Source organism: Jaculus jaculus, chromosome 1, assembly GCF_020740685.1.
Source record: "Jaculus jaculus isolate mJacJac1 chromosome 1, mJacJac1.mat.Y.cur, whole genome shotgun sequence".
Classification (NCBI taxonomy): Eukaryota; Metazoa; Chordata; class Mammalia; order Rodentia; family Dipodidae; genus Jaculus; species Jaculus jaculus.
Window position 1 is genome coordinate 158,319,533 of NC_059102.1, and position 142,741 is coordinate 158,462,273.

General features: G+C 50.3%; 2 protein-coding genes across 2 annotated transcripts; one reads left to right on the forward strand and one right to left on the reverse strand.

Annotated features, from left to right (window-relative positions):
* Positions 1–2,435: 2,435 nt before the first annotated feature.
* On the forward strand, positions 2,436–48,143 carry LOC123455350 (aflatoxin B1 aldehyde reductase member 2-like). The gene is made up of 5 exons (XM_045136147.1): positions 2,436–2,521; positions 3,175–3,307; positions 4,582–4,743; positions 5,334–5,415; positions 47,634–48,143. The coding sequence occupies exons 1-5, from the start codon at positions 2,436–2,438 to the stop codon at positions 48,119–48,121; spliced, it is 951 nt and encodes a 316-aa protein (XP_044992082.1). The 3' UTR covers positions 48,122–48,143.
* A 1,483-nt stretch (positions 48,144–49,626) lies between these two features.
* LOC101603661 (aflatoxin B1 aldehyde reductase member 2-like) lies at positions 49,627–50,668 on the reverse strand. Its single transcript, XM_045138141.1, has one exon. The coding sequence runs from the start codon at positions 50,651–50,653 to the stop codon at positions 49,637–49,639; it is 1,017 nt and encodes a 338-aa protein (XP_044994076.1). The 5' UTR covers positions 50,654–50,668; the 3' UTR covers positions 49,627–49,636.
* Positions 50,669–142,741: the final 92,073 nt, after the last annotated feature.

Consider the following 142,741-nt stretch of genomic DNA (forward strand, 5'->3'; position numbering starts at 1 on the left):
GCCAACCAAACATTGAGAAGGTCGATATGCAGAAACGAAATACTCAATTGATCCTTTTTCCCCCTCCAACCAACTCCTGGGAAACATGGATGCCCTAGGCTCTTAAATAACCTCGGGAACAGCGGGCCAATTGTACAGCCGCCCGGCGCTGCCCCAGGTAGCCAGTAACTTCCTGCACTAAAGTGATGGCTTCAAGATTTCATCCCGAGACCTCTGAACACCAGGAAATATCAGTTTACAGACCTGCCATGCCTTAAAGCAATCGGAGAGACTGCCATTAGAGTCTATGTCTTAATTAAGCCAGGCACCCACCTAGGAATGGCTGGCATTCGGAGGCTTAGCTGTCTTGCGGGATCCAGTTTCCCCAGGCCCTGCATGAGGATGGCTGGGAACTCCAAGGGAGATATCCATTGCGGTCAAGGGCGCTGGCTCATGACACCAGGACCACAGTGGCAGAATACGCCTAGCCATGGAAGTTCTCTTTGCTTCTCCCATCTCTATAGCACAAGGCCTTGTACTGAGTCACTTGTTCACTTGTGATAGGCTGGCTGCATGGCCACGCCCCCTCCTGCCCGCTATGATCCTTCTCACTGAGCCCTCATTTGGTGATGGAGAAACGAGGCAAAGTCAGGGTAGCCATAACCCAGCAGAGCCAGGGAGTGGTGGGTGTGTGGACCAAAGGCAGCATCCCCTTCTCACACACCAGGAGAGGACCCCAAGTGTCTGGAATGGTCCTCGTGCATCCAGGGTGTTTGGTTAGCCGCTCTGGTCTCAGTTTCCACGCTAGAAAGTAGGATTCACTCTTCCACCCAGGAAATAACAGACTCACTGGTTGATAGATAACAAAAGGTCCTAAGATGCAGTTTTGGTGTCCCAAAAATTCATTTGCTACCACCTTACCCTCCTGCACATACACCTATAGAAAGTTTAATTAGCAGGACGTGGTGGCGCACACCTTTAATCCCAGCACTCGGGTGGCAGAGGTAGGAGGATTGCCATGAGTTCGAGGCCACCCTGAGACTCCATAGTGAATTCCAGGTCAGCCTGGGCTACAGTGAGACCCTACCTTGACAAATCAAAAAAACAAAAAAAGAAAGTTTAATTAATTAATTTTCCTTTTTTGAGATGGTGCATTGTAGCCAAGGCTGGCCTCAAACTACTAATCCTCCTGCCTCCATTTCTCAAGTGCTGGGATTATAGGTGTGCACCACTATACATGTTTCTCTTTCTCTTCCAATGGAGCCACCCGGACTCAACCTCGGGGCTCCAACCTGATGGCCATACCTGATCCTAATCTTTGCCCAAAGGTCCCACTCCTTAACACGGCAGGGAGATTAAATTCCCACCCTTCCCACCCTCACAACCAAAGGTTATGTTTCAGTACTGGAAACCTGGGGGAGAACTCACACCATATGCACAGCAATGCGGGGCACAAATTTCAGCCCTAACAAATTTGATTGGAGTTCTGAGTAAAGAGCAGACTGAGTCCCTCTGCCTGGAATACCAGAGGCTGTGGTTAAGCACTCTGTGTTCAGGCTTCCTGTTCCTGAGCAGATAATGCCCGGCTGATTGTGGTAGGAGTGAGCGTGCCAGCTTGCACAGCCTCGGTTGACCCCAGTAATCTGAAATCTTTTTTTTTTTTTTCTTAAATAAAGATAGATATAAAGATTCTGTAGTGATTGGGTTCCATGTTTCTTGGCAACCCACACAGATGGGTTTATTCTGGCTTATTGATTCGAGGGGAGATAGTCTGTTATGGAAGAGGAAGGTGTGGTGGCAGAAACAGGAGGCTGGCTGCTCACATCACAGCCAGAGTAAGGATGTAGAGGACAAACAGGAAGTAGAGGACGAACAGGAAGTAGAGGACGAACAGGAAGTAGAGGACGAACAGGAAGTACAGGACGAACAGGAAGTAGAGGACAAACAGGAAGTGAGCCAAGACTACCAAATCTTGAGACTTGCCCCCAAGTGACCCACTTCCTCCAGCAAGTCTCCACCTCATCAAGGTTCCACAACCTTACCAAAGAGCACCACTAGCTGGAAGCCACCTATGATATTTTTACTTTTTTGTTTTTCGAGGTAGGGTCTCACTCTGGTCCAGGCTGACCTGGAATTCACTATGTAGTCTCAGGGTGGCCTTGAACTCTTGGCGGTCCTCCTACCTCTGCCTCCTGAGGGCTGGGATTAAAGGTGTGTGCCACCATGCCCGGCTGATATTTTACTTTTAAACCACAGCAGAGACCTTGGGGCTGTCTGCAGGGTGTGGCTGCTCCTACCCTGCATCCCACACTGTAGCAGCAGCTTCCAAGGATGTCCTCTGCTCCCTGTGGACATGGGCCACTTCTGGGTCCTTGACCTCTAAGGGAGGACTTGCAGCCTTCACAGCAAAGGCCACTACACTCTTGGCCAATTCTGCAGAAGTTCAGCTTCTGGCCATGGCAGGGGGCGTCATCTATGCCGTCATCACAGCCCTGTGGGCTGAGGGGGATGGGCTATCAGTTCACTCCTCCACATTTGGTGGGTATTGAGAGAGACCAGGGGTGGGAGGAGTGGCAAGTGTCTTTCAAGGACCTCGTGTTCTCTGATTCGTTCATCTTGCCTACTGTGTGGCTGGGCTGGGCAGGGAGTAAAAACTGTTAACCCTTTCATAAACTGGTGATCCACCAGGGTCCATGTGTCCACAGCCTCAGGGTCAAGGTCAGAGATGTAAGCTACTGGCCTGCAGGGGAGGGACATAAGCATCAATCTCTGAATGAATTAAATCTCCCCGCCACCACCATAATGTCAGAACCCTAACCCTGAGTAGCTGTGAGCATGACCGTGTTTGGAAGTGGTGGCCTTGAAGATGGCTGAGGTTAGACGAGGTCATTGGGGTGACCCTCATCCAATATGACTGTGACCTTATTAAGAAACGAAACTGGAACACAGAGAAAGACACTGAGGGGGACATGAAGTAACAGGACAAGGCACCAGTGACAAGTCAAGGGATTACTGAAGCCACAAGGCAGCTATGGGAAAGGTGAGAACAGTCCCTCCTCCATCAGAGCCCTCAGCAGGAACCCAGGCTGCCTACACCTTGATCTTGGACACTTCCGGCCTCCAGATGGTTCTTGTTCAGGCAATGTGTTTTCATACATCCTATAGATCCGCCCTCCCTCGCAATGTTCCCTGCAGGTGGGAGCTGCTTGAGGAGGCTGCCCCTGGGACAATGGCCAGAAACCCCGGTACGTCCCGTCTCCCACCCCACCCAGTGCCGGGCAGCGAGAAGGTGTTGAGAACCTTGACTGGCCACTGTCCTCTTCCCCTGGTAACTCCCCTTGTGCCTTTGGTATGCATGCAAAACTCAAAAGCCGGGAGATGGCTGGACTCACAGGCAAGAGGCAGGGGCTGGGCAGCTTATGCCCTGTGTGAAGTGACAGGACAAGTCAGGGTGAGGGTGGGCAGGCGCATCATGATGGGTGGGTCAGTTTTGGGGTACAACCTGTGCAGGTGACCACTGTCTGTCACAGGGTGAATACACTCTCTTTTAGGACCCACTTTGAGGGAGGTACGGTACAGAGACTCCATAGCCTCAATGCACCAGGCAGACCCTCAACACTAAGGCAGAGAGGCTTCTCCCAGGCAGAGCTGGGTGGGAGCCATCCGGCCTGTGGGGCTCACTGTGTACCTGGTAAATGCGAGCTCGTGGCAGCTGCAGTCACCCCTGCTGGTAGGAGCTGGGCGAGGGCTGTGGGGGTATGGCCAGGCAGCTGGGTCTTCTGTCTTCCCAGCCCACTGTGAATGGGGAAGCTGGAGATGTGTGTGTGTGCCCACGGCTGCAGAACCCCAAGTTAATGCAAAGAAGGGTTTAGCTGGGGCCTCCCCCGCTTAGGGCATGGCCCTCTGGTTCTGATCTCCTGGGCTTTGAGCCTGCAGGTCCACTTCCGGTGGGCTGGGCTATGGCAGGACCTTCGGTCTCACCTGTCCATCAAGTGTGTGATGTCAGTAACCACAGGGCCCAGTCTGTGCTGTCTGGGTCCTCGGTCTATCCCAGTTCCTCTTGCTGCCTCTGTCCTTCCTGGTCCCTGCTGCCTCCAGGTCGTTGATTCCCAGCCTTTGTCTTTTCAGCTCTCTGAGAGCCAATTGCCTGGGGGAAGTAGTGGGACCCCCCCCCCAAGTTGCCATTCTAGCCATAGTTGCTGTCCTAGGGCCTGCACAGAGATCACTTCCTGATTCTGTCTTCCACCATGCCCTGGATGGGCCCTAGCAGCTGGTAGAGTGGACCCTGTCTTTTGAAGTTTATGCCCTTGAGATGGGATGTGGGCAGCAAAGGATTACTCATCTGTCTTGACCTGTTCTATGCCCCACCTGCCCCTACAGCAGCATAACCTCACGGGGTGGAAGGGGTTGGGGACAAGGTACCTTGGGACCTTTACCGTAGATTCCAGCACTTGCTGCATTTGAGGGCTCCTGTCCCTGTGTTCACCTGGCACTGGCTATACGCACAGGACCTGCTCCCATGGGCAGCTGTCACCTGGGGCATCTCTTAAAGATGTCATGGGAGCCATCCTTTGCCATTCTGGGCTTGCTTTTCGCTTCCAGGCCTTTCTAAGAGGCTCCCCACATCTAGGCAGCCCCGGTGGACACTTGGTAGAGGACTTTGAGCAAGGACGCCACGGGGAAGACACGCCATATACTTGGGTGCTCAGAAGAGGGGCCCGGCTGCCCCGGGCAGACACCGCAGCCACTTCCACTGAGGCCCCGGTGCTGGGAGTTAGACTGTTAGTCTGGACCTAGTGACAACATACCCATGGGACAGCCGTGAAGCCTCATGAATCTGGTTCGGGTCCCCTGGGCACTTGGGAATGGACACAGCCCCTGTCTGCCACCTGGGCAGCTTCCATAAGAAAGCATAGGAGTGCCCCCCTTCCCCCCCTCCCCGTGGCCATATTTAGCACTTTCTTAAATCCTGAGAACTCCAACAATGGTACAGAACAGGATTTGGGGCAGGGGTGGGGCAAGAGGGCGTCTGAATTCATTTACAGATACAAGAACGTGACTCAAAGCAAAATGGCTTAACCAAGTCTATAAAAAGAACAGCCAGGGCCCTCAGACGGACCGAAGCATGCTGATGATTTCAGGATAAATGACTCTGCAGCATAAGGATTGAATTTCTCCCAAAATACTGCCGTGGTGTGTGGAGAAGGAAAGGGCTGGGAGAACAGGGGGCCTTTGAAGGAATTTTCGGGGCAGCGGAGCCAATCAGCAGGCTTGAAGCTCCCTCTCCCTCTCCTTCCCTTGGCCCCTACCTCTCCAGCCCCCTTCTCCAGACTTCTCTCGCTGGTCTGCTACAGGACGCCACCTCGTCCACCCACCATCCACCGGCTTGGCTCTCGGGCTCCCGCATGGGTCTGGGAGTGCTGAGCGCCAGGTACGGTGAGCGGCCCTGAGGAGGTCAGCGGTCCAGGACCACAATGGCTCAAATGCTGTGTTGGCGAGAAGGCTTGCCCAGGAAGGACATGCTGAGGGTGGGGATGGGGATCCCCAGTGCAAGGGCCAAGCAAAGTTGGAGGTGATGGGGCTAGGTCAGGACAGGGGCAACAGCAGTTTCCGGGGGACCATACTGACTTCTTGTGGTACTGCCTGCTGGGGTTAATAGCATGATGCTTCCCACCTTCAAGATGCTCCCCACATGCAAGATGCTCCCCACATGCAAGGTGCTCCACCTGCATGATACTTCCCACCTGCAACATGCTCGTTACCTGCAAGATACTCCATCTGCATGATGCTCCCCACCTTCAAGATTCTCCCCACATGCAAGATGCTCTAGCTGCAAGATGCTCCCCCTGCAAAATGTTCTCCACCTGCATGTCAGCTCCTTCTACCAAAGCAAATACCACAGCCAGGAAGCAGCAGACATCTACTGTCCCCTCATCCTGGTGGTTAGAAGCCCCAGACAGAGGTGGCTCTTCCTGAGACCTCCCTCCTTGGTGTGCAGATGGTGTCTCCTCTGTATGGCTGTGACCTGACCCCTCTTCTATAAGAGCACAGGTTGGATTTGGGCCACTCTGTGACCTCATCTACCTGAATCTCCTCTCAAGAGACCCCGTCTCCAAACACAGTCACGTTCTGAGGCAGAGTTCAGGACCTCAGTATATGGGTTCTTGGGGACACAATCCAACCCTCACCCAGTCACAGTCAGACTCTCCTCACGGGGGGTGAGTTGGTGGGCTTCCTTCAGATCACCTTCTACATTTCTTCTGGATCTGAAATTCCAAGGGTCTGTCACCATCTTACGAAAAAAAAAAATCCCTATCATTCAACTAAAATGGTGTCTCTTGGTGGAAACTTTGAGTTTTGTATCAGAGTAGGTAGGATGGAATGCAGGTGACCCCCACCCTTTACCAGAGCAAGTGGTGACATCTGAATAGGGCAGGTGAAGGCACAGTGGCATCTTTGTGCCCATCATTTTGTGAGAGGTGTGCCTGGCTGTCGTGGAAGAGCCAGCTCACGCCACAGGCCAGGTGGCTCCGAGAACAGTTTATCTTCTCGCAGATCTGGAGGCTAGAAGTCAAGGCCCCTGCAGGCGCAGGCGAGGCTCCCTCCTTGCCTGGGAGGCAGCACTCTCTTCTGGAGGCCCGAAAGGTGAGGAGAGGGAGCACCCTGGTGCTTGTGTGCGCATGCATGTGGGGGCCTGAGGAAACCCCGGCTGCTGATCTTTAGGTGCTATTCACCTGGTATTTTGTTTTTTTCTAAATAGATATATTATTTATTTCTTTGAGAGAGAGAGAGAGAGAGAGAGAGAGAGAGAGAGAGAAGGAGAGAGGCAGATGCACACACACCGAGAATGGGTGCACCAGGGCCTCCAGCCACTGCAAATAAACTCCAAACACATGTGCCACCTTGTGCATCTGGCTTATGTGGGTCCTGGGGAATCGAACCTGGGTCCTTAGGCTTCACAGGCAAGTGCCTTATCCTCTAAGCCATCTCTCCAGCCCCTTAATTTTCTTTTAAACTTTTTTTTTAACAGCTTCCATACTTACAGAAAATAAACCATGACAATTCCCTCCCCTCCCCTCCCCCACTTTCCCCTTCACAAATCCACACTCTATCATATCCCCTCCCCCTCTCAATCAGTCTCTCTCTTATTTTGATTTCATCTTTTCCTCCTAGAATGAAGGTCTTGTGAAGGTAGTACCAGGCACTGTGAGGTCAAGGATATCTTCGTCAATTTGTGTCTGGACGATTGCATTGAAAGCAGTCCTACCCTTCCTTTGGCTCTTACATTCTTTCCACCACCTTTTCCACAATGGATCCTGAGCCTTGGAAGGTGTGATAGAGATATTTCAATGCTGAGCACTCCTCTGTCACTTCTTCTCAGCACCATGGTGCCTTTTTTGTCATCTCACTGATCACTGCCATCTGAAAAGTGAAGCTTCTCTAACCAAAAGTGAGAGTAGCATTAACATATAGGTATGAATCTTCAGAAAGGTGCTGACAGGGCAGACTGTTGAGCATAATATATGCATTTAGCCAGACACCAGCAGACTTACTTAGTTTTATTTATTTTTTTGAGAGCAACAGACAGAGAGAGTAAGAGGCAGATAGAGAGAGACAGAGAATGGGCGCTCCAGGGCCTCCAGCAAACCAATTCCAGATGCATATACCCCTTGTGCACCTGGCTAAGGTGGGTCCTGGGGAATCGAGCCTTGAACCAGGGTCCTTAGGCTTCACAGGCAAGCGTTGAACTGCTAAGCCATCTCTCCAGCCCTAGTTTTATTTTATTTTTACATTTTAAATTTTTTTATTTTGTTTTTTTCTAGGTCGGGTCTCACTCTAGCCCAGGCTGACCTGGAATTTACTATTGGAGTCTCAGGGTGGCCTCGAACTCACAGCAATCCTCCTACCTCTGTCTCCCACTGCTGGGATTAAAGGCGTGTGCCACCACACCCGGCTCCTAGGTTTTTTTTGTTTTTGTTTTTTTTTTTAATCTAGGCATGAAAATTGCCTGACTGGGCTGCACTAGCTGGTCAGCAAGCCCGGGGATTTGCCTGTCTCCACCTTCCCAGCCCTGGGGTCACAGGCACATACCTGACATGTTGTACAGGTTCTGGGGACTGAACTCAGTTCCTCATGCTTGTGCAGCAAGCACGTTGTTCACTGAGCTATCTCAGGCCTGGGATCTCTTGTCAAAGACACACATGTAAAGATACAGGATGTATCAGGGCCGGGCCCATCCGTGGCAGCCAGCCTTCGCCCACTGCAGCGAGGTACCTGAGATAACTAAGTAATAGAGAGGACAGGCTGATTTCTGGCTTGCAGTCTTTGAGGCTCTAAGGATTGGCGGGCCCCTTGCTTTGGGCTTATGACATGGCGGCACTGCAGAGTGGAGTGTCTTGCTTAGGTTATGAGCCAAAAGGGGCCCTTTGGGTACATGCCCCCATTGACCTGAAGATCTCTCCCAGGCCTCATCTCCTAAAGGTTTCCTCCTCTCCAATAATACCACTCTGAGGACTCAGCCAGTTAGGTTTTGGGGGTACATTCAACACCCAATTACAGTTGATCTTGTGTAGCATACCCGCGATACCTGACAGAAAGAAACATCTTGCAGGAGAAGTGGTTTACTGTGGCTCACAGTTTCCTAGGGTACAGCCCGTCATGGCAGGGCAGCCATGTCAGGGGGAGCACGTCTCCCTGTAGTGGTGAGAGCACATGGCAGACATGATATGTGGACCAGGAAGAAGGGAAGAGAGTGTAAGGAAGGCTGTGCTATAGCCCTCAAGGACCCACCCCCCCAGCGGCCCCCCAGTGGAGCCAGGAACCCAGCTCCTAAAGTTTCCACCCCTTCCCAGAACAGTACCAGCATCTGGAGACCAGCTGTGTCAACCCATGGTTTGTAAGGGACAGTTCTGATTCTAACCACGACACCCGCATTAATTAATTAACATGCGCGCATGTGTGTGAGTGTGCAACGCACCAGGGCTTCTTGCTGCTGCAAACCAATGCCAGACACGCGCACCAGTTTTTGTATGCCGCTTTATGTGGGTACTGGGGAACAGACCTCAGGCTGGCAGGCTTTGCAAGCAAGTACCCTTAACTGCTGAGCCATTTCCCCAGCTCCTCTGCTTAACTTTAACTTGACCTCATTTAACTTTAATAACTTCCTTAAAAATCTTATCTCCAATCATAGCTAAGGCTTTAGCATAAGTGTTTTATTTATTTTTATTTATTTATTTACTTTTAGAAGCTTAAGTGTTTTGAAGAAACACAAACGTTTAGTCCATAGCACACGTCTCTTCATTTTTCTTATCTTTCACCAGCTCTCCTTTTGATTTTGTGTTGTTGAAATTGATGCCATTTTCAGATAGTGGGATCACCACCCTTAACACATCATAAACTGGCTTCTGTCCTAATCTCTTCTCATAAAGGGCACCTGTCATTCGGGATTTAGGTCTACCTAATGACTGATGAATCTTGCCGTCTGACTTGTCTTACGATGCTTTCTACCATGTGAAAGATGTTTGCTTTTACTGTTTGGATCTTAAAGAAAAATATTATATATATATGTGTGTGTGTGTGTGTGTGTGTGTGTGTGTGTGTGTGTGTGTGTATCAATCTGTATGTATATAATTTGAGAGAGAGAGAGAGACTATACAGGACCTCTTGCCATTGCACATGAACTCAAGGTGCATGCACCACTCTGAGAATCTGGCTTTATGTGGGTACTGGGGAATTGAACCTAGGCCATAGCCTTTGCAAGGAAGTATCTTCAACCACTGAGCCATCTCTCCAACCCAGCTTGAGTCATTTAAAAAGTATTTTTAGATATTTATTCATGAGCAAAGAGAGAATATATGTCCCAGGACCTCTTCCTACTGCAGACAAACTCCAGATGCAAGCAACACTTTGTGCATCTGGTCTTATGTGGTACTGGGGAATCAAACCTGGCTCATCAGGCTTTGCAAGTAGCCATCTTTAACTATTGAGCAATCTCTTCAGCTCATCTTCTTTTTTAAAATAAAACTTATTAATTTATTTTCATTGACAAATTCCATAATTGTAGGCAATAAACCCAGCTTTCCCCTTTGCAACTCCACTCTCCATCATATCCCCTCCTCCTCTCAATTAGTCGCTCTTTTGTCTTGATGGCATCATCTTTTTCTCCTTTTATGATGGTCTTGTATAGGTAGTGTCAGGCACTGCGAGGTCATGGATATCCAGGCCATTTTGTGTCTGGAAGAGTGCATTGTAAGCAGTCCTACCCTTCCTTTGGCTTTTACATTTTTTTCTGCCACCTCTTCCACAATGGACCCTGAACCTTGGAAAGTGCCAAGAGATGTTTCAGTGCTGGACACTCCTGTCACTTCCTCTCAGCACTATGGTGCTTTTTGAGTCAACCCAGAGGTCATTGCCATCTGAAAAGAGAAGCTTCTCTAACCAAATATATGGATATGAGCATGAAGATAAGTGCTTACAGGGCAGTATGATATATGCATAATATATGCATTTAGTCAGACACCATCAGACATTACACCCCTAGGGCTCATGACCCCCACCCCCATCATAGGTTTTCAGTACCAGGCATGTGTTCCCTCCTGTGGAGTGGGCCTCCAGTTCAGTTAGAGAGTGGTTGTTTTCCCCCATAACAGATATGCCACTATGTACCTGTTGGCTCATTTGGCCTGGCTAGTCAAATTTAAGGCTTGCAGTGTTCCACTGTTGTTTATCTCCCCTGATGACTTCTCTCCCATGGAGCTGCATGCAGCATAGCTTTTTCCAGCTTTCTGTCAGCTGGTCTACAGGGAGAAGGTTTTAAGCTCAGCTCCAGCAAGATTTCTCAGTGACCTTGCAGCCCAACTATGTGGAGTCTTTAGCAATAGGGTCTTACTGTCTGTTCCTGATGGGAAACCAAGAGCCTTAACAATGGCTTATAATGTTTGGGGTCCAGCCTCATCTTCTATTTTGGTATAACCATTGTTTCTGCCTCATATTATGCAGGTCTTTTGTAGGTAGCATCAGCCACTGTGAGGTCATGAATATCAAGGCCACTTTGTGTCTGGAAGACAATATTTGTGAGCACTCCTCCCCTTCCTCCAACTCTTCCATTCTTTCCACTACCTCCTCCTCAATTCCCTGAGCCTTAGAGAGTGTGATAGAGATACCTCACTTAGTGATGAACACACCACCGTCACTTCTTCTCAGCCCTTACATGAGTTTGAGTCTTCCCAGGAGTCACCGCCATCTGCAAAGGGAAGCTTCTCTAACCAACAGTGAGACTAGCATTACTATATTGGGCATAAACTTAAATCTTTACAGGGCAAGTTGCAATGTATTATTAAAAAAGAATCCTTCCACATCCTCTTCTATCATGTGTATTATTATTATTATTATTATTATTATTATTATTATTATTTTGCTTTTCTCATTTGAATCTTTGGGGCTTAACCTGGTATATGTGGTAGAACTACCACCTATTATAATCTTACTCCAGCTGACCCAACATGATCTTTTTCTCATGGACTAAAGTTCCAACTATTCTTAGGATGTGATTCACAGTCAGTGGTCTATCTATCCATTTCTGTTATCACATTGCTTAAATGGTTTATATGTGGTTCTGTGTCTTAACATCTGCCAGGATAACCCTCCTCTTTGGTCCTCTTTCTTTTTGGAGTTTTCCTAGATATTCATCGTTTAGAGGTGTTGCAGTCAGGTTTGCATTGCTGGTAGAAATCACCCAGTCAAGAGCAGCTTGTGGGAAAAAGAGGTTTATTTTGGGTTACAGGCTCGAGGGCAAACTCCATGATGGCAGGGGAAAATGATGGCATGAGCAGAGGGTGGACATCACCCCCTGGCCCACATAAAGTGGACAACAGGAACAGGAGAGTGTGCCAAATACTGGCAAGGGGAAACTGGCTATAACACCCATAAGCCTGCTCCCAACAGTACACTGCTTCCAAGAGGCGTTAATTCCCAAATCTCCATCAGCTGGGAACCTAGCATTTGGAACACCTAAGTTTATGGGAGACACCTGAATCAAACCTCCACAGGAGGTATATATGTGTGAGTATAGTGTGTACATGAGTGTTACAGATGCACCCCCTCAAGCACACTCACTCAGAGGCCAGATTAGAATGTCAGATGTCTGCCACTCTTGTCTTCTTCCTCGTTGTTTCCTTCAGATGGAGCCTCTCAGTGAACTTGAGATGGAGTGTCTCAGTGAACTTGAGATGGAGTGTCTCAGTGAACTTGAGATGGAGCCTCTCAGTGAACTTGAGATGGAATTTCTCAATGAACTTGAGATGGTGTCTCTCAGTGAACTTGAGATGGAGCCTCTCAGTGAACTTGAGATGGAGTCCCAGTGAACTTGAGATGGAATTTCTCAATGAACTTGAGATGGAGCCTCTCAGTGAACTTGAGATGGAGTCCCAGTGAACTTGAGATGGAGTCTCAGTGAACTTGAGATGGAGTCCCAGTGAACTTGAGATGGAGTCTCAGTGAACTTGAGATGGAGTCCCAGGGAACTTGAGATGGAGCATCTCAGTGAACTTGAGATGGAGTCTCTCAATGAACTTGAGATGGAGTCTCTCAGTGAACTTGAGATGGAGTCTCGTAGTGAACTTGAGATGGAGTCTCTTAGTGAACTTGAGATGGAGTCCCCCAGTGAACTTGAGATGAAGTCTCTCAGTGAACTTGAGATGGAGTCTCTGAATGAACTTGATATAGAATCTGTCAGTGAACTTGGAGCTGTGTTTTTTGGTGACATTGGCTGACCAATGAGCCCTAGTAATTCTCCTGCCTCCAACCCCTCAGGACTGGTTGTTACAGGAGTGCATGGCCAGACCTGGCTTTTGACATGGGTGCTGGGGATCAAATTCAGGTGTCCATGCTTGAACAGCAGGCACTCTTACCCACTGACTCATCTCCCCTGACCCTAGATTATTTTTGCACACAAATTTTCTTCCTTTTCTTTTCATTCTCTTTTCCTAACTCTTTCTCTTCCTTTCTTTCTTCATTCCTACCATTCCTCCTTTTTCCCTTACTTTTTCCCTTTCTCTTTCTTCCTCCCCTTCTTCTCTCCCTCCCTCCCTTCTCTTCTGGCTCTTTCTGGTGGTTTGATTTGTGTTTTTGCTCAGTGGCCACACATTATTCATTGTCTGAAGGCAATCTCGACTAGGTCTGAACAGACAACGGTCACAATTGTTAAATAAGTAAACATGTCACCACTTCTATAGTGTCCTTTAGGTTTTACATCTTTCTAAAGCTTTTAAATTTTTGACAATTTCATGCACATATATAATGTATTTTGATCATATTCATCCCACACTCTCTCCTATCCCTCTCCCACAAAACTCCTTCCCAACCAATCCCTCTCTTCATGATTTTTTTTCTTCTTTGCTTGTGTATGTGTGATCCACTGAATTTAACTGGGGTTGCCTGCATGAACTTGCTGGGCGGTTACTTTCTGGAACACGGGCAACTTGCCAGCACCGACACCACTGAAGAACATGGCACCCCCTTCCCCAGCAACCATCAATTACCAATAACTCATCAGGGAGCGGTGGGCCTATCGCGTCCCTCTCTCCCATCCTTGGCAGAAAGTTGATGGGCTACCTGCACAGGAACCCACAGCCGCTGTGAGTTCGTGAGTGCAACAGCCACGCAGTGTCCAGAAGACAGCATTCCACAGCACCCCTCCCCGCCCCCCCGCTCTTCTGCCCTTCCTGCTCCTTCTTCTGTGATGTCCTCTGTACACTAGACAGGGGGACACAGATGTCCTGTCTAGGGCTAAGCACATATCAGCCACTTTTCCTCAACACGTTCACCAGCCATGGGTTGAGACAGGCTCTTGCATTGCTGGTCTGTTACTCGCTGTGTAGCTCAGACTAGCCTTGGAGCCGTAACAATCATCCTGCCTCAGCCTCCAGAGTGGTCCGATTACAGGCGCGGACCACTGCGCTTGGCTTGCTTCTCCACGTCAGACCCACCAGCTTCCTCCATGCTTTCCCCCTCATTTCTTTTAATTCTTGTCTGGGTTTGCATTCAGTACCCTGCTTCCTGGAGAAAGTGAGATCTTCCAGGAGCCTCTACAGCGGCTTCCATCTCTCTGGTTGAATCCTCAGCCCTTTTCCCACAGCCCATCCTGTCTCCCTGCAATAAATGCCCATAGTCATGTATGGCTTTCATAGGAATTTTCTTCTGACTTTATCTGGGTAATGAAAAGTGTCTATGTCCATGGGGCTCAAGCTACCCTTCTATGGTGGTTTGATTCAGGTGTCCCCCATAAACTTAGTTATTCTGAATGTTAGGTTCCCAGCTGATGGAGATTTGGGAATTAATGCCTCCTGGAGGCGGTGTATTGTTGGAGGCAGTCTTATGGGTATTATAGCAAGTTTCCATTTGCCAGTGTTTGGCACACTCTCCTGTTGCTATTGTCCACCTGATGTGGCCTGGGGGTGATGTCCACCCTCTGCTCATGCCATCGTTTCCCCCATGCCATCATGGAGCTTGCCCTTGAGCCTGTAAGCCAAAATAAACCTCTTTTATTTTTTCTTCCTCACAAGCTGCTCTTGGTTGGGTGATTTCTACCAGCAATGCGAACCTGACGGCACCACCTTATAATCAACTGGAGAGAACTGGAGTCCAGACCTGAGGCTGTCTTCCCAGTTGTTCAGTCTTCTTTCTGTTTTTTAGTAGTTTGAAGAATAAATCTCTAAACATCCTTTTATCTTTTTGGGGGAGAAAAGTTATCAAAGCAACAAGTGTGTTTTTCCCATATAGTACAGCTTCTGATTGTATGTGTTTATATAGGTGTATGTGAAATCTGTTTTATTTCTTGGCATATGGTATATGTTCTTGTGTGTGCAGATGTGTGTGTTCTGTGTGTGTAGAATCCAGAGGAACATAGTGTCCATTTTTTACTTGCCAGCCTGACTCTCACTCAACCAAGAGCTACCATCTTTGGCTATTTTCCCAGTCAGTAATCCCTGGCAAGTCTCTGGTCTCCACTCTCCGCAGGACCGGGGCAATAGCATGTGCGTTTTGCAATGGAGCTCAGGTCCTCTCAGACCCTCTCAGTCCCTCCTGCTTACACAGCAAGTGCTCTTAACTACTGAGCCACCTCTCCAGCCCCAATTATTATTGTTACTAATTTTCACTGTAGCCTGCTCTATAGCAGATCTATTTTGCTGCCTGTGGTATCCTCTCTCAGAGTCACTTGGGAGCTTCCAGGAATGTAACCTGTCATCTGGAATCAATAAGGTTTCGTCTACTTTGCACCCTGCTATTTATTTATTTATTTATGGTGTGCGTGTGCGGGTGTGTTCATGTGTGCATGTGAGGTGCAGTGTGCGTGTGAGCAACCTCTGGTATCAGCCCTCATCTCTCAGCTCGTTGGAGGCAGAGTTTTTCCGTGCCCACCGCTGCGCATGCCAGGCTAGCTGGCCCTCGAGCTTCTGGGGGAGCCTCCTGCCTCCACCTCCCATCCTGCAGTAGGAGCTCCGGGGTTATAGACGCTAGCTTCACTGCATCCAGCTTGATGTCGGTCCTGGGGATCTCAATTCAGGACCTCACGCTTGAGTGGCAAGTGCTCAGCCCACTGAATCATCTCCCTAGCCATCCCCAAACCATGCCATCACCAGTTCTTAAAAAAATGTAGGGCTGGAGAGATGGCTTAGCGGTTAAGCGCTTGCCTGTGAAGCCTAAGGACCCCGGTTCGAGGCTCGGTTCCCCAGGTCCCACGTTAACCAGATGCACAAGGGGGCGCACGCATCTGGAGTTCGTTTGCAGTGGCTGGCAGCCCTGGCGTGCCCGTTCTCTCTCTCTCTCACTCTTTCTCTCTCTGTCGCTCTCAAATAAATAAACAACAACAAAAAAAAGTTAAAAAAAATGTATTTGTCTTTTCCATTTCTTAAACATTTTCATACATTTATCTAATGCATTTTGATACTGTTTTCCCAGTTACCCTCTATTCTTTCCCTTCCCCTACACTTTACATCCTTCTTCCCCAGAATTCCCCATTTGATTTTCATGCCTTTTCTATATATTTTATTTTTATTTATTTATTTATTTGACAGAGAAAGAGGGAGAGAGAGAGAGAGAGGGAGAGAGAGAGAGAGAGAGAGGGAAAGAATGGCGTGCCAGGGCCTCCAGTCACTGCAAACGAATTCCAGATGCATGCGCTTCTTGTGCATCTGGCTAATGTGGGCCCTGGGGAATCAAACCCGGGTCCTTAAGCTTCGCAGGCAAATGCCATAACCACTAAGCCATTTTCCCAGTCCCCTTTAATGGAGGGTTTGAATGCAAATTAAGTTTATTCTACTTGGAGCATCTCCTTTTAGATGTTTATCTAAAGCTTTCATCAAGTTTCAGTGTCCAAGTTGTGCTAGGTTTGTAAAAATCACTGGAGGGTAGGGGAGATAGATGGCTCAGTGGGTAAACTGCTTCCTGTGTAATCATGAAGACCCGAGTTTAATCCCCAGCACTCCTGTGACAGGGAGCAGCCTAGAATGTGCCCAGCACTGGGGATCTGGATACAGGAGGATCCCTGGGACTGGCTGACTAGCTAGTCTAGCCAAATTGGCAAGCTCAGGATTCAGTGAGAGACCCTGCCTTAAAAAATAAGGTAAAAAAAAAGAAAAAAAAATAAGGTAAAGGCTGGGCATGGGGTGCATGCCTTTAAGCCCAGTACTTGGGAAGCTGAGGTAGGAGGACTGCCATGAGTTCGAAGCCACCCCGAGACTACAGAGTAACTTCCAGGTCAGTCTGGCTATAGCAAGAGCCTACCTCAAAAGCAAACAAATGAACAACAACAACAAAATATAAGGTGGAAAGTAACTGAGGAAGACACCTGTTAGACCTATGAGTTTCCACATGCATATGCACACATGCACCCCACACACATATGGAGACATGTGCGTGTGCACACACACACATGACAGAAAAAATATCATCTGTAAGCTTTCTGCTTTATCTGTACCCAAAAGAGTTTAAACACATTGCTGGGAGGTTTAAGAGGAACTCCCTATGGATTCTATCAGGCTTGACTCTTTCTTGGGGTGGTAGAAGTGTTTCTAAACTTCACTTTTTTTGGTTTGTTTTTTGTTTCTAAGACATGTAGCTGAGGCTGACTTTGGAATCTTTATCTTCCTACCTCTACCTCTTTTTTTTTTTTCCCGAGGTAGGGTCTCACTCTAGCTCAAGCTGACCCGGAATTCACTATGTAGTCTCAGGTTGGCCTCGAACTCACGGCGATCCTCCAACCTCTGCCTCCCGAGTGCTGGGATTAAAGGTGTGTGCCACCATGCCCAGCCTTAAAATTTGCTATTGAAAAGAATGTCATGGGCTGGAGAGATGGCTCAGTTAAAGTGTGCTTTCTGTACAATCATGAGGGCCTGAGGGGAACTGAGATCACCTAAATTTGAATTTCTAGACCCCACGTAAACATTTAAAGATGGCGATGCACAGCGGTAACCCCAGTCCTGTGGGGAGCGGCACCCGAGAACCCCTGGAGCTCCCGAACAGCAAACTCTGGAATCGGCGAGAGACTCCATCAAAAGGAAGCAACAGGCAGTTGGGTGACGGAGGGGAACGCGTGATGTTTGCTTCCAGCCATCACAGGCCAGCACACAGGGAACCACAGGCAGGTGCAAAGGACCCCACACCAGCACATGCTTATACCATGCACACATGCAAAACAAAACAAAAAAAGAGAAGCCAGGATGAATACCCTTTCTGTGTGTCTTTGCACAGCCATGTGCTTTTTGGTGAGGTAACCTGCTGGGTGCGTTCTGACCGTCTGAGAGCAGCTGCACCTCAGGGTCTGGTCTGCAGGTCCAGGCGGTTCCCACTCCTCCCACTGAGCCCTTTGCGCTCTGCTAACAGTCGGTGATGCTGTGTGTGGTCAACCTTTCCCTTGCCAGTCTGATGGACAAAGCAAGAGCAAACCCTGGACTCCCTGTGTCATTTCAATCTTCGTTCCCTTTACTAAGAGTGAGGTTGGAGGCTGGGGAGATGGCTCGGCAGTTAAAGGCACTTGCTTGCAAAGCCTGCCAGCCCAGGTTCAATTCCTCAGCATGCACATAAAGCCGGATGCAAAAGGTGGTCCAAGCTTCTGGCATTCATTGGCAGTGGCAATAAGAGTGAGGCTGGGGGCTGGAGAGATGGCTTAGCGGTTAAGCGCTTGCCTGTGTGAAGCCTAAGGACCTCGGTTCGAGGCTCGATTCCCCAGGACCCACGTCAGCCAGATGCACAAGGGGGCGCACGCGTCTGGAGTTCGTTTGCAGTGGCCGGAGGTCCTGGCACGCCCATTCTCTCTCCCTCTCTGCCTCTTTCTCGCTCTGTCTGTTGCTCTCAAATAAATAAATAAACAGACAAAATTTTTAAAAAAGAGTGAGGCTGGGTGCCTTTTTATATTGTTTCTGCTAAATGTATATTTTTATTTTTTTAAATATTTTATTTTTATTTATTTATTTGAGAGAGGGAGAGATACAGAAATAGGCAGGTAGACAGAGAGAATGGGCGCACCAGGGCTTCCAGCCACTGCAAACGAACTCCAGAAGCGTGTGCCCCTTGTGCATCTGGCTAATGTGGGTCCTGGGGAATCAAGCCATGAACTGAGGTCCTTAGGCTTCACAGGCAAGCGCTTAACCACTAAACCATTTCTCCAGCCCCTATTTTTAATTTTTCAAATATTTTATTATTTATTTATTTATTTATTAGAGAGAGAGAGGATGGGCATGCCAGAGCCTCTAGCCACTGCAAATGAACTCCAGTTGCATGCGCCACCATGTGCATCTGGCTTACATGGGACCTGGAGAATTGAACCTGTGTCCTTAAGCTTCGCAGTCAAGTGCCTTAACCACTAAGCCATCTCTCCAGCCTACTAATTGTATTTTGTGTGTATGTGAGTGGTGTGCTCCAGTCTTTTCTGTATCTTGCGATAGACTTTTTTTTTTTTTATGAGGTAGGGTCTCACTCTGGCCCAGGCTGACCTGGAATTAACTACGTAGTCTCAGGGTGGCATCAAACTTATGGTGATCCTCCTACCTCTGCCTCTTGAGTGCTGGGATTAAAGGTGTATGCCACCATGCCCGGCGACTTCTTTTTTTTTAAACCTTTTGCCATTGCGTTTCAAGAGCTCTTTATATATAATGGACCTTTAACCATCCCATTGGCTAGTCATGAATCTTTGCATTGCACCAACTTCCTTATAAAAAAATTATTGAGTTACTGTGCAGTTTCCAAGTTCACACTACTAGGCAGAGGCCAAGGTGAGGGTGATTCAGCCTTGGGTCTTGTGGAGAACTTGAACTTGTCAGTTGAATATCCAGAACTAACATGAGGAACTTGACTCAACTCCTCTGTGTCCAGTTCCAGCAAACTCTTCACAGGACATGAGGAGGAAAAACCGCCAGCAGTTGGTGACCTCCCATTGATTGGAAACATACCACAGAACACACGTCACCCTGGTCGCCAAAATTCATTTCCTGACTGGGATCAGAGGAAGCCTGGGTCCAACCCTGGCTGTTACCCCAAGAAGGGAAGGAGCTCCTTTGCCAGTTCTAAAAAGTCAAAATTCTCTAGGCTTTCTCTCCAGCCTTGTTCTGCCTGGTAGGTTTCTGGAGGAAAACACAAACATGGGCTCATGAGGCTGCTGTTGGCTCCCACCCCTGGGTGAGGCCAGGAATCACAGGGCCGGGTGCCAGCTCAGACTGATACCCTCAAGGGAGGGGTGGAGGCGGGTCCTCTGATGTGGTGTCGCGCAGGCTGAGTTTGCTGGAGACTTGCAAACAGTTTAGAAAACAAAGCAAGTCATCAGGCCACAAGGATTCCATCTCCTCAGAGGCCCATGTCTTGCCCCAGCCCACGTGCCCAGCAAGATGGAGCCTGAAGGTGGCCTAACTCAGCTGACTGACAGCTCCAGGAGCTGGGTTCTGCCTGAGCACAGCTGTTCCTCTCCTTTTCGGATACTGTCCCATGGCAGGCGCTGTCCTCCTCTCTAGGCCAGGATGTTGAGGGCAACAGGACCACTGGGTGACAACAAACCAATATCCGCTGTCCATCGTCTATCATGGGCTGCAAATACACTTTCCCTGGGCCTGAGGCGAGAAGCCAGATCTGGAACTCACCTGAGGAATTCTTTCTTTTAAAATATACTATTTATTTATTTGGAAGGAAAGAGAGGGAGGGCAGGAGACAGACAGAGAAAGAAAGAGAATGGGCACACCAGGGCCTCTTGCCACTGCAAACGAACTCCAGATGCATGTGCCACTTTGTACATTTGGCTTTGTGTGGGTACTGGGGAATCAAACCCAGGCCATCAAGCTTTGCAAGCAAGTGCCTTTAACTGCTGAGCCACCTCTCAGTTCTGAGTATGGCCCCCTGATGTGCGCCATACCACACACCACCTCCCCATGGTGACCAGTGCGGGACATGTCCTGGGTGGCTTGCTCTGATGAAGCCAGTGGATGTAAGATGATGGCTTAGAGAAGCCTCAGGCCCCCTGCAGGGACAGGCACGGAAGGGTGCAGAGGGCAGACTGACCAGCATGCCTGGCGTCATAGAAGCTGCTCTCAGCCTGTGTGAGAAGGCGCAAGGCAGGCCTCCCAGGGTAGGGTCAGCTGGCCAGGAGGAGTGGACTTTGTGCTTTGAGGCCTCAGATTATAATGACACTGGCCTCAAGGGAAAGGCCAGGGGAACTATTTGGGCTACTTACGGGGACCTGTCAGTCTAGCCCTGGGGAAAGCTCGGCAGGACTCCAGCAAGGAGTGGCAATTTTGGAAGTCCATCTTGCCGGGCACCGGGGAGAGAGTGTTGTTGGGGACCCTCGGCACTCACCTGATCTCTTACCTGCTCTGCCTTCTGCTAAAGGTCATGATACAGGAATTGGGGTGTCTCTGAGAGTAACAGAGTCGTTTTTAGCCCTGGGTTGGTCAGTAACTTGGGAGTTAGACTGCCACAGTCATACAGAGCTCCCACTGAGTCAGTGGCGTCCAGGTTGTTTTCTGAATTCGAAGAATGAATGAATGAATGAATGAAATCTACACAGCATAGAGGACAAAGTTTAGACAGATTTTATTATAAAGCTTAATAAGTGCAAAGACTTTTGAGCTCTTGCCCAAAAGGAGACAGGAGTGGGGGTCCCATAAATGAGAAAGCCCATCTAGACACCAAGCTTAGGGCATTTTACAAGCTGGGACAGGGGGCAACCTTCCTAGGAATCTTCTAGGAAAGGGGAACTTCTTTAGGGAAGAAGAGATCTAGGGAGGGAACTCCTTTACTCGGAGAGAGATGAGGAAAGCCAGATTCCCCCTTATAGGCTCAAGGACTTCCTTCAGCCATTTTTAATTTACTGTTAACCTTAAACCCTGTTCACCCTGAAGTGCCTCATCTGGCTAGGGTAGTGACTGCCTCCCTGCCTGGTCACTTGCCACTGCAGCACCCCATGGTACAGCAATGCATGCTGGGTGTGTGACATCTGGTGGTGTAGTTGTCACAGTGGGTGTTACGTGAACGTGCTAAGAAGGCCGCCCACGCCCGGAGATGACAAATGGCCGTTGTCAGCTACAGAAGTCCAGCTTGTCTCAGCAAAACGCCGCACCCCTTTCCTCCATGCCAGCTTTCATTTCGTGGTACTGGGGAGGGGGGTGGGTTGCAACCCAGGGCCTTGCATAAGCTAGACAAGCTCTCTACCACTGAACTGCATGCCAGACCATCCCAGAACTCCATGTGTCCAGTGACACTGGATTTTGAGGATAGGCACACAATTAGCATTGTTATTATTTTAAAAAATATAATATTTATTTATTTGAGAGAGAGAGAGAGAGAGAATGGGCACACCAGGGCCTCCAGCCGCTGCAAACAAACTCCAGATGCATGTGCCACCTTGTGCATCTGGCTTCCATGGGGCCTGGAGAGTCGAACAGGGATCCTTTGGCTTTTCAGGCAAACGCCTTAACCGCTAAGCCATCTCTCCAGCCCTGCATTGTTATTATTTTTGAGATGGGGTCTCATGTAGCTCAGGATGGCCTAGAACTGGCTATATAGCCACAGAGGACCTTAAACTTCCTATCTCTGCTTTCCGAGTTCACCCTGTTTATCCAGTGCTGGGTTTTCTGCATGCAATGCAAGCACTCTATGAACGACACTACATCCCCATCCCTGTTGCCGTCGTTAGAATTGTTGCAGTGCTGGGACTTAGCCCGGGGCCTTGTGCACACTAGGCCAGAGCTCTCCTCAACCCTGAAAGCTCTCTTCTAGACCGAGCGTGAATGCCCTATTGTGAGTGCATTTGCTGAGCACATCACCCTGACTCTTTGCAAGAGAAGGAAACTTTCTCTTTGTGAAGCTTGAGATTAAACACAATCCTCCTGTGGAATCCATAGAGATGGATTCTGGGACACCCCCTCACCCTTAAATACCCAGATTCCCCCCATGCTCACATGTCTTATATACAATGGCAAGGGAGTCATTCCTAACCTGCATATATCCCTGTGTATCTTAGGTCATCTCCAGATAATTTTTGTGGTTTTCTTTTTTTGTTGTTGTTTTTTCAAGGTAGGGTCTCACTCCAGCCCAGGCTGGCCTGGAATTCACCATGTAGTTCCAGGGTGGCCTCAAACTCACAGGGATCCTCCTACCTCTGCCTCCCGAGCACTGGGATTAAAGGCGTGCCCCCCCCAGATGATTTCTAATACCACAGAAGATGTTAAATCATTTCAGAATAAGGAAAAGGTATGTCCTTACTCAGTACAGATGCACTTTTGAGTTGGATATGTATGTGGTATGCATGTTTACAGGTGTGTGAGCTCATGTATGTATTCATATGTACGGACCTGCATATGGAGTCCAGAGGTTGACCTTAGGTGTCTCTGTCCGTCACTCCACCTTATTTACGGAGGCAGGATTCCTCACTGAACTCAGAGCTCTCCAATTTGGCTGGTCTAACTAGTCAGCCTGTCCCAGGGATCCCCTGTGTCTGCCCCCCAAGTGCTGGGATTACAGGTGGGCCACCGTACCCACTGACACCTACATGGATGTGGGGGATCTGAACTCTGGTCCTCATGTTCATGTAGCAAGTACTTTTTCACTGAGCCATCTTCCCAGGCTCCAGCAGTTTTGATCTTTGAATGCTTTGGGCCAGTGGTTGGTTGAATCTTGGGGGGTGAAGTACACTGTGTGGAAGGTTGGCTGCCCTGTTTGAATGTCTGGATGAAGTCCGTGGTTGGTTGGATCTTGGAGGTTGTGTGCCCCATGTGGAGCGCCTGGATGTAGCCGTCCATCACAGGCTTCTGGTAATGACTCCCTTCTACCTCCGTTCCCTTCACATTTCATATGGCTTTCATGTTCTCATTAAAAAAATATTTTATTTTTATTTACGTGAGAGTGGGGGGTCAGGGAGAGGCAGATAGGGAATGGCTCGCAAGGCCCTCCAGCCACTGCAAACAAACTCCAGATGCATGCACCACCTTGTGTATCTGGTTTACGTGGGTCCTGGGGAATTGAACCTGGGTCCTTAGGTTTCACAGGCAAGTGCCTTAACCACTAAGCCATCTCTCCAGCCCTCATGTTCTCTCTCTCTCTCTTTTTCCAAGGTAGGGTTTTACTCTAGTCCAGCTGACCTGGAATTTACTATGTAATGTCAAGGTGGCCTTAAACTCATGGCAATCCTCCTACCTCTGCCTCCCAGGGCTGGGATTGAAGGTGTGCACCACCACACCTGGTACATGTTCTCATTTTTTTTTTTTTCCAAGGTAGGGTCTCACTCTGGCTCAGGCTGACCTGGAATTCGCCATGGAGTCTCAGGGTGACCTCGAACTCTCGGTGATCCTCCTACCTCTGCCTCCCGAGTGCTGGGATTAAAGGCGTGCGCCACCACGCCCGGCTACATGTTCTCATTTTTAAAACTAAAGTTCCATGATGCTCAAAGCATAGCTGGAAGGAACCCTGTGGTAGTTTGATTCAGGTGTCCCACATAAACTTAAGTGTTCTGAATGCTAGGTTCCCGGCTGATAAAGATTTGGGAATTAATGCCTCCTGGAGGCAGTGTATTGTTGGGGACAGGTTTATGGGTGTTATAGCCCGTTTCCCCAAGACAATGTTTCTCACACTCTCCTGTCCACCTTATGTTGGCCAGGCAGTAATGTCCACCATCTGCTCATGTTATCACTTTTCCCTGTCATCATGAGCTGGTAAGCCAAAATAAACCTCTTTTTCCCCCCCATAAACTGCTCTTGGTTGGGTGATTTCTACCAGCAATGTGAACCTGACTGCAACAAACCCCATTTAACCAGGCCAGGAAGGTGGGGTGGGAAGGGTATTGTTAGCTGTGTAGATGACCTCTCTGAGGCAATTCTTTTCCTAGTTTCTAGAAACTGTCCAGAGAGACTAGAATGGGAGAGTGTTTGAAATCACATACACATAGCATTGAGAGAGAGAGAGCTTTGTGTCCACAATGAGGAAAAATCCCACACAAGAGGAGACTGTGTGGAAAGAAACAGCTACCGGGCTGGAGAGATGGCTTACCTGCAAAGCCAAAGGATCCTGGTGTAATTCCCCAGAACCCACATAAGACAGATATACAAGGGGGTGCATGTGTCTGGAGTTCATTTGCAGTGGCTGGAAGTCCTAGAGCTCCCATTCTCTCCTTCCCCTTCTCTCTCTTAAATAAGTAAAAAAAAAAAAAAAAAAAAAAAAAAAAAATATATATATATATATATATATATATATATAATATATATATATGTGTGTGTGTGTGTGTGTGTGTGTGTGTGTATGTATATTTCTTTTTTGTTGTTGTTTTTTCTAGGTCGGGTCTCACTCTAGCCCAGGCTGACCTGGAATTCACTATGAAGTCTCAGGGTGGCCTTGAACTCACAGCGATCCTCCTATCTCTGCCTCCTGAGTGCTGGGATTAAAGGCATGTGCCTCCACTCCCAGCAAAATATATATATTTTTAAAAAGAAATAAACAGCTATTAAGCAGATTTGCTGCACCTGCATGTTCTTTCCTTCTGGGGTCTGAGAGGGGGCCAACAGCCTAATTGAGACACCCTGTCATTAGAAAACATGGTGTCTGAACAGATCTTGCTTTGCTTTTTGTCACTGTGACCAAATACCTGGCCAAAAACAACTTAAGGAAGAGCTTATTTTGGCTTACAGTCTGGAGGGGGTACAGTCCATTAGCAGGGCAGATGTGGCGGCAGCAATGGGAGTCCAGCTGGTCACATTGCAGCAAGAGTCAGGAAGCAGAGGGTGAAAAGGAAGCAGGACCAGATTGTAAAAACTCAAGTCCCGCCTCCAGTAATCCCCCTCCTCCAGCAGGGCGTCACCTCCTAAAGGTTCTACTACTTTCCCAAACAGTGTCACTAGCTGGACATCGAGTGTTCCTGCACATGAGCTTCTGGGGGACATTACACACTCAAACAACAATACTAGGGATCTTTAGAAGCAAGCCAGCAAATAAAAAATAAAAAACAAAACAGGTAAATAGAAGAACAAAGTCACCAATATGAGCTAAAACAAGATCCAATCACCAACACAAGGGTTAGAAAATGGGTCTGGGCAGAGTGTGGTGGCACATGCCTTTAATCTCAGCACTTGGGAAGCAGAGGTAGGAAGATTGCTGAGTTCAAAGCCAGCCTGGGACTACAGAGTGAGTTACAGGTCAGCGTGGGTTGGAATGAGACCCTACCTCAGAAAAACAAAAATAAAAACAAATAAAAAACACCAAACAAACAAAAGAAAATGAAATGTTCATTTCAACTATGCACCTTTAACCATCTCCCAAACCTTGCAATGCTTATAAACAATTGATTGTGTTGAGTTCAAGGCCAGCCTGGAAAAATGGCAAGACTCTGTCTCAGCCCAAAACCCCAAATAAAACTATTGGATATGAGCAATTCCATAGCATTCAGCTTGATATATATCCAAAGACAGAAAGCAAAGCAAACAAGAAAAACACACATAGAACAAGACAAAGAGGAGTAAATATCTTAGTTATAATAACATATGTAGCTAGGTGTGTGTGGTGATTCTCATTTCTTTTTTAAAAAATATTTTATTTTTATTTATTTATTTGACAGAGAGAAAGAGGGAGAGAGAGAGAAAGGGTGTGCCAGGGCCTCCAGCCACTGCAAATGAACTCCAGATGCATGTGCTACCTTGTGCATCTGGATTACGTTGGTCCTGGGGAATTGAACTGAGGTCCTTTGACTTTGTAGGCAAGTGCCTTAGCCACTAAGCCATCCCTTCAGCCTGTGATTCTCACTTCTAATTCCAGCATGAAGGAGGCTGAGGCAGGAGGATTGTTGCAAATTCCAGGACATCTTGTGCTCCATAGTAAATTTCAGGCCAGCCCAGTCTACAGAATAAGAATTTGTTTCAGAAACAAAACAAAACAAAAATATTAAATGTAAATGGGACAGATTGTCTTGTTAAGGAATGTGGAGTGGGCTAAGCAAGTACACACCATTAACACACAGAGCCATTGCTGCTTAGAAAGGCATGCAGAATCAGACACAAGGTAAGTAGGTGCAGATCCAAGGGAAGCAAGGTCCACTGGGTGAGTATGGGCCCAGCAAAATTCAACAGCAAACACGTGAGCAGAAGAAAGAAGCTCATTCTGTGTGATGCATTTCCCCGTGAAGTCATGCTGACTGGGGACCTCTCAAGTTAGGTTACTGTGCCCCACAGTACACAACACAAACATTGTTAGAGATACAGGGAGAGGGCCAGAGAGATGGCTGAGTGGTTATGTGTGCTTCCTGCTCCAGGATGGGGGGCCTGAGGGGCCTGAGACTTCCTGTTCAAATCTCCAGATCTCACATGAAACAGCAGTGTGTCATCATGCACACCTACAACCTAAGTCCCACTGGGGAGCAGAGACCCAAGAGTCACTGGGAATCCAGAAAGTTCCAGAAATAGTGAAAAGAGAGGTCGGCTCAGAATAAGGCCAGGCAGAAGAGCAATGGAGAGGACACCTGAAGTTCCACTGTGGCCACTGCAGGCCAGGGACCCCTCCTGCAGGCTAGCCTATGGGGCACCTCAAAGGCACGTACATGGGCATACACCACGCGCATACACGGATGCCACATTACCCATGTGTGTGCACGCGCGCACACACACACACGCGCGCGCGCGCGCTAAAGAGAGAGAAATATAGGGAGAAATGGGGGGCTGGGGAGACAGCTCAGTGGATGGAGCACTTGCTGCACAGGCATGAGGACCTGAGTTCGGATTCCCAGCTCCCGTGTAAGATGCCAGAAGCGGCAGCATGTGCCCATGATCCCAGCACTGGAGGACGTGGCGGCAGGGCGATCCTCAGGGCTTGCTGGCTAGCGGTACTGGCTGAATCAGTGAGCTCCAGGTTCAGTGAGAGCCCCTGTCTCAAGGAACAAGGTGGAGAGTGATGGAGGAAGACACTGATGTCTACCTCCGGCCTCCACCCGCTCACGCATACACGTGCAGCTGCATACCATGCACCCACACGCGTTAGCATCCATATACGCACAAATACAACGAGCTTAAAAGAAATACAGGCAGAAATGGAGAGAAATCCACCCACGGCCTGACATCTCTTCTTCATCTATGGATTCCCCCTGCCCCCCTAATTGTGTGAGAAGGTACAGTCTTTTCGTAAGCCTGGGGCCGCCGAGGCAGGAGAGCGGGGCTGGGCTGGGCTGCCGTGGAGCCCTTCCTTCTCTACAACTCACTGAGGAAGCATGACTGGATGAGGTTCGGCTGCCAACGTGTGCCTTATCTCGACTTCTTTCTTTTCATTTTTAGTTTTTTAATTTTTATTTTATTTTTTTATTTGAGAGCGACAGACAGAGAGAGAAAGGAGAGAGAGAGAGAGAGAATGGTGCACCAGGGCCTCAGCCTCTGCAGATGAACTCCAGACGCATGTGCCCCCTTGTGCATCTGGCTTATGTGGCTCCTGGGCAATTGAGCCTTGAACTTCACAGGCAAGCCTTTAACCTCTAAGCCATCTCTCCAGCCCTTGAGTTCTTTTTTTTTTTTTTTTTTTTCCCCACGTTTTAAAGATTATTAGGGCCGGGTGTGGTGGCGCACGCCTTTAATCCCAGCACTTGGGAGGCCAAGGTAGGAGGATTGCCGTGAGTTCAAGGCCACCCTGAGACTCCATGGTGAATTCCAGGTCAGCCTGGGCTAGAGTGAGACCCTACCTCAAAAACTCAAAAAAAACCCCAAGATTATTATTATTAATCAACACCATATTTTGTATAGCTACATCATGTATTGGTACCCTCTTTTCCCTCATCCCTGCCCCCACTCCGTTGGGGATGCTCCTCAACGGGGTTGCAAGCATTCCCGGTGCGGTTGTGGTTTATGCGTTGTGGGAGCAGCGGTCCGTTACTTTTTTAGGGGAGGGAATTATCTTGACTTCTTGAAAACTAGAAAGCTCTGAGCTTTGAATTTGAGCCTGTGCCACTAATTTTGTTCATGAACCTGGAACAAAGAAATGCTTCTCTGGGAGTGAAATACCCACCTGTAGTCCCAGCACATGAGAGGCAGAGGCAGGAGGATCCCTATGAGTCTGAGGGGAGCGTGGGGTACGTGGGGAGGTCCAGACTAGCCAGAGCCTCAGAGTGAGATCCTTCAGAGCGGTTTGAATGTCAAACGTCCCTCACAGGGGACTCTCGGTCCCTGACTGCTGGCACTGTTTGGGGAGGCTGTGGAACCTTCAGGAGGGAGAGTCTTGTGGGAGGAAGTGGGTTCCTAGGCGTGGACCTTGGGGTCTTGTGGTCCAGCTCACTTGCAGATGTTCTCTCTGCTTCCTGTTTGCTCTGTGAGGATGTGACACTGGCTTCCTACCCTGACCTGCCAGGCCTTACCCCCCAGGAGGGGTTCTACCCATTGAAACTGCAAGCCAGCTTAAACCTTTTTCCTTCCATAAGCTGCTTCTGGTTGGGTATTTTCCCCTAGCAATGAGAACATAACGGATACACCCTGTGTCAAAAAACAACAAAAAAAAAAACCCTGAGAAAAACAGAAAGGTTTAACATTCTCCTCTCAATCTTGGTCTAATGAAATGTATTAGTCATGACCCAACGTGTGTGCATGTGTGCGTGCAAGTGTGTCTGTGTGAAGCTTGTACCCTACACATTGAGAGTGCACATTTTCTGCCTCTTAACTAATACTTCTATGCTTAAATAAATCACACTCTGCAATTATGTTGCAATAAAACCCAAAATTTATAACCCATCACGTGGGGTCTCCCAACACTCTTCTAAATTAGGTCAAAGCAGAAGTGCGAACTGAAATCATAGGCATTAGGATTTATGGGACGCGGTGCAGCTTGCAGTATGAGACAGACGAAATGCTTTCATCCTGAAGGAACAGAAAGGAGAACAAACGAGAATGGGACCAGGGACATGTCCACTGAGGCGAGGGGCCACTTTCACGGAGACGGAGGGCCTCGAGGCTCACACACATGGGTCTGTGTACTGCCACTTAGTGTGTGCCTCCTAAGCCAGAGAGAATAGAAATGGAGTAATTTAAAAAGGGGCTGCAGATAGGATCCATGATAGAGGGGCTGGGGAGATGGCCCAGTGGTTAAAGATATTTACTTGCAAAGCCTGATGGCCTGGATTCAATTTTCCAGCCATCCATGTAAAAGCCAGAAAGAGACTTGTTAGCAGCAGCAAGAGACCCTGGTGCAACCATTCTCACACATGTGCAAAAAAAAAAAAAAAAAAAAATTAACCTGGGCCTGGTGGCGCACACCATTAATCCCAGCACTTGAAAGGCAGAGGTAGGAGGATTGCTGTTAGAAGTCACCCTGAGACTATATAGCTAATTCCAGGTCAGCCTGGGCTAGAGTGAGACCCTTCTTCACAAAAACAAAATAAATCAATAACTAAGATAAAATTGAAAATGCATATAAAAATTATCCATGAGGGCTGGAGGGATGCCTTAGTGGCTAAGGCTTTTGCCTGCAAAGCCAAAGGACCCAGATTCAATTCCCCAGGACCCACATCGGCCAGGCGCACACATCTGGAGTTTGTTTACAGTGGCTGAAGGCCCTGGTGCATCTATTCTCCCTTTCTTTCTCTCTCTATCTTTGTTTCTCTTGCTCTGAAATAAATAAAATAAGCCAAAAAAAAATTATCCATGAAAGGCCTGGGTTCAGTTTCCTGGGACCCATGAAAAACCAGTGCACAAAGTGGCACATGCATTTGGAGTTTGTTTGCAGCAGCAGGAGGCCTTGGCATGCCAACACACTCTCTCTGCTCCCATAAATAAAAAGTGTTTAGAAAAAAAATCATTAAAGAACTGAAACATAGCCAGGTGTGGTGGTGCACACTTTTAATCCCAGCACTTGGTATGCTGAGATAGGAAGATCACCATGAGTTTGAGGCCAGCCTGGGCTACAGAGTGAGTTCCATGTCAGCTTTCCGTGCAAGCATGAAGAGCTGAGGTCAGATCCCCAGAGCCCACATAGCAGCCAGGCATGGCTGCTTGCACCTGTAATCCCAGTGAGGACAGAAGGGTCCCCAGAACTTGCTGGCTGGCCAGTCTAACCGAATCAGCGAGTTCCAGGTTCAGCGGAGAGAAGTGAACGAAAATGTTCAACCTCAACGTCTGGCTTCCACATGCATGTGAACACATATGACCATGTGCACCCTACATATGAACACACCCACACCTCTCCCACATACAAAGAAGCATTGGAACCCAGAATGGTGCCACATGCCAGTAATCCCAGCATTTAGGAGGATGAGTATGAGGCCAGCCTGGGTTCCATAGCAAGACCTTATTTCACCATAACAACAAATGACACACAGAGAAAACTAGCATGGTAAAGTCACACACAGTGGGGCTGGAGAGATGGCTTAGCAGTTAGGGCAGTTGCCTGCAAAGCCAAAGGACCTAGGTTCGATTCCCCAGGACCCACATAAGCCAGATGCACAAGGTGGCACATGTGTCTGGAGTTCATTTGCAGTGGCTGGATGCCCTGGTGTGCCCATTCTTTCTCTCTCTGCCCCTTTCCCTCCCAAATAAATAAAAATATTTTAAAAGGTAACACACAGTGCATGTTATCATTAGCCACTATAAGACGGGCGGCAGGAGGGCAAAGCAGAGACATAGTTGGTAAACTGCTCATGGACACACAGCTTCCAAGGGCCATGCAGAAGTCGGGGTATGCACCTTGGAGTCAAGTGCTTACTGATCTGTGGGATGTGCTGATGGGCTACCCACGCCCAGGGCCCGTATGTGAGCCTGAAAAACAACTGGAGTTACCACCATAAAGCTCATCGTGAATTGGTGCCCCCTGAATCAAAGTCAAGGGCTGGACATGAGCAGTGCCTGCTGGGGCAGTGCCAGATCAGGCTGGGGGTGGCACAAAGCCCTTCTTGCTCACAGAAGGTTTATTACATCACTGACTAGAAATGCATCTTCGGTCTGCTGGGGACCCTGAGTGCGGGTTCCTATCCCTGCCAGGCCTGCATGGTGGGTGCCTATGGCATATTTGGCTCTGTTTTAACACCAAGTGAGGCTCTGAGTCCCAAGGGTGCTGAGCCCAGAAGGGGTTACTTGTAGGCCATGAGTAGTGTGTGTCTGTTTAGGGAAGGGCCTATGGTCACAGCCTATGCAGATGAGAGATGCCCACCAGAGCAAATGGTCAGCGGCAGGGAATTAAGAATCTCAGAGCTACATCCCCACCGTCCCAGTGCAGCACAGATGTGTCCACAGTGGACAAAGGGACATGGCCCACCTGTCACATGGAGTTCATTTGAAGGCGCAGTGTGGAGCATGAATCATGTGTCTCAAGTTCGTGTCCACCTGGAACCACATCAAGTCACAGCCTGAGGTTCCATGTTGAAAGCAGCATTAACTTACGGTAGACACATAAGTACTCAGAAGGCAGTTTGATGACCTGTCCATTCAGCATAACAATAGAAGTAAGTTCCCCCTTCTGGCCTGTGACCTCCCTAGCCATGGGCTCTTGACAAGAATTATAGTGCCATCTGTGAATTTTCTCCCATGGAGCAGGCCTCATATCTAGTCAGAGAGTCAAAGGTTACCTCCGTAACAGTCATGTCACTATTGGAGTGAGCACATCTTGCCTGGCTGGTGGTGGTGCAGCTTGAAGAGTAAGGTTGTTGATGACTTTTCTCCCCCAGCACGTTGCATAGCATTTTCCAGCCCCATGACATCCAGCCAGCAGGGAGGTTTCCAGCTATACCACTCCCAGACATATACCCCAAGGACTTGATGATCTTACCACAGCGAGGGGAAGACGCTTCATGACAGGGAAAAGCGTGGCAGAGCAGGAAGCTGGCTCACGTGGCATGTCAGCAGAGACAGCAAGTAGAAGTGAGCTAAGGAGCTGTGGCAAGAGGGCTGGACTAATAAGCCTAAAGGTCCTCCTGCCATGACACGCTTCCTCCAGCAAAGCTAGCCTCCCCCCAAGAGGCCCCCAGCCTTCCCAAATTGCCACCAGCCTAAGTATTCAAAAAACATATGAGGCTAGGGGAGGCATTTCATTCAAACCACCACATATGGGTTGCATAGTGACATTTTTATTCAAGCATGTCATGGGCTTTAACCATATTTGTTCCCCATAACACACTCTCTTCCCTCCTGATAATCCCCTTTCTCCTTCTAGTTTCCCTTTTATTTGTGTGTGTGTGTGTGTATACATGTGCATGTGTGTAACTCTAGGTCTCCCATATGGAGAAAACATGCGACCTTTGTCTTTCTGAGCCGGCTTATTTCACTTAACATAATGATCTCCAGTGTCATCCATTTTCCCGTAAATGACATGAGTTTGTTCTTCATAGCTGAATAAAACGCTATTAGGCATACAGATTGCATTTTCTCTATACGTTGGTTCACTGACATTTCTTATAACCCTATCCTGGCCCGTATGTGTGCCCACGGTCCACGCACATCTGAAAGAGTGGCCAGGCACACACGGAGAGGGGAGACCAGCACTCAGGTGGGATATGCATGGCCTTGTTGGGGCTCAGAAACCTTGCTGGCAGCTGGGTTATTGTTGAAGTGCAGGGGTCTGGACCGTAGGAGGCTGTGAAGAGGCTGTGGGATTCTGTCTCTCAGTTGCTGAGGCTTGGTTGCCTCCCCAGGACATTACGTGACCCCCTCCGTCAGGCCAGGGCATGCCACAGCCAAGACTGGCTTGTCAGGAACACAGGCTGTCCCAACATCAGAAAGAGCTACTGTGCAGTATGGCTTGTTGCCAGAGTGTCCCTGAGCAGCAGGCCAGCACTCCACCTTGGTGAGACCCCATCTTACTTAGCCCTGCCCTTGGGGCCTTCCCCTCTCCCAAGGGAGAGTCCCAGAGCCCTCGCTTCCACACCTGTAGGCACCTCTTGCCAGCCTCACATGGGCCACATACCTTGTCCTGGGTTCAGCTCCTAACACTTTAGGCCCCAAGCATTGTAACAGCTCAAATGGAGAGTTTGTTACATTTCTCATTGTTGTGGCACCCCAACATCCAACCGCAGGCCTCCCTTCTCAGATCATTTGCTCTATCCTCAAGGTTCCGCTCAGCTGGCTTAGCAACATGCACAGCACTGGGCTTCCAGTACAAAGACTCATTTGTTAGACCCTTGTTAGGTTCCGCTCACTACTCTGGCCATGGGTTCCAGGATCCCCGTGTCGATGAAACTAGAGCTTTCATTTCTGAGGGTTACAAATGGGAAGGAAGGACAGACACCCTGTGGGGAAAAGGGAGGCCCGAGTGCCTAGGGCTGTTAGCTCCATGGGACTCAGCAGGCAGCTGGGCAAGGCTAAAGAGGCATTTAGGGTCTGGGTGTTGGGAGAAAGTGGGGATTTCCTGCAGGATAGTGAGAATGTTGGGAGATGGTATGGGAACAGGGACTTAGAGGCAAGGAGCACTCAGGACACAGCTGTGTCCTCTGCTCTCAGAGTTCCCCAAATCTAGACAAACGTGTTTGGGATCTTGGAGGAGAGATTAGACAAATGTATTACTTAGCTGTTACTGTGATGGAAGGCCTGACAGAAAGTAAATTAAAGGGAGGAAGGATTTATACTGGCTTGCAGTTTGAGAGATTACAGTCCATCTTGGCTTGCTGGCTAATTAGTCTAGCCTCTTCGGTAAGCTCAAGGCCAGTGAGAGAAACTGTCTCAAAAACAAGGCGGGGCTGGAGAGATGCCTCAGTGGTAAAGGCACTTGCCTGTGAAACCGAAGGACCCAGGTTCAACTCCCCAGAACCCACGTAAGCCAGATGCACAAGGTGATACATGAATCCTGAGTTCCATTGTAATGGCCAGAGGCCCTGGTGCACCAATTCTCTTTCTCGTCCTCTCTGTTTCATTAAAAAAAAAGAAAAGGTGGAGCTGGGCATGGTGGCACACACCTTTAATCTCAGCACCCGGGAAGCTGAGGTAGGAAGATTGCCGTGAATTCAAGGCCATCCTTGAGAATACAGAGTGAATTCAAGGTCAGCCTGGCCTAGAACATGACCCTACTTCAGGAAAACAAACAAACAAACAACAACAAAATAAGGCAGATGACTGGGGAATGACTCAGCACTGAAAGACGCTTGCTTACAAATTTGTTGGCCCACAATAGTGGCACGTCTGTCATGGTAGAAACCGACTGCCCTTTAATTGGATTGGAGGCTTGCTCCATGGGAGGGAATACATCCTTGATACTGAAACCCTAAAACAGAAGTAGTAATGAGCCCTAGAGATGTAGGAAGGTATGATGTGGCGCAGAGGAAGGAAGGAGTGAAGGGCAGGGTGTCACTCTAACTCCTGGACAACGCAGGGATGACATGCATCGCTTTGTCTGGCTTGTCATTTAGCAAAGACATAAAATGTCCCTGTGGCCTTGGGTTCTTCAGAGTGGGAAAGAGTCATGCTCCTAAAACGCAGGCAGGGTGAGGGATGTGAGGGGCAGAGGAAGAGGTGCCCACTGAACCCCTCGGGGAAAACAGAGGAAGCCCTAGATGACACTGGTAAAGCCAGTATTTAGTTTGTCTCTAAAAACCTGCCTGGATGGGGAGCCCTGGTCTGGAACACCCCATTAGACACTGACAGGTGGTCCAAAGAACGTGACAACCAGAGAATCAACATGTACATACCTCTGCTCCAGCCTCCGAGGTTCCGCAGCCGTGGGTCCAGTCAGCCAGGATTGAAACTATTAGGAAACAGAATTGCGCCTGTACTGAGCATGCACAGCCTTGTTCTGCTCAGCGTTCCCCAGAACAATGATGGGGAACTAATGGGGTACTGACTGTATGCTGAGCCTCACAAGTTATCAGACATTATTAAAGCACATCATCTTTAAAAAATTTTATTTATTTATTTATTTGCAAGCAGAGAGTGACAAACAAAGGGAGAGAGAGAGAGAGAATGGCCTCATCATGGTCTCTATCCACTGCAAACAAAGTCTAGATGTGTGTGCCCCTTTGTGCATCTAGCTTTACATGAGTATTGGGTCATCGACCCCTGTTAGTTAGGCTTTGCAGGCAAGCGCCTTAAGAACTGAACCATCTCCCCAGCCCCAGCACAGCATCTTAAACTGTGGGCTGCAACCCCACAAGGTTGTGGAACTCAATGTGAGGTTGTGAAAAGTTTGATGACAGTGAATGGATTCTGAATGCACAGTGGTCAAAAGTTAATTCAAATTTAAACATAGAATGGGCTGCAGAGATGGCTCAGCAGTTTTGGTGCTTGCTTGCAAAGTGTAAAGGACCAGGTCTGATTCCCCAGTACCCATGTAAAGCCAGATGCACAGAGTGATGCATGCATCTGAAATTTGTTTGCAGTGGCGGGATGCCCTGATACGCCCCTTCTTTCTCTGTTTGCAACTAAATAAATAAAAATAACTATTTTCTGGGCTGGAGACAAGGCTTAGCAGTTAAAGCGCTTGCATGAAAAGCCTAAGGACCCAGGTTCGATTCCCCAGTACCCACATAAGCCAGGTGCGCAAGGTGGCACATGAATTTGGAATTTGTTTGCAGTGGCTAAAGGCCCTGGCACACCTATTCTCTTTCTCTCTCAAATAACTAAAAATAAAAATATTTTAAAATAAATATTTTTATGCAATTATAAAAAATAAACAGAATGGACTGAAGAGTTTCTGGCAATTCTCAACCATGTTGCACCTCGAGACATCACTGCAGCCTTGATTCTGAACACACAATGTGCACACACTTTGCACAGCACAGACCATCACACCATGCAACACAAACAAACTGCCTCAAACACACCAGCTCAGACTCGAGACTATTGTTTGTTATGAATTACAGTGTTTTTTGTTTTTTTTTTTTACTGTACATATAAAAAGGTTTTCACTCTTTCAGAAAAATGATGGCCTAATTATAGAAAACAGACATTTAATATTTTCCTACCACCATTCCTCAGCATGGAAGTATCAAATTGCTATATCTTTGGATTGAGTTGTGTTAGAACGCTTGATTTTAAAAATTGCTCTTTGAGTTGCTGCCTTGAGTTTTATTAAAGAAAAATTATTCAGTGAATATTTTTTTTGAGGTAGGGTCTCACTCTAGCTCAGGCTGACCTGGAATTCACTATGTAGTCTTAGGGTGGCCTTGAACTCATGAAAATCCTCCTACCTCTGCCTCCCATGTGCTGGGATTAAAGGTGTATGCCACCATGCCTGGCTCATTCAGTGAATTTTGTCTTGATATTGGAACAGATTTTTAGCAGGTTTTTTTTGTTGTTGTTATTGTTATTTTTATTTATTTATCTGAGAGCGACAGACAGGGAGAGAAACAGGCAGAGAGAGATAGAGACAGAGAGAGAATGGGCACTCCAGGGCCTCCAGCCATTGCAAATGAACTCCAGACGCGTGCGCCCCTTTGTGCATCTGGCCAATGTGGGTCCTGGGGAATCGAGCCTCAAACCAGGGTCCTTAGGCTTCACGGGCAAATGCTTAACCGCTACGTCATCTCTCCAGCCCTCCAGCAGTTTTTGAAATGGTCCTAAGCACACTTCTGGCATTTTGTACTATGTATTATATAAAACAGGGTCCTCATACTGACGATTATAAAATCAAAATATCAGTCAACTCAGGAAAACTTTGAAGTTTTGAGTTTTGTAATAGCAAATAATCAGCCAAGATTTATTATTTTAAAAAATTATTATGTATTTACTTGCACTTACAGGCATGTGGGGAGGCCACACCAGGGTCTCTTGCTGCTGCAAATACCAGATGCTTGTGCCACTTTTTGCATCTAGTATACATGGGTGACTTGGGACTTGAACTCAGGTTGGCAAGCTTTGCAAGCAAGTGCCTTAAGCCTCTGAGCCAGCCCCTAAAACATTTTCTTTTCTCTCTCTTTTTTTTTAAAAAAAAACCTTTATTTTATTTATTTACGAGAGAGAGACAGAGAGACAGAAAGAGAAAGAGGCAGAAAGAGAGAGACATAGAATGGGCACATCAGAGCTTCCAGCTACTGCAAAAGAACTCCAGGTGCATGCACTACCTTGTGCATCTGGCTTCCATGGGTGCTGGGGAATTGAACCTGTGTCCTTAGGCTTCGCAGGCAAGTGCCTTAACTGCTAAGCTATCTCTTCAGCCCTAAAACATTTTATTTCAATTTGCTGTTTTTAAATTTGAGGTAGCATGTTGCTCTAGCCCAGGCTGACCTGGAATTTATTCTGTAGTCTCAGGGTGCCCTCAAAGTCATGGCAATCCTCCTACCTCTGCCTTCCAAGGGATTAAAGGTGTGAGCCACCACACCTGGCTCAAAACATTGTCTTAAAGCCAAATGCTCTTCAGAAAAGTTACTATGTGTGAACTCATTTAATCTGCCCAGCAACCCAATTAGATGGGAACTAGCATCACCTATAAGTTACAGATGGGGAAACTGAGGTACATAGGGTTAAGGAACTTGCCAAGGTTAGGCTAGGAAAGTAGTAGCAGGGTTGTGATAAGTGTGTAAAGCCAAAAAAATTTACATTATGTGCCATTTCCAAATAATGCCCTGTAAAGTCACCTAATTATCAGAGTAGAATTATTCTCTGTGTCCACAGGCTGGCGTCACTGTGACTCATCCTGTTGATGGGGCTACCCCAGACATGCTCAGAGCCACCTAGCCTGTAGGCAGGTGGGTCTCACAGTTTCAGAATCCCAGCAGTGGCCAGGGTTGCTGTAGCTACTTTTCTCAGGGCTGTGACAAATTCCTGAGACCAAGTAAATCGGGAGGAGGAGTTTGCTTTGGCGCATGGTTTGCGGGTACATAGTCCATCATGGCAGGAAGGGCATGGCGGCAGGCAGCTCTGAGGCAGTGGAAGTGCGAGGCGGGCCGCTTGCTCACATCTCAGCAGATCAGGAGGCAGAACAAGAGGAATGCTGGTCCCCAGCTGCCTTCCTCCTTCTTCAGCCTGGGGCCTCAGCCCGTGGGATGGTGCTGCCCACATTCAGGCTGAATCTTCCCTTCTCCGTTAAGCCTCTCTGGAAACACTTGCAGGGGGCCTCCAATTCTGCCCAAATTCCATCTGCAATGCCCACGTAAAACAGCTGGATGCGGGCACGGCACGCACACCTCTAACTGCAGTTGTGTGGGGCATGGAGATCATAGAATCGTTGGGGCTTGCTGGTCAGAATAGCTTCTGCAAATACTGCCTCATTCTGTGGCCGCTGGGGTCTGGTCAGCCAAGCCAATCTGACCAAATGTTATTCCAAGAATTCCAGAGACCCAGGCCCTGCACAAAACCCGTTCCATCTTGGAGCTCTAGACACTCACACGTCCTGCACACACCTCTCTCAGTCTCAGATTTTTTTTGCATATGGTCTCTGCTCTGGGACAATATCAAGTGGGCCGCAGTAACACGCCCTGCAGGACCCTAGATGCCTTCCATGTGCATGTCACTGAATGGCCACTGCATGCATGAAGGGGACTGGGCCCTGGAGTGACTCTTCGATGCTTTGCGTGCAGAACCAGGGAATGCCCCGTCCCAGCCCTTTCACACATAACCCTCAGCTCCTGTTCTCCGAGACAGCTACCAATGCAGCCACGACTCTGCTCTGTCACATCACCACACGGCAGCCACCGTCCTGATAATGGTCCGTGCGTGGGACAGGCTCGCGAGGTTTTGTAGGGCTCTGTCACACCCTGAGATCAGGCCCTGCAATATGCATGGGGTCTCCCTCAGGGGCCAGCAACCCTTTCCCAGGTGGGTGCAGGACAAAGAAAGTAGGGCGCCAGGTGGGATGTGGTCCCTGCTTGGCCTGGTCATGTGCTGGCTCAGGGGACTGTCCCACTCCTCTGGCTCGAGTAAGAGGATGGCAGCCAGGACACAGCGCAGAGGCGTGGCACACATGAGCACCGCTCCTCCACTGACTGCCCCGGCACGTCAGGCCCCGTATCTAGACTGAGTGCTCCCCGCCCTCTCCTCTCCGCCGCTGTAAGGCCCAGGCTCCAGCACGTGGCAGGCATGTGGCCGCCTCAGCTGTTGCTGTCGGCTGGGAAGGGCCAGCTTCGGCTTTGTCCGGGCATGCCATCCTTGCCCCGCACGTCAAACCTGGGCTGAGTCAGACCTCACCGGCCCCCGCTCTCCGCGCAAGTTAAGTGAGTCACCACGGTTCAGCACCTGCTTCGGCCAAGGACAGAGTTTCAGTTGTGGGACTGGGTCCACAGAGCATGGGATGGGGACCCTGGGCCAGCCCCACAGCTGACCTTCGGGATCACCACCGCCTGTCCATAGGGCCCTAGCCCAAAGCAGGTGCCATCAGAGCTCCTCTGTGTAGAGCCCGGGGGTTGCTACTGGGTGGCAGACAGTGCCAGGCAGGACTGGGTGGGCCTCAGGGGTGAATGGGCTCTGGCAACAGAATCCATGCAAGTTAGGATGGGCTGGGGCTATCTACCTGGGGAGGATTGCTGAGAAGGTGGGGCTGTCTGGGGAGGAGCTCTGGAGGGTGGGGTTTCGGGGTAGGGCTTCGGGATGGAGCTCTGTGGGAGCAAGGGTTGTTCTGGGAGTTGGAACTATGCCCAGGTGAACTTTTCTGAGGATGGGACTTCAGCAGGTGCAGGCCAGAGCATGATTGGTGGGTGGGGGAATGGCTTCCCAGCTTCCTGGGCCCGATGCAAAGGGCTGGACCTGGCACCCAGGAGCCGGGCCTAACGTCAGAAGCAAGGAGGTAAGACACCTGTAACTGGGCCTGGCCATCTCTTCCTGCTCTTGGAAGCCCCAGCCTAGGGTGCCTGGCATTGACTGACTTCCTGGTGGTCTGGCTGGGACACTGGTGACTAGAGTCAGCAGCCTTGTCTTACATGGCTCTGCAGCCTCAGCTCGCTCTCCTCCCAGAGCTTCTGGTCCCTGTGCACCCATTTATTTGTGGGTGTGAATGCTGGGGACATGGCTCTGAACAGGGCAGACTCAGCTCAGCTTTGAGTTCTCACTGTCTTTAAGGGTAGACAGCAACAAACCAGAAGGCATGGCAGGAGAAGGAGCTCACCAGGGAGGAACGCTGGGAGGACCAGCCTGGCCTAGAGGCCTGAGCAGATCAGGACTCCAGCACCCCTCAGACACTGAGCAACTCCAGGCATCCCTGATTCTGGGCCTGGTCTTGCTGGTTCTCTCTCCAGACAGTGAATGGTGACTTCCTGTCGGGGGATTGAGGAGGGTGTGCGCTTACTGATGTCCTTCCTTGCTGCTGGTCCCCACTGTGTCTGAGTTTTCTATCCCACAAGGGGGAATGGCTGCTTCCATCGTCTTGACCTCTTGTGGTTGTGGGGTGAGCGGGGAATGCCGGGGGAGGTCTTCCCTAGGTGGGACAGGAGGTCCAGCAGCCTCTGTGGACACAGCGGCAGGACAGGATACAAGGAAATGCTTCTGATACTAACAGCACGTGCATTGATTTTGTGTCACCCATACCCTCTCTAGTCCCTCTCAGCTGGCATCTGACATCGCAGCCTGGGACTTCTAGGGGACAAATATAATGCATCCCCAGGTGTAGAATAGTGGCTTTGTCCAGGGCAGGGGGCAAATGATGGAAGGAACCACCACATGTTCCCAGGGGAGGAAGGGACAGGCATGCCAGAGAAGGGAACTGTCACATGAGAACGACACGGAGGCACTAAAGTGGTATGGTGTGGTAAGCTATGTCTCTCACACAGAACAGGGGCAGGGGGGTAGGTAGGGGCAAACCAATAAGACAGCCTTGGGCCCCTTGTAAGAGGCAGCTCCATCCAGTCCAGCCTTGCAAGGGATACCTTGGAGGAAATTGAACCTTTGAGCCGGGCGTGGTGGCGCATGCCTTTAATCCCAGCACTCGGGAGGCAGAGATAGGAGGATCGCCGTGAGTTTGAGGCCACCCTGAGACTCCATAGTGAATTTCAGGTCAGCCTGGTCTAGAGTGAGACCCTACCTCGAAAAACCAAAAAAAAAAAAAAAAAAAAAAAAAAAAAAGAAATTGAACCTTTGTGGGTCCAGCTAGAAACCCAGACATTTGCATGAAATCTACTGACTTTTAAGTTTTTTTTATTTATTCATTAGTGAGGGAGAGAGAAAGTGGCAGATGGAGAGAGAGGGAGAATTGGCGCACCAGGGCCTCCAGGCACTGCAAACGGACTTTAGATGCATATGCCACTCCATGCATCTGACTTACGTGGGTTCTGAGGAATCGAACCTGGGTCCTTAGGCTTCGCAGGCAAGCACCTTAACTTCTGAGCCATTTCTCCAGTCCTCTATAGACTTTTAATGGTTAGCCATCAACTAGAAATGGAAGAGCAGACCAAACGAAACATGTCTTTGGGTGAAATTTAAGGGTTCGGGCAGCCCTGCCTGCATTCTGAGTCTTGTGTGCGTGTAAGAACTGTAATTACAGAATATGTGCAATTTTTTTCCACTTAACATGTCGTGAATATTTTCCACATTTATGTAATCCTTTAAGAGCTATTTACAAAGATTACATAATGTTTGGGACGTGTTGTGATTCGCTTTCCATTTTACCCTCTGTTAGATGCCAAGGCCGATGGGTGGAGTCGTAGACGCACCCTTACCTGCTGGCTTCCTGATTCCTTCCTCTCAGGGGGTACCATGCACACTCATGTCAGCTGGACCTCGCTGCTACCCCTTCCTGAGAGTCCCCGAGACCTCGGGTTGTCACCGAGGGGAAGGATGTTAGCGATCTTCTGGTTCCCATCCTTTCATTTGATCTTGTCTAAGATTACAGGACAAGTGGGTAACGACAATGTCTTTACGGTGAGACGTCATCAGTCTCTCTAAAGAAGCTCTGAAGCATGTTGTGTGTATGCGTGCACCTGCGCACGTGTGCTCACAATGCATATATACACAGGCACGTTGTCGTGTGTGTGCATGCACACGTGTGTTCACACATGCATGTGTACACAGGCTTAGAGCGGCACTAAATCTGTATATAGATTTGGGGACAATCAACACTTTGATGATATTGAATCTTTTATTTGAAAACTATCTTATATTTGGGTATGTTTCTGTTAGATTTGTTCTTAGGTAACATAGGTGTTTGTGTATGTGGTCTTTGCTATTGTAAAGAACATCTTTATTTTTATTTGAGAGAGAGAAAGAAGGAGAGAAAGAAAGAAGGAGAGAGAGAAAGAAGGAGAGAGAGAGAAAGAGAATGGGCACTCCAGAGCCTCTAGCCACTGCAAACAAACTCCAGATGCATGTGCCACCTTATACATCTGGCTTACATGGGTACTGAGGAATCGAACCTAGGTCCTTAGGTTTCACAGGCAAGCACCTTAACCACTAAGCCATGTCTCCAGCCCAAGAGCCTCTTTTTAAAATTTGTTTCATTACTGATGGTGTGCTGCATTAGAGAAATACGATTTGGTTTTGTATCCTTACATTATTTGATTCTCTCAGTAATAATCTTCCAAGTGTTCATCAGAGCTTTCTATGGAGATAGTATTTGCATCAGCATCAGGTAAGAGCTCCCTCTGGGCCTTTCTCCCATTGTATTTCTTTTTTCATGTCTTATTGCAACGGTTAGGGCCTGCAGCTTGCTGTGGTACTGAAGGGACTAGTATCTGATCATAACAGGAACTCTTTCAATACCTCTCCATTTTTTTGGCATTTAGTAATTATTTCATTTTCTACTTTATTCAATTATTGTGGTTTTTCTAAGCTTAGCTTATTTTCCTGGGATAAACTTGACTTGGATATGATTTTTTTTTATTCATAATGAGAACTCTAAGTTTACTTTTTTTTTTAAAGGTAGGATCTTGCTCTAGCCCAGGCTGACCTAGAATTCACTGTGCAGTCTCAGGGTGGCCTCTAACTCACAGCCATCCTCCTACTTCGGGCTTCCCAATGCTGGGATTAAAGGTGCACACTATCATGCCTGGCTAAATTTGCCTTTTAGTATCACAGGTGCTGTAGCCAGTAATCTGTGATGTGGAATCTTGTCTTTTAATTGCTTAGTTCTAGATGTTTTAAAAAATATTTTATTTCTTTATTTACTTGGGGTGGGGGGAGAAGCAGAGAGAAAGAATGGGCATGCTGGGGTCTTTAGCCACTGCAAAAAAAATCCAGACGCATGTACCACCTTGTGCATCTGGCTTACGTGGGTCCTAGGGAATCAAACCAGGGTCCTTATGCTTCGCAGGCAAGTGGCTTAACCACTGAGTCATTTCCCCAGCCCTCCACTATGATTTCTTCTTAAACCTGTGAGTCCTTTCAATGCATGTTTTCTAGTTGGTGAACATGCAGGTTCTCAGTGTCTTTTGCTACTGCCCTCTCGTGCCAGGTCACTGAGTGATGGATTGTGGGCTGGAGCCCTGAACGAGGTCAGGTTAGAACTTTATGCCCTAGTGTAGAATTGTGACCTCTTTTTGTAACTGTCTCACATGCATCTAAAGAGAACATGCATGCTTCTGTTAAGAATGTAACTATATTCATCTTGGCTTGCTAGTGATAGGGAGACAAATATTAAAATCTGTTATTGTTAGGGATATTTATCATTTTGCCTAGAAAATCCTTGTTGGGTCTGGAGAAAGATGGCTCAGCAGTTAAGGTGCTTACCTGCAAAGCCTAGTGACTCAGGTTTGATTCCCCAGTACCCGTGTAAAGCCAGATGCACAAAGTGGCAAATGCATCTGGAGCTTTTTGCAGTGGCTAGAGGCTCTGGTGTGCCCATTCTCTCTGTCTTTCTCTCTTCTCTCTTTCTCTGCTTGCAAATAAATAAAAATATTTTTAAATCCCTTTGTTTATATATTTTTTAAAATTTTTACTTATTTGAGAGTAACAGACAGAGACAGAGGAAGAGAGAGAGAGAGAGAGGGAGGGAGAGAGAGAGAGAGAGATGGGTGCACCAGGGCCTCCAGCCACTACAAATGAGCTCCAGATGCATGTGCCATCTTGTGCATCTGGCTTATGTGGGCCCTGGGAAATTGAGCCTAGAACTGGGTCCTTAGGTTTTACAAGCAAGCGCTTAACTGCTAAGCCCTCTCTCCAGCCCCGTTAGTGGGTGCATGAAATTTCAGAATTATGATATAACCATGTGAGTTAAAACTTCACCCTTGTGAGTGGTGGATACGATGTTCGTCATACCTCTTGCTTTGAAGTTTAAGTGTGACGTCAGTATCACACCTGTCTCTTCTGTGCTGTACAGTCATCTATTTATTGGTCTTTGATTAAGTTTTTCTTCATTCTTGCATGTTAAGAATATCTTGGGGGGCTGGAGAGATGGCGTAGCAGTTAAGCGCTTGCCTGTGAAGCCTAAGGACCCCGGTTCGAGGCTCGGTTCCCCAGGTCCCACGTTAGCCAGATGCACAAGGGGGTGCACGCGTCTGGAGTTCGTTTGCAGAGGCTGGAAGCCCTGGTGCGCCCATTCTCTCTCTCTCCCTCTACCTGTCTTTCTCTCTGTGTCTATCGCTCTCAAATTAATAAATAAAAAATTTAAAAAAAAAACACTTGAGCCAAGCATGGTGGTGTTTTCCTTTAAAAAAAAAATAAATAAAAATAATAAAAATAAATAAATAAATAAAAAGAATATCTTGGGGTGTGTATTTGTATATACATATATACACAAAGTATACATATATACAGTATGAAACATTAATTTATTAATGTAGTATTTATGGATTTATTGTAACTATAAATGTATGTATTATAGACATATACATATTTATAGGTTCTATATATGCAGTATACATACTGTTTACTGTTAATTTAGTTTAATTAGCTTTTAAAAATTTGTTTGCATGTGTGTATGTGTAAATGTGTGTGTATGGATGAGCCGCTTTGTGTCTGGCTTCATGTGGGAATCAAACTTGGGTTAGCAGGCTTTGCAAGCAAGTGCCTCCAACTGCTGAGCCATATTCTCTTATTCTATTTTTTTTGTTGTTGTTGTTTGTTTTGTTTGTTTGTTTTGTTGTTGTTGTTTTCAAGATAGGGTCTCATTCTAGCTCAGGATGACCTGGAATTTACTATATAGTCTCAGGGTGGCCTTGAACTCATGGTGATCCTCCTACCTCTGCCTCCTAATCTTATTGTATTTTTATTTTTGAGATTTGGTCTTAGGTACCTGAGGCTGGTCTTAAACTCACTGTATAACCAAGGAATTCCTCAAACTCTTGATCCTCCTTCTTTCCTCTCCCAAGGGCTGGGATTACAGGTATGTGCCACTATTTCCAGCTTCTGCTTGATTTTAATGTTCATTTTAAAATATGTATTGCTTTAACTGGGCATGGTGGCACATACCTGTAATCCCAGCACTTTGGATGCAGAGGTAGGAAGATCGCTGTGAGTTTGAGGCCAGCCTGAGACTACGTAGTGAATTCCAAGGAAGCCTTGGCTAGAGTGAGACCTTACTTCAAAAAAAAACAAAAAAAAATTTATAAAATTTGTGTGTGTGTGTGTGTAAGAGAGAGGGAGAGGGAAAGGGAGAGAGAGAGAAAGAGAGAGCATGGCTTTGTCAGGACCTCTTTCCTCTGCAAATGAACTCCAGATGCATGCACCACTTTGTGCATCTCGCTTTATGTGGGTACTGGGGCAGCAAACCTGGGCCAGCAGGCTTTGAAAGCAAGTGCCTTTGACCACTGAGCCATCTTCCTAACCCTTTAGTTTGATTTTAAATAGAGAGTTTTGTCTGTTTATGTGCACTGCGACTACTGACATATTTGGAGTTATTTCTACCATCTAGCTACATACTTCCAATTTAGTCTAATTTTGTTTCCTCTCTTCTATTTGTTTGAATTTACATTCTTTTTTTTTTAAAGTAAATTCCATCTCTCTACCCCATGCTTATTGGAAGTTACATACCCTACCAATGTTTTTTATTTCTGTTTTCATAAGCTATTTTCCCCAACATAATTAAGCTTATAAAGTTAGATTGGCATTTTCATTGTTTTCCCAGATAATACAGAAATCTTCCTATAACTCATGTCTTCCAATTTACATGCTATTACAGTGATGTGTAATAGTATTATTCTATTTCTTTCCCACAATCAGTGTTGTTGTTTTATATTGTCAGTATTTGTTTAAAATTTCCCACAGTGGGGCCGGGGAGATGGCTCACCAGGTAAGAGCACTCGCCATATAAGCATGAGGGCCTTAGGGGGCCCAAGTTCAATCCCTACCACACAGATAAACACCTGGACATGGCTCTGCACACCTGTATCCCCAGTCTTGTGCGGTGCAGAGACAGGAGAATTGCTGGTCAGCCAGTCTGACTGAAAACATGAGTGCTGGGCTCAGGGAGACACCTCACCTCAAGTAACATGTCAATGAAGGATAGTGGAATGATATCAACATTCTCCTCTTGCCTCCACATGTGTGCGCATGGGATGTGCATATCTGCACACACACCCATACACCACACACACACACACACACACACACACACACACACACACACACCCCTCACCACCCATTCCTACACACACATGCACAAAACGTGTTTTTTTCCCCATATAGTTACGAGAATATCAGCTCACCATTTCTCATTGTTATTTCTGGAACAATTTTTATTGCATCTACCCTGTCGAATTTCCTTCAGGGACATATGTAGGTCATCAATTGCTTGTTTGTGAATGACTGGAAAGGTCTCCACTCAGGCCACACCCTCGTAGGATAGTTGAGGGGGAGAGGAAGAAGCAGAGAGGCAGATAGAGAGAGAATGGGCACGCTGGGTCTTCTAGCCACTGCAAATGAACTCCAGATGCCTGAGCCCCCTTGTGCATCTGACTCACTTGGATCCTGGGGAATCGAGCCTAGGTTCTTTGGCTTCTCAGGCAAGTGCCTTAACCACTAAGCCATCTCTCCAGCCCTCAGCTCATTCTTGCTACTTCTTGCCAACTGCTGTGGCAAGATGTGATGCCCAGCCTCTGCTCTGCCATGCCTTCCCTGCCCCGAGGAAGCTTCCCCTCAGGACTGTAAGCCAAAATAAATCCTTTCCTCCCATCAGCTGCTTTTGTCCCAGCAACAAGAAGGTAAATGTAACAGAACCTGTCTCAAAACATAAAAGCAAAACAATAAGCAAAAGGATTTATTTTGGCTCACAGCCTCAGAAGTTTCAGTCTAGGGCCACCAGACCCTGTTGCTTTAATATAGTGGAGGTCTGCTCACTTCACAGCAGCTGGGCTGCACAGAGAAGAGCAGAAGGTCGTGTGGTCAGGTTTGTCTCGTGACCAAGGAGATGGTCTGTCTTGGTGGAGAGTCCGTGCGCATTTGAACTAACATTTCCAGCTTTGTACAACGCCACCACATGGCAGGTGGAAACAGAGCTGCTCCCCTGCCTCAAACACTTTGGATTGAGATTCTATGCCTACAACCCTTTGGCTGGGGGGCTGCTGACCGGCAAGTACAAGTATGAGGACAAGGACCGGAAGCAGCCCGAGGGCCGCTTCTTTGGGAACTCCTGGGCCGAGACGTACAGGAACCGCTTCTGGAAGGTGCACCACTTCGAGGCCATCGCCCTGGTGGAGAAGTCCCTGCGGGCCACCTATGGCCCCAGCGCGCCCAGCATGACCTCCGCCGCCCTGCGGTGGATGCACCACCACTCAAAGCTGCAGGGCGCCCATGGGGACGCGGTCATCATTGGCATGTCCAGCCTGGAGCAGCTGCAACAGAACCTGGCTGCAGCTGAGGAAGGACACCTGGAACCAGCTGTGGTGGACGCGTTTGACCAAGCCTGGCACCTGGTTGCCCACGAGTGTCCCAACTACTTCTGCTAGTCCTCAGTGTGCCATAAGCTGCCAGGGCTTCCTGCTGCCTGCCTGAGTCTCACAACCTGGCCAGTCGTTGCCTTATGCTGGCTTTGATCCGTGCAGGATTTCTGTGGATTCAGGCCCTGCTCCCCATTGCCTTCATAATGTTCAACCATCTGTTAGATTCAAAAGTTAATAGAGGGCTGGAGAGATGGCTTAGCGGTTAAGCGCTTGCCTGTGAAGCCTAAGGACCCCGGTTCGAGGCTCGGTTCCCCAGGTCCCACGTTAGCCAGATGCACGAGGGGGCGCACGCGTCTGGAGTTCGTTTGCAGAGGCTGGAAGCCCTGGCGCGCCCATTCTCTCTCTCTCCCTCTATCTGTCTTTCTCTCTGTGTCTGTCGCTCTCAAATAAATAAATAAAAAAATTAAAAAAAAAAAAAGTTAATAGAATGATCAGTTGATCCTTGGTGATTTTTCTGTTAGTTCTGTACTTAGAAGAGGAGTGTCGAAGTTGCCAATTAAAATTGGAATTAAAATCTCTCTCTCTCTTTCTTTTCTTTCTTTTTTTGTTTTTGTTTTTTTTTCTGGTTTTTCGAGGTAGGGTCTCACTCTAGCTCAGGCTGACCTGGACTTCACTCTGTAGTCTCAGGGTGGCCTCGAACTCACAACGATCCTCCTACCTCTGCCTCCAAGTGTTGGGATTAAAGGCGTGTGCCAGCATGCCCGGCCTGTTTCTCTCTCTCTTTTTTTTTTTGAAGGTATATGGTCTGTTTATTCTATCGGGATTCTTGTTTGTTTGGTCTTTTGAGGCAGGATGTCCTTATACAGCCATAATTGGTCTGGAACTCAATAATTAGATCAGCCTGACAGCCCCTGCAGCAACCCCCTTGCCTCTGGCTCATGAGTCCTGGGGTTACAGGTGTATAAGCCTACACCTGGCCTTTTTCTGTCACTTGAAGAAGAGTGAGAGGTGGCGCTGGATCAGGACACTGTGAGGAGACCCTGGACGGGGCAGTGTGCTCTTGAGACCCCCTGGCATCCTAACTCTCTGGAAAGCCGGGTGTGGTGGAGCATGCCTTTAATCCCAACACTTGGGAGGGGAGGACTGCCGTGAGTTCGAGGCCACTGTGAGATTATACAGTGAATTCTAAGTCAGCCCTGGCTAGAGCAAGATCCTACCTTGAAAAACCAAAACAAAAAGCAAACAAAATCTTGACTCTCTGGAGAATGGAGCTCGTGGCTTCAGCCATTCTCGTAGGGCCCCAGGCGGCTCAGGGGAGTGGATGGGAGCGGCAGAGGACGCATTCTGGGGTTCACTACAGGCCTGGCTGCAGCCAGGTCAGGTGCCTGCTTTATTAGGACAGGGAATGCTGGCACAGGGCTCAGCCCTAGCCTGTCCACATTATGAAGGCAATGGGGAGCAGGGCCTGAATCCACAAAAATACTGCACGGATCAAAGCCAGCATAAGGCAATGACTTATGGCCAGGTTGTGAGACTCAGGCAGGCAGCGGGAAGCCCTGGCAGCTTATGGCACACTGATGACTAGCAGAAGTAGTTGGGACACTCGTGGGCAACCAGGTGCCAGGCTTGGTCAAACGTGTCCACCACAGCTGGTTCCAGGTGTCCTTCCTCAGCTGCAGCCAGGTTCTGTTGCAGCTGCTCCAGGCTGGACATGCCAATGATGACCGCGTCCCCATGGGCGCCCTGCAGCTTTGAGTGGTGGTACATCCACCGCAGGGCGGCGGAGGTCATGCTGGGCGCGCTGGGGCCATAGGTGGCCTGCAGGGACTTCTCCACCAGGGCGATGGCCTCGAAGTGGTGCACCTTCCAGAAGCGGTTCCTGTACGTCTCGGCCCAGGAGTTCCCAAAGAAGTGGCCCTCGGGCTGCTTCCTGTCCTTGTCCTCGTACTTGTACTTGCCGGTCAGCAGCCCCCCAGCCAAAGGGTTGTAGGCATAGAATCTCAATCCAAAGTGTTTGAGGCAGGGGAGCAGCTCTGTTTCCACCTGCCGTGTGGTGGCGTTGTACATGCCCTGGTACACGGTTGGCAGGATCCAGCCATTCTTCTTGCAGAGGGTATAGATCTCGACCACCTCCCAGGAGGCATAGTTGGAGAGGCCAAGCTCCACAAACTTGCCCTCCTGGTGTAGCTGGTGGCAGGCATGTAAGGTCTCCTCCACAGGGGTGCCGTGGTCAAGTGCATGTAAGTAGAACAGGTCCACTCGGGGACACTGCAGCCACTTCAGCAATGTCTCCAGCTGGGACAGAGGACTGTCAGCCTTCAGTGACTTCCCATCCCAAGGGTTGGCCTTCATGGCAATTTTCACTCTGCAGTCACCGTGGCCCAGCCCGAGCCCCAGGCCGCCTAGGATGCTCTCGGACTGGCCATCGGAGTACATGAAGGCCGTGTCCAGCTCAGTGTGGCCGCGCTCCAGGAAGGCGCGCACGGACGCGGCGCTGGCGGTCGCGTCCATACGGCGCCCCATCTCCATGGTGCCCAGGATCGTGGCGGGCCGGGTCGGGGAGGCCGAGGCGGCTCTGGGAGGCGGCGGTCGGGACATCGCGAACTTGCGAGCACTAGCCTGGCTGGAATCACGCCCGCAGCGGATGGCGGCGCGACCCACCGCTCAAAAAGCTCCTGTTTCTCTTTTTAATTTCACCAGCTTTGGCTTCAAGTTTGTAGGACTCTGCCTTAAAGTACCCATTTGGGGACTTTGTATAAGAGGTGAGTGGCTCATTTTATATTTAAAAGTTTAATGTAGTGTCTCTTTCCATTGCACCGACTTTCATCGCAAAGTCTACTCTGTCCGTAGTGGGCACAGCACCTTATTCTGCAGTGTGTCTCTAGGTTAACACGCACATGTGTTGTTTATGGAAATCCTGTATCTTTTTCTCTTTCAAAACTGCTTTGAAACTTGTGATGGTTACTTATTTGTGGCATGTGCGTGTGGGTAGAGTCCATGTGGTGTGTGCACGCATGTGTCTGTATGTAGATGCATGCGCCATGCTCATGTGTGCTTTCTTGAGATGGGGGTCTTCCTGGACCTGGAGTTGCTGTTTCTTCAGTCAGTGAGCCCCAAGAGATGCTCCCATCTCTGATCCCCCTGTCAGCTAGGGTGACCGATGGGCGGGGTCATGCCCAGCTTTCTTTGCCATGAGTTCTGAGGAGTCGAACTTGGGCATTCTCAAGCCCTCCCTGGCCCTCTCTCATGCTTAAGCTGCAAGAGCTCTTAACTGTTGAGCCATAACCCCTGCCCCTGAGATTCTTTAAAATATTATTTATTTTGGTGTATTTGTGTGGGTTGTTTTTTTGTGTGCGTGCATGTGTGGTTTTGTATGAGTGCGTGTGGAGGTCAGTGGACAACTTTTGGGTTGGTTCTCGCCTTCCACCTAGTTTGTAGCAGGGTCTGTAGTTGTTCACCGCTCCTGTCTCAAGGCCAGTCGGTCCACAGACTTCTGGAGCATTCACCTGTCAATCACTCCCTTCACTGTAGGCACATTGTGACTACAGAAGCCCACCACAGCTTCCTGTTTGGACATGGGGCCTGGGGATCCAAACTCAAGTGCTCAGTGTTTCACAGCAATCGCTTCATCCACGGAGCCATCTTTCTTGCCCCATGATTACTTTTGATTGCCCACTTGATTAGATGAAGACATACCCAGGGTATTAGTGAGGCACACCACTGGATTACATCTGTGATGTTATTTCTAGAGAGGTTTAACTAAGGAGGGAAGACCCACCCTAAATGTGGGCAGTACCATCTCATGGGCTGGGGTGCCAGGCTGAATAAAAGGAAGAAGGGGAAAACATAGTGGAGTGTCAACAACCATCTCTCCCTGCCTCTTGATCTGCTGAGATGTGAACAAGCAGCCTCTTACTGCCCCAGCAGGAGTATCTCCTACACTGTGCCTTCCTTGCCATGCATGGTATCCCCTGAACCATGAGCCATAAAGCTCTCCTTCCTCAATTGCTTTTCGCCAGTTGTTTGGTCATAGAAACAAGTGACTAATGCATCTCTATTCATAGATTGCCCACCTTCTAACCACATTACAAGCTTCACTTTCTTTTCTTTTCTCTTCTCGTCTCTTCTGTTCTCTCCTGTCTTCTCCTTCTTGTTCTTTGTGTTTTTGTTTGTTTTGAAGGTGAGGTCTCATTCCAGCTCCCACTGACCTGGAACTCACTCTGTAGTCCTAGGCTGGATTTGAACTCACAGTGATTCTCTTACCTCTGCCTCCAGAGTTCTGGGATTAAAGGCATGTGCCTTGTTTCTTCTTATTTATATATTTGTGGGTTTTTTTTGAGGTAGGATCTTGCTGTAGCCCAGGCTGACCTGGAATTCACTATGTAGTCTCAGGGTGGCCTTGAACTCATTACAATTCTCCCACCTCTATCTCCCAAGTGCTGAGATTAAATGCATGCATCACCATGCCTACTAGCTTTTATTTATTTCTTTTTTTTTTTAATAGTTTTACTTATTTGTGAAAAGAAAAAGAAATAGAAACAGAGACAGACAGACAGGATGGGCATGCCAGGGGCTCCAGCCACTGCTAACAAACTCTAAACACATGCGCCACTTTAAGCATCGGGCTTTATGTGGGTATTGGGGAATCGAATCCAAACAAATGCCTTTGACCCCTGAGCCTTCTCCCCAGCCCTCACTTTTATTTTTTTAGACCTTTATTTCTCAGATTTGATGAGTCATATTTTGAAGTTTTATGGATTAGATTCTGCTGTGTTCTGTCTCTCCTGGCTTCTATTGTAATGTTTTATAGTTTAAAAAAAATCTTTATTTATTTATTCATTTGCAAGCAGAGAGAGACATACAGAGAGAGAAAGAGAGAATATGGGCAAGCCAGTGCCTCCAGCTACCGCAAACAAATTCCAGATGCATGTACCACTTTGTGCATCTGGCTTTATGTAGGCACTGGGAAATTGAACCAGGGTCGTTAGGCTTTGAAGGCAAGTGCCTTAACCTGTAAGCCATCTCTTCAGCCCATGTTTTATAATTTTTGATTATGAGCTCATTTTCCTAGAAACTTTATAGATAGGAAGTTTTTTTTTTGATTTTTCTTTTTTTTTTTAATTTATTTATTTGAGAGCGACAGACATAGAGAGAAAGACAGATGGAGGGAGAGAGAGAGAATGGGCACGCCAGGGCTTCCAGCCACTGCAAACGAACTCCAGACGCGTGCGCCCCCTTGTGCATCTGGCTAACGTGGGACCTGGGGAACTGAGCCTCGAACTGGGGTCCTTAGGCTTCACAGGCAAGCGCTTAACCGCTAAGCCATCTCTCCAGCCCATTTTTTTTTTTTTTGATTTTTCAAGGTAGGGTCTTGCTGTAGCCCTGGTTGACCTGGAATTCACTATGTAGTTTCAGGCTGGTTTTCAGCTCATAGCAGTTCTCCTACCTCTGCCTCCTGAGTGCTGGGATTAAAGGTGCATGCTTCACCACACCCAACTATAGACAAGATTTTTAAAAATATTTATTTATTTATTTGAGAGATGAAAGAGAGAGAGAGAGAGAGAGAGAGAGAGAGAGAAACTGAGCATGCCAGGGCCTCTAGCCACTGCAGACGAGCTCCAGATGCATGCGCTCCCTTATGCATCTGGCTTATGTGGGTCCTGGAAAGTCAAACCAGTATCCTTTGGCATTGCAGGCAAATGCCTTAGCCACTAAGCCATCTTTCTAGCCCCTATAGATAGGATTTAAAAAAAAATATTTTATTTACTTATTTATTTGAAAGAGAGAGAGAGAATGGGTGCACCAGGGCCTCCAGCCACTGCACACAAACTCCAGATGCATGTGCCCCTTTGTGGATCTGGCTAATATGGGTCCTGGAGAGTCAAACCTGGATCCCTTGGCTTTGTAGGCAAATGCCTTAACCGCTAAGCCATTTCTCCAGCCCATAGACAGGACTTTAAAAAAAAAATATTTTATTTATTTGAGTGAGAGAAAGAGAGAGAGAGAGAGAGAATAGATGCACCAGGGCCTCCAGCTGCTGTAAACAAACTCTAGATGTATGCTCCACCTTGTGCATCTGGGGCATTGAACCTGTTTCATTTGGCTTTGCAGGCAAGTGCCTTAACCACTAGGCAATCTCTCTAGCCCTAGACAGGAATCTTTGAGGCAAGGTTTGAGGTCCCTTCTCCCTCATCAGCTCCACATACGTGGAGGCCACTTGTATTTTACAGATACAACTGAAGCTGAGGCAGTGGCAAGATGGCTCAGTGGGTAAACACTTGGCGTGCAAGCCTGAGAATCTGCATTTGGACCCTGAGGAGCCATGGAAATGCTAGGCATGGAGGCATGCAACCATCGTCCCAGTGTTTATGAGGAGACAAGTGGATCTCTGGGCTCGCTGGACACCTCCGATCACCTGCTGAATCCGGAGTCCTCGCTGAAACTGTCTCCAAAAACAACATAAACATAACACCTGGTGTTACCCCTGACCTCCACACACATGCATGCATGTGTGTACACACATGTACACGTGCTCCTGCAAGCGCACATGCACACGTACACACACACACACACACACACACACACACACACACACACACACACACTTCCAAAAACAAAGCCAGAAGACTTCTGAAGCTCAAGTGACTCGCCTGGGTCTTCTGAAGGACATGGCCCACAGAGGACCTGTGCCAAGGGCTCGATCCCAAGTCCTCTTTACAAATACACTCTCACCCCAATCCTCCTCTAGCCTCTTCCTCCTCCCCTTTACCCTGGAGGAGAGTGGGGGAGAAGCTCTGTGTGGCAGTCCTGTGGCATCAAGGTCACCTGATCCAGAGTAGTGAGAACTGTTCTGCTGGTCTGCGGGCAGACTTGCAGATACACACACACACACATGCACAATTTATTTCTTTATTTAAAATTTTTTTGTTTGTTTTTATTTGTTTGAGAGCAACAGACAGATAGAAGGCGGCAGAGAGAGAGGGAGAGAGAATGGGCATGCCAGGGTCTCCAACCACTGCAAACGAACCTCAGACGCGTGCGCCCTCTTGTACATGTGGCTAACGTGGGTCCTGAGGAATCGAAGCTTGAACTGGGGTCCTTAGGCTTCACAGGCAAGTGCTTAACTGCTAAGCTATCTCTCCAGCCCCATAATTTATTTCTTTTTTTGAGAGAGAGAGAAAAAGAAACAGAGAGAGAGAAAGAGAGGGCAAGAATGGGCACACCAGGGCTTCCAGCTGCTGCAAATGAACTCCAGATGCTGCACCCCCTTGTGCATCTGGCTTGCATGGGACCTGGAGAATTGAACTGAGATCCTTTGGCTTTGCAGGCAAATGCCTTAACCAGTAAGCCATCTCTCCAGCCCTGTAGACATATTTTTCTTAGCTGCTGGCAGTCTTCCTCTCATGGGTGTCAGATGCTGGCTAGACATACAACACAGCCAGAGCCATTTCTATAGCAAGAGGTTTGACCAAGCGCCTTTGTGGCTGCACACCTCCTTCTCTCTCCCTGTGGCACCAGGACGCAGCGTGGAAGCTCTGTGAGCTGGAGGATCACCCAGGAGCATGGGAGAAGTTCACATTACACAGGGTCAGTGTTTACACGTGGAGGTGAGATTCACGGGAAGTTAGCCATTTCTTCCAGCATCCCCATGTCCTGAAATCATGTCTTCCCTTAAGTCCTAAAATACTGTCATATGACCTTGGGCCCACCGGGGCTGCCACACCAGCCCTAGCCCTCCAGGGTAAACCTGTAAGGGGGACACCAGCCAGAGGCACGAGGACCTCCATTCTTTCTGTCATTGGGCAATGGAGGCACAGTCTGGCTGACACCTGGCACTCTCTGCATGGTCCCTTTTGCTCCTGTGTGTGATGTCATAGTAACTTGGATGCATCACACATATTTGTGGCATCCAATTCAGCATCTTCCATGGCCCATGGGCATACTGTCAGGGAGAAGCAGAGCCACGAGCCCTTGTCCGTTTATCCTGCCCACATCTTCTAGGTGAAGCTGGACCGTGTGTCCTGCCAGAGGATGAGGAGGGGACACAGAAACACCCCGATCAGAGGATCAGACCCAGGGACGTGCTGCCCCTCGCTTGAAGAACACGCTCACCTTGGGCACATCAGGGCATTCCTAAGTCATGCTCCAAAACCCAGCTCAGAAATCCCCTCCCCTGGGTCCCGTCCCAGCAGGTTCCTATTGGCTCCTTTGGTACCACAGAGCAGTTGGCCTGCAGTTCGATGACTTTTCATCTCCTAGCAGCCCTGCTGTGCAGCAAGGGCTTAGACCAGATCCTTCACTGTGGCCCTGACGTCTCTTTTCAGTCCCCCACACACTCCCCCGTCGATGAGCCTCTAAACTAGGGCTGTCTCCCCCCGCACCCTCCCTAGCTGCCTGTCCCCCCTGTGACTGTCCCTCCTGCTTCCTCCTTGCCTTCATGTGACCTTGTACTCCACTCTGAGTAGGCCACTTCCCCTTTTAGACTCCCCGCAAGGCCCTCAACCCTGCAGACTCCCAAGTCTATGGCCGAGCCAGGAAGAAGCCTTGTTCCTGCCTGTGGGGGGCGGGGGGCAGCCACCCCACTCTTCCTTCTGTTCCCTCCTCTCCAGCTGTCAGGCCACCACCCTGGGCTGGGGACCTGTGTGTTCCCGATTCAAGCCTGTCCTCATTGGTGGCAGAACCCTCACTGATCAAACTATTCCCAGGGCAGCCACTGCTGCCTTCTCGAGGCCTCCCTGGCTGCCCGTGGACAACGGTGACCTCGTATTCCAAGCTCTCTTCACAGTTCTCATCTACACATGTACGCTATCCATTCTTTCACTCCTTCATAAATCCCATTTCCCTCTTCAGAGCTGCAAAGACAGGGACTAGAACATGAAGAAGGGCATGAGAATAATGTTAGTTTCTAGAACATTTTGTTTTGTTGTATTTTATTTATTCATCATTATTCGTTTGTTCCAGGTAGGGTCTCACTCTAGCTCAGGTTGTAGTCTCCGGGTGGCCTTGCACTCACGGCGATCCTCCTACCTCTGCCTCCCAAAAGCTGGGATTAAAGGCGTGCGCCACCACGCCCGGCTCTAGAACGTTCTTGAAGTGGGTTGGATCACTTCTCCTCCAAATCCACATCAAAAATCTCAGTCCAGGGCTGGTAATGTGGCTCCGTTGGTAGAGCGCTTGCCAAGCATTCATGAGGCCTTGGATCTGATTTCGTGCCCTGTGTGAATGAGGTGTTGGCAGTACGTGACTGTAGTCCAAGCACTTCGGTGGTAGAGGCAGGAGCATCAGGAGTTTAGGGCCAATTTAACTATATAGGGAGCTTGGAGCCAGCCTGGGAGATATGACTCGCTGCCTCGGAAACAGAACAAGGGCTAGGAGATGGTTCAATGGTTAAAGGCCCATGCTCGCAAGGCCTGCCTGCCCAGGCTTGGTATCCCAGTACTCACATAGACCAGATTCCCCCAAATGGAGCATGTGTCCGGAGTGTGTTTATAGTGGCAAGAACACCTAGTGTGCCCCCCCTCACTCTTTTACTCTCTCATGCTCTCAAATAAAGTAAGAAATATTTTTTTTTAAAAGAAGACTAAACAAAACAAGTTCAAAACCTTCACAAGCGCTTGTGTTGGGAAGTACAGTCACAGCAGGTGTAGAATGATATCATCAGGTGAGGTCACAAGCGTGGTGGGCACCGAGTCCAATGTTTCCTTATAAGAGGTGGCTCGCTGGTCACACATACGCAAGGAGAAGTGACTAGGACATAGGCATTGGAGTGAGGTGCCCACAAGCCAAGGGCTTTTGGCAAGCCCAAGAGCTGGAAGAGGCATGGAAGTCTGCTCCTCCAGGCCCTGGGAGCAAGCAGGACTCTGCCACACCTTGAGTTCAGACTTTTGCCCTTGCGAAGTGAGAGAGGGCTTGGGGGAGAACACGTCTCTGCTGTTCGAAGCCCCTGGCTTATGGTTTTGTTTCCACAGCCCCTGGCCACTCACACGCCTCGGTACAGACACACTATGGAGAATGGCGGCTGGAAGGATGCCTCTTGCATGAGTTACTCAGAGCCGCAGGAGTGACTTTTCCCACCAGGCATCTGTGGCACATAATAGGCTTGTGACACAGGTCTACCCTCGGGAATAGGGGTACTGGGCCTTATGAAGACCTCTGGCCCTGCAGGCAGTAGGGGGCGTGGGAAGCGGGTCACACCATCCCTGGCTGCCCGAGGCTCTGGGAAGGGCGAGGCTCCAGAGGGAGGTCCTAGAAAGCCGCAAAGCATGCCCCTGCCGCCTTGGTGCCCAGTCCCCTTTGTCTCAGAGGTGGACGGGCAGCTTCTGTCCCTCCAGAGCATGGGCAGGGTGCTTCCTGGAACCCACTGTGACAGTTCTGAGAGAGGTGCCCATCCCCAGGCCTTCTGGGAATTCAGAACGGCAGGAAGCAGCCTCTGTCACGCGGTAACAGCGCTGTGGCCAGTGAGAGTTTGTTAACCAGAACTGAAGGCCTGGTCAGGTCTTAGGACTAACGGACTCACCCAGAGCACCTTCTCAGAATTCCCACAGGAGTCCTTCCACCCACCTATGGGTGCTACTTAAGATCAGCAGAGCTGGGCGGGAGAGATGGCTGAGCAGTTAAAGGTGCTTGTTTGCAAAGCCTCACAGCCTGAATCCAAATCCCCAGGACCCATGTAAAGCCCGATGCACAAAGTGGCGATTGTGTCTGGAGTTTGTTTGTAGTGGCCAGAGGCCCTGGCGTGCCATCCCCGGCCTCCTGCCCTTCCTCTCTCTCTGCTTGCAGATACATAAATAAATGAAAAAGTTTTTTTTTTTTTTTAAAAAGCTTTGGGAAAATTGCTTAGTATGTTGTAGATGCTATGAAAACGATGAAAAGAAAGATTAGAAGGGAGGTAACAAGTCAGGGCTTCAGGAAAATCACCCCTTCTTTTCCCAGGGGAATGTGATGCTTGCCTGGTGAAGGGGAAGAGAAAGCCCTCGTGGACAAGGCCAGGTATAGCAGTATTTTTATTTATTTATTAGAAAGTGGCAGAGAGATAAAGAGGCAGATAGAGACAGAGAGAGAATGGGTATGCCAGGGCTTCCAGCCTCTGCAAACGAACTCCAGACGCGTGCGCCCCCTTGTGCATCTGGCTAACGTGGGTCCTGGGAAATCGAGCCTCAAACCGGGGTCCTTAGGCTTCACAGGCAAGCGCTTAACTGCTAAGCCATTTCTCCAGCCCCAACAGGAGCATTTAGATGGCAGAGGAAGGAACATTATAAAGTCAAGGTCAGCCTGGAAAGCATAGAGAGACCCTGTCTTAAAAGGGGAGTGCAGGAGGCTTGGGAGACAGCTCTGTTGGTAAAGCGCTTGCCTTATAAGCATGAGGACCTGAGTTCCATTCCCAGAAACCTCACAAACTGCTGGGTGTGTGGCACACACCTATGATGCCAGTATTGGGGAGGTGAAGACAAGAGGATCCCTGGAGCTTGCTAACCAGCCTCACCAGCCTAAATGGTGAGCTGCAGGCCAATAAAAGATCCCATCTCAAAGCAGATGGATGGCATTCCTGAGGGAAGACACCTGAGGCTGTCCTCTGGCTTCCACAAGTATACACGCTCATACACACATGCATCCACACACCCAAACACACATAGGTATGCAAAAACATGAATAGTAATAAGAATAAGAAAAGAGCAAATAGCTTTGTGGGAGTTGCAAGCACGTGGCAGCCAGTTGTTCAGTACCACACACGCCCTTCCGAAGGGTCGGCCCCGCCCAGGCACATGGGATTAGCCCATCTTTTCAATTGCTTCGGTTTAGCAAAGCTCTGCATCTCTGTGCCAAGTTATTTTTCATTTCACTATTAAGCCTGTGTGTTTCCTAAGACAAGACAATCCTCTGGCGTCTGGTTCCCCAGCTTGCTTCAGGGGCACTGGGCTGGCTGGTAGTCTAGGTGGCCCCCGGGAGCCCCTCCCCACTCACCCCTTGTAAACAGGAAGCTGGCAGAGGCCGGAGCTGAGTGAGTGAACTTGAACGCCAACAGCACCCAGCTCAGCTGGAATTTCAAGAGTGCTCAGGGTGTCCAAACATCCTCTTTCCTGCCCTTGTGTGCAATCTCCACACACAGGCGGCGAGGAAGGGGAAAGCCCAGGATGGGACATTTGCAGACCTGGGAGGGAGCTGCAGACTCCCCAGTTTCCGGGGCAGGTGTGTGCGCCCCATTGGGAGCCAGGAGCCGATACAGAGCTGTGTGCAGAATTCCATTGATCCCTATCAATTTCGGCTCAGTGGCCTGACTAGGGCCCCAGGGGTCTGCCCTACCTCCCTGGGGGTCTGGACACTCAAACTCTGAGCAAGGGGCACCAGGGAGACCCTGCTGCCAGCGTGTCCCGTCACAGGCTGCTTTGCCTCTCTGAGCCTCAGTTTCCTTGCCGGGAGCATGAAGACCCCACTCTGATGGTTTCCGAGTTATGCTCAGTCTCTCTTGTGCATGCAGGAGGAGTATGATTTCGACACGACAAAGCCCTGGCAAACTGTCTTTCACCTTGAACTCTGCTGCTCCATGACTCACTCATCATAAACAGAGACCCCGAGAAATGGCTGGAGACCCACCTTCTTGTTTCTTCTTCTTTTTTTATTTAAAAAGAAAATTTAAGCCGGGCGTGGTGGCGCACACCTTTCATCCCAGCACTTGGGAGGCAGAGGTAGGAGAATTGCCGTGAGTTTGAGGCCACCCTGAGACTCCATAGTGAATTCCAGGTCAGCCTCGGCTAGAGTGAGACCCTACTTTGAAAAACAAAAAAAAAACAAAAAAAAACAAAAAAAAAAAACCCAAAAAAAAAGAAAGGAAAATTTATTTATTTATTTGTGTGTGTGTGAGAGAGAAGAGAGACAGAGGGAATGGGTGCTCTAGGGCCCTCCAGCATTGCAAATGAACTCCAGATGCACGCACCACTTGGCATCTGGCTTTATGTGGGTATAAGACATCAAACCTGGTTGTTAGGCTTTACAGGCAAGCACCTTAACCAGTGAGCCACCTTTTACAGCCCTACCCTCTTGTTTCCTACGCTGGCATAAGATGCCTTGTAAGAAGCAGCAGGAGGATGGGGGAGGAGAGAGCATGACAGATCCTCCCCCAGGATGTCACTGCGAGCTGGGCGAAGTGCTACATCTGGGCTAAGCATGTCAAGTCTCTCCCCAGTCACATCACCCCAGCACTGGGACTGTGGCTCTCCCTGAAGCTATTCTCCCCTGTGCAAGCTCAAGGAATGTGGTTGCAGCCTTTGGTAGCTTGGGGTGCTGCAGGAAAAGTTGTCAAGGATGCTGTCCTTTGCCAAGCTTCTCAGGGTTGCAGCGGGTCACCTGTGTGTGGCAGCCCAAGCATTGTTGGCTCAGAGAACGCCGCTGCTACGCTGCGTGTGTGAGCGCGTGTGTGTGCATGTGTGTGTCGGGGTGTGGGGCTGGGAAGTAGAGGGAGTGGTGGTGGGAGTGGGTGAGAAACGGGGTGGGACCGGGCCCCCAAAAACCTCTCTCTTGGGGCTCTACAAAGCATTGTATCATAGGAGTGGTATTTTTCCTGCTCCCAAGCCAAGTGGGCTTGCCTTGGAGCCCGGGAGACCGCCCAGGTCATCATCGAAGAGAGAGTCTATGGGAATGAGAGGAGCCCGCCCTGTACCCGGCGGCACTTCCTGCCTCAGCTCTGCCCCCAGGGAATTCCCACGGAGCCTCCCAGGAGAGCCAGCCAGCGGGCAGCAGCCCTTCCTGTCCGGCCAAGGCCAGGGGAGAGCCCCAGGGTCTGCTTCCCTCTGCAGCCCTTCCTGGGCCGACAGTTGGCATGTGGCTCACCCAAGCTCTTTGTCTTTTGAGGACAAGCCACTCGAAAGGGGGAGGAAGATGAAGGAAGACTGGCCTGTCTCTTTCCACGACCCACTCTTTTGCCTACCCATTTCTCTTTGTCTATTTCTTGCTTCACACGGTGCCCGGTGGAGACCCGGGCAGGGCTGGACCGCTTCTCAATTTCTATTCTGATGCTACTGTGGCTTTTATACCTGGTGACGGGAAGTCTGTCTATGGAGGGGAGGAGTCTCAATCTTCAGGGGGTGGTGTCCTAAGGCAAGGAGGAGAGTCAGTCCCCAACAGAAGGGTGGTGTGGTGGTCCTAAGGAGATACAGACCTCACCTGCTCAGCTGCAGTGGCCATGTCCAGCGGGGTTTCAAGACGTTGGGGGAAAGTTTTGCAGTGTTGGAGAGATTGCTTAGTGGTTAAGGTGCTTGCCTGCAAAGCCTAAGAACTCATGTTCAAATCTCTAGGTCCCACATAAGCCAGATACACAGTGATACAAGGGTGCAATGTTGCACGTGGGCACCAGGCGGCTCACACCTCTGGAGTTTGTTCACAGTGGCTGAAGGTCCTGGTATGCCCTTTCTTTTTCTCTTTCTCTGCTCCTTTCCCTCTCTCTCAAAATAAATAAATAAGAAGGTTTCTCAAATAGGTAAGGTGAAGTTTTTTTTTTTATTATTATTAGAGAGAGAGAAGAAAGTGTGGGGTGGGGGAGAGAGAGAATGGGCATGTCAAGGGCTTCTAGCCACTGCAAATGAACTCCAGATGAATGTGTCACCAATATGCATCTGGCTTATGTGGTTTCTGGGGAATGGGACCTGGATCCTTAGGCTTTGCAGGCAAGTGCCTTAACTGCTAAGCCATGGCTCCAGCTCAAACGGAAGGTTTTGAGTAGATGATGCTTTGGTGTACTGATGCAAAGTTGCAGTCTCTGCGGAGGCTGAGGCAGGAGGAGTGCTTGAGCCTAGGAGGCCAGCGTCTTCCTGAGCAACGTAGCATCTCTTTCTCTCCTTGAGAGTGGGTTACCTCCACACCACGCCTGCACTCACCTATGCACACACACACACACACACACACACACACACACACACACGCACACACAGTTTAAAGTAGAAGTGACCCATACGACTATACTTGTCTCTCCTCTCAGTGAAGTTGTGCAAGTGTCCTTCTGCACCACTGGTGGCAAATGCTGGGTGTCATTATGCCTTTGTCACACTCAGGGGTCCTTGGGCTTATAGGCTGCTGGCTCACAGCTGGCTGTAACAGTGGTCTCGGCTGTGTGGGGTACTTTCCTCAGCTGGATATAGCCAGAGGTGCCCTTGTCCTCCTACCGGACCTGGCCCGGGGCCACCTTCACCCTCTGTCTTTGGTCCCCACCCCACCTCAGGGGGTGGCCTGTGAGTCAGGACCTACGATTCTTGAAAGCGACAGTCCTGTTCTCAGACCACCTCCAGCAGGCAGCCACTGCCTCCACACCCAGGGTCTCATCGCTGTCCTGAAGCCTCACCCACAGGCAGGAATTTTGGCTCCTTGGAATTTCATGTTTGAGGCTGCGCCCCGCCAATCCTGGCCCTCCACCTATGTTCCCTGATGGCTTCTTCTTGTCCCCAGAGTAGGGACTGAATGAGTTCTGTCTGTCATCTGCGCCAGCCCTTCCACTGGCTCTAGGTTCCGAGAGAACAAGATACCTTGGGTATGTTTAAGGACTGAACCATCTATTCAGTTAGCTTTCCCTCCCTCACTCTCTCTCTCTATACCTTCTTTCTTCTCCTCCTCCCTCCCTCCCTTCTGCTCCTTCCCTTCTTCCCCTTCTCCTTCATACAAAAGAATCGCCCCCACACTTCTAAGAGTGCCATGGCTACTGCCTGGGGAGAGTTAGTGTGTTTTTGGATCAACTTCCTGTATTTACATCTGTGTGTAATTATAGGATCGAATACATGCATGTTATTTTAATATAATTAGCATCATGGCAACCAGCATTCATCATTGTCATATGAGAAGCTCTTGGCAATACTTGGTTTGTAAGAACAATATTGTGGCTTATAATGGTTTATGATTTGTGTGTGTACACGCGCGCATGTACGTGCGCGTGAAGGCGCACATGCGCAAGTGCCTGCAGGCGTGATTGTGTGCCCCAGAGCGTTTGTGGAGGTCACAGAACAACCTTGGGTGTCTGTCTTTGTCTTCCCCATTTGTGGCAGAGTCTATTGTTGTTCACCTCTGTGTTCGCCAGGCTACCTGGCCTATGAGCTTCTGGATGATTCTCCTGTCTCAGTTTCCCATCTCGCCTTATTTAGGAAGACTGGGATTACGGAAGCTTGATATTGGATCTGGAGTCTCATTTGGGTTCCAGAGATCAGAACTCAGGTATTCCTGTTTGCATGACAAGTACCTTTTCCGCTCCCCTGGTCATCTGATTCATTAATATATGTATATTAATTTTCTTTTTGTTTATTTGAGAGAGGGAAAGGAGGGAGGGAGAGAGAGAGAGGAGAATGAGCATGCAAGGGCCATTGCAAACAACTACAGATGCATTTGCCATCATGTGCAGCTGGCTTATGCGGGTACTAGAGAATAGAAGCTCGGTCCTTAGGCTTCACAGGCAAGCACGTTAACCACTGAGCAATCTCCCCAGCCCCTCTGATTCATCTTTAAGCCTACAGTGGGAAAGGCCTCAGGGAGCATGAGGACAGGAACACACATGAAGTCAAGACCTTGTACATCCGTTTGGTTGCCAAGTATATCTGTCTTACCAGTGCCTAACTGAGCCTGAGTCTCAGCTTCACCTCCATTCTGCCAGGGTCACAGGCAGGGCTGAGACGCCCAGGGCCCCCGGCAGACACTGCCTGGCTGCTCTGGGATGGGGACACAGCTTCCCTTTCACGTGCCTTTCTGGAGTGGACTCATTCCTCTGGGACCTGCAGCCACTGTGGATGTGCCAAAGCAAGTTGTCAGTGGCCTGATCCAAGGGACAGGCTGGTCTTTTGTGAGCTATCAGCCTGGCTTTGTGAAGGCTTAGCGGAGGCTCTCGAGAGCCACCTGCGGGCTCTGTTCCTCCCCGTCTGACCACTGGCTAGAGCCACACGGCAAAGCATGGTCCCACGTGGATCTCTGGTTGCTTCCTGGAACCCTGGGGTGCTATGAGGGCATCTCAGGGACCACAGCAAAGGGTAGACTAAGTGGGAACAGCTCACAAACCCATGTTTTTTCTCTGTTACACAGGGAGAGATCCTGTTGAATTCTTTAAAACACGGATTTTGCAACAACCTGGGGGGAGGGACTTGAAGACGCTATGGTGTGTGAACTTGCTACCCGTGGCAGAACACTGATACTCTTCGGTGGCATCTAGAACTCCTGTTGCCCACCTCTGCTCCGAAATTCCCAGCACTACACCACGCACCCTGGCCAGGTGTGGTCCCTAGCAGAGATGGACTGGCACCCCCATTTCCCAGCAAGTGAGTTCCAGGAAGCCACCGCCCTGCACTGCATGTTTTGAGCCCTTGTTTTCCGATGTCCACTCCAACACTGTTTGTACATACTTCTCCACCCTCCCTTCCCTATCTGGATGTCTTCTACTACAGTGACTGTGAGTTGGGCTGCTGTAGACTCCTGTGGGTGGCTCTCTGCACCCAAGTAAGCTTTCAGCTCCTCTGGCTGGATATGAAGAAAGGGCATTGTGCTGGGCGTGGCAGTGCAAGTCTTTAATCCCAGCACTTGGAAGGCACAGGTAGGAGGAACGCTGTGAGTTCAAGGCCACCCTGGGACTACAGAGTGAGGGCCAGGTCAGCCTGGCTAGAGTGAGACCCTGCCACAAAAAAAAAAAAAAGCCACTGTGTGCTGGGCAATCTGTGGCATGTAGACTGTGTTTAGCTCTGTAAGAAAGTGCTTACTTTACATTTATTTTATATGTATTTAATTTTTTTTTTTTTGAGGTAGGGTCTTGCTCTAGCCCAGGCTGGCCTGAAATTAGTCTTAGGCTGGCCTAGAACTCACAGGGAGCCTCTTACCTCAGCCTCCCAAGTGCTGGGATTAAAGGTGTGCACCACCATATCCGGCTTAAAATTTTACTTATTTTTGTATGCAGGTGTTCATCTGTGTGTTTTGTTTATGTGGGTGCCTGTGTGTATGTGCACTTGTACGTGCACGGTGTGTGCATGTGTATTGCATATAAGTGTGGAGTGTACATGTACTTGTATGTGTATATAGGATGTTTGTATATGTATATAGTATGTGTATGCATGTTTGCAAGTGTATGAGGACGCATGTGTGTTTGGGTGCATGTGCGTGCACATTCCTGTGGAGGCCAGAGATCGACATCAGTTGTCTTTTTCTGTCATTCTCCATCTTTTTTTTTTTCAAGGTAGGGTCTCACTCTAGCCCAGGCTGACCTGGAATTCACTGTGCAGTCTCAGGGTGTCCTCAAACTCATGGTGACCCTCCTACCTCTGCCTCCCAAGGGCTGGGATTAAAGGCGTGCACCGCCACGCCCGGCCTTTTTTCTTATTTTTGAGACAGGGTATCTTACGGAACCTGAGCTGCCCCTGAGCTTATGTGATGCAGCGAGACAAGCTACTCAGCAAGCCCTAGGGATCCTCCTGTCTCCACCTCCTCAGTGCCGGGCTTGCAGGCACACGGATCTTACAGGAGTGTTGGGGGTCCACATTCAGCACGGCAGGCACTTTATTCACTGGCCATCTCCCCAGCCTTAGCCCCAGCACTTCTTCCTTTAAAATAGATTTTTATTTGCAGTGGTTTATTTATTTACTTATTCATTTGAGAGATAGGGAGAGAGAATGGGCACATCAGGACCTCTAGCCACTGCAAATGAACTCCAGATGCGTGCGCCACCTTATGATTCTGGCTTACGAAGGTACTGGGGAATCGAACCTGGGCCCTTAGGCTTTGCATCCAAGTGCCTTAACCACTACACTGTGTCTCCAGGCTCCCACCATGCTCTTTTTAGAATATAAAAAGTGGAAGATGACGCATTGGAATAGGAAGAGGACTTACCTGTCTTTACCCTTCCAAGGACACTCGGCGCTCTAAGCAAGCTGGGAGCACCCGCTTGCTCCTGCCAGGCGTGGTCTCTATGTGCGTGAACGAAGGAGGAGGGCCCCTGGTGCTCTGCGAAGACAGGAGCTCCTTCATGCGGCGCCTCTGCCCAGTCCCCTTCCCCGACATGTCACTCCACTCCTGATCCAAGGAAGTCATGGGCACTCCTGAAGCCCGGTTCTGCTGGGGACCTTCCCCTTCTGGACGTCCCCATCCTCAGGCTATCCTGCAGTCATCTCACGGTGGCCTTGATATAAGCGGCATCAGCTACAACCAGCAAGCTTAACCTGGGCTCCTTCCAGAATGACATATGGACTTGGGTCATGCTGAGGTGCTGGTTCCACACAATCCCAGGGTGACAAGAGAGAGAAGCATGTGCTCTGGTAGCAATGAGAGCTCCATTGCACTGGGTTGCCCTGAGGAGCTGTGTAGACACGCTGCAGAATTGGCCCCTGATGGCAATGAGCACAGAAGGGGGATGTTGACTCTTGGGCTCCTTCTCTAACTAGCTCCATGGGGACAGCTCCAGGAGCCCATCCATGCAACCAGGCAGGGGACTCACACCCAGGTAGACGGCCCTCCTTACACCCCACTCTCATTCCAGAATATTCTACCTTTCTCTTACTTATGTGACTGCCTTTGAACTTGGGCCACCAGACTCTGCTTTCTGCCTTGAGGCGTGATGCTGGCTCCAGGGTGAGCCGTACCCCTAGAGCGGCTCACACTGAACTTACTGTTGCTTCTTCCATGTTACTCCTGTCCAGATCTCCTATGACCCCAGGGGTTGGTCCTGACCCCAGAGCTCCCTCCTCTCCACCTTCCCATTCCAGTTCTAAACAGATCACCCCAACATCCCAGTCCTCCACACTCACCACTCCTCGCCGCTTACCGTGGCCTCAGATCTGCTCTGCTCCCTCAATGTCCTTGAGATTCCGCCCGCACACCGCTCTTCGACTGCTATTGTAGTCAGCTCCACGTTGCTGACTACCGTTTATGGGAGGAGGGGATGTGTGTCAAGCTTACAGATCCATGGGAAGTTCCATAATGGTGGAAGAAGCTGGTCCTTTTCACAGATTCAAGCAGAGAGACACTACCCAAGAGCTAGCACCACAAGCAAGCACGCAAGGGCAGCAGACAGCAGGGGCCTGGGCAGAATCCAGGCTGTTGTGGACTCACCCCCCACTAGTAACCTTAAGGCCGGACCCCAGGATCTGCCCTCAGTGACACCTCTGCTAGCCAGGAGGTGAGAAATCCAAGATTTCATAAAACACCTGAGTCTATGGGGGGCGGGGGCATACATTCAAACCACCACAACCAAGGAGCTGATCTGGCAGATACTCGTCAGAATCCCACTTCGTCTGCTCTCTGTATCTCTCCCCTTACCCAGAAACCCTGCTTCGCTTCTCTGGCTCAGGGGCCCCTCAAGGCACAACCCCGTCCCTCCCCTTGACACCTCACCACAGCGACTTTCCCTTCATTCTGCATGGCAGCTAGGCGAGCCCCACTCCACCGCTGAAACACTCTGCTCGTCTCTGTGCCTCACTTCTCCTTCCCACCACCAAGTCATCTCTGCTCCCCGTAATGACAAGACATCACACAGCAATGGCACCGTCTCTGCCTCCCATAGCCTGCACCCTCTCTTCACTCCAGCCCGAGGCAAGCAGCTGGGGCCCCTGCTCCAGCCCTCTCTAGTGGCCTTGCCATCGCCAGGTTAAAGGTCATTTTGCCTGGCTGGCATATCATTCTAGATGTTTCCCTCTTCCCATATCCCTGGGTTCCCCTTTGGGTCACCATCTTCCCAATTCCCAGAGCTGAGGGCAGCAGAGTGTCTAAAACTCATCCAACCTCTTCCTCGTCTCAGGCCAGTCCCTGTTCCTGTCCCCACTTCAAGCACCTGATGCCCACACTGGGCTTCCCCTCTTCACCCACATTCCCGTGCAGCAGAGGGACGCATCTCTGTGCCACGGGTCCAGAGCCATCCAGCTGGGTCTGCAAAACACTGCATCCCTGGCTGAGCTCACAACTGCCCCTCCCCATCACTTGCTCCAGATGGGGGTGACCTGGATGCTTCTTTTCTTTAGCTCCTCCTTAGGGATGCTCAGACTCCTAGGAGCTCCACCTTCACTGGTCCAGTATGTTCCACCTCTCCATGTGCTCAGCTGCCTCTCCTGCCCCCTGCGCCTTCCACCACCCAAGTGTCCGCTGTCCTTGCTCCCTCCTTCCCTTCTCAACAGCAGCAAGGTGAATCCTTCAGATCCTTCTAGAACAGCAGTTCAGCCATTGTATCAGTTAGTTTTCTCCTTGCTGTGATAGAATGTTTGACAAGAAACAGCTTAAGGAAGGCAGGGCTTATGTTGGCTCACAGTTTGAGGGATACAGTCCATCATGGCAGACAAGGCAAGGAGTGAGAGGGCCCCATGGCAGGGGAGTGTGTGGCTCAATTTCTCACCTCTTCACTTCCCAGTGGATCCAGGAAGCAATCTGCTGGCTTTCTCCTCTCTCTCTCTCTCTTTTTTTTTTTTTTTTTTTGAGGTAGGGTTTCACTCTAGTCTAGGCTGGCCTGGAATTCACTCTGAATTCTCAGGGTGGCCTCCAACTCATGGTGATCCTCCTACTTCTGCTTCCTGAGTGCTGGGATTAAAGGTGTGTGTCACCACGTCCGGCTCCTTTTTCTCTTATTTAGTCTGCCACCACAGACCTTGGGACAATGTTGTCCCATATTCTGGGTGGTTTCCCCCCTTTAGTTCATTCTCTAGAAATGCATTCCAAGATATGCCCAGAGGTGTGTCTCACTAGTGTCTGTAGCATTCCTTCTTTTTTTTTTTTTTTTTCTAGGTAGGATCTCTGGTCAAGCCTGACCTGGAATTCACTATGTAGTCTCAGGGTGGCCTCAAACTCATGGTGATCCTCCTACCTCTGCCTCCTGTGTGCTGGGATTAAAGGCGTGCACCACCATGTCCAGCAGCATTTCTTTAAAAAAAAAAGACAATATTTTATTTATGTTTTTGAGCGCAAGAGAGAAATAGAGAAGGAAGAGGCAGATAGAGAGACAGGGGGAAAAAGAGAGAGACAATTGGCATGTCAGGACCTCTCATCACTAAAAACAAACTCCAGAAGCATGTGCCACCTTGTGCATCTGGCTTATGTGGATACTGGGGAATGGAACCTGGGTCCTTAGCCTTCATGAGCAAGCACCTTAACTGCTAAGCCATCTCTCTAGCCCTAGACCCTTCTTAGTCTAATAAAAATTAAGAGATTCTATTTTTTTTTTTTTAATTTTGAGGCGAAGTTTCACTCTAGGTTGCGCTGACCTGGAACTCGGCTTTGTAGCCCAGGCTGACCTTGAGCTCATCATGATCTTCCTAACTCAGCCTTCGGGTGCTGGGACCCACCACAACCATTAATGCCTCTGAAATGGCGACATGACATATTACTCCCATCCCTGACACCTGCCAGGCTCCCTTTCTTTCTTTCCTGCTCCCTGGGGAGTCTCCCCTTGGCCTGCTGTCCTGACCTGCCGTTCCCACCACCATGGCCTCCTCCTCTTCTTCCTTCTGTGACCACTTGAGACGCCACCCACCTGCCTCAGAGGACAGTTTCTGCCCACCTACTGAGGCAGGTGAGCTACTGCCCGAACTTCTGCCACCCACAAGGCTAACCCAGATCTGAGTGGCTCACTTCCTAAGTTGTCTTCCAAAGGTTGGCGTGTGGCCTTCAGCCTCTGGGAGTCTTGTTCTAGTCTCCCCACACTGGCCAGTGGTCCACAGCAAGGGAAAAGCATTGCACCAGGAGATTTTTGAGGGTTGGGATTCCAGGTGAGGCCATCTCAGTATTCTAATTGGTTGGCCTGGGGCTATGATTTGGGTGTGATTTCGGTATCTCCCAAAAGCCCACGATAAGGAAGTCTAGGGTGTTGGCGTTGGGAGGTGCTATGACCTTTGACAGGTAGGGCCTAATGAGAGGTCCTGGGGATATTTCCTCTAAAGAAGTTGGGGGACCTCTCTCTTCTTTCTCCTCTTTGCCCTCTCCTGCTGGGGGATGTGAACACTCATTTCCAAGGCCCACACCAAAGGGGCCTTCCTGATCTTGGACTTGAGCCTCAACAACCATGCACAAAATAAGCTTATTTTTATTTCTTCAGTAGCTTGTATCAGGACATTCATCATAGGGCAGATCCGTAAGGATGCAACTGTGGTTCAGGCAGTGCTGTCTCTAGGAGCAGTCTGGTCAGTATGGTGCATTGACTACCCAGCTCACCCATCTTAGCTCCCACTTTCTGAATTACTACATATGTGCCTACCTGTCTCCCCTCTGAGTCCCATTGGAGCAAGTGGGGTTCACAGAGGTATAGGGCAAAGAAGGCTGGATTGGCGGAGGCCCTAGGGTGAATGTAGCAGCTGAGTACCTGGTCCACTGTGTATTGGTCAGGGTTCACTGTAGGAAAAGAACCCATAGAATGAATATATAGTATAAAATTAGATTGGCTTATATACTGTGAGCCAGGTGGTCAAACCATGGCTGTCTGAAGGCTGGAGAGTCTGAGAACCCAGTAGCTGCTCAGTACACAAGGCTGGATGCCTCAGCAGTCCCAATCTGGTTCTGAAGGTCTGGAGGCTTCCTGGAGAGTTGCTCATCTTCATCCCATGTTGGAAGGCTGAGGAGGCTGGGTTTGATGTCATCAAAGGATGGCAGCAACAGGGTAAGTGCCCTCACCAGCAAGTAGCAAAGGTAGCCAGGAAAAAACACTGACTTTCCAGGCTGAAGAGCTAGCTTAGTGGTTAAGGCATTTGCCTGCAAAGACTAAGGACCCAGGTTCAATTCCCCAGTACCCATGTAAGCCAGATGCACAAGGTGATGCATGTGTCTAGAATTCGTTTGCAATGTCTAGAGATCCTGATGTGGCCATTCTCTCTCTCTCTCTCTCTCTCTCTCTCTCTCTCTCTCTCTCTCTCTCTGCCTCTCCCTCTCCTTCCCTACCTCTCTCAAATAATAAATAAATATTTTTTTAAAAAAACTGCTTTTCCCTCAGTCCTTTTTGTATCTGGGCTGCTCACTCTGGGTCGGGTCTTCCCCTGTCAGTACTTTCTGGAAATGTCTTTGCCGTCCTGCCCAAGAGGTGTGCCTCTTACCTGATTCCTGATCCAACCAAGTTGACAATAGAGATTATCGATCACACCCGTACTCTCCAACCTTGATGAAGACCCTTTTCACGTCACAGAGCATCCCCCCCGATGACACTTTGCCGCATCAGCCATCATCTTGTGGATGCACCAGGATCTCTCCAGACACCCCCGAGCAGTTGAGGGGGAAGCGGTTATGGCCTCTGCCCCACCCTCACTTCCTATCATTTCACAGAGAGCCCTACAGGCTACCCTGCCCCAGAGGACACAGCCTCTTCTTTCTGGTGACTGCTTTTCTTATAGCATCTTAAGAATGGGGTCACTTAGGCAGACAGTAGGGTAGGGACCTCTCCTGGTGCCATGTGTCCTGCCAGCAGCTGTCAAGGGGTCTGATAAATGACCAAAACATACTTGTGGATGTTTTCTTCTCTGACCCATGCTTCAGCTCCTTTCAGAAGTGACAATGCTGGCCTGAGGAGATGGCTCTTGCTTGCAAAGTCTTGCAAAGCTTGTGGGCCTGAGTTCAACTCGCCAGTACGCACATAAAGCTGGATGCATAAAGTAGTGTATGCATATGGAGTTTATTTTCAGTAGTAAGAGGCCTTGGAACACCCATAATATGAATAAATAAAAATATTTTTAAAGTGAAATTGGGGGCTGGGGAGAAGATGGCTTAGCAGTTAAGGCACTTGTCTGTGAAGCCCAAGGACCCATGTTCAATTCCCCAGGACCCACAGAAGCCAGATACACAAGGTGGTGCATGTGTCTGGAGGCCCTGGCATGCCCATTCTCCCTATCTGGCTCTGTCTCTCTCTCTCCCCAACAAATTAACAAATAAAATATTTTTAAAGTAAAATTGGGGATGGAGAGATAGCTTAGCAGTTAAGGCACTTGCCTATTAAGCCTAGGGACCCAGGTTTGATTCCCTAGTACCCATGTAAGCCAGATAGATGCATAAGATGGTACGTGTGTCTGGAGTTTGCTCATAGTGGCTAAAGGCCCTCGTGTACCCATGCTCTCTTACTTTGTTTCTCTGCCTCTGTCTCTCTCTCAAATAAATAAATAAAATACTTAAAAAATTTTTAAGTAAAAATGCTTTCTGACTATACAATTTTAAATAGGTGGGGGCTGGTGGGATAGCTCAGCAGGTAAACTGCTTGCCTTGCAAGCATGAGGACATGAGTTCAATCCCTCAGTACCCACATTAAAAAATAAATAAGGGCTGGAGGGATGGCTTATCAGTTAAGGAACTTGCCTGCATAGCCAAAGGACCCAGGTTCGATTCCCCAGGACCCACATAAGCCAAATGCACAAGGTGATGTATGAGTCTGGAGTTTGTTTGCAGCGGCTAGAGGCCCTGGAATGCTCATTCTCTCTCTCTCTCTCTTTCTCATTTTCTCTCTATTTCACTCTGTTGAATAAATAAATAAATAAATAAATAAATAAATAAATAGGGGCTGGAGAAAAGGCTCAGTGGTTAAGACGTTTGCCTGCACAGCCTAAGGACCCAGGTTCGATTTCCCAGGACCCATGTAAAGCCAGACGCACAGGTGGTGCATCCGTCTAGAGCTCATTTGCAGTGGCTGGAGGCCCTGGTGCTTCCATTGACTCTCTCTCTACATATGCTGCTTCTTCTCTCTCTCTTTCAAATAAAAATAAAATCCCAGCCCTCGGGAGGCAGAGGTAGGAGGATCTCTCTGAGTTTGAGGCCACCCTGAGACTACATAGAAAGTTTCAGGTCAGCCTGGGCTAGAGTGAAACCCTACCTTGAAAAACCAAAACAATAATAATAATTAAAATAGTTAAGAAGAATGTGGGGTATGCAGAAAATAATCAAGTCAATATTAGAGACCAGCAGTTCCTGCAGGTCTCTTCCTCCCCAGACGTGGGTTTACTTTTGTGTTATGATGACCACAAAACCTTATAGAAACCACCAAAGGATGTGATGGTTAGTCTTGTCAACTTACAGGACTTAGAACCGCCTAGGAGATGCACCTCTGCATGTGTCTATGCAGGCATTTCCAGAGAGGTCTAACTGATGGGGGAAGAGCCACTCTGAGTGTGGCCAGTGCCATCCCATGGGCTGGAATCCTGGGTCATTACCTGTGCTACTAGAGAGGAGGAAGCAAGCTGAGCACCAGCATTCACTCTGTTTCTTTACCGCAGACAGAATGTGACTGCCTCTGGCTCCTGCTTCTGTGTCTTCCCACCGTGAAGGACTGCATCCCCTCAAACCACAAGCCAAAATCAACCTTTCCTTCCCCAAGTTGCCTTTGTCAGGTATCTTGCCACAGCCCTGAGAAAAACAATCCAAAGGAGGAAAGATTTATTTTGGCTCACAGTTTTGAAGGGTCTCAGTCCATCACGGTAGGGAAGACATGGTGGAGTTCATGGTAGTGGGAGCTTGTGGCGGGGGTGGTCACACAGTGATGGGTCGGGAAGCAGAGAGCAGCAGGAACCATAAAAAGTCAGGCTTTAACTGTCAGAGGCCCATTGCTTTGGACCCACTGCCTCTGGCCCTGCATCACCTCCTGAAGGTTCCACAGCCTCTCAAAACACCACTACCATCTAGGGACCAAGTTCTCAAAACACAAGTCTGTGGGGACCTTTCAAATTCAAACCCTAACAGTGTATGTACATGTGTATTCATGTGTGGAGTTGAATGCCTACGTAAATACACATGCAAGTATCTGTGTGTTTATCCTCATCTGTGCTGCTGGGAACAGTCTCCTTGTCCAGCTCCCCCACTTAAGTATTTCCCACTCCTTTAAAGTCACTTCATAAATGTAGTTTTTTTTTATTTTTAAAAACACTTTTAATTTTTATCTATTTATTTATTTGACAGAGAGAGAAAGAGAGAGAGAATGGGCATGCCAGGGCCTCTAGCCACTGCAAATGAACTTGGGACCTTGTGCATCTGGCTTATGTGGGTCCTGGAGAATCAAACCCAGATCCTTTGGCTTTGCTGGCAAGTGTCCTAACCACTAAGCCATCTCTCCATCCCTTAGTTTTAATGACCGTATGATATCCCATCACATGCATTTTTGAGCATATGTGGCTGTTCCTTTCAGTCTGATTCTACTTTAAAAACTTTTTAAATATCAAATATCTTACCCCTGAGTATGATTGTCTAGAAAGCTTGGAAAATACAGAAGAGTACATAGAAGCAAAAGAAACCTCTGCCTTAAAAAAAAAAAAAAAGAAAGAAAGAAACCTCTGCCTTCACGGAGCCAACTCAGTTTTTCATTGACAAGTAAAATCTCTGTGTATTTCTGGTGTATAACATGGTTCTGTAAAAGGCCTGGGGAATGGCTCTCTGCAGTGGAGTTAACATGGGCCTTACCTCCCATGGTGATCCTTCCGGAACACAGGATCATGCTCAGAAGTTGGGTGTGCTTGGCTCATGTCTATGATTCTAGCACTCAGGAGGTGGAGGCAGAAGGATCGCTATGGGTTCAAGGATAGCCTGGCTTATAAAATACAAGGGGGTCTGGCAAAGAAAGAAACCCCTAGCGGCTGGAAGGATTGTTTAGTGGTTAAGGTACTTGCCTGAAAAGCCAAAGGATACAGGTCCGATTCCCCAGGACCCACGTAAGCCAGATGAACAAGGTGGCACATGCGTCTGGAGTTCATTTGCAGTGGCTGGAGGCCCTGGCACACCCACATTCTTTCTCTCTCTCCCTCTCTCCTCCTCTTTCTCTCTGTCAAATAAATAAAAATAAAAAAAAAGAAACCTCTACAACCAAAAAAGCAAACGAACAACAAAAACAAACAAAAAGGAACTAAGTTTGATTAGCAAGCTCTAAGCCCTCTGTGCATTAGTCACCGTCAGCACCCAGCACCAACACTCCTAATGAATCTCCCGTGGGACACTTTTTATCTTTTATCATTTTAATTTAAGATGGATCTTAAATTAGGGAAGGGACACTGTGACACCCTGAGAGTTCCAAAGCTCCTGGGCTCTACAGATCACAGCCACGCCGAGAAGCCTCATCAGGGCCTGGAAGAACTTCATCTCTCTGTAGGTAGGAGCCGGGATGCAAGGCTCTGCTGGCTCTGGTCCTTGCTCTCCCTGGGGGCTTTGGGTTTCCAGCTTGATCCCTGACCACAGCTCTCCGCCCAGCCCCTACAGCCTAGAGTACAGAGCTATGCACATGGGTAGATCAAGGCAAGTAGAAACATCCATTCACCCTCTCTCCCACCCACCCATCCATCCATCCATCCATCCATCCATCCATCCATCCATTCTTCACTCATCCACCTACCTGTACACCCATCCGTACATTATTCATCCATCCCTCCTCCACTCATCCACCTACCTGTACACCCATCCACCTATCCATTACCCACTCATCCATCCATCCACTTCATTCACCATCCACGATCCGTCTACCTCCCTGCGCACCTGTGCAAGCATGCACCCTTCCGTCTCTCCATTTACCCATACGTCCACCAGATGCTGACAGCACACGACGTTCAAGCATAGCCCTTACCTCTGTGCAGCGAGAGACTGTGGAGCAAATCTGGGGATAGAGGGTCAGAGGTCAGGCCAGGGGGCAGGTCATAGTGTGACCAACCCTTGGGGGCTCCAACCTCAGCTCTCAGCCCCGCGAATTCTCTCTTCTATCACAGCTCACCAGGATGAGAATTCTCTACTTGGGGCTGTCGCTGGGTTTTCCAGAGTCAGGCCTATGTTCTTGAAGGACACTTAGCTTCATGGGGCCTGCAGACCACAGCACTGGCCATCTTTGGACTCAGCCAAGCCTGACTTCTGACCTCAGCTCTGTCCCTCACCAGCTACGATCTTGTTTCAACCTCATTTATTTTTCTGGGCGTTCTCTGCTGCCTTAGCTGATGGTAGAGGTGATGAGGACTAAGTAAGAGGGAGAGAGAGTGAGCAGCCTTCAGGACAGCATCTGCTAGGTGCCCAGGAGCTGTGACCTCTATATGCCTTCCCAGGGCTACAGGGAGAGGGGTGGCAGCCTCTAGCCTGGCCAGGAGAGGTTTTTTTTTAAATTTTTTTTTATTTTTTATTTTTCTTGAGACAGGGTCTCATGTAGCCTAAGCTTGCCTCCAATTCTCTTTTTTATGAGCAAGAGAGAGAGAGAGAATGGGCATGCCAGGGCCTCTAGCCACTGCAATCGAACTCCAGACGCTGGTGTCATCATGTGCGCATGTGCAACCTTGCATGCTTGCATCACCTTGAGCGTCTGGCTTACGTTGGACCTGGAGAGTCAAACGTGGGCCCTTAGGCTTTGCAAGCAAGTGGCTTAACTGTTTAGCCATCTCTCCAGGCCTTGCCTCAAATTCTCCATGTCTCCGAGGAGGATCCTGAACTCTGGATTCTTTTGCCTTCACCTCCTGAACGCTGGGGTGACCAGGAGGAGCTTGCTGTCATCTATTTGCCCGGCCTCTCATCTCTTTATTTTCAACTGTATAACATCATCCCATTAGGGAGGCCAAGAAATTTAAAAAGTGAACTTGATCCGAGATCTTTTCAAGTGGGGCTCAGGCTGCCCGCGGCCTCCACAGAGACACTGCTTTCTGATCTGCTTCCAGCCTGTGGGTGCCTTGGGGCCTCTGTGGAGCGTTTCCTAAGATCCTGCTCCATCCCGGCCCAGCCACCTCCATCGTCACCACATCAGGAGGCTGCTGCACAAGGCTTCAAAGCCCCAGCAGCGCTCTGAAATTGGAAACATGCGTGTTTTGCAAAGTATCAATTTAGCAGTGAGTTGGGCTGGGCCAGCGGCTGCTGAGTCCCTGCTGAGAAATGCAGGATGGCATGGGGTTCAGAGGCCTGGGGTTCGAGTCCTGGCCTTAGCGCCAACAAGCTGAGTGACCCTGGACACTCGTCTGGGCCACGGTTTCTGGGAGACCGCCGGGGTCCGTGTTCAGGCTGTAGGGTGGGCAAGGTGCAGAAAGGATTCCAGGCGCTTGGAGAAAAAGAGGGTGAAGTATATATTAACAAGCCATTCTCAAGCTGAGGGTGGAAACAGAAACGAATGTTCTTGAGGGCTGGTTGGAGGAGGCAGAAACCTCATCTCAAGGTGGCTTTCCAGGCTGCAAAACCTGGTGATAGAGGAGCTTCGGGGACAGTTTAACTGGGACTCCAGCTTTATGGCCCGCGGTTCTCTTGCCCTGCCGGCCTCTTGGTGTTGGTTGAGTTGGGTTGCCTCCAGGCAGCAACGTGACTGGACAGCCACACCGTGAATCTGTACTCTCCGCTGGCCAGAGCTAAAAAGAGCTCTCAGACGAAGAGGTCTTGAACCTCTTGGACCCCACTTAGGAGTAACCAGCTTAGATCATTCATAGCTCGCTCCAAGCGCCGAGGGTGGGTGAGGAGACGAGGGAAGCCTCTTCCTCTTCTGCCAAGACCCAAACCTATGATGTAGCAGCTCCTGCTGTCCAGCCTTACACTGGGGCCACCTACAACCTCTTGATGGTTCATCATTTCACAGCACCATTGGGAGGTGGTGGGAAGTTGGAGGAAGGTCACTGGGGTAGGATGTGTCTTTTTTAAAAAAATTTTTATTTTCTAGAGACAGAGACTGAGAGAGAGAGAGAGAATTGGAGCACCAGGGCCTCAGCCACTGAAATTGGACTCCAGTTGCTTGTGCCACCTAGTGGGTATATGCAACATTGCCCTTGGCTCACCTTTATGCAACTGGCTTACATGGGATCTGGAGAGTAGAACATGTGTCCTTAGGTTTCGCAGGCAAGTGCCTTAACAGCTAAGCCATCTCTCCAGCCCGGGGATGTGTCTTTGATGCTACATCTTGCCCTGACCCCTTCCTGTCTTTCCTTTTTTTAAAATATATGTTTTTATTTATTTATTTGAGAGTGACAGACAGAGAAAGAAAGAGGCAGATAGAGAGAGAGAGAGAATGGGCATGCCAGGGCTTCCAGCCACTGCAAATTAACTCCAGATGTGTGCGCCTCCTTGTGCATCTGGCTAAAGTGGGTCCTGGGGAATTGAGCCTTGAACTGGGATCCTTAGGCTTCTCAGGCAAGTGCTTAACCGCTAAGCCATCTCTCCAGCCTTTGTCTTTCATTTTTATCTGCTTCCTGTCTACCATGATGTGAACTGCTCTATCATGGTGGACTGACTGACACCTTTGAAGCCATGAGCCCCAAATCCACCCTTCCTTCTTTTTTTAAAAAAAATATTTTATTTATTTATTTGAAAGCAGAGGAAGACAGAGACAGAGAGAGAATGGGTGTGCCAGAGGCTTCAGCCACTGTAAACGAACTCCAGACTCATGATCCACCTTGTGCTTCTGTCTTACATGGGTCCTGGGTCCATTGGCTTTGCAGGCAAATGCCTTAACCACTAAGCCATTTCCCCAGCCCCACCCTTCCTTCTTGAAGTTGTTTTTGTCAGGCATTTTGGATAAAGCAACAAAGACAGGAATGAGAACACATGGGGAAGGACAGCTCCAGGGAAGCAGATAGACATTTCATTGGTTTTTTGGTAAGAATAGCTGAACTCTCCTACTTGGAATGACCCTTCTCAGCAAACACTATTGACTATAGTCCTTGCTTTGGTGACTTTCTTGTCACTGTGACCAAATACCTGACAAGAAGCAACATAAGAGGGGTAGGTGGTTTTTTTTTGGAGGGGTTCACATTTGAGGTACAACTGGTCATTGCAGGGCAGCTGTGGCAGTGAGAATGCCCACAGCTGTGGTGGCAGGAACATGGGTTCTTGCTCACATGTCAGTGACCAGGAAGCAGAGAGAAGACAGAAAATAAGGCCAGGCTGTAAACCTTAAAGCCCACCCCCTGGAAAGGTACTTCCTCCAGCTAGGTTCTACCTCCTAAAGGTTCCATTCCCTACCAAAACCATTTAGATGATGGGTGTGGGGCAGAAAGGGGAAAGAGAGGCTTGCCATGTGCTCTGCCTGGAGCATGAGGGGATCAGGTGACCGACACCCTACTCACCCTAGCAGGTCATGCCAGGGCTCCCAGGAAGGATGTGGGCACAGAAATGCAGGGTTCCCATATGATTCTGAACACTGCTGGAACTCAGGCAATAGGGTCTCATGTAGTCCAGGCTGGCCTTGAACTCACTATGTAGCTGAGGATGACCCTGAACTCTTGATCCTCCTGCCTCCACCTCTCAGGTGCTGGGATGACAGGCATGAGCCACCACTCCCAACTTAAGTGGTGCTAGGGTTCAAGCCTAGGGCCTCATGTGCACTAGACGGGCACTCAACCAACACTCTGCCACATCCCCAGGCCTCAGATGTGGCAAGGGAAGGCGTGGCCCCCTGGGCCATGTCAGAAACTTAGATGTGCTCCATCCTGCTGTAAAAGGCCAGCCCACAGGTAGGACCGAGCATCACCCCAACGTCCCCATCTGTCTCTGCTTCTCAGAGGTGTCCAGCTTGGAGGTCTCAGGGGGCTCTCAGCCTTTCCTCTTAGACAAGAAGCACTGGCATCTGGAGCTCCCAGGGCAGCAAGGAGGCCACCAGGCAAGTGACCAGATGCCTGCTTTGGACCATCCAGCCAAAGCCAATGTCATAGCCATGACAAAGATGATTCGCTACGTTCTATTGCACTTCTGGGGAATCCTCCTGTGCACCTGAGCAGGTGAAGCCCAGCAGGGACCACACACGCTAAGGAGAGCCAGCCAAGGTGCTGGAGAAGCTTCAGGATGAATCCCGAGCAGAACATAACCAGGACTGTGAAGCAAGGTCCTCATGCTGCCCCCGGCTGACCATTCACCCCATCACCAGCCAGTGGGAAGACAATGGTAGGTGCTACCAGTAAAATGGAGCCCTGTCTGGGGCAGCACCTCTTCCTGTTGGTGAACTGTTCGTGAAGGCAGTGGCCATGTTGACAGCAGTAGGGCCTCTCAAGTGGACGGGTCACCAAAGCTCTGGAAATTTGCTGACCACTTGGATGTGGGTCTCTCTCATTGGCAAAACAAGATCCATTCTGGAAAAGTCCCCAAGATTCGGGTGCTTTCCGTGCTTGCAGGGGATTTCAGAGCGCGCAGGAACCGAGGCCTGTCCTGTCTTGGCCCTGGCTCTCAGCTGCCAGTGTTGATGGCATCATGCGGGATTGGTGGGCCTATGCGGTCATCCACGCCTCCCTGGCACATGCCACTCTCTCAGTTTGGGTAGATGCGAACGTTCTGGCTTTAGTGGCTAACAAGAATAGAATGTGGAGCACTCCCTCCCCAAATCTAATGCATTCACCTGTGTATCCATAGCTATCCACTCCTTCCTTTAGCCAGGGCTCCTTCCTCCCTGGTTCTTCGCTCCCTCTCTTCCTTCCTTCCCTCCATCCATCTCCATCCTGCCACTCTCCCTCCTCCATCCTTTTTTTTTTTTTTGTGGGGGGGGGTTCTGTTTTTTGAGGTAGCGTCTCACTCTGGTCCAGGCTGACCTGGAATTCATTATATAGTCTCAAGGTGGCTTCAAACTCATGGTGATCCTCCTACCTCTTCTCCCGAGGGCTGGAATTAAAGGCATGCACCACCATACACAGCTCACTTCCCTGTTTTGTTTTTTATTTGAGAGAGACAGACAGAGAGAGAGAGAGAGAGAGAGAGAGAGAGAGAGAGAGAGAGAGAGAGAGAGAGGGAGAGAATGGGCATGCCAGGGCCTCCAGCCACTGAAAATGAACTCCAGATGCTTGTGTCCCCTTGTGCATCTGGCTCACGTGGCTCCTGGGGAATGGAAACTCGAACCAACCTGGGGTCCTTAGGCTTCACAGGCAAGCGCTTAACCGCTGAGCCATCTCTCCAGCCCCTTCCCTGTTTTTTCTATCCGTTTTTCTACTTGTCTGCCTTGCTTCAGTCCTTTCATCCACCATTTGACGTGACTTATTTCGGTGAGGTTAGTCTTGATATTCTAGCTGAGGCATACACGCATTTCTGCCCTGCGGTGAGGGCGGAATGGCTCGCAGTGGGGAGGTGACCACAGAACGTTGCTGGGAGGCGGCAAAGAGGGGCTGGCTCTCCTTCATCTGTACTGCATCAGAACTTCCAGTGTGGCCCCTTGGGACTGAGGTCCGAGGCCTGAGGGTGGGGTTCCCGGCAGCCTGGGGCTTCAGCTGGCCACACACAGTGGAAGCAGCACCTCCCCCATCACTCTGGGTGTGTGTGGGGTGGGGGAAAGATGGCCATTCTGTGGGCTCCCTTCTCGGATCCCCTCATAAGACAAGGTCCAGACCCTGGATGTAAGGTCCTCCTCACCAGTGGCATGGCTGGACTGGCTTGTGGAGCTTGTGTACAGTGGCCCTGCTCTGAGGCTATACCATGCAGACCAGCAGGTTGGCAGGGTCCTACAGCCTGTGGCCTAGCCGCGTACAATAGCTGCCCTCTGTCTCTGCGGGGCCAGCCCCCGAGAACAGAGCTCTGTTGACAGCCCAGCTGTTCTCATTCCTAAAGAATTCCAAAAATGGACCAATGTGCCTGCAGCCTGGGATTTGCGGGCAGCTGCCCCGAGCGGGGACCCAGAAGGCTGGTTGTTGGGCTGCTTGGATGATGGGCGCTGGGCTGGCTGGCATCTCCACGGGAACCTGGACCAGATCAGTGAGGGAAGAGAAGAGAGGACACAGAGAAGACCTGGTCTTCTGTTCCCTCGCCAGGGCCCCTCTGGCTGCCGTGCGGCGTCCATGGTGAGGGGGTGCTGTGACGCTAAGCTAAGAGATACCCTGGCCTTCTCTACACAGGCCTCACCATGGGAGCAGAGTGGGAAAGGAACCCCATTCCAGATTGGCCAGTAGTTGTCTCCCAAAGAGCTTCTGTCCTCAGCCCAGTGAGGCCACTCTGCTTCCCAGCACAGGCCTCTAACATCCCAGCCCTTGAGGGACAATCTCAGCAAGCCCGCTGCCATGCAAGGAGTGGTGAGCACCCTGTGAATCCTCATCTAGTGCCCAGACTTTTCCACTGTGGCACCATGGGTGGGTCAAAGCTGGGTGTTTCTAGGCCGTGGGGCTCTCCTGGGTCCCAGAGGGAGTGTGTGAGCACCCTGGCTTTGACCCTCTGTGTCATCAGCCTCCCCATCACACACCTGGTACGACAACCAAAGATGTCAAGTGTCTAGGGGACATGCAGTCACCTAGGACTGTCCCTTGTGAGCCCGAGGCAATTGTATAATGTGGCTGTCAGTCCTTTGACACACTGCCCCAAGAGATAGAAACAGGTTCTACAACCTCCATCGCTGCCTCTGGACGGGCTACAGGTGGTTCCAACCAGCAAGAACTGTGGGCGTGGCACGTGGGGTTTCCAGGCCAGGTTCCTTTGGCTCTGTCCACTGGTCTTCTCCTGGTTCTTAGATCTCAGTTAACACTAGAGCACAGGGTCACACCTTCCCCCAACCCCACTGCCCTTGTGCACTGTGCTGTGGGGCGTCCAGGCTCCAGGTTCAGCCAAGCCCCTCATCCACAGCCTTGGGCTGGGCACCCAATGTCACTTCCTGGAGACGGAAGCTTTCATGCTCAGCTGAGGCCACGCATCAGGAAAAGCCTCAAGCCATCCTCCCGTGCACCTCTCTCATTCCCTAACCAAGGGAGGACGCCGAGGTGTAGTGACGTGTCCGCTGAGATGGCGGCCAGGCTGGATCCCAGTGAGCCTCGCCACGAACCCAGGAGGCCACCAAGTACCACAGCTTGGCCCTGACAAAGAGACTCAGGCTGATCCACGTCACCTGGACAGAGCCGGACCTGAGTCCCATTCGCCCGTCCCTCTGGTGTGTTCCATTGCGAGCTGCCTGCTTCTTCGATGTGCCCGCAATTGTGAACTCCGTCCATGATGTTGGCTTGCTCAACGTTTATTACATCTTCTGGCCACAGCACCCTGGTTTTTCTGTAGGCAACCTCACCTGAACCCCGTGCTTGAGTTCAACAAATCTGGCTGTGCCTCTGGCCTCAAGCCATTGTAGCCAGGGAGTGTCACCCAGAACTGTGGTTCAAGCTCTTAGGAGTGAGAGGGGCCCTGACTACTTGGAGAAGCCGGAAGGCTGGGGATAGGGAAGGGTGCTCACCCCGGGGAAGTGGAGCTGCAGGGGAGGGAGGGAAATGCCAGGTTCCACAGATGGACTCCTGGAGCCAGCTATGCCTGAAGCTGCTCTACCTCCCCCCCTCCCCCGCCCGCCCCCTGGGCCCTACCCAGTTGACTTGGTTCTGGCACCTACAGTTGGAAGGTTCTAGTGGCTTCTCCACACAACAGCATGCTGCTGTCTCTATGTGGCAGCTTGTGGTCAGGCAGGGAGGGCCCACTGACGCTCAGAGGCTTGGGACACTACGGGCCACCCAGATTCATATGAGCCCTGGGGATCAGAACAAGGGGTCCCACCCTCCACGACGTTTGGTTGCCTCAGCACCATGGTCCTCACTGCTCCTGCCTGCCTCCCACCTTGCTACCCTGCCACCAAGCCCTGCCCTCGCTTTTCTCCCCTGAGTCCCATTGTCCCCAGATGAGGAGCTTAATAAGCCCATGACGCTGCTGTGAGGAGTGAGGGCGTTAGCCCACATCCTTCATGCCTCAGTTTCCTCCATGGAAATGAGGGCTCTGGAGCCAACAGGACCCATCACCGATCCTCCTGTGTGCAAGCGTGGTGGACATTCTTAGGACCCCGGGCGACAGAGAGAAGGTGCCCAGTGGTGACCCAGAATTGAGCTGACAGGCCCCAGAAGCACCCAGATCAGCAGATAATGGCTTTGCAGGTAGGGAAGGCACACAGACCCAGCTGACCCCAGTCAGTTCCCCATGTGCCACAGAGACGTACTATTTTCTGTGTGTGTGTGTGGGGGGGGTTTGCTCCTTAGCGGCCAGTGTGTGTATTGGCCATGTGTGCACCCACCTGTGAGTAGCCTGGGTGTCCAGTGGGCACGATGAGGTGGACACAAGTTCCTCTGCTGTCTGAGTTCAGGACCAGGCCTCTGGGGCCTCCTCCCTCAGACCTCTGTCCTCATGCTTGCTTTCTGCCAGCCCAGTGACTGCCACCAATCCCACATGGGCTCATAAATGTTGGACAGCTTCCCAGAAGTGCCACAGGCTGTTCTCATCCCCCTCCATGTCTGTGGGACTCTGTAGTCATCTGTATTTCCAGGTGCAAAGAGAGGGCCCAGCAATTCCCCACGTACCTCAGTCTCAGTGGACACACCATGTCCCCAGGTCTTCTGTCTGAGGAAAGCCCAGACTCGGGGTGTTTGATAATTTAGTGCCCAGGAGACCCTCACAGGGGTGGGGCAGGGACTGAGGCTCTCTCAGCACTGCCTTTTGTGGCCACAGATTGGAGGGCCCCTGTGCCTGCCCACAGGGCCAGCTCTCTGCTCTCTCAAGGCTAGCTTCATAGTCATGGTCTTTCTGCATATCTAGAGGTTGTGGAGGCCTCTGGGGACCATCGCCTGGCCTGGTCAGTGTCCAGGCTCATCACTGGAGCTGCCTCCGGATGGCGTCTCTGCAGGAGAACAATTGGAGGATGACAATGGAAGGAAGGTGCAGGATCTTTCCTGGTGCTTCCTGTTTGCAAGCGCCTGGCCAGACCTTTGGGGCCAAGCGGCCACGGGTATCCCCCGAGACACCTTCGGTTAGGCACCGATCTGAAATGGGTTCCCTCTTCTTCCTGGTAGGGTGGGTACAAGAGGGCAATGCCAATGGGCCTAGATGGTGACTGAGGGGTGCTTGTCCTGTTGGTTCTCTGCAGTTCCCAGGGTGGAGAGTGGGAAGAGGGAGGAAGCGTTTCCAGCTGTTACGGTCAGAGCCTGGGCACAGGCAGCCCTAATAAGTTAGACTCAGTCACCATCCTCCATAGACCAATTAAAAAGTAATAGTGGGCTAGAGAGATGGCCAGTGGTTGAAGGTTCTTGCTTGCAAAGTCTGATAGCCTAGTACCCATATAAAGCTTGCACAAAGGGGTGTATGTGTCTGGAGTTCATTTGCAGTGGCAGGAGACCTTGGCATGCCCATTCTCTCTCTCTCTCTCTCTCTCTTTCTCTGTCTTTCGGTCTCTCTCACGTAAATAAAAATGAATTTTAAAAAGTGATCGGAAAGAGCAGAGAAAGGAGATTATTCAATGTGGCTATATTGTGAAAAGGAACAGAGAGGTCCAGTCCTCCCCCCGCCCCCAACCAGCATATATCTTCTTGTTGCTGGGACAAGCACCTGACCGGAAATGGCTTATGGAAGGAAAGGATTTATTTCTACCACATCCCCCAAGTTCATCTTCAGGGTACTGACATGAGGTTTAGGTTGTACAAGAAGGCAAGAGATGTGCATAGCTAGGCAGTCCCTAGCCAGGATGTGGACTTGCCCAAAATTCTCTCTGTTCCAGTCACCCCTTCAAGGTGGTCTGGTAAGGTAAATGGTTGCCTAGCACCAGGCTTCAAGCTTTCCCTTCCCAGCATGAGATTCCGAGGAATTGGGGGGGGGATTCCAATTCCTTGGGGAATGATCCTTTTAATAGTCTGGTAACCTAAGGGAGGGGCTCAAGTATCTCTCTAGAGTATCTGTGCACTTGCCAGGACTCTCACAGAAGGGTCCTTGCTGCCTGCTCCTGGGTGTTGGCAGGATGACAGAGTTGATGGGAACTGAAGGGTTTCTCCTTGAGAGGCGCAGCCATGGGCCAGGGTCCCAGGCCACGAGGACTCCAGCCTGCTCTTTGGAGAAGACATTCCTGGCAGACGTTGTCCAGCTCCTCTGGCTTCTGCTTTGACCTTGAGAGGGAGGCCAAGATGTCTGGGCATGGCTCCTAGCATGTTCTGAAGCTTCTGCTCCCCATGGATGCACAGCCCACCTCCCAGGGTGCTGTCCCCCCTTCTTGAGCTTTAAGCGGCCCTGGTATCCCTGAGGCTACTGAACCCCTCCTGGCACAGATCCCTTTAACGACCAGCAAGCTTCATGCACCATCATTAATACTTGGGGACAAGCCAGCTGTCCTTCATTAGGTGTGTGTGAGGATAAATGGTCCATGGGGTGATAGAATTGTTAGTCAGCTTGAGAAAAAACTGAGCACTCAAGCCAGGGACGTGGGGAGGATCCTGAAACACAGACCACTAATCACGAGAAGCCCACTGAGGCCCATGCTGTGTGGTCCCCTTTATGACATTCTAGAGAAGTTGAGACCATGCAAACAGGAAAATGATGGCTGCTTTCTGGAGACTGAATACACCACACCTAGAGGAGTGTTCATGTCCTGTGGCACTGGGACATCCTATGGTCCTAGCATCACCAATATCCTGGGGTCTCCATGTAATTTAGGGTTCACTTTCACATCTTCATACAATGGCCTGCCAGGGCCTACTTGCATGGACTCTGACCCTGCCACACATGGTCTGCCCTTACTGGTCTCTGGAACCAAGGATCAAGTTTCCATGACCCCCTTGGGTTTGCATTTTTCCCGCCTGCAAAACCAATACCATGTGGACGACACTGCCAAGTTTTGCTGTCAGCTCGAGATGTAGCCCTGGACCACAGTTGCATCAGTCTTTGCGTGCTGACCCTGGAGAAACACTTCCTTCATTGGCTGTCTTCAAGCGAGGAACCTTTCAGAAGCATTCTCAGGTTAGGCTGTCTTCTTTCAAATGAATTTGCATGTTCATAAGAGGGTGTCTTTGGTGGGTGGGGTCTTGTCCCCAGGGCACCTTACCTATTGTCCCAGTGTAGCACAGGGGTGTCCTCTTTAATCATGCCATTTAGCAAGTGAAGCTGCTTTCTCTGCACCTTGCTTGCCCACAACTTAAAACTAGCTCACACTCCTTTCCTTGCCAAACTCCACAGTGTTTGTATGTTTCTGCTCACCCTCACTATAGACCTAAGAGCAGTGAGTAGCAGCCATGTCACCACCTGAATGGTGTGGCCTCCAGCCCAGTTCCCAATACAGACCTTATTCCCTTCTGAAATTTTATGAGTCATGCTTGTATACTGCTTGTATAGCTCTCGATACTCTGGTCTTCCAAACTCCCACAAGAAGGGCCTGTTAAGCTCTACTTACAGCACTCTAGGGGTTCTGTAGCCCAGAGTTTCAGACTTTTCCATGTTCCTCCTACAAACTGTTTGCAAAGGCCAACTAACCACATGGTCAGGTTCATCTCAGCAATAACCCCACTCCTGGTACCACTTTTCTATTTCAGTTAATTTTTAATACCTGACACAAGCAATGTAAGGTAGGGAGGATTTATTTTGGCTCACAATTTGAGGGCACAGCCCATCCCGTTGGGAAAGTCATGACAGCAGGAGTGTGAGGCAGCTGGTCACATCACACCCAGTCGGGGAACAGGAAGAGACAATATTGTTGTTGCGCTCACATCTCCTTGTTATTAAGTCTTGAGCTACAGCCCATGGGAGGGTTTGGCCCACATTCATAGTGAGTCTTGACTCCTCAGTTAACCTTCTCTGGAAATGTCCTCACAGACATGCCCAAAGGTTTTCCTCGTAGGTGATTGTACATCCTGTCAAACTGACAATTGAGATTACAGCCCACTCACATAGAGGATAGACCTTTGCTCTCCTCCAACAAATTGCCCTGGGCTGATTCCACTGTCAAAGATCCTTTTCAAGTAAACCATCCATTCATTCCCTCATTCTTTCATTTGGCAATGTTGACCAAGTGCAAATGTTGAGATGGTGAGAAGCTTTGGGAAGCCTAAGTTCTCAGTGCTGACACAGGCAAGGAGGACATTTCTACAGTGACGGGCCCATACTATATCACCCACTCATTTTGTCTCTTCCTCAGCCCTTGAAGGATGAACAGAACTTTCTGAGCCAAGCCACTCTCCTGTATTCTCTGTTACCACAGCCCTCCCATGGCAAGGTGCCTCTTCCAAGTCTCTTCTGCCAAATCAGGCCTCCCAGAGGTTATGCTGGGGTCTTTTATGTCTTCATGTCCCCCAAACAGCTTCTGCTTCTGAGGTGCTTATAAAACTCAGTGAAGAAGTAGTCAGCTGACTGGCAGCATATGAAGTATATAGAATGAATTACTGGGGGAGACAGGCATGGTAGCTCACACCTATAATTCTCAGGTGGCTGAGGTAGGAGGATCACCATGAATTGAAGGCCAGCCTGGGCTACAGAGAGAGAGGGGGGGAAATGTTCCAGGTAGACCTGGGCTAAGAATGAGACCCTGCTCCCCACCCCCCAAAGGTGATGTATGGATTCCAGGGAGAGGCCTGTATGGGTGAGTTAGGAGAGGTAGGTAAGAAGCAGGTTGGCCCCTGGCTCTTTGGCATGGTGTGCCTCACAGTCCTAACAACAGGAAGAAAAAAGGAGTTGGGGTGAGACCAGGCTGTACTGGCTAAGAGTCAACTCTGTAGCAAGTCTCCAGGGACTGGCCCAGAACCAGTACTACGCCCCAGAAAAGTGGTAAAACTGGGCCTCCCCTGGGCTGGAGAGATGGCTTAGCGGTTAAGCGCTTGCCTGTGAAGCCTAAGGACCCCGGTTCGAGGCTCGGTTCCCCAGGTCCCACATTAGCCAGATGCACAGGGGGGTGCACGCGTCTGGAGTTCGTTTGCAGAGGCTGGAAGCCCTGGCGTGCCCATTCTCTCTCTCTCTCCCTCTATCTGTCTTTCTCTCTGTGTCTGTCGCTCTCAAATAAATAAATTAATTAATTAATTAATTAAAAAAAAAAAAACTGGGCCTCCCCAGCAGCAGTCACAACAGGTTGAGGGATGTGGAAGTGGCCCATGACTGGGCTCCATTGGTCCATAGGCTGCCCTACTTTGAAAAAAAAAAAAAAAAACAAAACAAAACAAAACAACTTTCAAACCAGCCTCAGTCCCCTCCTGTCCTGCTCTGAAGACCTCTCTCTACCATCTGCCTCATCTCCTGCACTTCTAGATGAGTTTTCGCCTGGATGGGACAAGTGTCCTTGGCTCACGGTCTTTCTAAGTTCCCACAGGTCCTGGGTAGCTGGGGAGGTTTTGGAGCAGAAGAGGAGCTGGCTAAAAGGCTTTCTCTGTCAGTCTTGGCCCGCCATTGGATTTGGGGGTTCTTTGTCCTCAGTGGATGCCAACTGTGGGCTGAGTTCACCTCAAATCCCATGTCTTGGCAAAAGGGAAGTCTTTGGGGCCCTCCATGGGAATACACGTGGATGCAGCTAGCGCTTTGTGTGGAGGCCTGCCTCCCAGTCAAGATATGTCTGGTGTGGGAGTGTGGCCACTTCCCTCTGTCCCTGGGGCTTGGATCAAATCCCAGTCACACGGATGCAGGGATGAGGCTAAGCTAGCGTAGAGACGACACTGTAGGCCTCTTTCTGACCCACAGTGCAGCAGCTGCTCCTGGGAAAGGAGGTGCAGAGCCAGGACGGCAGCATCTGGCCCTCCTGGGGTAGCTGACCCTGGCACACTGGAACCATGGAAGGGTCATTTCTGATCATGCTTGGCCCGGCCCGTCCTGGCAGGAAGGGAACTCTCCTTGGCCACTGAGCCTATGTGCTCCCACCTGTCTCCAGGGGACAGTGGTCATAGAGCCTCATAGTTTGATTTTTTACCTCTCATATTTTGCAAGCGAGGCTGGGTTCTGCCCCCTCCCCGCCCGGGGGTGGCTGTGGCGTACGGACAACCTCCCGGCCCTTGAATGAATACACACGGCCTGTCAGGCACTGGGAGCCCCCCGCAGCCTGCGGTCCAGCACGTTCCCACCGGGCAAGGCTATTCTTAACAAGCCGCTGATCTCTAGAGCTAAAAATACCCCAGCTTGTGGGAAAATTGCCCCAAACTGTTTCCGCCTTTTGGAGCTCAGAGCCTGGTCCCTGAGGGTGCCATTGCAGTGCTCCTGAGTCTTCGAGGCTCAGGTTGGGGTACACCCATGTCCAGAGCCCTGGCACTGGGCTGCAGTGGGCAGGGAAGTTGGAAGAATTGGCGAGTCTTAGAATTCAGTTATGTTTCGGGGACAGGGGCTCTAGGAAGGGTAGGTGAGTCCACCCCACAACCCTGTCCCTGCCAGGTCCCAGGAGACCCATCCAGCTATCTCCCTGCTCCCGGGAACGCTGGGTGCTCACATTGAAGCCAAGGTTCAAAGTGGGTTTCTCAGGCCAAGCCTTTTCTACTCATGTGAGCACCCCCAAGACCACCTTCATTCTTGTCATACAATCCCCCCACTGTCAGCAAGGTATAGATGGAACAGCCCAGGAGCCAAAGATCGCAAAGCTTGACTCAAGTTCTAAGGCTGTGGAAGGCCAGGCTGGACCCGAGCTAGAGCCCTGGGCCATAGCCCCAGTTTCTGTCGCCCCTGTTATCACATGGAAGCATCTTGGTGGCACCCAGAAGTCTTCATGTGACCCCTTCACATGCTTGATCCCACACTTAGAGCCCCTGTGTCTCTCTGGAGAGTGATGGGCACTGTTTTCTCAGAGTGGCGGTCACTGCTCCTGGGGGTTCGAGGGCTGCAGTCCTTGCTGAGGTGACCTACCGCTGGCAGCCTCCTCTCTGTGTGCCCTTAGCTGTGTGTCCCCAGCCAAAGAGGTCTGATGGCTGAGCGTAGTGACAACCCCGTCAGTCCACACAAGGCTCCATTGTGTGGGCCACCGGGCAGGCTCATTAGCGGTCTCTGCCCGCGTGGCCCAGGGATCCAGACATAGCCCGGGTCAGCCCTGTGAGGCTCCGGGACCTTCCACAGCGCAGGACAAAAGGCCTCTTCTCTGTGCCCTCTTTGTGCCCCCTTGGGAGAAGCTGTGGGTTTGATGCTCACCTCAGGGGCATCAAATGATGGGGTGCTAGGGGTGCAGGGTGGCTTGAGGTGACAGACTGGCTGGCTTCCCAATCCAGCCTGCTGTAACTTGAAGAGCTGTTAGGAATCCAGCCTGGGCACTGGCCCCCATGGCCAATGAGTGTGGACAGTTGGTCAGCTTCTCTGAACTTGAGATCTGCCACCTTTCAGGAGCCCACCAGTGCTTAGCAAGTTACCGAGGTGGCAGGCAGAAGGGTCGTGTTCAGGAAATTGTCCATGGCCTGGGGGGATGGGGTGCTTAATGTATCAGGGTGTTCGTGGTATTAGTGACAAGTGGGCCCAGAGCTTCTATCACTAGGCCAAAAGGGCGGGACCAGCGAGGAGTAAGAAAAGCAGAGGCCTGTGCTAGGCCACAGAGCCTAAACTAATGTCCTGGTACCCCAAGCAAATCCTCCACACCCATGCCTCAGTTTACCCCTCTGCAGAACAGTGGCCTCTAAGGCAGCTTCTGCCTTGACCCTCACAGGGATCTTCAAGGGACACAGGCAGAGCTGGCCTTCAGGCCATCACAGGAGGACAGAGACCAGAGGTCCCAAACCTCTTGAGGCTAGGAGACCTCTGACAAGATGTCCTGAGAATCTGGAATTTGCCCCTGGCTCCTGCTGAGCCACGTGGACCCCAGGGTCTGCCAGGAATGCCTCAGCCACCAGTGAAAGATGGACACAGGACCCTGAGGAGTCCACTGGGGCAGCACACATAAATGTCATATGCGGCCCCTTCCGGGGGACAAGGCTGGGACTGAGTCCAGCACTCCATCAGCCCTTACTCCGTCCATACCTCCATGGGCCTCGAAGCCCCACTTCCCGTTTCAGGGGTGAGGGGTGGCACGGGGGTTCCGTGGTCTCTGGGTTACACCATCAGGCCCGTGGGCATTTTATCTTGCTGGACACTGGCAGTCTGTCTGTGCTCCTTGTCCGTCCTGGGTCTTTCTCCATCCGTCTGTCCCAGCTGGTTACCAGGGGCTCCTTGGCTTTTCTCTTCTTTCCTCTCTGCTGCCAGCTCCAAGTACCTCACCCAGGCCTCGGGGACTCAGCTAGGCCTGCAGCATTCTTGTCTTGTTTTCATTTAGGGGATGCCCCAAAATATCCAGCCCAAAGGCAGGAGACAGCGGGGAGGGGAGGGCTCTAGGCAGGGTGTGGCTGAGGAGGGGCTCTGATGGAAATACAGGCAGAGGTGGCCATCAAGAAAGCTCCCCCCCCAACCTCAACACACACACACACACACACACACACACACACACACACACACACACACAGAGCTCAGCTTTTTGGGTTAGCCAGGGGAGGGGCAGGGCAGCTCCAGGCCAGGAGGGGACCTCAGGAATGTGGCAGCTCTACTGCTGACATGCACATTTTCCTGCCTGTAGCCGGGCAGTCCCCAGTCCTGCCATGGAATGGGGCCTTTCTTCTTCCCCAGGGAACCCGGGTCGGGGAGCTGCCTACGCCAACTCCAAGGCTGTCCTGTGCCTCTTCATCTCGGTCTCCTCACAGACACCACTTGCCTTCCTAGGCCGTCACGGCGGAGCAGGGGCGGGGAGTCCTGAGTTGTCGGTATGGAGGCTGGATTCAAACTCCCAGCTCCCTGGGCCCCCACTACAATAGCAGGTCTTGTCTGGGTGCTCCTTGGCCATAGTTCCATCAGCTTTCTACTCTCTAGTCCTCAGTTTCCCCCATCGGTCATGGGGCCAACAAAAGAAAAAAAAAAAAATCACTGCTGTCCTGCCCGTTTGTGAGGCTAAGTCAGGGGCTCCAGGGGAGAGGCTCGATGCCTGGGCATCTCAGATGGTGCCACTCTGATACTAGGGGTCCCAGGGAGGATCGCATGGAGATAAGTCCACATTCCCACCTGTCTAGAGATTTCCAGCTTCAGCTGAGGACCAGGACAAAGGCCAAAGTAGTGCCTGTTCCCTGCAGGCCAGTCTCCAGAGGCCTGGCTGAGCTCTAGGAGGCAGAGTGACAAGAGAAGTCCCAAGCGCCCCATTTCCCCTTGTCCTCAGGCTTTGACTCTGGTGGGCAGAGACATGGGCAGTGTGGCCAGGCTGCTGGCACTGGTCAGTCTGGGGTGAGTCACGGGTCCAACCCCATCCTGGTGCTCCTCTGTGAAATGGAGGCGGAGGGGGGTCATCTCTGCTTCAGGGGGTCTCCTGTAAGCGCCTGCCACTTCCCGTCCCTCTAGTACACTGTACCTTCCCAAAGCAACACCTCATCAGCAGCGTCACTGGCCCCAGATGAGGGGCAGAGTCTCTGCCAGCTTCTCTGAGCATTGTAATGTCCCTCCATGTCAGGGACAGCTCCAGCCCTGACCCTGAGAATGCCTGGGTTTCCGTCCCACTCATGACCACCTCTGCTAATCTTGACAGAGGGGCAAGGAGATCTTGGGTCAACTCCTGGCCCACCTCGTCCCCTGTGCCCTTGGCCTCTCTGCCCTGTATCTGATCTCCTAGTCTGTGCACAGGACATCACACCCTCTGTTTACTTGGTGATCAGATGAGGATTGGTGCACAAAGGGCCTGTCTTGGGGACCTGCTCACATAGAGCACCCACTTGGGGGCCCAGGCTTACCTCAGGACAGTGAGTGGGGGAAGAGGGGGTGTCGGGAATTTGAGTATTACTCTTGTTCTCAAGGAGCTGCTGGTCCGCCAAGGAAGCAATACTCATATGCAAAAAAAAAAAAAAAAAAAAAAAAAAACAAGTGTTCCAGGATTCTTTATACACAGATGAGCCTCTGGTGCTGTGATAGCCCCTTGGAAGAGGTGGCCTGCAACTGGCCCTGAGGGGTGGGCTCCATACAGCAGGTGGAGGACAAGGGACCGTTCTGGGACCCAGGTCCCTGCCTCGCTTCTCCCAGCACTGCTTTGCTGCTGAGCTCTGCCATCCCACAGGTGGCCCAGGCAGGGGAGTCTGAGGGGCCCCTTCTCTCTTTGCTGAAACACCCCTATTCCCCACTGGAGACCCCAAGAACCGACTGCATGGTGAAGGAACTCCCTTCCACTTTCCTTCCTTCCTTCTTTCCTTTTCTTTGAAAATATTGTTGTGTATTTGCTATCAGAGAGAATATGGGCATACCAGGGCATTTTGTGACTGCAAACGAACTCCAGGTGCATGCAGCACTTTGAGCATTTGGCTTTATGTGGGTACTAAAGACTCGAACCCCAGCCAGTAAGCTTTGCAAGCAAGCGCCTTTGACCACTGAGCCATTTCCCCAGCATTCACTCTTATTTCATGTTTTTCTGTCTCCTTTCCTCCTCCTCCTCTTCTTCTCTCTCCTCCTGTTCCTCCTTTTCTTCCTCCTCCTCTTCCTCCTTCTCCTCTTCCTCCTCCACCTTCTCTTCCTCCTTCTCTTGCTCTTCCTTCTCTTCCTCCTCATCTTCCTCCTCCTCTTCCTCTTCTTCTTCCTCCTCCTCTTCTTTGGAGACAGGGTATCATATAGCCCAAGCTAGCTTCATCTCTTTATGTATGTATGTAAACCTCCTTTCTCTTGGCCTCCTGAATGTTGGAATTACAGGTATGTACCACTATGCCTAGCTCCTTTTTTTTGAGACAGAGTGTATTAGTTGCTTTCTTCTTGCTGCCACAAAGCACCCGACAAAAGCAACTTAGTGAGGGTTTATCCTGGCTCGCAGTGTAAGGGTACAGTCCATCAGGACGGGAAGGGGAAGCATGGCAGCTGAGGTCATTGTCACGCCAGGTCTGTAGTCAGGAAGCAGGGAGAGATGAGTGCCAGGGCTCAGCTTGCTTTCCCTTCTTTCTTTTCAGACCATGGGATGGTGCCACCCACAGTCAGCTAAACTTCCCTGAGAACACCCTCACAGATCACCCAGAGGTGTGTCTCCATGGTGATCATAAATCCAGCCAAGTTGACAATGAAAATTAACCATCACGCTCTGCAGACCAGGATGGCCTGACATCAACCTCATAGCAATCCTCCTGCCTCAGACTGCTGAGTGCTTGGATTGGCAGATGTGTAACACCACACGGGGCTAGGAGTCTTCTATGAGAAGGTCATTAGTCACTGCCCTAGGGAGGTAGGGTCTTCCTCTGAGGTCGGTGATGCTCAGGCCTCAGTGGGAACAAGGGGCAACCCCAAATCAAACCTTCCCATCCTGCCTCCGACCACATTGGGGCTTGGGCCAGCTCCTTCTCTTCTCTGGATCTCTGGGGCCTCATCTCTGGGTAGAAGCCCGGGGTGGGGGGCTCTGACTCTCAGAAACAGGGGAGACATGGCTCTTAGCTGATTTGGGGGCTTCAGTGTTCACACACTCTGCTCCTTGCCTGGAAGGCTACGTAGCACTGGCCTTGGGGAATCTGGTAACACCCCAAGGGAAGGCTTGTCTACTGGGACCTCTGAGGGGCTCCTGATGTGTGCATGGGGGGCCCACTACTGCTCTGCTATGCAACTGGGCAACTGCAGCCAGAGGCAGAGAGCTGCAGTGTGGGGTCACTACGCCCATGCACAGGCGTCGTGTGGAGCCGCAGCCACCTGTCCTCGGGGTCCTTGGCTTCAATGCCCCAAACAAAGGCCCTCCTTCATAGTTCCCCCGATAGAGGCCCTGGTTTCCTGCCCGGCCCACCGGGAGGCACCCGCTGCCGTCACCACAGCTGCCCACCAGCCGGGCCTGTCAGCTTCCTTGCCAGAAGTATGCTTGAACACATGCTGCAAGCGCCCACAGCCATGGCAGACGGGCCCGGCCAGCTCTGTAATAAGGCAGGGTGTGCTTGGGGGCTGTCAGCTGAGCTACCCCAGAGGGCGCAGAGCCCCTCTTGCCATGGGTCTGAGCACTAAATCCTTTTCTCAGTCTCACAGGCACAAGTTTCAAGGCCCAAGGCCATAGCCAGTCAGGGCCACCGTGCCTTCAATCGCCTGCACCCCTTCTGGGGATGGAGAACCGAAAGCTTCTCACCTAAGTGATCTCTTCCAGGTGTCAGGCTGGCTGGGAGCCAACACCTTTCCCATGCCTGGCACATGTTCCCCGCTTGATCCTCACAAAACTCATGAGGCAGGGGGACTACATTATCCCAGGGATAGAGCAGAGGCACGGAGAGGTAAAGTCACGAGCCCAAGGACATAGAACTAGTGAGTGGAGGGGCCGAGATGCCCCAGGCTCCAGAGCATCTCTCCCAGGTGGAGAGGAGTCGGGGTCTAATGAACGAACAGAGGAACTCTGGGCCACATCGAGCACACAGCTGCTCCTTAGGCAGCCCTGAGGCTGAGCTGTGTTGGCACGGAGCAAAGAGCACTGATGCCCTTCCTTCCACAGACCTCAGGGCCTGGGCATAGCCTAGTGGGATGGGTGAGTTATGATCCCCCAGTGCCAACTCATATGCTGAAGTTTTAAATTTTTTCTTAGCTTTTTATTCACTTTATTTGTATCTAGATCTTTATTTACTTTATTCTACCACACAGTACGTTGATATCAAAGAAAATAAAAAGAAAAAAAAATGGAAGCTTATGTAAAAGTTCAGACTGCATTAAAAAGTTCAGAATACATTAAAAAGTTCAAGATACATTAATGGGAATAGAAATATGTAGATACAAGTTACAAAGAAAATGACTATGAAATACTTTATGTTTAAAATGTAGTTTTCCCTAAGTAATTAGAATTCATGAAATGCACCATATCTTTCTGTAATGTCTCTGTGTACCAAGCACAAAAACTCTTGGCCAAAGGTGATGAGTGGGAAAGGAAAAGGAATGGAGAGGGTAATGGAATAGTGAATATGATTTAAAAATATATATGGTATGCATGTATGAAAATGCCACAATAGGGCTGGAGAGATAGCTTAGCCGTTAAGCGCTTGCCTGTGAAGCCTAAGGACCCTGGTTCGAGGCTCGATTCCCCAGGACCCATGTTAGCCAGATGCACAAGGGGGTGCATGTGTCTGGAGTTCGTTTGCAGTGGCTGGAGGCCCTGGCGCACCCATTCTCTTTCTCTCTCTCTCTTTGGCCTCTTTCTCTCTCTGTTGCTCTCAAATAAGTAAATAAAAATAAATGAAAAAAAATTAAAAAAAAGAAAATGCCACAATAAAACCTATTACTCTGTATAATTACCATGTAATAATAAAAATAATTTTAAAAATTCACAGCATCGGGGAGGCAGAGGTAGGAGAATCACTGTGAATTTGAGGCCAGTCTGAGATTACATTGTAAATTCCAGGTCAGCCTGGGCTCCACTGAGACCCTACCAGGAGAAACAATGATAATATATATATATATAAATTTAATTTTAGAGACAGAGAGGAAGGGAGAGACGGAATTGGCACACTAGGGCTTCAGCCACTGAATCGAACTCCAAATGCTTGTACCACCTAGTGGGCATGTGCAACCTTGAGCTTGCCTCACCTTTGTGCATCTGACTTACATGGGATCTGGAAAGTCGAACATGGGTCCTTAGTCTTTGCAGGCAAGAGCCTTAACCGCTAAGCCATCTCTCCAGCCCCATATGCTAAAGTCTTAACCCTCAGATTCCAGAATGAATCCTTATTTGGAGACAGCTTTTATGAATTCAGTGAGGTTAAAACAAGGACCCTTAGTCTACATGGCTGTGTCCTTGTAATGAGAGAATTAGGATCCCAACAGGTACGGAGGATGGAGGATGACCCTGTGAGGATACTAGGAAGAGATGCCATCTGCAAGCCAAAGAGAGGCTTCAGGGGAGCTGCCCTCTGGCCTTCAGTCTCAAACCTCTAGCGTCAAGCATATGAAAACACTGAAGGAAACTTCTAGAGCTGCCAGGGAGTGGAGTTCTGTGTGTGGAGCCTGCAGGAGAGTTCGGCAAAAAGGCAGTGGGCTCTCTCCAAAAAACGCATACAGAGAGGGCCTGGACATCCTGGAGTTGTCCCAGAGCTGAGCAGGAGTTTGGGTCTGACCAGATGTGGCTGGGACAGACACAGGCCAACATTTCTCTGTAGGATATGAATGTAAGAGCTTTAGTGGAGGACGTCCTTAGTTCTTTAGCTGTGTCACTTGTATGTGTTGAAATACCTTTTTGGTTGCCGATACAACTTGGCAGACCTGGGGAATCTACCCATCCAGACAATGTTTACCAAGCACATAGTGACTTTCAGACACTGACCAGCCATGAGTTAGAAGGCTTAAACTCCATCAACCAACCTTCCTTCTTTCCTCCCATCCATCCAGCTATACCAACTCCCATCCTTCATCTATACATCCCTGTATGCATCATCCACCCAACCACCACCCACCCACCCACCCATCTATCCATCCATTTACCCATTATCCATCACCCATCCATCCACCCACCCACTCACCCATTCACCTACCTACCTACCCATCCATCATCCACCCACCGTTCATTATCTATCTGTGGTGGTTTGAATGAGAAACGTTCCCTGTAGTCTCATGTTGGTCCCCAGCTGGTGGCAATTTGGGAAGGTTGTGAAGCCTTTGGGAGATGGAGTCCCACAGGAGAAGGCCTGTCCTTGGGGTTTATTAGGCCATCTCACTGGGTGTTCGGAGCTAGGTCACTTTTGCTGTTTTTTTTTTTTTTTCCTTAGCTGATATGACAAGGTGTGTTGTCCTACCTGTTGACCTGCCGTAGTTTCCCTGCCCTGATGAAACTTCCCTTGTAAGCTGGAAGGAAGCCTTTCCTTCCATAAGCTGCTTCTGGTCAGTTTTATTTTTTTTATTTTTATTTTTTTATTTGAGAGCAACAGACACAGAGAGAAAGACAGATAGAGGGAGAGAGAGAATGGGCGCGCCAGGGCTTCCAGCCTCTGCAAACGAACTCCAGACGCATGCACCCCCTTGTGCATCTGGCTAACGTGGGACCTGGGGAACCGAGCCTCGAACTGGGGTCCTTAGGCTTCACAGGCGAGCGCTTAACCGCTAAGCCATCTCTCCAGCCCTCTGGTCAGTTTTTTAATGTCTGCACCAGTAACAAGAAGGTAACTGCTACACCATCCACTCATCAGCCTTCTACCAACCCACTAACCCTCTATCCACCCATCCACCCACCCATCCATCCATTCACTGTTCATTATCCATCCTCTACTCACCTCTGAATCCACATCCACCCCCCACTCATCCACCTGTCCACCCACCCACCTACCCATCTGCTCTCTATCTATGCACCCATCCATCCCTCCATCCATCCCGTTCTGTCTCCCTGTCTGGGGAGCAGACATAGCCCTCACTTGGGGGGGGATGGTCCAGCCCTCCCCAGTGCAGGAATCTCCCACAGTTGGTTTGAAATCTGTTCTGACCCTCAGCCAATAGGTACCCTGGGTTATTTGGCCTGTGCTCTGCCCTATGGAGTTCTTTACTCTGGGGAAGTCTGCTGGGCTTTGTCCTCCATCCCCACGAGATAGCCCTTATCCCAGGACATTAGTCACAGCCAGCTTCTGCCACCTGTCCCAGGTCTGCCTGCTCCTCTCCGGACCCTGCAACATATTCAGGCAAGCTGCCTTGACGTGGCTTGTCAGCGAGGCTGTTGGAAATGACTGGGTAGATGGAGGATGTCTGGCCCCCACTAGCCTAGGAGAACCAAATAAATAGGCCTCGACTCTGCTACTTTCACCACACTCCTTTTTGGTCATATCTAGCACATACCGAGAAGTCCCGAGAGGCCGTCCAAGGTCCTGGTGGGGACCCAGAACTCAGTGGGTGAGGACTGTCACAGCCTTTTCCTCATTGCAGCAGAGTATGAGCGGCCACACCCTGCAGCTGTGTCGTGGGAGGGAGGCTGGGTGAGGGACAAGTACTCCTGGGGCCTCAGTATCCCCCTCCGGAGAATGGAACTCAAACAGTAATGACTGTTGCCGTTGCTCCCAGGATTGAACGAGGTTAAGTTGTGAAGGGCATCCAACTGTGCTGAATGTGGACACATCATATGCAGGCTTAGTGTGACTCCTGCCCAAGCTCCCCACACACAGGGGCACCCAGCCCCTGGGGCACAGTGCTGGGGGAGTGGGCACAGGACACTGTCCTCTTGGACAGGAGTTGCTAGCAGCTGGCTGAGGCTGTCTTGGGAGCCAGGAGGCCTGTTTCTCGTTCACCCTCCTTCCCTAGGCCACTTTGCCAATGGGCTTGGCTACTCTGGCCTCCCAGAGCCTCTGCTGTAGAATAGGTTGGGACACCATGAGGTCACATAAATTCCACTCAAGGAGCTGCCTCCCTCAGTCTGGCTCAGGTCCAAGAACCATCAAGGTGATACCCCTTTTCTAAGGACCTCACAGGCAAGTAGGTTTAGGGGTGCAGACAGGGTCCCTATCCAGTGTTGGGGAGAGGAGGGCTCTCAGAAGGTAATGCTCCCAAGGCTCAGAGACACTGAAAAGACACGGAGCCTCACAGCCCTGCCCCAGGGAAGTTTTTCCAGCATGCCAAGGGAAAGACGACATTGACTCTCACTAGAGGCCTGCGTGCCCCTGAGGACCACAGCCACATCCCCAAGGGCCCTGGGCGCCTCTCCAGGCCAGCTTGGACGCCTGGGAACTCTACTTGGGAAGCCACAGGGTCCTGGGACACACTTGCTCGGGGTCAAGCCTTGTGGAAGGGCCAGGAGCGGCAGTGGGAACCTGCTGCTGGTTCCAGTGTGGCCTAGGCCAGTGTCACCTTCATCCCTTGCCTGTTCTCTACGCTCCCCACTCCGAAGAGCAGCCAGGGTTGTTCCTTTGTCCAGCATCTGCACTTTCAGATCAATGGTGGGGAGATGAGGCCGTTGGCCCGGCGGCAGGTGGCACGTCCCTGCTGGACTTCCCACCAAGGCCGAGGGGAGAGGAGTTAGCGAACTGAACAAGCACCTGTCCTCTGCGCCCCCAGACCACAGCCAGGGGGAAGAGTGTGTGGTGGGCTCTGCTCAAGGGCAGTGGGGCAGCTTGTGGGGAGGCCAGAGGTGGGATTCCTCCCCCACTCCCTGCAAAGACCTGCAGAAGCTTCCTGGAGGAGGTGGCTCCTGAACAGGTCTGAAGGCCAGAGATGCACTTGTGGGGAAAGGCAACAGCAAGGCGGGGGTGTGGTGTGTGGCAATGGCAGGGGGGTAGGGAACCTCGGCCAAAGCAGGGTGGAAGATGCTGTGACTGTCAGGCACCTAGCCACTTGGCTGAACAGGGATACTCTTCTCCACCTCTCGCTTCTGGTCACCTCCAGCACCATGTCTCTTCACAAGGGTGTGAGACCAGACATTAAGTGCTCAACAGTAATACACAGGACAAAATCATCCCCGACTTCAGAAGAGAATGAGCTGGAAGTGCTGAGACTCCCGACAGCTATGGTCACTGTGTGTGTGTGTGTGTGTGTGTGTGTGTGTGTGTGTGTGTGTGTGTGTGTGTGTTTGGGAGTGGGTACGCATGTGAGTGAAGGCCAAAGGCCGACCTTGGATGTGTTCTTCAATCACTTTCCACCTTAGCTTTTTGAGACAGCATCTCTCACTGAACCTGAGCTCACCAGTTCAGCGAGACTAGCTGGTCAGCAAATCGTGAGGATGCCCTGTCTCTGCCTCCCAGCTCTGGGATTACATCAACATCCCACCCCACCAGCTCTTATGCGCATGCTGGGCTCTGAACCCAGGTGTTCATGCCTGCAAGCACTTTATCCACTGAGCCACATCCCCCGGCCCTGTTTGTCTTTTTAAAATATCGTATGTCTTATTTCAGAAACTTCAAATTGTTGCTTAAAAAAAAAACCAAAAAACAGTGCATTCACATTCATTTTGTTGTTTTGTTGCTTTTAGATACAAGGTCTGTGATGTAGTCCAGGCTGATCTTGAACTGGAGACCCTTCTGTCTTGGTCTTACAAGTGCTGGAATTGCAGGCATGTGTCATTCCATCCAGGCTTAAAACAATGTTCTTTCCAGACTGTCAAAATGTATGCACCTCGGGCTAGAGAGGAGGCTCTGCAGTTAAAAGTGATTGCTGCTTAAGCATGAGGACCTCTCTGGCAGAGCCTGTCAAGTTTGACTCCCCAAAGCCCACATAAAAATCTGGGTGTGGCTACACACACCTGTAACCTATGTGTAGTGTGTGTGTGTGGAGGGGGGGGCTCTTGTAAGAGAATCACTGGAGCTCACTGATGGCCAGCAACTTCAGGTTGAGGGACAGGTCCTGTCTCAAGAAAGTATTCAGGGGCTACAGAGATGGCCTTAGCAGTTAAGGCACTTGCCTGCAAAGCCTAAGGACCCAGGTTTGATTCCCCAGTACCCATGTAAGCCAGATGCACAAGATGGTGCATGCGTCTGGAGTTTGTTTACAATGGCTAAAGGCCCTGGAGCACCCATTCTCACTCTCTCTCACACTCTCTCTCAAATAAATAAATATTTTCAAAAGAAAAAAAGAATCTACTCTCAAAGCACTTGGGAGGCAGAGGTAGGGGGATTGCCGTGAGTTCAAGGCCAGCCTGAGACTACATAGTGACTTCCAGGTCACTCTGGTCTAGAGCGAGACCCTACCTTGAAAAACCTAAAAAGAAAGGAAGAAAGTACTCGGGTAGTGATAGAGAAAGGGCACCCAATGTCCTTCTCTGGCCTCCACATGTATGCACATGCAGTGCTTTCATCAGCACACACACACACCCGGGCAACACATACATACATGCACATACACACTTTCAAAAAGAAAGAAAGAGGGCTGGGGAGATGGCTTAGCGGTTAAGCGCTTGCCTGTGAAGCCTAAGGACTCCGGTTCGAGGCTCGGTTCCCCAGGTCCCACGTTAGCCAGATGCACAAGGGGGCGCACGCGTCTGGAGTTTGTTTTCAGTGGCTGGAGGCCCTGGCACGCCCATTCTCTCTTTCTCTCTGCCTCTTTCTCTGTCGCTCTCAAATAAATAAGCAAAAATAAGCAAAAAAAATTAAAAAAAAAAAAGAAAGAAAGAAAGCACATATGTACTTGGGAGGAGTTCTCCACTGAGCTGGGGCAAAGGAACGAGAGGAAAAACAGGAGTACTGAGGGGGAACAGAGGCTGCAGGGCTCTGCGTGCAATACGGGGCACGGCTGGGCACAGAGCCTTCTGGGGTAAGCATCAATTACCCCCCCACCCACAGGGCTCGTGTGTTCTGCGAGCCGGGAGCATGGACCGCTAACCAGCTTTTTCTGCACTCACTCGCATGGGGGACGGGCTGTCCATTCCTCCTGCTTTAGCACCCTGCCAGGCCAGCTCTTGCCATTCTCAGAGTCTTTGCTTACCTGACCATCCCATCCCCAGTGACACCCTCCCTCCTCCCTAGCCTGGCACTGTCTTCCATGGAATGAGAACTGCTTGGGGGAAGGCACGGTGCCCACTTCATCCAGTACCTTGCCCGGCACAGATGACTGTGGGGTGACCCAGCCCTGACTCTGTCCCAACCACAGGCACTGTGGCCCGTGCTCAGGAACCCTGAACTTAGTGTACTGATCATTTTAAAACAGGGTCCATCCTTCCATCTGGGACAGTGCTTTCAAGGCCACACACATTTGTGACCCCAGTGGGAGCAGGGAATGGGGGCAGATACCAGAGAACCACTGAGGCTTGCTATTCCCAGGCAGGAACCCTGGTTCCCTACTACATTGGCCCAAGTGGGGTCTCCTCTATGCCTTAGTCCCCTAAATTTATATGCTGGATGGAGCCTTAGCCCCCAAGGTAAGGGTATTTTGTGGTATGGGGTCTTGGCAGGTGAGTGGGTCATAAGCTTGTGGCTCTGTGATGAGAACAGCACCCTCCTAAGAGACATTCAGACAAGGGTTTCCTCTGTGCGAGGACCCAAGAGAAGTTAGCACACTGGGAATCAGGAAGTAGCCCTCACCACACAGGGGATCTTCTGGAATCCTGGCCTTCGACTTCCAGCCTCCAGGACTGGGAGAAACGCAATGTTTGTTGGTTAAGTTGCCCGGCCTGTGATGTTTGAACTGAGAGCGACTGCTCTGGGAAGCAGAGGGAGGGGAGAGGTGAGGCTCCCCAACCCCGCTGGGCATGTCGTGACTGATTCCAGGGTTTCTGAGCTTCTGTCTCTTTCAGGTGATGTCTCCTTCCTTCCACCCCAGGGTTCTGCTTTGTCTTGGACACACTGGAGCCAGTGGCACCCGTGGGATGGTTTAGAGACATACAGCTGTGTCCCTACAGGCTGGCATATTGTGTCTCCAGTGTGGTGGTGATGGGAAATGGATTCATGCCACACATCTTTGGGGAGAACTTTGTGAACTGTGCAGAGCCAAACTCTCCACAAGAGTCCAGAATTCTCACTTGCTTCCACTCACAGGGATGGTCTCATTTTTCTAGAACATTCTTCAGACAAGCTGGGGCTGGCTTTGCCCCTTCATTCATCTATGCCCTTGAGTCTGGGAATGTTGTCTGATTTCTTCCTCATCGGCTGGGTGTTCTCCCCTTGCAGGACCCTAGACAGGCACACAAGGACCCTCCGATATTCTGCCACTGGGGGCTTCCTCAAGCAGCGCTCCTGGTGGCCTAATTTGTGAAAACAATGGGCCCCATCCAAATTAATGACCTCCAAGTGGCCCCTTTGGGCGCCTTTGTGCTCGGGCTGTAATCAGCAGGGGCCCCGGGACTCTGCCCTAATTTGGAGGGGCCAGTCTTACCATCACATTTGATTCGGGTGACCTGACCTGACAGGCCAATGCTGCCTGTGTGTAGCGTCCACGTCAGAGACGGACCCCTTCCCAGCGGCCCACCCTGGCTGCCTGGGGTCAGCAGAGGGGGAGGCGACAGCCACAAGAAAAAACTGGGGTGAAAAGGGGGCTATAACCCAACCCCGGCTCACTCAGGGAGGCCTTCTCAAGGGCTTGGTAAGGAGTGAAACACTGGGGGCCAGTAGCCTGAACACCAGTGTTCAACCACCCACCAGCAGCGTCTGTTGCTGCCAGCGTCCGTGGCTGGGGTGGGGCTCTGGTGCAGGCTGCTGGCCCAGCAGGAGCCGAGAGAGAATGGGGGTTATCTGTCTGTCAGTAGGGGCTCAGAGCCCCTACCACCAGGGAAGGGCAGAGCGGAGTAGAAACGTTTTGGCTGGCTCTTGCCTGAGGTTCCTATGGTCTGTTTGAAGGTTTGGTTACAACACCCTCATTGTCCCTCCCCAGTGGCAGGCAGATAGCAAGCATGGCCTTACTTAGTTAGTCCAGTAGGACCAGGTCCCCAGGTTAGAAGCCCATTGGAGGTCACAGAGCTGACTAAACCAGGGCCTGAGCTCTGAAACCCATGCTCACCTCCCAACACCCTCTGAGACTTGGAGCTGTGGCTGCTGGGTTCGGTGGATTTTCCTAAAAGCAGAGGCTAAGAGAGCTTGATTTAAGTCCTCGCTCTGGGCTGAATTATTTTTTTGGGGGGTGGGGGGTTTCAAGGTAGGGTCTCACTCTAGCCCAGGGTGACCTGGAATTCATTCTGTATCTTTATCTCTGCCTTCCAGAGTGCTGGGATTAAAGGAATGCACCACCAAGGGGGCCTGAACTGAACTGAATGGGCTGGACTTGAATTCTTGTGTCCCCCCTACCCCCGCCCCAAATTCATATGCTGAAGAGTTAACCTCCAATTGACATTTGGAGGTGGGACTTTGGCAGGTGAGTGGGTCGTGAGGGTGTGGCCCGGTGATGAGTGATGATATCGTCCTCTCCTAAACCCAGAGGGCCACACAGGAACCAGGACGTGGCCCTAAGCACACTCAGGATCTGTGGGACCGCCCGCCTTGGACTTCCAGCCTCCAGGACGCTGAGAAATGAGTGCTTGCCACTGAAGCTGCCCAGCCTGAGGTATCTCAACTCAGAGAGAGCACTCTGGGAAGCAGGGCTGGGAGGAAGGTCTTCAAGCTCTGTAGGCCTGCATCTGGGTCTGCTCAAGGCTCCGAACTTCCTTGGGCAAGGAGACAACCTGGAATGTTCTTGTGGGCTTAGCAGAGCACTGTACACAGACCTGCCTGTCTCTTCTGCTGTCACAGTGCTCAAAGCCCAGCTTCGGAGCAGGTTTTCCACTCTGTTCCAGGAGGAGGAGGAGGAGGAAGGCTGCAGGTCATATGGCCCAGGACATGGGTGGAGTTCCACATTACTCCAAGGCCTGAGAAGCATGCGTGTGCATGCGTGCTTGCCTGCGTGTGTGTGTGTGTGTGTGTGTGTGTATGTGTGTGCATGTGTGCATGCCTGTTTTCTATTTCTGTATGCTTTCCCAGGAAGCTCAACTTCTCATCAAGCCTGAGGTCTGGCTCTGACCCATCCTTCCCCTCCTTTCTACCCTAGCTGCTCCCCACAGTCTCCTCTGCTGTGGGCCCTCTCTGTAGCTTCTTCACAGGCCGTGCTCCTTTCTGTGTGGCCAATGGGCCACATTCTGTCATCCTCCCTTCCCTGGGAGCCCCTCATGCAAAAGGCTTTACTGGACCCCACACGTCTGGGGAGCTTCCCCCCGGTATTGCCAGGGTCCTTTCCACCTTTCCCCCACCTCGCCCTGTCTTCCCTGTACAGATCTGCTCTGGTCTCTTCTGCCGCATGAGAAAGCCCTAGCAGCCAACAGTTTCCAGTACACAGGAAGTGCTCCGGGGTCCCCTGCCAAATTCAAAGAATAAACAGATGAAGGAGAAGAGTGGATAGTTCCTGCTCTGGCATTTTCTTTGCTCCTTCTCCCTTCTTCCTCTCTTCCTTCTCCCCTTCTTTTGAATATTTTATTTTTACTTATTTATTTAGACAGAAAGAGGAAGATAGAAAGAGGGAGAGAAAGAATGGGTGTGCCAGGGCCTCTAGCCATTGCAAACGAACCCCAGACGCAGGTGCCACCTTGTGCATCTGGCTTTAGGTGGGTACTGGGGAATCGAACTTGGGTTGTTAGTCTTTGCTGGTAAGCGTCTTAACTGCTAAGCCATCTCTCCAGCGCCCCCCCCCCCACTTCTTCCTACAGTCTGGGCTAATGTCCAACCCACTATGTAGCGGAGGCTGACCTTGAACTCCCAATCCTCCTGCTTCTACATCTTGAGTGCTAGGACTACAGCTGTGTACCACCACTCCCAGTTTATGCAGTTCTGGGGATTGAACCCAGGGCTCCATGTATGATAGGCAAGCAGGCTACCAATCGAGCTATGTCTCTAGTCCCCTACTTAGGAGTTTTCTGATGGAGAAAAAAGGCAGTCTTAGCAACCATGTCAATCTATGTCAGTGTGTGTCCCTGAGCTTCCCAGGCCTGAGCTCAACTTTGAGTAGAGATCGAGAGGCAGCAAAACGTGGTCCTCACCCCAAAGACATTGATGGATGTATGACAGCAGCCTGGCTTCACTTAGCCCCTTTCTAATAGTTCCTCTTTACCCCATGGAGTGATCATGTCCTGAGTACTGCTGAGGGGTGACAGGCTAGCCTGTGCACAGGGGCTAGCCTGGTTCTTACCTGTGTTTCTGCATCATGGGATGCAAAGAAAGTACACCTGCCTCAATTGCCTTTTGGGCTCTTCCAACCCAATGGGACCAGAAGTCCTCAGGAAAAAGGAGGTGAGAGCGAGGGGGAAGGGGGCAGGAACAAGGCCTCAGGTCCTTCCTTGCCCTGCATCTCCTGGGCAGCCTCCATGTCCCATGAGCTCTTTGGTTTAAGTCTTCATGGCCTTTGGTGGCAGCTCTGTGTCTCCTGTTGGGAAATGAACGCTCAGCGTGGAGAGGCTATTGGAGGTTCCCTGTGACCCCTTGCTGCCTCCATCTTGCAGGCTGGTATGACCGGGGAACAGGCCGCATGTTGGGGAGGGAGAGTGTGGCACTGGAGTTAAGCCTCAGAGCGGGGACAAAACCAGCTCCAGGGTAAAGAGGGAAGACGGCCACTGTGAGCATGGCCCAGCCAGCCCTCGGGCATTGCTTGGATGGGACACCAGGACCTGCTAGGCTCTACGTCAGTGTCCACTGTTCTCAGCTGTTGGAACTGAGCAGATGCCAGAGACATCACAGGTGGCATCTGTGACCCCAGAGACCTAGGGCAGAATGAGCTCCGCACCTCTCCATCGTGTTCCATTGGTCAGAACAAGCCTTGGGGCCAGTCCAGGTTTGTGAGGTAGGTGCTCCATTCCCCATTGGTGGAGACGCCAAGGACCAGGTACCGCTGCACCATCGCCAGTGGCATGGACGGACCCAGTGGTGGCTGCACTAACCTCGCAAGAGTTCAGCACACAAAAATGCTGTTTTGGGGAGCTCCTGCCCACTATGGCACCTCGGCCTTCTCATCTTGCACCGTACAGACTCCCAAGGCCTCAGTGACCTCATCTTGCTAGTTCTGGTCTTTGCCCAGGCCCACTTGGGCAGGCACGAGGCCTTGTGAGAAGGCTGGGACCAAGGGGTCTCACACTGGCCCAGGGGGCTGATAATGTCACATCTGAGGAGGAGGCTTGGACAGGGTAAGTACCTTTTGTTAGGTCTCGTGGGTGCCTGGTGCTTAGCAAACAGCCTTGCCCTTCCAGTGGACATGCCGCCACAGCAGCGTGGTGACCACGAGTTCCTCGAGGCCCAGGCTGGCTCCAGGGTCGGCACAGATGGACAAGTGCATGTTGGGGAAGGGTCGCTTCTCCCAGCGGCTCCCAGGAGACGGGGCTCCAGAGGCCAGGCGGGGGCAGGAGACGGGCACCTGGGCCTCATTGATAAGGCAGATGATGAAGCGATATCAGGGCCAAGGGTGCCTGGAGCCTTCTGCAGGCCTGGGGAGTGATGGAAGCCGGGAGTCCACGGTGCTGGGGAATGAGGTTGCTGCGAGCTGGCGCTGGGCCGCGGGCCGGAAGGTTGTCTGGTGGAATCTCCAGTTCCCCAGCGCTGCTGTGCAGAAATGCATGGACAAGGAGGCTGCCTCATCTTCAGTCCCGTGCCCCCCCCACCTTCATGGGAGCCCTTCAGCACCAAGGGACAGAGAGCCACCGAAGAGCGGGGCCGGTGTCCTTGGAGGTGATCAGATGGCCACCCAGGTCAGCTCTCGGGAGGGCCCTGTGTTTAGTTCAATGCCATGCCAGAGAAAAGTTTCGTTTTCCCATTTTTTTTAAATATTTTATTTATTTATTTGAGAGCGACAGAGACAGAGAGAAAGACAGATAGAGGGAGAGAGAGAGAATGGGCGCGCCAGGGCTTCCAGCCACTGCAAACGAACTCCAGACGCGTGCGCCCCCTTGTGCATCTGGCTAACGTGGGACCTGGGGAACCGAGCCTCGAACCGGGGTCCTTAGGCTTCACAGGCGAGCGCTTAACCGCTAAGCCATCTCTCCAGCCCTCGTTTTCCCATTTTGAACACGGGCCTCATTTTTGTTTTGCACCCGGACCCTAACGTGGAATGTCAGAGGGATCCCACCTGCCCACATACCTGGCAACCTCCGCCCACTGCAGGATACAAGGAACAAACAACCCCACTTTCTCCTGGCTAAGGCCCCAGGCAGAGCAGAGTCAGTGGCTGGCTGGCTGAGTCCATCAGGAAATGAATGAATAACAGAATACGCTTGGCCCAGGTTATTTTGTCACTCTGTGTGTGTGTGTGTGTGTGTGTGTGTGTGTGTGTGTATGTGCGTGTGTAACATGGAAAATGTTTTCTAAGGGATCTGAATTCAAAGTGGGCCTGAGTTATCCTCCTAGAACAAGACCACAGAGCCCCCCCCCCCCACCGCCAACTGGACCGCGCACACAGGCTTCAGCCCCCACCCTAAGCTCCTGAATGCCACTGGGTTTCCCCCTCAGCTCCCTGAAACCAGGCTGCCCCACTTCCCAGACACTGCTTACCCTGTCTGAGCCCTCCTGCCCTGATCAGGAGGGGCCGGCCACCAACCCAGCCCCGGGGCCAGTCCACTCCGACCCCGAAGGCCAGGTGGCGTGGTGGCTGCTTGTCGCCGGCCAGCGTGGGGTGCCTTTCATCCCATCCAGAGGGGCCTGAGAAAGTGTGGGGGCGGCTTTATCCCTGCGAGCCTGGCCGGCTACTGGTAAGGACTGAAGGCGCCTTATTCACACTGACACTTTGCCTTTCCCTCAGCGGGACAATGAAGGAGAGCCCGCTTGGGATACGGGCTGGCCTTGTGCGCGGCTGAAGGTTTTTGGAGAAAAATGTAATAGATCACAAAAGGCCACTTTGTTGTGGTGGAGGGCACCCGGACGGGCGGACGCGGCGGGCTTCATCATTACTTCTTATGAGGCGAGATTTAGTGGTCTCTTTCTTCCCTCTGTCAGGGCAGACAATGGCCCGGCCGTACAGAGGTTTCCCATTATAAATCACCATGAGCCCCATGGAATTCCCTCCCCACCCCGGGGCTTCACTGAGCGCGGGGCCCCACGGCCCTTGCAGCCTGCCACCGCTTCGGGGGGCCGCCTGGATGGCGGGGAGGGCCGGGGAGGGGGATTGAGGGGCGCCTGGCCTCACCGTGCTGAGTTGTCCACCACGGCTCCCCAGGCCCCCACCCGTGGGAATGGAGCCTTCTAAGAGCTTTGATCTCCACCCCAAAAAAGCAAGAAGATGTCAGGGACAATGAGACTGGCCAGGCCTGCCCCACCTCATGAATGAAAAGAGTGGGGTGTTCAGAGGCTGCCCTGAAGCTTATGGGGTTGTGAAAATGTTGGTCTTTGCTCCGGCTCCGTAGTTCACAGAGCAAAGATAATGAATAATAATAAACAACACTAATGAGCGAGGACCAGAGAGGGCCGGGGACACGGCTGGACCACCCAGCAGGTTGAGGGTGACTTGAGGCTTTCTCCACCTGAACCCCTCTTTTTTTTCCATCAACCAGTGAGACCAGTCCATCTGTAAGACGAGCTCCAGAAGCGGGTCTGCCTCCCAGCTTTCCTCTGCGTGGGAACGGCTTCTCGTTGACCTGCCCAACAGCATCACCTGGGAACTTCTCTAGCTCGTGTCTAGAGAGACCTTTGCATGCCTGCTTAAGGCTACAATGTTGGCATGGAGGGAAGGGCTAGGCTTGGAACCGGGGCTCTTGACCCCGCCCCCCCATGGGTGATGGGGATTTTAGGAAGGGCCGAGGACCACGGTAAACAGTCTTTGGAGTTCTAGAAAAAGTACCTGGGTGTGATACAGCACATGCGATTACAGCTGTACACATGGGCTGCATGGACCCAAGACACCCATGAATATCTGCCCCTCAGGATTCAAATACAGACTCTACCACCTGCCTCCACTCCACACCCTAGCTGCAGCAAGGGGTGGGCGCCAAGTAAGGACTGAGGACTTCCTGGGCCACGGAGCCTTCTGGATCTCCAAGGTTGACAAGTTGGGGTGGGGGCGGGTTGGCACACTGTGTTTCGTAAGTGGAAGCTCATTCTCCACGCTGGCTCCGTGGCTATACCACACCCCCACCCCTGTGCTTCCTCAGCTCTATGCCTTCTTGTCTCCTGGGAAGCGAAACCTGGCTTCTGCCGATGACACCTGATGCCCTATGATCATGTGAACCACAGTTAAACCGTTGTGACTGTCGCACCTGCTCCTAGGGGTTTCACATGGAGCATGTGGAACCAAAGCCTAGAACTGGTTCACACCGGCCTGGCACACGCTCAGGAAACGCTATTGTCACGATTGTTCTCAGTGCGTTAGTTCCAGAGCCCCGGGGAGGGTCACAGTCTGCTAAGCCACCCATGTCTCCCCATCTGAGCTGCTCAGAGACACCCTCCTGTCCTCACCCCTCCCTTTGCCCCTGCTTCCTCCTCTGCTCAGCACTCTCCCCCCCCCCACCACATCCTCACCTGTTCTAGAACTTTCTTCCACTCTCCTTGGCAGTAGCTCTAGGTAGCTCACCTGGGTATATATATATGAGGAATTTGGCTTCCCTGGGGGCAGGAGATTGCTGGGCGCTCACCAAGGACTGCATTAGGATGGAGTGTGGGTGCCGGGGCCTGGGAGCCCCTGCCTGAGCCCACTGAGGCAGAAACTCTGGCCCAAACACCTGTCCTGGACATGGAGCAGGACGGCTCTCAGCCACCCTCAGTCACCTAAAACCAACTTCAATCTTTATCCCAGGGGGCATCCACACATCTCTCAAGTAGAAGGCTGCTTTCTTTTCCAGGTCCAGCTCCTGCTGACATCCTTCTTCTGCGCTTGCTCCCCCGCCCCCACCCCCCCGTGCCCCTTCCCAACTCTGCCCACCTCTGGCAGGCACAGCCTGCACCATACGGAACTGCCACGTTGGCTGAGGTCCCAGCAGCCAGTGAGCTGTCTATTCTATCCCATACAGCTGTGGGACTGTGGGCATGGCCGCCTGACCCTCTGCGCCTCAGTCTCAGAACGGGGCTGACTGCTTAGCATCGGCCTGTATGCACGGATCGAGGGTGAGCGCTCACAGTGTGCGGGCCCGCGCTTGGGAAACGCCAGCTGCGACCAAGCGCCCATGCATCTTTCTGTCTGCCCTGTTTGCGTGCGAATCCTGTGGGAAGACACTTTGTCATCGCTGTCTTGTTCCTGCTACAACCGGGCCACCCACAGTGGACCCTCAGAAATCCCCCGTTGAGGGCCGGGGAGATGGCTCCGCCAGTGAAGCGCTCGTCCTGCAAGCATGATGTCCCGAGTTCAATGCCCACAACTCACACTGAAGAAGGCCAGGGGATGGCGCAAGGAACTCTGAGCCTTTCTCCTGCTACTTACGAACCCCACTTTTGAAGATCACTGGTCCCCCCCTGGCCTGGGCCTTATGCCCAGGTTTTGTTTGTTTGTTTTTGTTGGTTTGGTTTTTCAAGACAGGGCTGCACTCTAGCACAGGCTGACCTGGAATTCACTATGTAGTCTCAGGCTGGCCTCAAACTCACAGCAGTCCTCATACCTCTGCCTCCCCGGTGCTGGGACTAAAGACGTGCGCCACTGCGTTCAGCCCTTTTGCCCAGCTTTATTCTATTCGCCACCTTTGACCTGAAAGCTGCTGCTTTGTCCTACCTCCTAGGGTCCCGCCATGCCTCCCACACCCCACCTGTGCCTGTTTCTCCCCACTCTCCTGATGTGAATATCCTGTCCCCTGAGCAGGGAATAAGTGAGGTGATCAGCCCTACAGCCCAGGTGCATCCTCAAGGCTCCATGGTGCTTTTAACTGAGATTCCAGGGCCGGAGACTCTCCAGGGCCCCATTGATTTGGACCCTCCCCTTCTCCCCAGCTGACCTGCCCGACTCCGTAGCTATACCTCGCGCTGAACCGCAGCTTTCTTGCGTCTTGCTTTCTTTCAGCCTGTGTATCATAGGCTGGCCTCGGGCTCAGTGCGCTCCCCGTCCCAGCTTCCCCGGGGTAGCATTGCAAGCAGGTATTCCCAACTCTGCTGGCCACCAGCGTTGTTCTCCTTCCCAGAGGCGGCCATTGTTTTCTGTCCATGAATCTCACGCCGGCCGGTTCCACTTCATGTCAATGTGCTGGCTCTCTTCCTAGGGTTCGGTAGTGGGAAGTCCCAGAGGGCCCAGGCCAGGGTCAGCTGCTTTCCTTGGCCTTCCTTAGACTTGGAATCTGCATGGGGTTGGCCGCAAGGCTGTCCTACTTCTGAGCCCTGCTGAGGGGCATGGTCAGAAATCAGCTCTGGGCACAGCCCACAAAGACGGCAGCTACCCGGGGGCTTGAGGCTAAGAACCTCATCCTGTGCCCCCCATCCCCTCCCCCCCACGCCTGCTCCTCCCCACCATCTACCTGCGAAACCCACCGCCTCTGCCTCCCGCGGTGACCAGGCTACGTTCGCGCTCCGCTTCCACATTCACCATCGGTGATGAGCATACCTGCCTCTGGTTGTCCCAACTTGCACGTTTTTTTTTTCTTTTCACAATTTTTATTAACATTTTCCATGATTATAAAAAATATCCCACAGTAATATCCTCCCTCCCCCCCCCGCACTTTCCCCTTTGAAATTCCATTCTCTACCATATTACCTCCCCATCTCAATCATTGTACTTATATATATACAATACCAACCTATTAAGTACCCTCCTCACTTCCTTTCTCTTCCCTTTATGTCTCCTTTTTAACTTACTGGCCTCTGTTACCAAGAATTTTCCTTCTCACGCAGAAGCCCAATCATCTGTAGCTAGGATCCACATATGAGAGAGAACATGTGGCACTTGGCTTTCTGGGCCTGGGTTACCTCACTTAGTATAATCCTTTCCAGGTCCATCCATTTTTCTGCAAATTTCGTAACTTCATTTTTCTTTACTGCTGAGTAGAACTCCATTGTATAAATGTGCCACATCTTCATTATTCACTCATCAGTTGAGGGACATCTAGGCTGGTTCCATTTCCCAGTTATTATAAATTGAACAGAAATAAACATGGTTGAGCACGTACTTCTAAAGAAATGAGATGATTCCTTTGGATATATGCCTAGGAGTGCTATAGCTGGGTCATATGATAGATCAATCTTTAGCTGTTTTAGGAACCTCCACACTGATTTCCACAATGGCTGGACCAGATTGCATTCCCACCAGCAGTGCAGAAGGGTTCCTCTTTTTCCACATCCCTGCCAACATTTATGATCATTTGTTTTCATGATGGTGGCCAATCTGACAGGAGTGAGATGGAATCTCAGTGTAGTTTTAATCAGTATTTCCCTGATGACAAGTGACATAGAACACTTTTTTAGATGCTTATATGCCATTTGTATTTCTTCCTTTGAGAATGCTCTATTTAGCTCCATATCCCATTTTTTGATTGGCTTGTTTGCTTCCTTGTTAGTTAACTTTTTGAGTTCTTTGTATATCCTAGATATTAATCCTCTATCAGATATATAGCTGGCGAAGATTTTTTCCCATTCTGTAGGCTGCCTCTTTGCTTTTTTCACTGTGTTCTTTGCAGTGCAAAATCTTTGTAATTTCATGAGGTCCCAGTGATTAATCTGTGGTTTTATTGCCTGAGCAATTGGGGTTGTATTCAGAAAGTCTTTGCCAAGACCAATATATTGAAGGGTTTCCCCTACTTTTTCCTCTAGCAGTTTCAGAGTTTCAGGTCTGATGTTAAGGCCTTTAACCCATTTGGACTTAATTCTTGTGCATGGTGAGAGAGAAGAATCTATTTTCATCCTTCTACAGATATATATCCAGTTTTCCCAACACCATTTGCTGAAGAGGCTGTCTTTTCTCCAATGAGTATTTTTGGCATTTTTATCGAATATCAGGTGGTTATAGCTACCTAGACTTACATCTGGGTCCTCTATTCTGTTCCACTGATCTACATGTCTGTTTTTGTGCCAGTACCATGCTGTTTTTGTTACTATGGCTCTGTAGTATAGGTTAAAATCAGGTATGGTGATACCACCAGCCTTATTTTTGTTGCTCAGTATTATTTTAGATATTCGAGGTTTTTTATGATTCCAAATGAATTTTTGGATTGTTTTTTTCTATTTCCATGAAGAATGCCTTTGGAATTTTGGCCAACTTGCACGTTTAAGCTTTCCTTTCATGGTGGCATTTTTGAGACGAGTTCCGCACATTTCTTTGAGACTGGCCACACACACACATATAACGTCTCCCCAGGTTCAGGTAGTTGTGAGTCCCTCCCCCTTTTAAGGTGGTGAAGAGGTGAAAGACCTGTTTGGCCAAATGGGCAGGCGCAAAATCAGTGTGTCACTGCCAGGTGCAGTGTTAGGAGCCAGTGGGGGTCTGCCCCTGAGGCCGACCCCCAGGCCCTGGCAGGCTTAGAAACCTGTGTCGAGTGGCATTTCCACAAGCCTCCCGAATGTGGTTGATAAGTAGAGACCCCTGCAGAGTCCCACAGATCAACTCTGTAGTTCAAACAATTGAGGGGGGGCGTGTACAACGTGCATGCCACTGCCGTTTGGCCCAGCCGTCTGTCTGTCACCACCTCTGTCTCTTCAGCTGTGTTGTTCTTTCAAGGTCGCCTGTCACTCTTTCCTGACTGAGCAAATTTTAATTTTCCATATTCAGTTTTCATAGCTAGTGTGTTAAAAACATTCGCCTTCAGATGACGGCATATTTTATCACCAGCCAAATGATGGGCAGAGGTGAAGAGTCCTGTCTTTGGTGACCATCTGAAGGAATGGCACAGATTGAACTTTTCTGAAGTCATGTCCTCAGTTTTAGGGACCCTCCTTGGAGGACGTGTTTTAGAGTTGAAAGCTGGTTGTCCTATTTGAGCTGTTCCCAAGTGTTCTTTTGCTTGTTTATTTGTTTGTTTGGGGGTAGTCTCAGATAGCCCAATCTGGCCTTGTACCCGCTATGTAGCCGAAGGGTGATCTTGAACTCCTGATCTCTTGCCTCTACCTCCTGAGTGCTGGGATTACAGACATGTACTATGCAAGCTGGGCCTCAGAGTGAAATGTAGCAGGCAACACCCTTGTCTGCCCAGGGCAAAGAGGTTGGACAGTAAGGCTTGGGCATGTCTCTTCCTAAGGTGCTTTTGTATGTTTGTTTACATAGAGTGCCTTCTATCCCAGGTTAAGCCTTGAATTCCCTGTGTAGCTGAGGATAACCCTGGACTTCTGATTCTCCTGCCTCCACCTTCAATTGCTGAGTTTACAGGCCCACACTACTGCAATCAGTTTATGCAGTGCTGGGGGCTGAGCCCAGAGCTTCACACGTGCTAGGCGAGTCCTCTACCCGCTGAGCTGCATCGAGAATTCTTTCGTCAGTGTTCTGAAAACATCCAGGTCCATTTGAAATGGCGGTAGTGGGTTTTATTTTTTTCTCAACAACGTGGTATGGAGCACAGTCCCCAAGAAGCCAGTCCCCGGAAAACACTAGATCTTGCAAACAGGGCTTGGTGACCAGAGAATGTGGCGACCCAGGTGTGCATGTGGAAAATGACAGAGGTGCCACACTGCTGTAGAGACAAGGTAAGGTGCAGGGACACAACAGACTTCTCAGCCACAGCGACTCTAAAAAAATCTGCTCCTGCATAGTCAATTAACATACCCTAACGTGACCACTGGACAGAACAGAACCTTCTGGAAGAGCTCATCTGAGAAACAACTTGAGGGTCTTGGTCACTCATGTGACTAGGGTTAAATTTATTCTCAGAGGATCCCAGGGCTGTCTATTACCACCATCCAAGGCAGTGGCTTCCCTTTAGTCCTGTGGCTTCTCTGGGACCTTTCTCTCACCATTGCTAGGTGCCACCTGGACTCCCCACTGCTGGAAACATCCCAAATGCAGAGCCCTGAACCGTGCAAAGAGGTCAGTAACACAGCTCACCTAGGGCCTGGCCTCCATCCTCAGGACTACTGGTGACATTCACTCAAGAACTTTTGGTGACTGGGGAGATGGCTCAGTGGATAAAGATGCTTTCTTGCAAACCCTGCCAGCCTGGCTTCATTTCACCAGTACCTATGTAAAGCCAGGCAGATGTTTGTGTGCAGGAGCAACACCCACCCACCCACACACACATGCACAAATAAAATTTTAAAAAATAGCCTGGTGTGCTGGCGCACACCTTTAATCCCAGCACTCGGGAGGCAGAGGTAGAAGGGTCGCTGAGTTTGAGGCCACCCTGAGACTGCATAGTGAATTCCAGGTCAGCCTGGCCTAGCATGAGACCCTACCTAGGAAAAACCAACAATAACAATAATAATAATAATGAGCTTTCAGACCCCTGCAGGCCTGGATGCACCAGGTAGATGGGAGCAGGGAACTGGGGCGGGGAGAGCCTGGAGACCAACAGGGTGAACCTCCATATGATCCCAGCATGCAGCTAAGTTTGGGCAGTAAGCCCTGAGGTGTTCCTGTTGCCTGGTCCCATTTGTAAAAAAAGTGGGGAGCTTCCTTACAGAATCTTTGTATGTGCGCATGTGTGTGGGCGTGCACATGCCACAGAGCATGCGTGGAGGTCAGAGGGTGTGGTGGTTTGAATAGGTGGCCCCCAATATATTCAGTGTTTTTTTAGTTTGTAGTTTGCGTCTACAGCCACCTGGCTGGAGGCGGTGTCACTGGGTGGATCTTAAGGCGTGGTGGTGGGTTTGAGATGTCAATCTAAAGATATGCATGTGTCTAGCTGGAGTTCCTGACGTGTGCTGTGCTGTGTGGCTTTTGGCGTGTGCTTCTCTCTGTGTGTTTGGTCCTGTGAAGGCAGGCCAGCTTCTTCTGCCATTATGGAACTTCCCCTGGATCTGTAAGCTTCAATAACTATCTCTTCCTCCATAACTGTGCCTGGTCTGGAAGTTCATCTCGGCAAACCTGAAGCTGTCGGCTATAGAGGGCAACCTTGGGGTGCTGGTTCTCACCTCCCATCCTGTTTGGGGCAGAGTCTCTCTCACTGCTTGCCCGTGTGGATGTCAGGCTAACCTGGCCTGTGAGTTCAGGCATTTCCTGACTCTGCTTTCCTTTGCCAGAGGGGCATTGGGATTACAGAAGCATGCACCCTGTCTGTTCAGCTTTACGCGGCCACTGAGGACCCAAACTCCAAACTGGCTTGTGCAGCAAGTGCTTTTAACTACTGAGCCATCTCCCCAGCTCTCCTTGCAGAACCTTGCAAAGTTGGAGAGCGAATATGGTGCCCCCCAGTGACACTGCCCAAGCTCCTTCCAAAGGGGCCATAGACTACGGCATGGCCTTCTTCCTAGGCTTCTCCCCTGCAGGGCCCTGAACCGTGCTTATGACCCCAAGGGTACTACAAGGGAAGCTAGCCCAGAGACATCCCTGTGTGTATGCAGGGACGCTGTCAAGAGGACCTTGATAAAAGATTCCTCTTCTTAGATGTGAGTTCAGATCCCCAGCACCCACATAAACGCTGGGCGCAGTGATGTACGCCTGTAATCCCAGAACTGGGGAGGCAAAAACAGGGCACTTGTTGGGACTCATTGACCAACCAGTCTAGGTGCATTGGGGATGTCTAGGTTCAGAGTGATTGACTGAGGAAGAAACGGACATCACCCTCTGGCCTGCACATGCTCATGAACACATACGCACATGTGCACATATGAATGTACATACTCATATGCACACCGAACACACACGTGCAAAAGAGAACTGAAACTCTTCATCTTTTTTACAAGTAGCTACAGCCTTGTGTCTCTCAGCAGTTCATTGCTGTCTTAAAAATACATTCATTTATTTACCTGTGAACACAGAGACAGGATGGGTATGTCAGAGCCTCTTACCACTCCGGTTTGCAGATGAACTCTGGATGTGTATGCCACTTTGTACATCTGGCTTTATGTGGGTATTGGGGAATCGAACTTGGCTTTGCAAGCAAGTACCTTTTGCTGTTGAACCATATCCACAGCCCAGTTTATTACTTTTTTGTTTGTTCGTTTTTTTGAGGTAGGGTCTCACTCTAGCCCAGGCTAACCTGGAATTCACTATGTAGTCTCAGGATAGCCTCGGCTATCCTCCTACCTCTGCCTCCCAAGTTCTGGGATTAAAAGCATGTACTACCATGCCTGGTTCCAGTTGATTACTTTAAAAATATTTTTATTTATTTATGAAAGAGGGAGAATGGGCATACCAGGGCCTCTTGTTACTGTAAAGAAATTCCAGATATATGCACTGTGTTGTGCATCTGGCTTTCCTTGGGCACAAGGGAAAAGAATACAGGCCAGAAGGCTTTGCAAGCAAGCACCTTTGACAGCTGAGCAAAGCAATCCTCCCATTACTTTCCCTCATGTTCCTTGCTAGTAAATTGGATGGCAGGGTGTGTTTTTCTTTTTTCTTTTTCTTTCTTTCTTTCTTTTTTATTTTTTGCTTTGGCCACTGGGGAACTTGGAGTCAGATTTGCCATTCTACTTAATAGCATGTGTATTTGAACTTCTATTTCATCTTGAGTTTCTGCCTCTTGTTTTCCTCACCAACTGAAAACCATGCTATATTTTTCTAAGTCCTCTTATAAAAATGATGAAGTAGAGACACAATAGTCCGCATAAACAAGTAAATGACAGGCTCTTGCCTCTTCATAGTTTGCAAGCCCAGTCCACCCTCCAATAGCTTCTCTAGCCACCTGTCTGCACAAACGTGGCAGACCCAGGTATCCCTGGGCCTCCATACCATCTGCTTGAGGTAGAAAAAGAGGAAGAGAGAGAGAATGGGCACACCAGGGCCTTCTGCCACTGCCAACAAACTCCAGACGCAGGAGCCACCTTGTGCATCTGGCTTACATGGGTCCTGGGGAATCAAACCTGGGTCCTTAAGTTTCACAGACAAGCACCTTAATGGCTAAGTCATCTCTCCAATCCCTAATAAAATATTTTTTTTTAAAGAAGAAAATCAGGGAAGGGAATGGAGAACCAGTCTTCCAGGCAGAGAATGCTCAGCAGATAGAGGCTTGATTATCTGAGGAGACCTCTGAAGGCAAAGGCCCCTCTGCTCTGTAGAGATCTCCGGAGGTACCTGTACCCCAGAAACAAAAATGCCCATGGGCTGAGATGGCACCTACTATGAGTAGCTTCTGTTTACTATTGGTTACAGTTATCCCCCTGCCTTGTGGCCATGGTAGCCTCACCTTGCAGGGGCCAATGATGAGGTGGTAATGGACCATGAAGCCCTTGGGGGCTGACCTATCCATGGCCGTTGGTGGCTGCATGAGAATTTGGGAGGAGGGGTCTGCTGTGGGATTTCTGACCTCACCTTCTGGGCGTCCCCTCCTTACTCTACAGCCAGCAACTTTCTTATGACCTCTGCATCATGGAAGCTGCTACAGACCTCCTTCCCCACAGGGCCCGGCTGAGCTGTCAGCCCGGGCTGGCTCCAGAGGCTGTTGTCACGGAAACCCAGGATGCTCTCCTAAACAGCTCAATTACTAGCGGTTTCTCTGCAGCACGGTCCCAGCCAGTGAGGGTGCCAGGACAGTGGCTGGGAAGGTGGGGGAGGGGGCGGTCCCCTTTCCTGGGCCCTCAGCCCAGCCTGGCCCCGTCCGTCCTTGGGAACTGGTCCAGAGACACTGTGATGCGGGAGAAGAGGAAGGGTGTGTTTGGAAAAAAAAAATGTGCTGAGGCCACCAGGTTAGCTTCCAAACAGATTCTGTGGACAGCCCGAGAGGGTGGATGCCCCGCTGAAGCTGGGTGGCTCTCAGGCCTTGGTGCCCGCTGCACCAAGGCAGCTGTGGCTGCTTGTGAGTGGGGGCCCTCGAGGCGCTTGTCCGTGAGATCCCTTCCCAGGTCTGCCCAGTGCAGCCTCTGATTGGGTTGCCCACGAGATCTCCAGCTGCCCACCCCTCTCTGAGCTGCAGGGTGAACCTTGTAAAATGTGGGCAGCATGCTTCCTCAGCCTGGAGTCCAGGGAGGAGGTCTCACCAGCAGTCCTGATAGGCCAAGCAGCTGCCTGTTCGGTGACCCTGGAGCTGTCCCACGAAGGCAGGAAATAGGGGCCAGACCCCAGATCCTGCCACGTTGTAACTTTGTGACAGGGTCTTCCACCCTGCAGCTCAGGCTGGCCTTGACTTGTGCCAGTTTTCCTGTCTCAGCTTCCCAAGTGCTGGGATGAGCTGGGTGGACCGCCAGGCCTGGCCTGAGCTGGTAAGAGTGCCTTCCTAGCATTTACAAAGCCTTCGGTTCAGTCCTTAGCAGCATACAAACCAGGAACATGGGCACACACCCATAATCCCAGCACCTAGGAGGTGTAGGCAGGAAGATCAGGAGTTCAAGGTCATTCTCAGCTATGTTGAGTTGAAGGCCAGCCTGGGATACATAACACCCTGTGTTAAAAATAAAATAACCAGGCGTGGTGGCACACGCCTTTAATCCCAGCACTCGGGAGGCAGAGGTAGGAGGATCGCCGCAAGTTCGAGGCCACCCTGAGATGACATAGTAAGTTCCAGGTCAGCCTGAGCTAGAGTAAAATCCTACCTTGAAAAACCAAAAATAAATTAAAAAAAAAAAAAAGCCAGATGCGGTGGCACACACCTTTAATCCCAGCCCCTGGGAGGCAGAGGTAGGAGGATCACCAAGAGTTCGAGGCCACCCTGAGACTGCATAGTGAATTCCAGGTCAGCCTGGACTAGAGTGAGACCCTACCTCAAAAAACCAAAATAATAATAATAATAATGATAAAAAATAAAATATAGAAAGTAGCTTGAGCAAAGGAAAGGAAGGCCTGGTCCCCTGGGGCCAGATGGAAGAGGATGGACCACACATGCTGGACCATGAGGGTTGGCAGCTTGGTGGCTCCAAAAGGCTGAGGCCCTCCACAGCGAGCTCACCAATGTGCCCACAGACGGCTGCAAGCCCAGCCCTGGCCAGGTGCCATGGGGCCACATGAAAACTCGTCCGTGATGCCCACCATTGACTTATGGTTGGCTGGCACGTGCAGGGAAGGGCTTAGGAGTTGTGGCATCATCTTTTGGAAAAATCTTCCCACAGTCAGGGAAGAACGAGGCTTTTCGATGGTATGTATGTAATTCTTTGTGTCATAGGTAAGAAATCACACACATACATGTGGCGCTGCTCCTGTCCTATTCTGCAGACATTGCTAATCAATCACAGCCCTGCTTCTTGCAGGCTCTCCTCATCCTCCTGGACCCCTCAAAGCTCATGGTGTCCACAGCGCCTGGCCCCCAGAGTTCGCTCTGACAGCGGCACCTTGCTCTCCAGGATACATGAGTCTCTCTCTGCTCTCCCAGCCGGCTGGACTCACCCAGAGGCCTGAACTGCAGCCTTTCCCAAACTCTACAAGGTCTGTGGCACACCAGGGAACCCCATTGATTCTGATGGCAAGGGTTGGGGTCTAACCACCAGACCACTTCTAGGTGGCTTCGCAGACCATGGCCACCAGGGTCACAGCGAACTGGCAGCCCCCTTTCCTACCTTGTCAGAAACCACTGGACTTCAGCCCTTCCTATATGCTCAGACCCCAGGCAGGGCAAGGGCGGGGAGACACCGCCTTCCTTATAAGGATCCCCGAGCAAGGTTTCGTCTGCAGTCCAGGCAGGAGCGGGGTGCTTCTACTGCTCTTCACCTTCTGTGTTTCCGTGAGGGAAGAATGACTCGAGGTGTGGGTGTCCTGGGAATCCACCGGTTCCCATCAGCATGGCTGCGCAGTAGGTGACGTCAGACTCAGCCGCCATGTGCTGTGATAAAAGGTTTTTATGCTCAGGAACTGGGACAGGTCAGGGTAGCAACGAAGAGCTCACATCCTCATGCGCGTGCCAGGTGGCGTGGGCTCTTGGCACCGAGCTCAATGAGAGTTATTGGCTACATCCCTTTGGCCTCATTACATGCCTGGGGCATCCTCACACCATGGTGGCTAAATTCCAAGGGGGAGGATTGCACGGATGGAGGGGGGGGTGGGGGAGAGGGAAAGAGTGCGGGTGAGAGAAGAAAGCCATATCCTTGGCTGGGACCCAATCTTGGACATCACGCAGCTCCACTTCTGCCACAGTCCGCCTATTCACCGAGCACAAGCGCCCAGATTCAGTTTTAGAAAATACAGTCGGCCACAGGCTGCTATGGATCACTCACGTGCTCCCCACATGCCAGACACACGTCCCTTTCATCCGCGATGCGCTCAGTGCTCTTCTCCCCGCATCTCCTTCCGGCAGCGCTGCGGATGGTGACTCTCTCTTAGGATGTCCCCCTCCACACAGCTCACGCCATGCTTCTCCACCCTGGGGCACAGACGCCCCTCCATGTGAGCCCCTGGGATGTAATAGCAGTGAGGGCTGGTGCTGGAGGCCTTGTGGTACCCTCCAGCCAAGCATGTGGGTCACTGGCCCATAACAATTCTGCAATCTAGTGGCGGGTGGGTCACCAGCTGGAAAAAAAAAAAAAAAAAGAGAGAGACCTTGTGACCTTTGGCTCTGTCCTCTGGACGTTTGGCTTTAACTCCTGAACAACCCTTCCTTTTCCATAAAAAGCAGCCCTTCTTGGCTGTTGAACCATTGTCATGGCCAAAGCCCTCTTTGTGTGTTTGTGTGCGTGTGTGTGTGTGTGCGTGCATGCACGTGAGCACGTGTGTGTATGCCTGTGCATGCTTCTGCATGTGTGGGTGCATGTGTGCCAAGAAGACAGCCTCAGACATGTCCACGCCTCTTCAACTTTTCTCTTGTTATTCACCACTGCCCTTGCTGGGCTGGCTTAACCACACACTTCTGGGGGATTCTCCTGTCTCTGCCTCCTGTCTCAGCACAGGCACACCAGGATTATGAACACCCACTACAGTGTGTATCTTTTGTTTTTGTTTTTTTTTTTCTTTGAGATAGGGTCTCTCTCTAGCCCAGGCTGGCCTGGAATTCACAATATAGTCTCAGGCTGGCCTTGAACTCACAGCGATCCTCCCACTTCTGCCTCCCGAGTGCTGGTATGAACAGCGTGTGCCACCATGCCCGGCTTACGGCATGCGTCTTCAGGTGGGTTCTGAGGACCCTAACTCAGTTTCTCACGCTTGCACAGCAAGCTATTCACTGAGCCATCTCCCAAGCCCCAAAGATCCCTTTAATTTGTATTTTCTCTGCCCCATCTCAAACTTTGTGAGAATTTTTCTTTTTTGAAATTTTTTTGTTTATTATTTTTGTTTATTTATTTGAGAATGACAGATAGAGAGAGGAAGAGGCAGTGAGAGAGAGAGAGGGAGGGAGGGAGACAATGGGAGCTCCAGGGCCTCCAGCCACTGCAAACGTCCAGATGCATGCACTCCCTTGTGCATCTGGCTTACGTGAGACCTGAGGAATGGAGCCTAAAACTGGGGTCCTTAGGCTTCACAGGCAAGCGCTTAACCACTAAGCCATTTCTCCAGCCCAAATTTTTCCCGATTTACTTGTTTGGGTCAAGGTCTAACTATGTAGTCTAGGCTGGCCTCATCCTTGGAGCCTTTCTCCTGCCTGTGCTTCCTAAGTGCTGGAATGACAGGTGTGAGCCACCACACCTGACTCTGGGGGACTTTGATGTAGCAGTTTATAGCTCTCAGGCCAGATGGGCAACCCATCCACAACTCTCCTCAATATGAGGTCTTCTGTACCTTGAGCATCCTGTGGGGACCCATGAGAGTTGATCTCAGTAATTAACAATGAACAATCAACCACCCAGCCTTTCCTTCCTTCGAAAGAACACTGAGCATGTGCAGGAGGCCCCCAGGGAACTTGCACCTGGACAGCACAGCACCTTGCATCGCAATGAGTTTTTCCGCAAACGGCGGTTTCCTTTTGGGTCTGAACTCCATCTTTGCTCTGAGGCCTTTGCGAAGTCTAGGGAGAGGCGGCAGATTGACATGTGAGGGGCAGTTTAACGTTTGCACCTCCGAGTCTTGATGTCTTGATCAAAACAAACTTGTGTCTGTTCTCTCACTTTTGTCAGAAGCCGCCGGAAGTCTTCCAGATCGTGTAGACTGGTACAACTTCTGGTCTAGTGGTGGGGTTCCTGCAGATGGACCCTGCCACTGATGATAACCACGAACTTGGACAAAAGGAAACAACACACGGCCAGATGTGGTGGCACATGCTGTTAATCCCAGCACCTGAGAGGCTGAGGTAGGAGGATCACTGTGAGTTTGAGGCCAGCCTAAGACTGCCTAATGAATTCCAGATCAGCCTGGACTAGAGAGAGGGAGACAGAGAGAGAGAGAGAGAGAAAGAGAGACCGTGCCTCAAAAAACAAAAAACAAAAAAAAAAAAACAACAAAAAACAGGCAGAAGGGTTGGAAGTTTATATGTTACTTTTCTTGTTGCAATGACAAAATACCTGACCAAAGAAACTTAAGGAGGAAGGGCTTATTGTAGCTCACCGTTTGAAGGGATGTGGGCCATCATGGCGGGGAAAGGCATGGCGGCAGGAGCGCGAAGCAGCTGGTCACAGTGCATCCACAGCAAGGAAACAGAGAGAGATGCATGCTGGTGTTCGGCTCTCTTGCTCCTTTTTTTTTTCTAAGGGGCGGGTTTCGAGGTAGGGTCTCACTCTGGTCCAGGCTGACCTGGAATTCACTATGCTGTCTCAGGGTGGCCTTGAACTTATGGCGATCCTCCTTCCTCTGCTTCCCTAGTGCTGGGATTAAAGGCGTGTGCCACCATGTCCAGAGGTATGTCTTCTAGGTGATTCCAAGTCCAGCCAAGTTGACAATGAAGATTAGCCATCACTTGGAGTCGTTTTGATGTGGAAGTGAGCTCTTTGTTGATGACGGCTCTGCCTCCAAGGTGGGCTATGAACTCAGAGCAGGGTGGCATAGGACAGGTGACTAGTGTGTTGATCCTCACATCTCCCTGGCTGGAGGAAGCAGGAGTGAGAGCTAGCCTCGCCTTCCAATGAACCATGAAAGGGAAATCTGGAGGGGGAAGAGAGGACCTTCTAGTCCTGTCTATACATACCCAAGACACCATACTGCACGGGACAGGCTCCAAACAGCATGGCGGAGGTTCAAAACACTGAGCTGAGAGTCCAATGGCCACACATGAAAAAGATGGGGCTTCCAACATGAGTGTATCCAGGGTAATTGCTAGCTCAGACAACACTATGTCTAGAATATCATTCAAAATCACTTGGCATCCAAAAAGAAGAAAAGATGCCAGGCATGGTGGTATACATCTAAAATCCCAGCACTTGAGAGGCAGAGGCTGCAAATTTGAAGCCATCCTGGACTACATAATGAGTTCCAGATGTCATAGGAAATTTTTTTCCCCCTGGGGAGATATGAACACACGTCTTCACCCCAAATAGGGCTCAGATGGCAGACCAAAGTACAATTATACCCATACCAATTCAGTGAACCAATGAGTTTATTGGGGGTCAGTTACAGAGCACGGAGAGGGGTTATTTACGGGAATGGGGAGCCCCCAAAGCAGTCACTTTGATGGCCTGTATCAAGATAACTCCTTGGACGCTCCTTCCTCAGCCTTGGGATGACAATTGATTTATAGAAAGTGGGGATCCCAGAGCAGCTGCACCACTGAGAAGTCTCAGGCCACCCTGAATGATGGCTTCCCTGGGGCCACTTTCAGAAGCTCCCTGAACCTGTCCAGGAGTGTGAGACCACCAAGCAACATTTCAGCGGGGCTCACTCTATCAGGATTACCCCTGCAGATGCTCCTCCCTGAGCCTGGGGATGAGGGTTTGCTTAGAGAGCATGGAGACTCCAAAGAAACCATTTAGATGGAGCTTGTCACTCCTGGGTCTTTTTCTTTTTTTTTCGAGGTAGGGTCTCACTGTAGCCCAGGCTGACTTGGAATTCACTCTGTACTCTCAGGGTGGCCTCAAACTCACGGTGATCTTCCTACCTCTACCTTCTGAGTACTGGGGTTAAAGGTGTGTACCACCACACCGGCTCATTCCTTCATCTTTTACCATCTATATACCCTACCTCCCCTTGTTGCAGTCAGGTTCACATCTCTGGTAAAAAAAATCACCCAACCAAGAGCAGCTTTTGGCCAGAAAGGGTTTATTTTGGCCTACAGACTCGTGGAGAAGTTCCATGATAGCAGGGGAAAATGATGACATGAGCAGAGGGTGCACATCATCCCCTGGCCAACATCAGGTGGACAAGAGCAACAGAAGAGTGTGCCAAACCCTGGCAAGGGGACACTGGCTATAACACCCATAAGCCCGGCCCCAACAACACACTGCCTCCAGGAGGCGTTAATTCCCAAATCTCCATCAGCTGGGAACCTAGCACTCAGAACACCTAAGTTGATGGGGGACAGCTGAATCAAACCACCGCACCCCCTGAGGCTGCAAGATCTCGTGCATCGTTGTATACAGCTGACACAGGGAGCGCCTGAGATCTCAGGTGGGGGTCTGATGACCTTCTCCACGTCTTCTCGTGTGAGTTGGCCCAGCTGCTTTTTTTTTTTTTTTTTTAAATTTATTTATTTGAGAGCGACAGACGCAGAGAGAAGGACAGATAGAGGGAGAGAGAGAGAATGGGCGCGCCAGGGCTTCCAGCCTCTGTAAACGAACTCCAGACGCGTGCGCCCCCTTGTGCATCTGGCTAACGTGGGACCTGGGGAACCGAGCCTCGAACCGGGGTCCTTAGGCTTCACAGGCAAGCGCTTAACCGCTAAGCCATCTCTCCAGCCCCCCAGCTGCTTTTGATAAAGCTGACAACAGTTGTCCACACTTTTCAATGCAGAGGGAATTTGCCATACAACACCATGCCAGACAGGGTTAGAGTGAAATCCTACCTCAACAAATAAATGGAAAAAAAAAAAAATACCCAATAAAGCAAACAAAGCAAACAAGGGAGAAAAGTCTAAAATCAATGACCAAAGATTTTATCAATCAAAAGCTAGAGAAACAGAAGCAAAATAAACCCAGGCAAAGAGAAGGAAAGGAAGAAATAAAGCTAAGAGCAGAAGCCAGTGAAACCAAAAAAGACAACAGAGAAAACCAACAGAGCTGACACTGGTTCTTTGAAAATAGTCAAGATTATCAATTAACAAAAAAAAAAAAAAAAGAAGAAGAAGAAGAAGAAGAAGTTGGTCGTGCTGGTGCACTTTAGTCCCAGCACTCAGGAGGCTGAGGTAGGAGGATCACTGTGAGTTTGAGGCCAGCTTGGGGCTACAGAGTAAGTTCTAGGTCAGCCTGGGCTAGAGCGAGACCCTGCCAAAAGAAAGCAAGAAAGTGAGAGACAGAGAGAGAGAGGAAAAGAAAGAGAGACACAAGTCAAGTCACAGATGTCAAGATTGAAAGAAGGGCTACCACTATAGATCCTACAGACTTAAAGGTAAGAGTAGTAACAAATTTATTCCCCAAAATTTGACAACTTTGACAGAATAAAAAACGCCTCAAAAAATAACATCTTGCCAACAAAGGACACAAGAAGAAAGAAAATTCTGAGGCGCTTGCAAGCATTAAAAAATTAAAACTGGGCTGGATACATAGATGGCTTAGTGGTTAAGGCACATACCTATGAAGCCTAAGGACCCAGGTTCGATTCTCCAGGTCCCATGTAAGCCAGATGCACATGGTGGAGCATGTATCTGGAGTTCATTTGCAGTGGCTAGAGGCCATGGCACACCCATTCTCACACACACCCTCTCTCTCCTTCCCTGTATCTAATAAATAAAATTAATGTTAAAAAATTAAAATATCCTGCCATGGTGGTACACACCTTTAATCCCAGCACTCAGGAAGCAGAGGTAGGAGGGTCGTTGTAAATTTGAGGCCATCCTGAGAATACATAGTGAATTTCAGGTCAGCCTGAGCTAGGGTGAGACCCTACCTTGATAAAACAAAAATAAATAAATAAATAAATAAAATAGGTGGTTCTGTGAGGGACACTGTGGGGCCAGCGGTACTGGACTCTGGAGGAGGAGTTCATTGAGGGGCAGGTGCTGCTGGGCACGCATGCGCAGGACACCCAGTGCGGCCTTCAGAGCCTCCATACGGCCCTGGCCATGGGCGGAGAGATCCTCAAGGGAAGACTCTTCGGTTCTACAGTAGCTGATGAGGGCACACAGACATCGGAGGATGGAAAACTGGTCTGCATCGTTCTCACAAAGACCAAGAGAGTTGCAGCAAATTGTTGGACTTCTCTCCTGGAATCCAACCGTGCAGCTGACCCGTGGGTACAAGACCAAATGCAGAGAAAACTTACTCTAGAGAGATTCCAGAGAGAAAGTCCCGGGTTTGACTTCCGTGTAGCGGAAATCTCAGGGAACAATGCCGAAGATGGATCAGATTTCTCAAGCCTTGAGAAACGACTGCTATTCTTTCTCTCACTACCTGCTGTGGACCCGAGCCCACGAGGCCAACTCACAGCCCCGGCGCATGGGGGGGATGAAGAACACGGAGACCTGCAGCTGATCGACTGTGAAACATTCAGCTACGATTTACACAGGGACGTGTACCGTGGGAACTGATGTATGGTAACTGTTTGGGGAATTATTTTTGCTCAGCATGAAGTTTTATATGCTCTATTCTACTAAATTCACATTTAATTGTATTTTCATTACAAAAACATTGCAGTGCAGATAACACAAAAGGATGCCTTCAGGGAAAAAAACATTAAGTTTTTCTTCTGGCGAGTGTGTCATGGGAATAATGTTTAATAAATGTTTCTAAATAGAAAAAAATTAAAATAATTATCAAAAACTTTTAAAATTAGTATCTTTTGCCTGCTGATATGAAATCACCACCAAGTCAGTGTCTTAAATTCATGGGTTTATTCTCTTACACTTCTATAGATCAGAAGTTCATAGTCAAGGAGTTCATAAGATTGGGTTCTGAAGGGTTCAAGGAGAGTCTGTTGCTTCTGGTTTTGAAGGTGCCCATGGCCTAGCATCCTCCCTTCTGTCTTCACGTCTCCTTTTTCGACTGACCCTTCTGCTTCAATTGCCCCTTGCTCACCTGGGTAACCCCAGAGTCAGTTACCAAACTCCAGCTCCCTAGCTTGGTCACATCTTCAAAGTCCCTTTTGCCATAAAAGGTCACGTACTCATAGGTTTCAAGGATAAAAGAGGGACATTTGGGGCTGGAGAGATGGCTTAGCGGTTGAGCGCTTGCCTGTAAAGTCTAAGGACCCCGGTTCGAGGCTCGGTTCCCCAGGACCCACGTTGGCCAGATGCACAAGGGGGCGCACGCGTCTGGAGTTCGTTTGCAGAGGCTGGAAGCCCTGGCGCGCCCATTCTCTCTCTCTCCCTCTATCTGTCTTTCTCTCTGTGTCTGTCGCTCTCAAATAAATAAATAAATAATTTAAAAAAAAAAAAAAGAGGGACATTTGAGGGCATCACAAGTCTGCCTGCCACAGTAACGTGAAGCAATACTCTAGGATGCCCGGTGGTCCTCGCAGGGAGGGCATGGTGGAGCCTTCACCCTTGTACTCTGACAAGGCCAGGTGCTGTGGTCAGCCCAGAACGCATTCCCTCACGTGCCTGGCAGGTGACGGGGCTGTTGGCTGGAAAGTTCACAGCAGCCTCCCCATGTGGCTGAGGCTTCCTTACAACATAGTGTCTGGATGCCAAAGGCAATGGTTCCCACAAAGAACCAGGATGAAGCAGGGTCACCGTCTGCAGCCCAGCCTTGGAAGGTAAGCAGCCCTCATGGTTCTATTCTGCTTATCATAGAAGCCACATGGCCCTAGCCCAGGTTATGAGAAGGGAAAGTAGACTCCACTTTAGGTGTGTGCATGCCCAGAGTAGGTGCATGGAGGTGAGAGGGCGACGTAGGTTCTGCCCATCTCTTTTTGAGACAGGATTTCTCACTGGTCTGTTGCTCACCAAGTAGGCTAGACTGGCTGGGCAGTGAGCACCAGGGACCCACCTGCCTCCACCTCCCTAGCACTAGAGTTACAGGCTTGCGCCATCATTCTTGGCTCTTTTCTTGTTTAACATGAGTTCTGGGGATTGTACTTGGGTCCTCATGCTTGCAAGGTAAGCACATTGTTGACTGAGCCAATTCTCCAGTCTAACACCACCTCTCTTTTAAAATAAAAATTCCCAGCATTTGAGAAGCAGAGGTAGGAGGATCACAATGAGTTTGAGGCCACCCTGGGACAACAGAATGAATTCCAGGTCAGCCTGAACTTGAGTGAGACCTTACCTCAAAAAATTAAAGAAGAAGAAGAAGAAGGAGAAAAAAATGAATGAAGGAAGGGAGGGAGGGAGATAAAGAATTGGGGAAGAAAGGAGATTAAGGTAGCAGGACATGCCAGGCATGGTGGCACACGTCTTTAATCCCAGCACTCGGGAGGCAGAGGAAGGAGGGTCACCGTGAGTTCAAGGCCACCCTGAGACTACATGGTGAATTCCAGGTCAGCCTGGGCTAGAGTGAGACCCTACCTCGAAAAACCAAAAATAAATAAATAAAAGATAGCAGGACAATAGTATAATATAACAAGTAGTAAAATAAAATATAATATTTTAAATATAATGATTACATTAGCTTTCCAGTGCTGCCACAAAAATTATCCCAAGCCAAGTGGTTTAAAAGAACGTCTTCTTGGAGTGCTCAGCACTGCAATATCTCTATCACACCTTCCAAGGCTCAGGGTCTATTGCGGAAGAGGTGGTGGAAAGAATGTAAGAGCCAAAGGAAGGGTAGGACTCCTTACAAGGTGCCCCCCCTCCCAAGACACAAAATAGCCTGGATATCCATGACCTCACAGTGCCTGACACTACCTACACAAGACCATCATAATAAGAGGACAAGATGATGACATCAAAATAAAAGAGAGGGCTGGAGAGATGGCTTAGCGGTTAAGCGCTTGCCTGTGAAGCCTAAGGACCCCGGTTCGAGGCTCGGTTCCCCAGGTCCCACGTTAGCCAGATGCACAAGGGGGCGCACGCGTCTGGAGTTCATTTGCAGAGGCTGGAAGCCCTGGCACGCCCATTCTCTCTCTCTCCTCTATCCGTCTTTCTCTCTGTGTCTGTCGCTCTCAAATAAATAAATAAAAAATTTAAAAAAAAATTAAAAAAATAAAATAAAATAAAATAAAATAAAAGAGAGACTGAATGATAAGGGGTGGGGATATGATGGGGAATGGAGTTTCAAAGGGGAAAGTGGGGAGTGGGAGGGCATTACCATGGGATATTGTTTATAATCATGGAAGTTTTTAATAAAAAAATTGAAAAATAAAATAAAATAAAAATTATTTTTGAGAGAGAGAGAGAGAGAGAGAGAGAGAATGGGCATGCTGGGGCCTATCAGTCACTGTGAATGAACTCCAGACATGTACGCCCCCTTGTGACACATGTGTGACATTGCATGCTTGCATCACTGTGTGTCTGGCTATGTGGGACCTGGAGATTCCAACGTGTGTTCTTAGGCTTCATAGGCAAGCATCTTAACCACTAAGCTAAGCTATCTCTCCAGCCTTCCAACACCACCTCTTAATGAGATATAGATGAGTAGACAGAGCCTGGCATGGTCACACACGCCTTTAATCCCAGCACTTGGGAGGCAGAGGTAGTAGGATCACCATGAGTTCAAAGCCATCCTGAGACTACATAGTGAATTCCAGGTCAGCTTGGGCTAGAATGAGACCCTATCTCGAAAAACCAAAAGAAGAGTAGACAGGACAGGACAGTGGTGGCTATACTTGGAAACGGAAAGCAGAATTTGTCAGTCTTCTTCGATTAAGACAGGGATTGCTGCTGCTCTTTTCTGAGTACTTACCTATGTTCAGGGCCCATGTGGAGTGGGCAGCCATCCCGGAGAGGGTCTGGAGACCTGTGTATCAGTTTCTGCAAATAAGTACCTGACCAGAAGCAACTTATGGAAAGAAAATGGTTTGGGTAGGCTTGCAGTTGCAAAGAACAGAGTCCATTGAGGCAGAGACGGCATGGAAAACCTCCACATGCCCATATGTCTATGGAGGACTTGCTGAGGATTCCTTGGCAGATCTGGAATGAGGCCTGGGGTCCTGTGGATGCCCAAAGGCTAAAGAGGAATACTGAGGGTTGTCAAACAGCTGGAGTGACAGAGCTAGGTAGTACTCAAAGCTTCCTGACAAACGAGTGTCTCCTCTCCCCTTCCCTTCCCTTCCCTCCCCTTTCTTTCTCTTCTCTCCTCTTCCTTTCCATCTCCTCCTTCCCCTCTCCTCCTTCCCCTCTACTCCTCTCCTCTCCCCTCCCCTTCCCTTCTCTTCCCTTCCCTTTCCCTTCTCCTCCCCCTCTCTTCCCCTCCCTCCTCTCCTCTTCCTTTCCCCCTTTCCCCTTTCCCTTCCCTCCCCTTCCCTTATCTCCTCTTCCCTTCTCCCTTCCCTTCCATTCACTTCCCTCCTCTTTCCTTCCCTCTCCTGTTCTTCTCTTCCCCTCCCTCTCCCTCCCCTTCCCTTCCCTCCCTTCCCTTCCTTTCCCTACTCTTTCCTCCGTCTCCCCTCCCTTCTCCTTTCCTTTCCTTGTTTTCAGATGCTGGGTCTCATATAGCCCAGACTCACCTTGAACTTGCTATGTAGCTAAGGGCAGCTTTGAATTACTGATCCTGCTGCCTTCCCCTCCAGGGTACTGGGACTACAGGCATGTACCACCATGCCCAATGTACACAGTGTTTGGGATCAACCCTAGGGCTTTGCGCATGCCAGGCCAGCACTTTACCAACTGAGCTACAAAGTCTGCTTTCTTTCTGTATACTCTTGGTGGCCTGGATCCAGCCCTTCCCTCCCAAGTCATTCTGGAATGGGAGATCCAAGGGTAAAGGGCTTTATTTAATCTGCTGGGGGTGAGACTGGGACATCTATGTCCTGGTGTCAGAAGACGCCACTTGCCCTTGACCTACGAAACGCTCATGTGGCCGTGCGTTCAACCCAGGCCCTCTGGAAAGTCAGGCTCTGCTGCTCAGGGACCACAACGTTAGGATGCTCAGTGCTCCTACCCAGAAGTCACTGCAGGAGAACACTTTGTAAAACATGGGTATCCAGGTGCCCTGAAGTGAGAGTGGAGCCAGGGGAACATTTACTGATTGACCATAAGCATTAAAGATGTTTCCTAGAATCAGTCAACTTGGGAAACATTACTTATTCTGCTCAGGGTATATTATTTTGTGACAGAGGCAATATCCCAGTGTCTCTTGACTCTCAGAATCAGCTGAGGGGGTATGAACATTGCCATGTAAATTGAGGCACAGAGTGATTTTACCCCATTTATGCCACTGCTGAGGCTGGTAAGAGGGACTCTGGCCTCACCTGGCTTCATTGTAAGTCTCCAGGCTCCCAAAGTGTGATGGTTGATCTCAACTTTCACCTTGATTGGATCTAGAATCATCATGGAAACAAATGTCTGTGTGTGTGTGTGTGTGTGTGTGTGTGTGTGTGTGTGTGTGTGGTTTATAGATTAGATTAACTGAGGAAAAAAGATGCACCCTAACATGGATGGCACCACGCCATGGATTGGGATCCTAGGATGAATTAAAAGGAGAACACTGGGTTGGAGAGAGGTCTCAGCCATTAAGGAATTAGCCTACAAAGGCTAACAATCTGGGCTTGATTCCCCAGTACCTACGTAAAGCCAGATGCACTAAGTGGCACATGTACCTATGGTTTGCAGCAGCTGAAGGTCCTGGCACACCCATTTCTCTCTCTCTCTCTCTCTCTCTCTCTCTTTTCCTTCTTTCTGTCTTCAAATAAATAAATAAATAAGTTTTAAAAAGGGGTGAGCTAGCTGAGCATCAGTGTTCATCTCTTTGTTTATTTTTTATTATTATTTTTTTTTTTTGAGAGAGAGAGAGATAATGGTCACACCAGGGTCTTCAGTCATTGCAAACAACCTCCAGACTGTGCACCACCTTGTGCGTATGTGCAACATTACATGCCTGTATCAGTGCGTCTGGCTACATGGAACCTGGTGTGATTCAGACAAGTTCTTGGGCTTCTCAGGCAAGAGCCTTAACAACTAAGCCATCTCTCCAGCCCTCTCTTTTATTTCTTGGATATGACTAGCTGCTTCATGCTCCTGCCACCACACTTTCTTGGCCATGATGGACTATAGCCCTTCAATCTGTGAGCCAAAATCAACTCTTCCTCCCTTAAGTTGTTTCTTGTCTGGTATTCTGTCATGGCAACAAGGAAAGCACTGGTTCTGGGAAAAGGGTCATTGCTGCGATAAACCTGACCATGTCATTCATGGAGCTGGAACTAGTGTGTGGGAGGAATGCTGAAGAGTTTGGAACTTTAGGCCAGAGAAGGCCTAGAATGCTGCAAGTAGAGTTTAATGAGCCATGTGAGTAGGAGTTTGGGAGATTAGAGTGTCCAGAGAAATGAGGATGTCGGGGGGTGGAATCATGAGGTTTCAGAGGGGAATAAGGACTCTCTTGAGAAGAGGGCTGGAAGCCATTTCAAGTTATACTGGGGCTAAGTACCTGGCTGCATTTTGTCCATGTCCAAATAACTTGAGTGAGACTGAATTAAAAAGTAATGGACTAGGGCTGGAGAGATGGCTTAGCAATTAAGGCACTTGCTTGTGAAGCCTAAGGACCCAAGGTCAAGTCCCCGGTACCCACGTAAGTCAGATGCACAAGGTGGCGCATGTGTCTGGAGTTCGTTTGCAGTGGCTAGAGTCCCTGGCATGCCCATTCTCTCTCTTTCTCTGCCTTTTTCTCTTTCTCTCTCTAATAAATACATAAAATAAAATATATAGAAATATTAAAAATAATGGGCTAAATTGTTTGGCCGAACTTTCAAGGCAGGAGAACACTCCAGCCGTGGCATGGTGACTGCTCACTGCTTTTATCCAGGTGGGGGAGAAAGACCGAACAGGTGCAGTTTGGTGAGGAAAAGAGCCCAGGCAAGTTCATCGTTGTGGGAAGGCTGTGCTGGGAAAGCAGCTGTGGCTGTTCAAGGTCAGAATCAATGGGGAGGAGCCTCCACCTCTACACTGGGACAACAGGAGAAGGTGTCCTGAGGGCAAAAAGCCCACCCACTGAAGGCACCATCTTGCAAAAATTCATATTCATTTGACGAGAGGGAGCCTAAACTGAGAACACTGCTGGAAGCTTCCCTGTAGGGAATAGTAGCCCAGGAAATGGTCTCCGTAGCTCAATCCTGAGCTGTCAGTGAGTCGTCCATGTGGTATTGGTTTCATAGACATGATAGATACAAAAGGGGGGTTGTCTTAGAGGCTTGAGTCAAGATCCCAGAAAGCTGCTAGGACCAGGATATGTGTGGCATGGCTGGAGTTCCCGAGATCTGTGAAGGTGACACCTAAGTTTCAATGGAGACCACAAGGTGTCGGAGACGTTGGAGACGTGGGACGTCTGCTAAAGCTGCACAAATGGCGTGGAGGTGGCCCGAGACAGGCTGTGTGTGCTGCAGGCAGCAAAAGTGGATGGCCAGCGGGTGCGGTGGCGCACGCCTTTAATGCCAGCACTTGGGAGGCAGAGGTAGGAGGACTGTAGTGAGTTCAAGGCCACCCTGAGACTACATAGTGCATTCCAGGTCAGCCTGAGCTACAGTGAGACCCTACCTCGAAAAACCAAAAAAAAAAAAGGATGGCCACAGAGTCTGGGTGTACAATACAACCACCATCCTCTATCATTGTGTGAGCCAGTTCCCTAAAATCGATCTCTCTATTTGTCTCTGTCTGTCTGTCTGTCTGTCTCTCCCCCATACAATGAAATAAACAAGAAAAAAAAATCAACAATAAGGTCTGAAGAAGTAGCTCAGTTGGTAGAGTGCTCGCCTCTGAATGCATGAAGCCCTGGATTTGATCTTAGCACTTGAAAAGCAGAGGCAACAGGCTCAGAAGTTCAAGGTCATCTGTAGCTGCATAGCAAGTTCAAGGCCAGCCTGGGGTTCATGAAACTTTGTCTCCAAACAGGGCTGGAAGGTCGGCTTACTGGCTAAGGTGCTTGCCTATGAAGTCTAAGGACCCAGGTTCGATTCCCCAGGACCCACCTAAGCAAGATGCACAAGGTGGGGCATGCTTCTGGAGTTTGTTTGCAGTGGCTGGAGGCCCTGGCGTGCACATTCTCTGTCTCTTTCTCTCTCTCTCTCTTAAAGAAAAGAAAAGAAAAGAAAAGAAAAGAAAAGAAAAGAAAAGAATCCTGGAAGTCTTTTTTTAAAAAAACAACAACAACAATACAAACAGAGTGGAATATGCCTTGAAAAATTGCACAGTAGAAATAATTTGGTGCTTCCTGGCACCTGTCTCGCCTTCCTCCCTCCTTTTCTTCCACCGATGTATCCATCCATAAATCCATTTGCCCATCCTTTCTTTCTCCTACCCATCCATCTGTTGATCCAGTCATGCATACATCTTTCCATTCATCCTCTTGCCTGTCCTTCCTTCCTTCTTTCCTTCTATCTATCCATCATCCACTCACCCACCCATCAATCCATTCACACTTGCTTTCTCCCATCCATCCAGCTACTCATCCACCTTCACCCTCCTTCCCTCCATACATTCTTCCCTTCTTCCTTCCCTCCCTCCCTCCCTCCCTCCCTCAGCTCCCATGACTTCTGATGGCCCAGCCCCCTGCTCCATAAAGCCAGCCTTGGCTTGAGGGCCATCCACTCGCCCATGGTGCCAAGGCTCCTGTTCTATGTGCACCCCTCCCCCTCCATGAGCTAGCTCTGGAGAGACAGCCCCACACGTGCCCCATCAGGCACCAGGAACACCTCCCTGCTGCCTCCTCTTCCCAGCAGCACAGACACGTGGCCTCTACTTGGCTGAAGAGACCCTTGGGACACTTTCCCTCAAAATAACCTACGGCAACATCAGTCTCCCGGCAGAGCTCTACCTCACTTCCTGACAAATTGTCCAGCAGTAGACAAAACGCATCTTATCTCCTTCCATCTCACAGAGGCCTGCCAAGCCCAGGCACCATTGGATCTTTCAGGAAATCACCTATTGTGGCTAAATTTGCCCTGGGAGGCGGGTGCCAGTGGCAGGATGCGACCGTCCTGAAGGTGCTACACACAGACCAACCAGGCCTCACCACTGGCTCAGCTCCAAGGGTCTCCAATCCCCAGACCCCAGCCAACAGTTCTGCCCCACAATTGGACGATTTTTTCCCAGTTGCATTTTGTGCTTTTAAATCTCATGCCCAGCACAAAGCCACCCTATCTATCGGGGCCCAAACAGAAATCCCCTAACCCTCTCACCTGCCCTCAGCTGGCCTGAGGGGCCTCTCTCCAGTTCCCGTCAGCGCCCATCCTGGGTCCCTAAGGCTGAGACTTGCTTGCAGGCTGGTGGTGTGAGCCCAGCCTGGAGGACTGAGCCTGGCTGGTATCAGGGAAGGTGAAAGGTGTTGTGGGCTGCAGGGGAAAGAGAACCTACCCTCACCATCAAACCCAGTTTGTCCACCACAGCACAGACCACATGACCAGGTCTTCTAGGTCAACGCTTACAATTTGCAGGAAAGAGATCAGAGGCAGGGCTGGAGAGACGGCTTAGCGGTTAAGGCTCTTGTCTGCAAAGCCTAGGGACCCAGGTTCTATTCTACAGGTCCCACATAAGCCAGATGTACATGGTGGCACATGCATCTAGAGTTCGTTTGCAGCAGCTAGAGGCCCTAGCACGCCCATTCTCACACACACATACTCTCTCTCTCCCTTCCACCCCCTCTCTGTCTTTAATAAATAAATATTTAAAAGAGAGAGAGAGAGATCAGAGGCAGCCTCAGCAGAAAGGCTGGCCTGCCAGGCTGTCCACATACCCAGTCCTCACCTGCCCATCCACCCCACAGTAGGGTGGAGCTCCATCCACCCCATAGCTTGGAGGGAAAGAAAATAAATAAATAAGACAAGAAAGGATGCTATCAGATGCCAAAGCCTGAAGATAACAGGGGAGGAAGTTTATTTTGATGAGGAAATCCCTAAATACTGTTGAAACTATGCTAGGAATGGCTAAATGAGCACTTGGGGGGCTGTGGAGGAAGCGCTCTGGAGAGGACCACCTCCTGGCCAGGTTTCCCTTGTACTTAAAGCTTATCTGCAGGAAACTGCTCAGAGCAGGCCTGTGACTCACACCCAGCAGCTGGCGGTCTGCATAATGGGGATAGGACACAGTAGCAGCATAGGGGACAGCCTTCCAAGGGTGGTGGCCACAGCACCCTCCCCCCCCCCCCGTCCCCGTGATGAAAAGGGAAAGTTCACACCCCAGGGCTCCTGGGGCACACACTGTGAGGTCCACACATGTCCACCTGGTCAGCTGTGACTCACGCTCTAAGCGTGTGCAGGATTTGCTTAGGGATGGGGACAGGAGGACCAGATAGTGTGCCCAGGGTGAAGATGGCTTGGCCACAGATAAGCATGTGGCCAGTGGTATGTTTCAACTATCTTCTTGCAGGGCAATGGCCAAGAGCCCCCAACACAAGGGGAAACAAGGCTGTTTTTGGGAGGCTCCAATCACCTTTGCCTCGCCCAGTCTCATGGATGAACGATCAGGAAATGCCTGACTTCTAACACTGCCTTTGAAGGCAGGCAGGGCTAGGGACAGGGACGCTACATGCCCTGGACAGGGCAAGGAGGACTACATACTTCATCTGGTAGTCTTGGGGTTAATCAGGCTTTCCCCAGACACCAAGGTCAGCCAATCTCACAGAAAAACAGCATTAGCCCCAGGTACCATGAGAGACTCCCTAAGGAAATAAGGCCAAAGAGTGATAGAGAAGGACACTTGAGGTCCCCTCTGGCCTCTGCACATGCGCACATGGGGCACACACATCTGTGCATATACCATGCACATACATTTCACACACCACATCTCTCTCTCTCACACACACACACATACACACACACATGAAGTTTCAGACACACAAATCTGGTCTCCTTGTCAGTGGAAATGGGTGAAGCTGTCTCATCACCCTCGCTCCCTGGGGCCTGCATCCAGCTCTTCTCCACTCTTCCTTAGACATGTGGCACAAGCAGAAACTTGGTCTTTATTACTGTAAGCAAGGGCTCAGCAACTATGGCCTGGGGTCCAAATTTGGCTCACCACCTGCTTTTATGAATGAAATCTTATTGGAGCATGGCCTATCCACTTCTACACTCTCTGGAGCGGCTTTTATGGGATCGATCTCAGGGCTGAGGACTTGATACAAGATAGGGAAGGGCCTTCAAAGCCTCAACTATTTATTAACTTGACATCTTAAAGGAGAAGTTTGCTAACACTACTTTACTCCATTGTGATTTGGAGAACTGCTTGTTACTACAGCACAACATAATCTATGCTGACTGATATGCTTTGAATCATGCCCAACTTTGATAGCATGCACTCCCATGTTTAAAAGCATTCTAGGGCTGGAGAGGTGGCTTAAAGGTTAAGGTGTTTGCCTGCAAAGCCAAAGGACCCAGGTTCAATTCCCCAGGAACCACATAAGCCAGATGCACAAGGTGGCACATGTGTAGTGTATGGAATTTGTTTGCAGAGGCTGAAGGCCCCTGGTGCACCCATTCTCTCTCTTTCTCTCTCTCTTTCTTTCTTTCTTCCCCCCCTCCTTTTTTTCTCCCTCTCCCTCTCTGTCATATAAATAAAAATAAACTTTAAAAAATTCTATATCTGTGTGGCATGGAAAGCCTTATCACCTTGTACCCACTGGCTTATTTGCAGCCACCACTGCAATCATTGTCATCACCCAAGGAGTGGCAGGTGAGGGAGGTGAAGGGCAGTGTGCAAGTCACCTTTTTTGCCTGTGCCTCCAACCCACTCAAGAAGGGGGGGGGGTCACTGTGTATTTATAAGTTTGCTCTGTGTTGCCAAAGCCAGCAAGCCAAACCAGTCTGGGAACCCACAAGCCTCCCCCACCCCAACATCTTCCACTGAAGAAAAAGATGAACAGAAACCCTCATGAGCCCAGCAGAACTGGCTCCCCACCCCCAAGCCCTCCATGCTTTTTACTTCCTTCTCCACACTCAGCATCTCTTACCTCCTAGGCTCAGTCTTCCTGTGATAGGTCCGGTGCTGGGAGGCAACTATTGCCCTGTCTACCTTTTCTTGTGCCCCTCTCCCGGCATGGGCACTGCACAGCCAACTGTGAGGTATCTAGGAATGGTGGCGCCCTTCTCTGACCACATTCCACGTGGAGGCTGCTGGTAGGGGGAGACTGAGGTCCGGCTTAAGGAAGAACACTGACTGCTTGGAGAAACCTGATATAACTGGTCACCAGCTATTTCCAGCCACATACTTTCTGGGGGCAGGCCTGCCTTCCTTCCTCCCTCCCTCCCTCCCTCTCTTCCTTCCTTTCGTTCTTCCTTCTCTCTCTTTCTCTCTCCCTTCCTGTGGCTCACCGACCTCTTAGACTTGCATAACATACTTGGAAGCAAAAGCAAGCTTCATTATCACAGTCCAAGAGGAATGGGCCCAACACTCTCTGTGAAGAAATCTTTCCATTGAGAAAATTTCCCCTGATGCACCTGCTCTCGCCAGCTTGCGTGGGGGGTGACCTGACTTAAGAAGGACTCTGGGGCTCTGGAGCCCACTCTTCCTACTGCCTCTGCCAAGCTCCTGAGATGGGGCGATGGGCTCCATCCTGTCCCTTGCACTGGGGTTCACTGCTAACCTCACCACCAACTATGAGGGCCCATGATTAAGTCCTCGCCCAGTTTGGAGCATGCTGGGACCTGGTGGACTGTTTCACTATCTGCTCACAAGGACCAAAAAAATCCCAGAATGGAACCCCCTCCCCCATCCTGTGAGTGTCCTGGAGAAAAGAAGCAGGGGTCTCCTGTTGCAGAGAGAGAGAGGGAGAGAGAGAGGAGTAGCATTCCATTCCACCCTCCACCGTTTCCTGTCCCAGACAGCAGCAGGCTGGAGGACTCTGGTAACTCCTGGCCTCAGAAGCAAGGGCCAAAAAAGCTTGGGGACCACAGCCCAGCACACAGACACTTCAAAAGGAACTCGGCCAAGCCATGGCTGCCACCCACTCTCTCCCAAATGCATCTTTCATAAGGTCCCTGGAAACCTGAGTC

Excerpts from the sequence above, each read along its gene's own strand:
- LOC123455350 (XM_045136147.1), top strand. The coding sequence starts at position 2,436 with ATGGCAGGGGGCGTCATCTATGCCGTCATCACAGCCCTGTGGGCTGAG. Across the intron at positions 2,522-3,174 it reads CACTCCTCCACATTTGGTGG|GTGGGAGCTGCTTGAGGAGG; the intron begins GTATTGAGAGAG and ends TGTTCCCTGCAG. Across the intron at positions 4,744-5,333 it reads CCACTTCCACTGAGGCCCCG|GACGCCACCTCGTCCACCCA; the intron begins GTGCTGGGAGTT and ends GGTCTGCTACAG.
- LOC101603661 (XM_045138141.1), bottom strand. The coding sequence starts at position 50,653 with ATGTCCCGACCGCCGCCTCCCAGAGCCGCCTCGGCCTCCCCGACCCGG.